General features: G+C 44.9%; 4 protein-coding genes and 1 long non-coding RNA gene across 5 annotated transcripts; 2 read left to right on the plus strand and 3 right to left on the minus strand.

Annotated features, from left to right (window-relative positions):
• Positions 1-22,810: 22,810 nt before the first annotated feature.
• On the minus strand, positions 22,811-27,930 carry LOC117490106 (zinc finger and SCAN domain-containing protein 12-like). The gene is made up of 3 exons (XM_034139690.1): positions 27,496-27,930; positions 23,560-24,234; positions 22,811-22,830 (listed from the first exon to the last, which is right to left on the minus strand). The coding sequence occupies exons 1-3, from the start codon at positions 27,680-27,682 to the stop codon at positions 22,811-22,813; spliced, it is 882 nt and encodes a 293-aa protein (XP_033995581.1). The 5' UTR covers positions 27,683-27,930.
• A 31,628-nt stretch (positions 27,931-59,558) lies between these two features.
• On the minus strand, positions 59,559-65,591 carry LOC117490107 (zinc finger protein 771-like). Its single transcript, XM_034139691.1, is given in 5 exon segments — positions 59,559-60,126; positions 60,175-60,443; positions 60,528-61,078; positions 65,428-65,489; positions 65,491-65,591. Coding segments are annotated over 5 exon segments (1,179 nt in total). The 3' UTR covers positions 59,559-59,930.
• Positions 65,592-76,684: 11,093 nt separating this feature from the next.
• Positions 76,685-77,800, plus strand: LOC117490114. Its single transcript, XR_004556646.1, has 3 exons — positions 76,685-76,866; positions 77,236-77,335; positions 77,729-77,800. It is a non-coding gene; the product is annotated as an uncharacterized LOC117490114 (long non-coding RNA).
• Positions 77,801-77,946: 146 nt separating this feature from the next.
• On the plus strand, positions 77,947-83,589 carry LOC117490108. The gene is made up of 10 exons (XM_034139693.1): positions 77,947-77,970; positions 78,662-78,770; positions 78,967-79,113; positions 79,793-79,932; positions 80,044-80,180; positions 80,657-80,750; positions 81,133-81,468; positions 81,640-81,826; positions 82,954-83,081; positions 83,266-83,589. The coding sequence occupies exons 2-10, from the start codon at positions 78,689-78,691 to the stop codon at positions 83,587-83,589; spliced, it is 1,575 nt and encodes a 524-aa protein (XP_033995584.1). The 5' UTR covers positions 77,947-77,970; positions 78,662-78,688.
• Positions 83,590-86,787: 3,198 nt separating this feature from the next.
• On the minus strand, positions 86,788-93,734 carry LOC117490109 (oocyte zinc finger protein XlCOF22-like). The gene is given in 4 exon segments (XM_034139694.1): positions 86,788-86,807; positions 88,340-90,017; positions 90,020-90,105; positions 93,300-93,734. Coding segments are annotated over 4 exon segments (1,971 nt in total). The 5' UTR covers positions 93,487-93,734.
• Between the last annotated feature and the right edge of the window lie 50,445 nt (positions 93,735-144,179).

Consider the following 144,179-nt stretch of genomic DNA (forward strand, 5'->3'; position numbering starts at 1 on the left):
CTGGGTGTGTCACTCAGGCGTCCCCCGTCTCTCTGCCAATCACAGAGCTGCACAGTATTGCTGGTCGGTGTGCGGGCCTGTGGTTGGGGGAGCAGAGGGGGGAGGGCTGGGGAGTCGTGACGTTGACCCTGCTGTGTGTGTGAGTTAGGGAGTGGAGTAGAGAGTAATGATAAACCTGTAACCTGTAACCTGAGCTGTATACTATAACCGTAAGCGAACAAAGGAGTTATTAAACCCAATCACTGGAAGCCTGTTTCCGACTCCCTTTTGTCGAACGTTACAGAAGAAACAAACAGTGCCATCAAGGGGCGGAGCTACAGCAACACATGGGGGCAATACAAGCTGGAACATTCCCAACCCGGTATCACGGCAAGACGTGAACATGTGACGATCTACCATGCTGGGAGACGTGAATATGTCACGGTTTCGTCCCTTCAAACGTGACAGTGGGTGTTTCTCAATCGCGAGTACGCTTGCTGGCAACGCAATTTACAAACTCTTCAACTAAGGTTCATTGACATATCATATACACAACTAATTCAATAACGTGCTTTAACCACTAGGCAGTGCACACAAGGTACACACAGCCATAATAACTTTGTATTATTAGTGTAGGACACTTGTGTATGTATAACATCTGAAGATGTGTAGTTTTATTCATGTTTTCACATAATTGTACAGGATATTGCTATATTATTTCACATGTTTTACTTCACATCAACAGGAGTCCGGTTAACTAAAATGTCCGTGCGGAACAATACCCCCAACCAGGGGCGTCGCCTGGACCTGAAAACATTCGGGGCTTAGCCCACAGTGGCGGCGGCACTACAGTGGCATTTTTCACTGCAACACTCCCCACACGCACACACACAGTACACCCGCGACTGTTACAATGAAGGCTCGATAATCAGCTCACGGCATATAGGCAGGGGTAAAGTGGTATTTTTTATGAGTGGGGGACTCACCTCCTCTAGGGGGGTCCGGGGGGATGCTCCCCCTGGAAGATTTTTTTTAAATATTGAAGTTAAAAGCATCAATCTGGTGCACTTTGAGAGCAAAATGAAGAGATCTATGGATACCTCTCTCAACACCCATATGAAGCAGAACTGTAAACAGATGTACTTTTTCTTTATGGATATTTTACTAATCACTCCCCTTTCAAACTCTATTCTTGTTTTACTGCCATATAGTATTTCATAACTGTTTTTCCTTTCTCTTATTTTTTTTATAACTATAATGACCATATGAAGGTGTGCCGCGGAAATAATCTTTTGAATAATTTGTGACCAAACCGTTTGAGACCCACTGAGATAACTTAGACTAAAGTGAACTATCTAAACACTCAGAGAGTCCTTTAGCTCACCTGAGTCTCTCAGTCTGAGAGGAGAGGACTCTCCTCCAGCTTCTTGTGGAACAAACAGCTCCTTATGTCCGTTAGTGCAGCTAGCTAACCAGATGCTAACAACACGGTCCATGCTGGCACCGGTCCCTCCCTCTCTCTCCCTCTCTCCCTCTCTCCCTCTCTCTCTCTCTATCACACTAAATGCGCTATTGCCACACACACACAGAGCCGAGCTTGAATGACACAAGCACACGTTTATTTCCATGCAACTCTCTGATTGGTCTGGTGTCATGCCTCTGTTGCATTCACTGAACACGGGAAATTACAGTGCTGCCGTCCTCTCTTGTGTCATGATGAGGTTCACGTAAAGCACGGTTAATGTATTATATTATTGAGGGAGAATTGTCCGGGGCTAGAGAAAAAACATTCGGGGCTAAAGCCCCGGATGTCCAGGCCAGGCGACACCACTGCCCCCAACCCATAGATCCGTGGGTGAATAATGTCAATCACCACATTACACACATCCCTTCACATTTACATTTTAATTTACATTAAAGTATTTCGTGAGGTCTTCTAAAATGTTTTAAAATATAATTAGGGTTGTAGTTGAAGTTGCCTGGCAACGCAATCGCACAACGTCACGTCCGTTAATTCCACATCCACACCTCCACACCATATACAGGGTGTTTCTCAATCGCGAGTACGCTTGCTTGGTAGCACATGTCTGCCGAGCATCTTGCTTCAGAAGCGAGGCAAGAATACTTCCTGCCATTCGGAAAACAAAGAGTGGAACAGGCTAGCAAGTGTGCAGGTGTGCGTCATATGAGAGGCCCCGCCTCTTACATCTTCCGCCACAGATTTGGGGAAATTGGTCCATGCGCAAAGCATTGTGGGGATTTTAAGACTGCGGAGTCTACTCATGTGCAGCCTCGATATTTCTCCAAACGGAGTACGCCGGGCTCGGTAGATTTCCAAGTATGCTGGAGATTGGAACAGTACTTCGGCGGCACTCGATGACGTAGTATGCTTGAAATAGTGGCTCTGGAGCAGCTTTACTCGCGATTGAGAAACACCCACAGTCTATGCTCCACACACATGGATTAACATGGATTTAATACATTAATGTAGCCTTTGTTTCTGCTAAAAGAGGTGTCGACCAGCTCGGGCAACAAGAAAATCGGCGAAATCGAGTGTGACGATTAAAAAATAAATTAAAAACATCTAATTTTGACAATAAAAACCGACCAATAGTCTTGGTAGAGCATTTGCTTGGCACTTCCGGGTATTTCTCCACTGGTTGGGCTATGTTAACAATACCGTGTAACTGTCACGTTTGAAGGGACGAAACCGTGACATATTCACGTCTCCCAGCGTGGTAGATCGTCACATGTTCACGTCTTGCCGTGACACCGGGTTGAACATTCCATACAAGAGAACGGCTGATCTCTATCAGAGAGAGGATACATACAGACATCATTACAATACTTATCCTGAGGGAAGAATTGGTTTTGTGGCAGAATACATTTATAAAAAAAATAATTAAATAAGATAAATAAAATAAAAATATTAATATGAAGATAAAAAAGTTAAATGTAAATGTATAATAATAATAATAATAATAACAATACAGTCTCAACGAGTTTATCTGAGGCCTGTTAGCATGCGCGGCTAACAGATAGCTTCCAATGCATACGATGAGATGCACTTTATTGATCCCAATCTGGGAAATGATTGCGTTGCAGCAGCATAAAAGACAAGGCATTGCACATGAGAGAAATGAAAAGAGTAGAAATAAACACTTCTAAAATGTAAACATCTCAAAACTGAAATAAAACAGCATTAAAAAAGAAGAAAATATACATTTTGAAATACCAATTTACCAAATATAAAGCAGGATATTATATCCATTAAGTGTGTAAGGAATGGAATATTAAATTAAATATAAATGTAAAATGTACATTGTGCTAAAAACATCTCTGATTTGTAAAGAGCGAATTACGACAATTCAAACCAAGAAATACAAAAAGATATAACAAGGTGGTCTACCTTACCACTCGACCTAAACTCAAGAATTCAAATCGTTAAACTAAATGTTCTACCTAGATTTCTCTATCTATTCCAATCTTCACCAGTAGAGGGCCCCCAAGGTCCATTTAGAAATTGGGACAGACTGATATCCAGATTTGTTTGGGGGGGGGGGGAGAGAGGCCAAGAGGTAGGTCCAGAACTCTCCAGCTACCCAAAGAAAGAGGCGGTATGGGTTTGCTCAGATTGATGGAGTACTGCTGCTGCTCAGCTAAGACCCATTTACTGTTGCTGTGAAACGGAGTTTAGAGCAAAGTGGAAGCATATGGAAAATGAAGTAAACCAGATTCCAATTCAAAATATGAGTGGGGATTATAAACTATATAAGGAACTCAGAACTAAAATGGGTCCAATAACAGTGCACACATTGGATCTATGGTTTAAAGTATTGAACATAGATAAGATTCAAAATGATGCAAATATAATAAAATGGGTAGCTTATGATGGAAACTTCAAACCTGCAAAATAAGATCAAGGTTTTAAACAATGGGTAGAGAAAGGAATAACAGCTTGGTGTGTTTTGGTTAAGGAAGGGGAGCTGGAGGGTTTTGATCATCTGAGAAGAAAACACACATTGGGAACACATGACTTCTATAGATACCTTCAACTAAGGGACTGTTACAAGAGGGGAGTCAGATCAGATTCTTCCAAGGAGTTGAATAATATCATCCAAATTATAACTAAAGCATATCAGGAAAGAAACATAAGAATCATTTCAGCATTATATCAAGGATTTAGCAAAACATGACAAACACTCAACTAAATATTTCGAGGTTAGATGGGAGGAAGAACTCCATATAGAAACACCAGATGAAGATTGGCATGATATGTGGAGGATCCATCATTCATCCACCAGTTCACGTGGAAGACTCTGATTCCTCTCTTCATAACACCAGAGGTGAAGAGTGAACAGATGCACAGTCCACAGAAGTGTTGGTGACAATGTGGTTCTTTTGATGCTGACCATATTGTTTTTAAAGCAGGGCTTATTTTCTCAAACCAATAAACACAATTCACAAAACACACAAAGTGCAAAACACCTCATATATACTGCAAACTGAAGCACTGCACCCAAAACTACAGAAACACTTACCAAAACCAAAGTTCTCCACCAAATGGCACACACTTTATTTATAGTACAAGACACTTTGTCCAGCCAACTACACACCATAGTGCTTTGTCTAAAGCACACTCCTCTTTTATGGTGTTCTGTATTTAGAGAATTCTGCATATAAAGAGTTGAGGACGCTCTCCAGAGGCAGGAAGCCTCGATAGCCTCCCTGGCCACCGAGGCTCATCATGCAAACTCTACACATGACCAGACGCTAACCTATTTAGCTGCGCAGCTACAGCAGTTAACGGCTAATGTGCAGCAGCTAGCGGCAGTAGTGGCTGCTCCAGCGCCTCTTCCCATGCCGCCGACACCCGCTTCTGCATCCTCTCCGATCGGATTTACCTCAGAGCCTCGGGTGGCAACTCCGGAGCGCCACGCCGGGGATCCGGAGGGCTGCAGCCCGTTTCTTACTAACTGTTCTATCCTGTTCGCGCTGCAGCCACACACTTTAGCTTCTGAGGCAGCTCGTATGGCGTTCACGATCAATCATCTGACTGGGAAAGCCCGACTGTGGGGCACAGCTGAATGGGAGCAGCAGACACCCGCCTGCTCTTCTTTCCCCTTCTTTTCCGCGGAGCTCCGCAAGGTGTTTGGACCCGTGTCTGTGGGTCCAGACGCTGCAGGAGGACTACTGAGCCTGAGCCAGGGTAATGGATCTGTGGTGGATTATGCGATTGGGTTTCGCACCAGAGGAGAGGTGGGTGTTTGTCATCTGCTGGTGGACTAACCGGAGAGAATTACAGTGCTTGCCTCGACGGGGAGGGATTGCATTGAATTAAAGCAGCGGGAGCAAACGCTTGCCTCGGGGAGGGAGAAAGAAAGCCACAGCGGAGAATAAACAGAAGGGTAACCATGGTAACTATGGGCGGGAAGTCTTCTTCGCTGCTTTTGTGGCAGACTACAGCGCCACTTACAGGCCTGGCATATGTACTACAGCGTCTCCAGCGCTTTCGAGCGGCAATGGCCGGCCGTGGCCCAACCCCACATTCCCCTGATAGGTGGAGAGTTGGCCCAATAGCCGTAGCACCACCGTCCTGACGTCAGGACAGTGTTCAAATCTGGATCAGTTTTTATCAGATCCGTTGCAGCCCCTTTTTTAGAGATTTGAGTATGGAGGAAAATAGAGAGGGTTAGTAGTAATAATGATCCCGCTTCCATCACATTAGTATGCATAAAAAAGTGACAGGTCACACCTACTACTACTTATGCTAATGACCTCCTTTGTTCGAGGTGTTATAACATGCCGGTGCGATATCACACCTGCCTGTTATATCCTTATCACGTACAGGTGCGATATCCCCCCTGTCTCCCTCCTGTCTAGCGCTGCCCCCCTCCCCCCTCCACCCCACCCCCCCCCCCCCCCCTCCTTCTCCCCCCTCCTGTCCGGTCAACATGTCCGTTACAGTTTAAATCTTCCGGACAAAATTAGAAAAGTGCCGGTCAAAGGTCTTCTATGTTATTTATTGAGCTTTAAAACAAATTGATATGATTCGATATTAAACAAACTAATTATAGTAGATTAATTAACTATTCAAACGTGTACAGTAATTTACAATAACACGGGAATAATAAACAGAGCGCTCTCCCCCTCTCCTGACAGCCCGTCAGTATCATGCAGCTCGCGGGTACAATAATGAGTGACCCGACAGTAAAACTAAACATATCTATAACTAGTTTAGGTAGTTTGAGAGGTAATTAAAATAGCTACGTGTGATATTCTAACCTGAAGTGTGTGTTTTGTTCCGCTCACCGCTGCAGGGCATCATGCAGAGCTGCGTGTCGACTCGTCAGCAGCAGCTGGTCTCTCCCGTCAGATTAGACTTTACTCGCGTTTATGTCCATATCGATCAGATCTAGCTAGTTCTAGCTAATGATATGACTACCTGCTTATTAAAAGACACCTAAACAATAAGCGTCGCTATGCAACGGGGTGAGGCCACAAAGTATAGCACAGCATTATGCATTTGTTTACATGCCCACCGGAACCCAGAGGCATTACCAACAGATCAACGCACAATCAACCCAGGACATCTCTTTCTCCACATTATGTGTAGACATTATAATTGACTATTCTTGTCTGTCACATACTCTTTTGTCTGTCACATAAGTGGCGCAACTGATGCGGTATTGCGCTAAGGGGATATCATTTTGACCGGACATTCTGACCGGAGAGATTTAGATTTGCTGGTCTTCAGCATATTTTACCGGTCATAGTCCGGTAATTACCGGCTAACGGGAACTCTGGGGTGGAGACAATGAGGCTTGATTTGGATCTGATCTGGAAAAACTCTGGTAAGTACTTTTATCATTATAATATCATGTCATTATTTAATGTTGTTTTGTGTGTGTGTGTGTGTACAACGAAGTCTCTTTGAGAGGAAAATTATAATTTAAAGATCTTAATACCCCCTTATTGTTTAATTACTTCACACAACTATTAAAGAATCCCTATATGAAGTTACATGAGGCTACATTTACTGGTGTGCTTCCCTAGATGATGTAAATAGTCTAAGTGTCATGTTAGGGGGACATTACGGAACTCAGGAGTCCGCCCTTGGAGGCTTGGAGAGCGGATAAAGAGAGGTGTATTTACTGGTGTTGAGCCCTGGATGATGTAAATAGTCCAAGTGCCATGGTAGGGGGACATTACGGAACTCAGGAGTCCGCCCTTTGAGGCGTTGTTAACATTAATGCTTTTTGCTTTTGTTTTTGTTACTAAGATACTTTTTAGATACACTTTTGAAGTGAGCAACACTTTACAACTGGTAGAAAGTTAAGTACTTTGTATGGAATTGGGTTTTCTTTAGAGCTGTTTTCAGTGAGACAATGCAATTTCTGATCATTTTAAGTTTCAAGTTTCAAGGCTTTATGGCATATGCCCATTAGCTACAGTGTAGATATGTCAATGAAAAACATAGGTCACAGGCTCCTCCAACAGTGCAACATATATATATATATATATATATATATATATATACATATAGAGCACATAAAACAGATAAAATACTGCAATAGAATGTTTTGATATGACAGATTTGTGCGTAATTCTCTCACAAAGGAACTGTAAGATACACGTTTATGAATGGAAAACTTTATAACTTGGTAAAATATTCATTCATTTCTAATGAATTACTTGACTAACATTACTTTTTTTAAATATATGTTTTTAGATGCTTTATTTGTTTTTTCTCTCCTTTTTCCATTACATTTTTGAATATACAGACATTCAACGCAATAAGTCCCACCCCAATCAGCAAATCATCCAAAACTAAGGACCCCCACTAAGACGAACAGATTTTCTTTAAGACTGTGACTCTTAAAGGCACTTTGGGATTTAGTAAGACAATCCAGTTTTCTGGAAATAACTTGAATGATTTTTGTTTTTTCTCCTACAAAGATACTTATAGTTACACTTTAATGGATGCAAAACTTTATAACTTGGTAAAATATTCATTAATTTGTAATTCTTAAAGAATCAAACTCTAAATGGAGAGTTTGTGATTTTAACACTGTTTCGATGAAACAATGCAGTTTTGATAACTTGACTTGACTAACATTACTTTTTTAAATATATGTTTTGTTAGATGACTTTACTGATTTTTGCTTTTTTCTTCCTTGCTTTTGTTTGTGTTACTAAGATACTTTTAGATACACTTTGAAATGTGCAACACTTTACAACTGATAGAATAGTACTTTGTAAGGAATTTGTTTTCTTGGTAGAATATAAAGTACTTTGTAAGGAATTGGGTTTCTTAACAATCCTGCTCCACCATTAAATCACTTAATCTGCTACTTCCAGGCAAAGCTTTAAAACTTGTATCATGTATTAAGTCATGTCTTGGCAAAAATGAGAGTCCTGGGTGCTTTAAAAAATGTCTTAGAACATTTTGATATATTCAAACACATAATGAACTGCAATGACTCTGGCTCACTGCTGCATCAAATTTATTTTACACTGTTGTGAGGACAAGACTGTGAGACTCTCAGACCCTTTGTTGTCAATCTAATTAGCCTTGATCTATAAAAAAGTCACCTACTACTTTTATTTGTCCTCTCTAAATTAGATTTAGCGTGTTGTGAGGGGGAAAAAACAGCTGTATGCGGTTTTGAATGGTGGCTGGTTGATGAAAACTGATCCAAAATAAGGGGTCAGGAATAATATGGCTTGAAATATGAGCAATCATGTTAATAGCTACAGATACGGTAAAGTACTACAACTACAACATAGGAGTGCTTATACTGTATGTTGTAAAAGCAGGACAAACAAATAAATAAAATGCTGCATTGTTTTTTAAACAAGAACCATATGCCCAAGGCATTTCTACATTTAGATGACATGTTCAGAACTCAGTACATTTGAACCAATAACTAATTTAACCATCAACATCAATTTAAGTGCACACAGCAGTGCAAACAAACAAAAAACAGGCTTGTGTGCATCAGACAACTCAAATTACTCCACTTTAACCATATTTAGAATGTCCTCATTTTAACTAAAGTAATTTAACCTAAGTGGAGCCAACCTAAGGAGTGGGGACTACAGTCAGGGACTAGCTTACTCTTTTTTTTTTTTTTTTTTTTTTTAAACAATATATTTATTGATTTTTTCAATTTTCACAAAACAATAATGACGTAGCACATACATGACAAGTACATAATTACAAAGCAAAAAGACAAAAAATTACAAAAAACAAACAAACAAACAGCTCAGTCTCAAACATACACATATGTAGGTGGTTACAGGAGTATCACATTTATGATTGATGATGAATTTATGATGACAGGTGATTCATGAGGTTCCTTTAACAATAATAGCCGACAATTCAGGTCCAAGGAAATCTAAGTAAGGCTGCCAGATTTGATAGAACTGATCAGATTTGGCATGTAAAACATTTGTGAGATATTCCAGGGGAACCAACTCAAATATAATGTTGCGCCAGCCTTTGAGAGATGGGACCTGATCCTTAATCCACTGTAATAAAATATTTTTCCTAGCAGCAAAAGTAAGGACATTATATAATCTTCTGTTCGCAGCAGTAGGTAGTGATTTGACTGGTAGACCTAAAATCAAAGACAGCGGGTCCATATCTAAATGTCTATGAAATATCTTCTCCATTTCAACTAATATGTCAGACCAATATTTCTGAAGTTTGCAGCATGACCAGAAGCAATGGGTCAGGGTTCCTATTTCTGTTTTACATTTTAGACACATGGGGGAGAGTGAGGGGTTAAAACAGTGCCTGCGATTAGGGGATATATGTATCCTGTGTATAATTCTCAACTGTATTGCTTTTGCTCTGGCACATATGGATATCTTTTTGGCATAATTCCAGACATCTTCCCATGTCTCCTCATCGATAGTCACTGACAATTCCCTCTCCCAAGCCCCTTTGACTCTTTGCGTATTATTAGGAGTCATGCCTCGCAATACTTCATAAAACAAACTGAGAGATAATCTCCCTGGTTGACGGTACAGGAATTTCTCAATGACAGATACTTCCCTGTGATCTATAAGGGTTGTATTCTTGGTGATATAATGCCTGATCTGCAAAAAACGAAAGAAGTCGTGTCTTGGGAGCTGATACTTTGTCCTCAATTGATCAAATGACATGAGACAACTGTCATTGAACAAGTCCCCCAATTTAGTTAAGCCTTTGTTACGCCACTGCTGAAAGCTAGGGTCCATTACTCCTGGCAAAAAGTCTGGGTTGTTGGTTATCGGGGTGAAAATGGAAGTCAATTTGAGCCTCCCTTCCATACGGCGAGATGAGCGCCATGCTTTCAAAGCATTAATTGTGATTGGGTTGGTACATTTTTCTTTTATGTTTTTAAAACTCCCAAAATACAGTAAGTCCTGTAGAGCACATTTTGATAATGAGGATTCAATATCCAACCATGTAGAAGAGACATCATTCTTTATCCATTGAGATATTGCTGTCAGGTGAGCACAGAGCTGATACACTTTAATATTTGGCAGGTCTAAGCCACCCATAGAGCCAGGCAGCTGCAGCACCGACATTTTTAGTCTAGGTCTACGTTTGTTCCATATGAAAGAGCTAAGCCAGCTGTTCAGATCCTTAAGCACCCTGTTTGAAAATAAAATAGGAATCATCTGAATGGGATAAAGCAACCTGGGTAATACATTCATTTTAATCAGAGCTATTCGCCCAAGCCAGGAGATAGGGAGTGAGGTCCAGCGATCTAAATCTTGTTTTACCTTATCAAATAATGGAGTAAAATTGGCTTTGTACAGTTGATTAAATGACGGGGTAATAAATATACCTAAATATACAAAACCGGATGGAGACCATTTAAAAGGAAAGGATGGCATTGTATTTGGTATAGTCCTAAGACTACCCAGAGGCATAGCTTCGGATTTATTCAAGTTGATCTTATACCCAGAAAAATTACTAAACCAATCTACCCTCTCAATGAGAGCTGGGACTGATATCTCAGGCTGGGATAAAAACACTATGACGTCGTCCGCATATAAACTTATTTTATGACATATCTCTCCAAGCTGCAAGCCATGTATGGAAGGCGTGGCTCTAATGATCTCAGCCAGTGGCTCAATGGCTAGCGCAAAGAGGAGAGGAGACAGTGGACAGCCCTGCCTGGTGCCTCTATGTGTTGGAAAGTACTCTGATCTTAATCCGTTAGTTACAACAGCCGCTTGTGGGTTGGTGTACAGTATTCTCACCCATTTCAAAAAGTTATTGCCAAGACCAAATTTGTCCAATGTGTAGAATAGGAAGGACCACTCTACACGGTCAAATGCCTTCTCTGCATCCATGGAAAGCACCAATCCATCTATAGAATCATTTTCAAAGGCCTGTATAACGTTCAAAAGACGTCTTACATTGTTTGTAGAATTACGGCCTTTTATAAAACCAGTTTGGTCCTCTCTAATTAGTATAGGCAAAAGGTCCTCCAAACGAGTTGCTAGAATCTTAGAAAGCAATTTCCGGTCTACATTCAAGAGTGCTATTGGCCTGTAGGAGGCACAAGATTCTGGGCATTTCCCCTTTTTTAATATAAGAGATATGTTTGCTTCTCTCAAAGTCTGCGGTAATTCTGTCGTAGTAAATGAATGATTAAGCATTTCGAGTAATGGTTCTAGAAGCAGGCTGCTAAATTCTTTATAAAATTCACAGGTTAGTCCATCTGGTCCTGGTGACTTTCCACTCTGGAGATTTTTAATGGCATTGATAAGTTCCTCTTTTGTGATTGGGCCATTAAGGAGGCTTCTTTGTTCCTCTGATATTGTTGGAAGATTAATCTTAGCAAAAAAGTCCTCCATTAAATGAGGCGCGTCACTTGTCTGCTCTGAACAATACAAATCCGTGTAAAATGTTTTGAAGCAGTCATTTATTAATCTATTTTCATATATCCTGTTACCTTCTGAATCAACAATGGCAGCTATGGACTGGGACTCTGCTTTTTTTTTGGCAAGGTACGCTAGACATTTCCCTGGTTTATCACCATGTTCATAAAACCTTTGCTTAACATATCTAATTTTCTTCTCTGCCTCTTTAGTAAGGAGACAGTTTATAGCTGATTTGAGGGCAGATATTTCTTCCCATAAAGTAGGTGATGGTGAGTTGATATAAGCTTTTTCCTTGTCTGTCAGTTCAATTGCTAAGTTATTTTGCTCTCTACGTTTTTGGCGCCTCTTAGTGGATGTATAAGATATAATCAGGCCTCTTGCATAGGCTTTGCAGGTTTCCCACAAAAGTGATGGATTGTCCGTTGATGGTAGGTTAATCGACAGGAATACTTTAAATTCAGTTATAAAATAGGATATAAAGGTGTTGTCTTTCAGTATAACACTATCCAGTCTCCACTGCCTAGGCTGGTTTATTGGATTCTTAAGCTTTAAGTCCATAACCACGGCGGCATGGTCGGATATAATTATACTCCCAATGTCACAAGATAGTATGGAATGCATGTCAGCTTTAGGTAGAAAAAAATAGTCAAGCCTAGTCTGACACCCATGGGGAGCTGAGAAGAAAGTATATTCCTTGTTAGCGGGGTGGAGGTTCCTCCATACATCCTCAAATCCAAAATCTTTGCAAATAGAACGAAGAGCATTTGCTTGACGAGAGGGAGCATTAGTGCTATGGGGGAACCTGTCTATTAGTGGGTTCATTATACAATTAAAATCACCTCCTACAATGACTGTATCAGCTGTCATTTCTGCAAGTTCCATAAACATATTAGTAACGGTATCTGGTGGGTGACCTGGCGGTTGATAAACATTCATAATAAGAATATCTTGCCCTTGTAAACTGCCCTTAATTATCACATACCGACCCTTCTTATCTTTTATACATTTTACAATTTTAAAGGGCAGATTCCGTTTAATAAGTATAGCGACACCCCTACTTCTAGTTGTAAATGATGAATAGAATATTTGTCCATATGCTCCATGTTGAAGCCTTGAGTGTTCTGTGTCATCAAGGTGAGTTTCTTGGACTAATGCAATGTCTATATTTTCCTTCTGCAGAAAGGAAAATACTTTTCTGCGTTTTATGGGGCTATGAATCCCTCGTATGTTCCATGTACAAATCCTAAGTTTATTTGCCATTATCTAAACTTTTTATGTAGTTATATGACTGGGAATGTCCTGACACCATCTCCTCAATAAACATAATGATATAGTGACTGAGCTGTGTAACACAACAAACTAAACAAAGCACATCAAATACTAAACTAACACATAACAGAAATGGGGAAAAGTCCCTACTAAGCGTGTAGGGAATCTCACTCTTCCTCCTTCCCACAGCCGAAAGCCATGGAACAAACCAAGCGTTATACTCACGCCTATCCATAGAAACAGAACAAGTTTCATTTCGCACACGGCAACATAACATGGCAAGTTAAATAAGAAACAAAATCAAAACAACGCCATGGAATTATGTGAGTACTTACTTCACAACATTAGACCACAAAGACGAATTTTCCAACCTCGGGTGTTACAGTCCAGTCAGTTATCAGAGGCAGTAACATCACTCGCGTAAAAGTCCCAGCTGCGGATCAGCAGTCTGCGCACCGCAGTGTTTTCCCCAGCAGTATCAAAAACAATACCCATCTTCCTCAAGTCAAATTATCAGTGCCCGCTTATTATTCTTTGCAAGAACTGAATTGTCCAGCATTGGGGTATATGTTTCAGTTGGTTCCATCAAGCGATTCAGCAAATGCCGCGGCACCCTCCGGTGTATCGAACCTCCTTTCCGTGCCGTTGATCATCACCTTGAGCGTTGCCGGGTATATCAGCGCATAATCGATACTCTTTTTCCTCAGCCGGTATTTAATCTCATCGAAGGCTTTGCGTTTTTTTACCACGGCCGCTGAGAAGTCATTGAAGAAGGAAATCCTTGGACCCGTGTGGGCGAGGTGGCCCGTCTCTGAACCAAGCTTGCGGGCAGCATTCATAACCAGTTGTTTGTCGGCAAAGTTGTGAAACTTCAGTATGATCGGCCTGGAGCGTTGTTCGGGGCCGGGCTTCGGTGCCATGGAGCGGTGTGCACGATCCAGCTTGATTCTCCCCTTCCTGGTCGTCATTTTAAGATAGTCTGGTAACCACTTTTCAATGAATCTGACAGGATCCGGTCCTTCTGTACCCTCCGGTAGTCCAACCAAACGTACATTACACCTCCGTCCTCGGTTATCCAAATCATCGATGTGCTCCAGCATTCCGCTCACCTGTTTCTCCAGACGAGTCACTTTAGACTGTAACGAATCAGCCGCAGTTTCCACGCTTGCAATTCTGTCCTCAGCCTCGCAAACACGGGCTCCAAGCGCCTGAATTTGAGTTGTTTGATCCTTTATGGCTGCAAGCACTGTGTCTATTTTAGCGTTGAGAACCTTAGTTATGTTTTCTGTAATGTTGTCCATTGCTTTTAGAATATTTGGATCCGTGTTACTGCTGCTGCTAGCATGTTCAGGTGCGCTAGCTTGTGCTACCCCGCCATGCTCCTCGTCCTCCGTCTCGGTCGTCTTTGCTTTCTTTTGTCTGGTCATGTTGTCCGAAGTTTTTGAAAAGTAGTACTCCAGGGACATTATATAGTAACAGCGATCATAAACTATGATAATTTCGCCATGAAATGTGATTAATAAACGGATTATTTAACAGTTATAGCCGGAGCTCAATGAAACACGTCTCTTCTCTACGCCGCCATCTTGTTTCCCCCCTTACTTTTTTAACATTCTACTCAAAGGGCCCGTAAATATTATCTCCGCCAATATGCTATATTAAAATATAATTAAAAAAATTAAAAAACTCATAGTATTTCATGTTGAAATTATCAAGGAAAAGCCAGTCAATGTTATGTTAACACAAACAAAAGTTCTGTTTTATATGTTGAAATATAATTTAAAAAACAATGATATAGTATTTTCAAGTCTTACTTTAGTATGGCAAATTTAAGAATAAGTCACATTAAAGTTTGTCATGATTTTCTGTAAAAAAGTCAAGTATAGTTTGTCAAAAGAATATGAAAAAATCATTTTGTAGAGTAGTATGTTGAAAATCTCAGTGTTTAACTGAACACACCTACATGTGATAATAACTCGAACAAAGGGGTAATTAGCATACAAAGGGGGGTCACTAGCATCAGTGGGGGAAAGGTGCTACGGAAATGAACTTTGAGGAGTGGGGAACTTGTAAGAATTTCCAAGGTGAGAGGGGGTCTTTGATAAAAAAATATGAACAGAGTTATACCGACGAATTATTTACGGCGTCCGAACGCATACCTCGTCAACCATCTGTTTACAAACTCAAAGACTATGATGGAGAAGAGATCAAGGGGACTTTTTATGAGAAAGAGTTACAAAAAGTGAAGGTAGTACTTTTTTCTGAACAGATTTTCTTTAAGACTGTGACTCTTAAAGGCATTTTCTAGTAAGACAATCCAGTTTTCTGGAAATAACTTAAATGATTTTTGTTTTTCTCCTACAAAGATACTTATAGTTACACTTTAATGGATGCAAAACTTTATAACTTGGTAAAATATTCATTAATTTGTAATGAAATGAGTTTCTTAAAGAATCAAACTCTAAATGGAGAGTTTGTGATTTTAACACTGTTTCGATGAAACAATGCGGTTTTGATAACTTGACTTGACTAACATAACTTTTTTTTTTTTAAATATATGTTTTTAGATGCTTTACTTTGATTTCTTTCATGTTATTTTAACACAACATTACTTTTTTCACATTTTTCAACATACTGTGATATTTGTTTTTCTCTCCTCTTTCCATTATATTTTTGAAAAACTACACAGTGATTTTTATCAAAATACAACATCCAACTAATACATTATACAATATTACGACTTTTTGCGATATTTACAACACAATATACTTGTACTTTTTTTGTTGTTGTAGGGCTTCAGGATATTTGGCATGTCATGCATAAAAACCGGTGTCATCTTTCCTGAAACTGACGTGCTGTCCGTTTTACAAACAAGTTATTTTTCTGCTTCTTCACCCTCTGAATTTTCCTCCCCCCGTCCCTCTTCCTTCAGCCATCACAACAACAATCAAGTCAGATCTGTCAAATTAAACACCTCTTCCCAAAGCGTGACTTCCCTATTGAGGGGGTAGGGCAGTAGGGCCTAACCCGATTGGCCAAAAATACTAACATGCAGAACGTATGGTATGTTTGAAAAAAGACTAACCATCTATCCAGTTCAAGCTGTCTTTAAGATGCAACTTCGCGCTCTGACTTTTGACAGAGGCAACACGATTGTCTGAATGACATTCCAGAATATTTCTTCAGAAACAATTACAACGCGTTAATGAAAAGACTTTGGCTCGCCGACTTCATTACAGTGATTGACCAGAGTCTTAATGATAAAAAACATTTACACGGCTGAATGGAGGATCCAAGGCGCTTCGGAGGCTTTTCTGTACAATCTCAAAAACTGCAGACGCCTCAAGGAGAGACTTGAAAAGATCCATGCCGAGCTGGATGGAGAAGAAGAAGAATAATAACCAGCGGTTGATTGAAGCTGTTGTGCACCGACAGAAATGCTAGAGAGATGCAGGTTATTTACGTTTGCTTTCTCTCATTCCAGGCTTCCTGATTATTTTCACCTGTGTCTCCTGTGCTCATCAATGTCAGCCCCGCCCCTGATTGGTCCCACCTGTGTCTAGTTACCCTGTGCTTATATTCCCCTGTCTCCCAAGTGTTCTTTGTCAGTTCGTATTGTCTCTTGCTATGGTCAGGTCTATGCTCTTTGTACTCTTGTAAAGTTTGATTCCTCACTACGTGAGCGCTTTCATTTTGTTCCTCTATTTTTGTCATCTCGGTTAGAGATCTGATAGTTACCTTTTTTGTTGTTCATTGCTGTATTTTGGAAAATAAAGTATCTTACTAATACTTTACCTCTGTCTCCCGGGTCGTGCAATTGGGTCCTACATCCTAAGTGTCTGAGTTCGTAACAGAACGAACTGACCATTATGGACCCAGCCGACCCAAGAACGCTTCACGCAGCGCTGTCAGCACAGGGCGTGAAGATCTTTCATCACGAGGAACAGCTGGGCCTAGTCAACCAGGAAATGCAAGAACTAAGAGGACGCCAGGCCGGGATTCAGGAAGCATTATCCACACAGATGCAACAACTGGCTGTCCAAATGAATCATTTTTTCACTCACCAACAGACTGCTCCTCCGGTGACGTCATCCACAACTGAGAGGTTGCCTGTCAATGCTCCAGCTGATTTCCCAAGTCAGGCTGTTTCTTCCCCTTTACGGCTGGCTCTTCCGGAGAGATTTTCCGGAGATTCTTCTAATTGCAGAGCCTTTTTGGTACAGTGCGATCTGCATTTTCAACACAACCCAGGAGCCTTTTCATCGGACCATGGTAAAGTGGCGTTTATTGTGTCTCATTTAACGGGAAGAGCTGCAGCCTGGGCTACTGCAGAATGGTCAAGAGAAACTGAACTATGTTACTCATTGACCGATTTCATAGAGACTATGAGTCGTATTTTTGACCACTCATCGCCTGCTACAGAGGCCAGCAGAAAACTTTTTCATATACGCCAGCTCAACCGCCAGGTGGTTGATTACGCCATCGAGTTTCGCACAGCAGCAGCGGACAGCGGATGGAATGTTCCGGCTCTTCGTGACGCCTTCATGACGGGACTTTCGGAACCGATAAAAGACCAGCTGGCTCCACTGGAGACACCCCGGGATCTGGAATCTCTCATCGCCGTGGCCATCCGGATCGATAACCGTCTTCGGGAAAGAGAGAGGGAGCGTCGACGCAACCGAGACGTTATTCCCAGCTCCCAGAATGCATCTTGGTGGGTCGCGCCGCCAGCCGAGGATGTCCAGCCCATGTTACCACACCGTCAGAGGATTACACTTCCGAATGACTCCGGGGAACCCATGCAGCTGGGAAGAACCAGGCTTTCTCTGGAGGAGAGGCAGCGCCGTCTACGGGAGGGTTGTTGTTTCTACTGCGGCCAGTCGGATCATCAACTCGCTTCATGCCCGGGAAAAGATCGTGCTCACCAGTCAAAAGGAGGGCGCTGGTGAGCAAGTTTCCCGCAGACTTTCCTCCTCGACCTGTTACGCAGGTAAACATTTGTATTAACAATCAAACCATTGACCAGGGTGTGTTAATAGACTCAGGGGCTGACGAAAGTCTTATGGACTGGGGCGTAGTAAATCAGCTAGAAATAAAGACTGTTCCGCTATCTCATCCTATTAATGCCAGTGCCTTAGACGGCCGCTTGTTGTTCACAGTCACCCATTGCACTGAGCCCATTCAGATTACTGTGAATAAGGACCATACCGAGAGCATGCAATTCCATATTTTTGAGTCGGCTCAGCACCCGATTATTTTGGGGTTTCCATGGCTAAAGATCCACAATCCTCACATTGACTGGCGTTCAGGGAAAATTAAGGAATGGGGAGAGGATTGTATGGGCAGGTGTAAACTTTCACAACCTGTTAATGCACCAACAGACTCTCGTAAAATCATTATAGATCACCCCGACTATCCTGATCTACAGAAGGTACCTTCCTGTTACCATGATTTAAAGGAAGCCTTTAACAAATCCAAAGCCATGTCGCTACCTCCTCACCGAGATTTTGACTGTCCCATTGATCTCTTACCGGGAGCCCCCATTCCCAAGGGGAAACTTTATTCGATTTCGAGACCTGAGAGAGCAGCAATGGACGAATACATTTCCTCTTCACTCAAATCAGGAATTATCCGTCCTTCATCTTCTCCAGCCGGAGCGGGATTTTTCTTTGTGGGAAAGAAAGACGGGTCTCTGAGACCTTGCATAGACTACAGTCCACTAAATGACATTACGGTGAAGAACCGCTATCCTCTGCCACTCATGACATCTGCCTTTGAACTACTTCAAACTGCCAAAATATTCACCAAGTTAGATTTAAGAAATGCATATCACTTGGTTAGAATAAGAAAAGGGGATGAGTGGAAGACAGGATTCAACACTCAGAGTGGTCACTATGAGTATCTAGTAATGCCCTTTGGACTATGCAATGCACCGGCTGTGTTTCAAGCTCTTGTGAATGAGGTTTTACGGGAATTTTTGAATATTTCAGTGTTTGTGTATCTGGATGATATTCTGATTTTCTCCCCAGACACTAAGTCTCATGTTAACCATGTCCGTCAGGTTTTGCAGAAACTGCTAGAGAATCAGTTATATGTCAAGGCAGAGAAGTGTGAGTTCCACACAAAAGAGGTATCCTTCTTAGGATACATAATCTCACCTAATCATATGCAAATGGATCCGGCTAAAATCAGTGCAGTATCCCAGTGGCCTACACCAGACTCCAGGAAGAAGGTCCAACAGTTTCTAGGGTTTGCTAACTTCTATAGGAAGTTTATTAGGAATTTCAGTTCTGTTGCTGCCCCTCTACATGTTCTGACTTCTCCTAAGGTTCCTTTCAAGTGGACTCCCCAGGCGGACTTCGCTTTCCAACGTCTCAGAGAGAGATTCACATCAGCCCCCATACTCACCATTCCAGATCCCCAGCTCCAGTTTATGGTCGAGGTTGATGCTTCCAATGAGGGAATTGGAGGAGTACTGTCTCAACGTTCTGCAGAAGACAACAAGATGCATCCATGTGCTTACCTGTCGCGGAAACTGACAACGGCAGAGCGGAATTACGACGTGGGGAACAAGGAACTGTTAGCTGTAAAAGCTGCCCTCGAGGAATGGAGACACTGGTTAGAGGGTGCAGAGCAGCCGTTTTTAGTCTGGACAGATCACAAGAATCTGGAATATATAAGAAAGGCTAAGCGTCTCAACTCCCGTCAGGCCAGGTGGACACTATTCTTTAGTAGGTTCAATTTCACCCTCTCTTTTCGTCCCGGGTCTCAGAATCAAAAACCCGATGCTTTGTCTCGTCTTTATGATCCGGAACCACTTGCGGTAGAGCCCAAGACCATCCTTCCACTTAACCGTGTGATCGGAGCCTTTTCCTGGCAAGTGGAGTCGGACGTAAAAAAGGCGAATGTCAAGAATCCAGCACCTAGCGAGTGTCCCAACAATCTGCTGTTTGTTCCTGAGGCTCTTCACTCCAAGGTCATCCACTGGGCTCACTCATCTGTGCTTTCGTGCCATCCGGGGGTAACAAGGACAATGTTCAGGATACAACAACGTTTCTGGTGGCCAGCCATGAAGAAAGATGTGGCAGAGTACGTAGCGGCTTGTCCGGTGTGTGCGTGTAATAAGACCTCATCACAAGTCAAGATGGGCTTGCTCCAGCCCCTGCCGATTCCCCAACGTCCTTGGTCACACATTTCAATGGATTTTGTGACAGGATTTCCTTCATCCAGAGGCAAGACTACGGTCCTAACAGTGGTGGATCGATTTTCAAAGATGGCTCACTTCATCCCATTGACCAAGCTTCCCTCTGCCAAAGTCACCGCAGAGGTCATGATGAATCACATATTCAGGATCCATGGATTCCCTGATGACATTGTTTCCGACAGGGGTCCACAATTCATTTCCGTTTTCTGGAAGGAGTTTTGTCGACTCATAGGTGCCACCGTCAGCTTGTCATCAGGATATCATCCTCAGTCAAATGGACAGTCGGAGCGTCTGAACTAGAGACTACGCTACGTTGTCTCGTCTCCCGGAACCAGACTACCTGGAGTGACCACCTCACATGGGTCGAGTTTGCCCACAATACTCTTCCTACGGCAGCCACAGGTCTCTCTCCATTCCATTGTGTCAATGGTTTCCAGCCTCCATTTTTCCCTAACAACGAGGAAGAGGTGAGGGTTCCATCGGCTCATGCCATGATCAGACGTTGTCGACGAGTTTGGGCTGGTGCTCGCCAGGCTCTTCTCCGAAGTTCAGCTCGGATGAAGGCTGTTGCAGACGTCCATCGCAGGGTCGCTCCCTCCTACAGACCAGGCCAAAATGTTTGGCTTTCCACTAAGGACTTACCACTCCATGTCGCCTCAAAGAAACTGGCTCCGAGATTTGTGGGTCCTTTCCCGGTGTCCAGAGTCATCAACCCGGTGTCTGTACGCTTGCAACTCCCCAGAACTATGAGAGTACATCCGACGTTTCACGTCAGTAAAATCAAGCCGGTGTGCGAGAGCACACTTGTTCCCGCCTCCAAGCCCCCTCCACCGCCCGAGTTCTTTGAAGGGGGTGAGGTTTACAAGGTCCGTAAGCTACTGGAGGTCCGTAATAGGGGGAGGGGGAAGCAATTCCTGGTAGACTGGAAGGGTTACGGTCCTGAGGCTAGAAGCTGGGTAGCTGCGTCATTTATCGTAGACAAGACGCTTATCCACGATTTTTACAATCAGCCTGGGCCATCAGGAGTTGGCCCTAGAGGGGGGGGTACTGTTGTGCACCGACAGAAATGCTAGAGAGATGCATGTTATTTACGTTTGCTTTCTCTCATTCCAGGCTTCCTGATTATTTTCATCTGTGTCTCCTGTGCTCATCAATGTCAGCCCCGCCCCTGATTGGTCCCACCTGTGTCTAGTTACCCTGTGCTTATATTCCCCTGTCTCCCAAGTATTCTTTGTCAGTTCGTATTGTCTCTTGCTATGGTCAGGTCTATGCTCTTTGTACTCTTGTAAAGTTTGATTCCTCACTACGTGAGCGCTTTCATTTTGTTCCTCTATTTTTGTCATCTCGGTTAGAGATTTGATAGTTACCTTTTTTGTTGTTCATTGCTGTATTTTGGAAAATAAAGTATCTTACTAATACTTTACCTCTGTCTCCCGGGTCGTGCAATTGGGTCCTACATCCTAAGTGTCTGAGTTCGTAACAGAAGCCAGGATTTTTTTTTTTTTTTTTCGATACTTTGACTTTTCTTTAAAGTAAAATAAAAAAAATGGGTAACTACTATGGAAAACAATCTGTATATATTTATCAGAATGCAGTCAATACCTGTTTAATAAGTGTGTTGTTGATGACGATTGAAAACAGAATGAATAGTGATCCCCGTGTAAACAGAACGGCTGAAGTTTGTAAACTAGAAGACATTTTGGATATCGTTCATTCTGGCAGTACTATTCCGGGTCATTGGGAAACGATTATAAACGAAACATTTAAAGTGGTACTGGAATCTTCATTTTCCGAAACATTCTGTAACATTACCGAAGAAATGAAACAAACACCAAAAGTGTATCATGTGCTCGCATTGTATGCTCTGTTTGTAGATGTAATGCATCTTTGTGTCAAAAACAGCATACACATGAATACTTTGGCCGAAGTGCAAAAACTCCATTATAATATTTCCCTTCATCTGGGGGATTCTGTGCTGGAGAAGATCCGGGGGATGTTGCAATCAGTATACATGTATTATTGATTCCTATGGGGTGAAAACAATAAATTGTAAATATGAAATTCTGCAAATAAAAAAAGTGTTTTTTACATTTTAACAAACTGTTGCAGTGTTTCAGTGTTTTGTGTGTCCCTGGAAGGAATATAGCAGGATGAGAGAAAAACATTTAAAAAAAAAACGTATCTTAGAAGTGGCTATAGCATTTGATGCAATTCTAAAAGATAGTCAGATTCCTAAAAAGTTACAAACGGATGCTTGAAAATAATTATTTGTTTCTTCAGCAAGGCTTCAAAAATCTTGTTAAATAATTATTGTGGGGTTTCTCCGGAAGTGTTTCCTTGTACGATGTGAGGGTCTAAGGACAGAGGGGGTCGTATTGTCATACTGATATTCTGTACAAACTGTGAAGTCCACTGAGACAAATGTAACCTTTGTGCTATTGGGCTATATAAATAAACATTGATTGAACTCTAAATGAGCTGATTGTAATCTGTAAACACAAACAATATGCAGGAATGTGAGTCTGTTTCAAAGGCTTTTATTATTTTAGTTTGGTTTGATGATATAAACAGAATCAAACTGGAAACATCGTACATATTCTCTATATCAATAAGTCATTGGTTCTTCTTTTAGACCAGAACAGACTGATAACTCAACAGGAACTATCAAACACATCCCAATGGAAGTTTCAAGTCACAACATTTCATTAACCAAACAGATTATTAGAGAAACTACTCTGCAGATGAATCAGTCAGTGGTTATAGTATAAATCAGAAAAGTAGTATGACAAAAACATTAAACATATTCAAAACTTCTGTTGATAAAGATGGAGTATATATGAAGTCATGTATGAATATTGTCACACAGACTTTATACAGTCAGACAGATTTTTCTCATCTGAATTGTCGTAGGACTAATTAATTGCCCTCTTTTTTTGTTGCACATGCAGATTTGACTTGGAAAATGTCAGGTTCAGAAGAGTCTCCAGGGTTGTCCTCAGTCTCTGGTTGTAAATGTCTCTCTGGATCTGAGTTCCTGGCTGGTTCTCGTCCTCCACAGTCCTCTCCATCAGGTTCTGTTTCCAGGTGTTCAGCTGAGCTGCTGGCTGGAGGCTCTGCCTCTCTGTTCTCCTCAGTTTGAGTTTGATGAAGCGGTGAGGACTGACGACTAACACACTTATGGCTTTTGACCTGATGACTCCAGGTGAATATTTTGTCACAAAAACTGCAGCTGAATGGTTTCTCTCCTGTGTGGTTTCTCATGTGTCTATTTAAATCTCCACTCTGTGTAAAATATTTCTCACAGACTGAGCAGCTGAATGGTTTCTCTCCTGTGTGGATTCTCATGTGTCTCTGTAAACCTCTCTCTGCAAAATATTTCTCACAGACTGAGCAGCTGAATGTTTTCTCTCCTGCACTACGTCTTGAATCACTGACATGGTCTTGTTTATTTCTCTGAGAGTTTGAACCTGGTTCTCTGGTCTCCTTCCAATCAGCACTGCCTTCAGTGTCAGGTTCAGAAGAGTCTCCAGGTTTGTCCTCAGTCTCTGGTTGTAAATGTCTCTCTGGATCTGAGTTCCTGGCTGGTTCTGGTCCTCCACAGTCCTCTCCATCAGCTTCTGTTTCCATGTGTTCAGTTTGTCTTTGATGAAGCTGAGAGGACTGAGGTTTCTCTTCATCATCTTCACTCTTCACAGGGACAGGAGTGAATGTGGACTTGGTGATATCAGCCTCCTCCAGCCCTTGAAGCTGCTCTCCCTCCTGACTGCTCCAGAGTTCCTCCTGCTCCTCTTTAATGTGTGGGGGGGGCTCTGGGTCCTCCTGGTCCAGACTGGAGCTCCACTCCTGCTGCTCAGGGGGAACCTCTTCTTTAACCACCACCAGCTGCTGGACGTCTGCAGGAAACAGGAAACACACATTCAGAGAAACTCTAGAGTATTAGAATTTAAAATCTAACCACGAGTAACACTTCATTAACTTTGCAGCCCTTATCCATTCCTTATTTTATATTCTCATGAATATTAAACACAACAACCTGGAACCTCTCTCATACAATAATACAATAGTGTGTGTGTGTGTGTGTGTGTGTGTGTGTGTGTGTGTGTGTGTGTGTGTGTGTGTGTGTGTGTGTGTGTGTGTGTAGACACTGTGATGGATCGTTGGAGCTATGTGCAGCGGGAGCTGCCTGGACGCTGCAATCATGTTGCGCGCACTATCCGTGCTGAGTGTGTTCCGCCCACTGTGTATTTCTGTTGGCTCGATTGTCTGTCAATTACACCTTTTTTCCAGATGCCCTGGAGAGTTTCAGGACAACAGGTGAGTTAGTACGGTAGCTGATCTAAAACGTAGTTTCACTGCCGCTTAGCAAGGCGTCGGCCGTTCACGGAGTGTGAGGCCTTAGCCTTACAGTTTGTGACCTGTCTGCAGAGTCGTTAGCTGAGAACTGGTGTTGGAGTTTCTCAGAGTAGTCGTTTAGCATCTCTCACCGCCTTGCTAAACCTGTACTTGGACTCATACAGGTGCATCTCAATAAATTGAATATCATGGAAAAGTGAGTTTATATCAGTAATTCAATTTATAAAGTTTAAACTTATACATTACATAGATTCATCAGACACAAAGTGATTATTTCCAGCGTTTTAATCTTGATGATTGCAGCTTACAGCTAATGAAAAGACAAAACAAAGCATTGAATATTACATAAGACTAGGGTTCCAGATGAGAACCGAGTTTCGGCGCATGATGTCCATAGTTAACCGCAAATTAATCGCACATTTTCTATCTGTTCTAAATGTACCTTAGAGGGATATTTTTCAAGTTTTTAATACTCTTATCAACATATGAGTGGACAAATATGCTTTATATGTTTGTTTATTATCATTTGAACAATGACAAATATTCTCATGAATATTAAACACAACAACCTGGAACCTCTCTCATACAATACAAAGTGTGTGTGTGTGTGTGTGTGTGTGTGTGTGTGTGTGTGTGTGGTGTGTGTGTGTGTGTGTGTGTGTGTGTGTGTGTGTGTGTGTGTGTGTGTGTGTGTGTGTGTGTGTGTGTGTGTGTGTGTGGTGCTGAGTGTGCTGACTTTTGGGGTTTGTTCAACTTTTAAAAGATGTTTGAATGGTGATATACACAGTGATAGATGTTAAGGACTAACGTTTATAATAAATACATTTGTATTGATTTGAAGATCTTTTCATACAGTCATACGTATTGGGATCATTTGTATTAATGTGGACCGCATCATAAACACGTCGGATAGTGAACGTGCAGTCGATTCTCTAAAGTACCGCAGTCTCTTCTCCTAAGTCCTTTTGAATTCTCCTATCCACTATCCCTTAACCCTGTGACCTTTCACTCAGAGGTCAAGGAATAGACGATAGGGATAGAACTTAGGAGCTGATTTTTGGACTATTCGACCGCAACCCCGGTGGAATCGAGGAGTCAGTCTGTGCACCAAAGTCTAAACCACGGTCCTCCCAAACTAGTCTCAACCAATCATAAATGTACGGGCAACGCTGTTACCGTTTAACTGGTGACGCGGGGGAACTCGTGACGTTCTATAAAATACATATACACATTTCGATCGCTTCTTCTGTCGTTTACATTAATCTTTTGGTATATTTGGCTGGATAGGAACACTTTGATGCACATTCAGTACCAGTGTGTGAGGTTGTGGTTGCGATGCCGATATCCGGACGCGTACAGCGAGGACTATAAAAAGACACATGAGCTGACTGGGGATGTGTGTTCAAACCATTGCGAGCTCCAATAAATCATTTAAACCAGTTATTGTTGCCAGACTTATTGCTGAATATCGTTCTTAATGTGATACCAAGTCCATCTGAGACCTGTGTACACCTTCAGACAGCCTCCAAGTGAAGCACACGTTGTTTACTCACAGTTTGAAAGCAGCGTGGAGAAGTCTTCAGCTGAGCTGTGATCCGCCCAGTTTAACTTGTGATACGACTTCTGTTCTGTGGCTATCAACCAGCGATCATGTTTAATATTAAAGACTACACACATGTATCCCTTATCAAAACGGTATCCTGCACTTTGCAGCACTTATCCAGATAAGATGTGACTGTTTACTTGGTTAACTTTCGTTATGCATCGATACAGCTATTATATGGCTTAAGTGTACATACATTCGCTCGCATTATAAATGATGGTTGGCTTGCATTTTTCTGAATCTTTTAACAATGTTAATGTGTAAAAATTCAGCTGTGATGAACAAATATGTCGTAATGATTCGTGGCTCACTCACAACGCGCAGGTCTAGAGTGATTTTTGCTGTTGGGACTCGGGTTTGAGTCCAGCATGAACTTTTTAGTTATTTTCATGTTGATGGACACTGAATTATATGTTTGAATAGAGGATTCATAATATTGTTTGCGGAGACCAAAATGAATGACCAAGCAGCATTTTACAGTCTAAATATCCCTACACATGCAGAATGACATTTCTGCTGCTGTCTTTGCAAAACGAGTAAACAGTCACATCTTATCTGGATAAGTGCTGCAAAGTGCAGAATACCGTTTTGATAAGGGATACATGTGTGTAGTCTTTAATATTAAACATGATCGCTGGTTGATAGCCACAGAACAGAAGTCGTATCACAAGTTAAACTGGGCGGATCACAGCTCAGCTGAAGACTTCTCCACGCTGCTTTCAAACTGTGAGTAAACAACGTGTGCTTCACTTGGAGGCTGTCTGAAGGTGTACACGGGTCTCAGATGGACTTGGTATCACATTAAGAACGATATTCAGCAATAAGTCTGGCAAAAATAACTGGTTTAAATGATTTATTCAAGCGTGCAATGGTTTGAACAGACATCCCCAGTCACCTCATTGTCATTTTGTAGTCCTCGCTGTACGCGTCCGGATATCGGCATCGCAACCACAACCTCACTGGTACTGAATGTGCATCAAAGTGTTCCTATCCAGCCAAATATACCAAAAGATTAATGTAAACGACAGAAGAAGCGATCGAAATGTGTATATGTATTTTATAGAACGTCACGAGTTCCCCCGCGTCACCAGTTAAACGGTAACAACGCCCTCTGTAATAAAATGTATTGACGCACGAGGTTCGAGGCTTTTTTACGGAAATAGTGGTTACAGATTACAGCTTTAAAAAGGGAACAGACCTGTTCTGTGGATCTGAAGCTGAGGCTGTAAAACAGCGTCCAGTAGTTTCCGGTGTCTCTCGTTCTCCTGTTTTGAACGAGACAGTTCCTCCTCGTACTCTGCTATCGTTCTTTCAAACAGAACAAAGATGTCTTCAGCAGCCGCAGTGAGTCGCTGCTTCACCAACGAGAGCAGCACAACACTCATGTTTACTAAATCACCACTTCCTGTTTCTCTCACTCTGTGTTGCTAGCGTGTTACCAGCTAGCATGCTAAGCTAGCTTCTAGAGTCCGAGCTAAAGGCTTCAGAAGAAAGAGCACAAAGTCAGAGGTTCATCCAGAGACACAGACGATGGATCAGCTGCTCACACAGACTGTCTCAGGAACACCGAGAGAGAACCATGGATGTAGCGAGAGAACCATGGATGTAGAGAGAGAACCATGGATGTAGAGAGAGAACCATGGATGAAGAGAGAGAACCGACGAGACGCGATCTGGTTCCAAGTTGGAAAGAGCGGGACCATCACTTCCGGTGCAGGGACTTCAAAATAAAAGCGGCTATGATTTCCCCTTAGACAATACCTAAACCTTTAAGATACACAGACATGGAGCTGCGGAGAGAACCCGGTTTATTTCTCCTGAAACACCTTTATCTATATTATAAGTATTCCCCCCTCTTCCTGTAATATAATATTTGTAAGAAGAGAAAGGTGAAGAGAGAAAACCGTGGGTTTTATTGTGAAGGCCAGCACCGGAAGTTGTGTTTCAGGCTCTCCGTTAGCATGTTAGCTGGGGGTACACAAGAAACCCTGGTTTCCGGTCGAATCGTCCAAAAATCAGCTCCTCTCGTCTTTTCCTAACCAAGACGAAAAGACGAGAGGAGCTGATTTTTGGACAGTTTGTCCACAGCCTAACTCTGCATGAGTTTTAAAAGTCTCTCTGACTCCTTACAGTCTCAACAAGTGTGTCTCTGTTAGCAAGGATAACAGCTAATGCATCATGGGGGTTGTAGTTTTTAATAAACTTTATAGAGATCATGGGGAAGTGTAGCGACCCTGCATAGGGTGCTGGGTGTGTCACTCAGGCGTCCCCCGTCTCTCTGCCAATCACAGAGCTGCACAGTAATGCTGGTCGGTGTGCGGGCCTGTGGTTGGGGGAGCAGAGGGGGGAGGGCTGGGGAGTCGTGACGTTGACCCTGCTGTGTGTGTGAGTTAGGGAGTGGAGTAGAGAGTAATGATAAACCTGTAACCTGTAACCTGAGCTGTATACTATAACCGTAAGCGAACAAAGGAGTTATTAAACCCAATCACTGGAAGCCTGTTTCCGACTCCCTTTTGTCGAACGTTACAGAAGAAACAAACAGTGCCATCAAGGGGCGGAGCTACAGCAACACATGGGGGCAATACAAGCTGGAACATTCCCAACCCGGTATCACGGCAAGACGTGAACATGTGACGATCTACCATGCTGGGAGACGTGAATATGTCACGGTTTCGTCCCTTCAAACGTGACAGAGGGTGTTTCTCAATCGCGAGTACGCTTGCTTGGTAGCACATGTCTGCCGAGCATTTTGCTTCAGAAGCGAGGCAAGAATACTTCCTGGCATTCGGAAAACGAAGAGTGGAACACGCTAGCAAGTGTGCAGGTGTCCGTCATATGAGAGGCCCCGCCTCTTACATCTTCCGTCACAGATTTGGGGAAATTGGTCTGTGCGCAAAGCATTGTGGGGATTTTAAGACCGCGGAGTCTACTCATGTGCAGCCTCGATATTTCTCCAAACGGAGTACGCCGGGCTCGGTAGATTTCCAAGTATGCTGGAGATTGGAACAGTACTTCGGCGGCACTCGATGACGTAGTATGCTTGAAATAGTGGCTCTGAAGCAGCTTTACTCGACATTGAGAAACACCCAGTTACACGGTATTGTTAACATGGCCCAACCAGTGGAGAAATACCCGGAAGTGCCAAGCAAATGGTCTACCGCGCCTATTGGTCGGTTTTTATTGTCAAAATTAGATGTTTTAAATTTATATTTTAATCGTCACACTCGATTTCGCCGATTTTCTTGTTGCCCTAGCTGGTCGACACCTCTTTTAGCAGAAACAAAGGCTACATTAATGTATTAAATCGATGTTAATCAATGTGTGTGGAGGTGTGGATGTGGAATTAACGGACGTGACGTTGTGCGATTGCGTTGCCAGGCAACGCAATTTACAAACTCTTCAACTAAGGTTCATTGACATATCATATACACAACTAATTCAATAACGTGCTTTAACCACTAGGCGGTGCACACAAGGTACACACAGCCATAATAACTTTGTATTATTAGTGTAGGACACTTGTGTATGTATAACATCTGAAGATGTGTAGTTTTATTCATGTTTTCACATAATTGTACAGGATATTGCTATATTATTTCACATGTTTTACTTCACATCAACAGGAGTCCGGTTAACTAAAATGTCCGTGCGGAACAATACCCCCAACCCATAGATCCGTGGGTGAATAATGTCAATCACCACATTACACACATCCCTTCACATTTACATTTTAATGTACATTAAAGTATTTCGTGAGGCCTTCTAAAATGTTTTAAAATATAATTAGGGTTGAAGTTGAAGTTGCCTGGCAACGCAATCGCACAACGTCACGTCCGTTAATTCCACATCCACACCTCCACACCATATACAGGGTGTTTTTCAATCGCGAGTACGCTTGCTTGGTAGCACATGTCTGCCGAGCATCTTGCTTCAGAAGCGAGGCAAGAATACTTCCTGGCATTCGGAAAACAAAGAGTGGAACAAGCTAGCAAGTGTGCAGGTGTGCGTCATATGAGAGGCCCCGCCTTACATTTTCCGTCACAGATTTGGGGAAATTGGTCCGTGCGCAAAGCATTGTGGGGATTTTAAGACCGCGGAGTCTACTCATGTGCAGCCTCGATATTTCTCCAAACGGAGTACGCCGGGCTCGGTAGAATTCCAAGTATGCTGGAGATTGGAACAGTACTTCGGCGGCACTCGATGACGTAGTATGCTTGAAATAGTGGCTCTGGAGCAGCTTTACTCGCGATTGAGAAACACCCACAGTCTATGCTCCACACACATGGATTAACATGGATTTAATACATTAATGTAGCCTTTGTTTCTGCTAAAAGAGGTGTCGACCAGCTCGGGCAACAAGAAAATCGGCGAAATCGAGTGTGACGATTAAAAAATTAATTAAAAAACATCTAATTTTGACAATAAAAACCGACCAATAGTCTTGGTAGAGCATTTGCTTGGCACTTCCGGGTATTTCTCCACTGGTTGGGCCATGTTAACAATACCGTGTAACTGTCACGTTTGAAGGGACGAAACCGTGACATATTCACGTCTCCCAGCGTGGTAGATCGTCACATGTTCACGTCTTGCCGTGATACCGGGTTGAACATTCCATACAAGAGAACGGCTGATCTCTATCAGAGAGAGGATACATACAGACATCATTAAAATACTTATCCTGAGGGAAGAATTGGTTTTGTGGCAGAATACATTTATAAAAAAAATAATTAAATAAGATAAATAAAATAAAAATATTAATATGAAGATAAAAAAGTTAAATGTAAATGTACAATAATAATAATAACAATACAGTCTCAACGAGTTTATCTGAGGCCTGTTAGCATGCGCGGCTAACAGATAGCTTCCAATGCATAAGATGAGATGCACTTTATTGATCCCAATCTGGGAAATGATTGCGTTGTAGCAGCATAAAAGACAAGGCATTGCACATGAGAGAAATGAAAAGAGTAGAAATAAACACTTCTAAAATGTAAACATCTCAAAACTGAAATAAAACAGCATTAAAAAAGAAGAAAATATACATTTTGAAATACCAATTTACCAAATATAAAGCAGGATATTATATCCATTAAGTGTGTAAGGAATGGAATATTAAATTAAATATAAATGTAAAATGTACATTGTGCTAAAAACATCTCTGATTTGTAAAGAGCGAATTACGACAATTCAAACCAAGAAATACAAAAAGATATAACAAGGTGGTCTACCTTACCACTCGACCTAAACTCAAGAATTCAAATCGTTAAACTAAATGTTCTACCTAGATTTCTCTATCTATTCCAATCTTCACCAGTAGAGGGCCCCCAAGGTCCATTTAGAAATTGGGACAGACCGATATCCAGATTTGTTTGGGGGGGGGGGGGGGGGGGGAGAGGCCAAGAGTTAGGTCCAGAACTCTCCAGCTACCCAAAGAAAGAGGCGGTATGGGTTTGCTCAGATTGATGGAGTACTGCTGCTGCTCAGCTAAGACCCATTTACTGTTGCTGTGAAACGGAGTTTAGAGCAAAGTGGAAGCATATGGAAAATGAAGTAAACCAGATTCCAATTCTAAATATGAGTGGGGATTATAAACTATATAAGGAACTCAGAACCAAAATGGGTCCAATAACAGTGCACACATTGGATCTATGGTTTAAAGTATTGAACATAGATAAGATTCAAAATGATGCAAATATAATAAAATGGGGAGCTTATGATGGAAACTTCAAACCTGCAAAATAAGATCAAGGTTTTAAACAATGGGTAGAGAAAGGAATAACAGCTTGGTGTGTTTTGGTTAAGGAAGGGGAGCTGGAGGGTTTTGATCATCTGAGAAGAAAACACACATTGGGAACACATGACTTCTATAGATACCTTCAACTAAGGGACTGTTACAAGAGGGGAGTCACATCAGATTCTTCCAAGGAGTTGAATAATATCATCCAAATTATAACTAAAGCATATCAGGAAAGAAACATAAGAATCATTTCAGCATTATATCAAGGATTTAGCAAAACATGACAAACACTCAACTAAATATTTCGAGGTTAGATGGGAGGAAGAACTCCATATAGAAACACCAGATGAAGATTGGCATGATATGTGGAGGATCCATCATTCATCCACCAGTTCACGTGGAAGACTCTGATTCCTCTCTTCATAACACCAGAGGTGAAGAGTGAACAGATGCACAGTCCACAGAAGTGTTGGTGACAATGTGGTTCTTTTGATGCTGACCATATTGTTTTTAAAGCAGGGCTTATTTTCTCAAACCAATAAACACAATTCACAAAACACACAAAGTGCAAAACACCTCATATATACTGCAAACTGAAGCACTGCACCCAAAACTACAGAAACACTTACCAAAACCAAAGTTCTCCACCAAATGGCACACACTTTATTTATAGTACAAGACACTTTGTCCAGCCAACTACACACCATAGTGCTTTGTCTAAAGCACACTCCTCTTTTATGGTGTTCTGTATTTAGAGAATTCTGCATATAAAGAGTTGAGGACGCTCTCCAGAGGCAGGAAGCCTCGATAGCCTCCCTGGCCACCGAGGCTCATCATGCAAACTCTACACATGACCAGACGCTAACCTATTTAGCTGCGCAGCTACAGCAGTTAGCGGCTACTGTGCAGCAGCTAGCGGCAGTAGTGGCTGCTCCAGCGCCTCTTCCCATGCCGCCGACACCCGCTTCTGCATCCTCTCCGATCGGATTTACCTCAGAGCCTCGGGTGGCAACTCCGGAGCGCCACGCCGGGGATCCGGAGGGCTGCAGCCCGTTTCTTGCTAACTGTTCTATCCTGTTCGCGCTGCAGCCACACACTTTAGCTTCTGAGGCAGCTCGTATGGCGTTCACGATCAATCATCTGACTGGGAAAGCCCGACTGTGGGGCACAGCTGAATGGGAGCAGCAGACACCCGCCTGCTCTTCTTTCCCCTTCTTTTCCGCGGAGCTGCGCAAGGTGTTTGGACCCGTGTCTGTGGGTCCAGACGCTGCAGGAGGACTACTGAGCCTGAGCCAGGGTAATGGATCTGTGGTGGATTATGCGATTGGGTTTCGCACCAGGGTCCGCCTCAGCAACTGGAATTCTGCAGCCCAGTGTGACCCCTATCTGCGTGGCTTGGCGGCTTACATTAAAGACGAGCTGGTGTCTTTTGATCTGCCCAACTCACTGGATGGGCTGATTGAGCTGACTTCCCGCATGGGTCGGCGCATCCAGACACGGAGACGGGAGCAACGGTCGGAGGGAGTTCAACATGCCTGGGCGCCCCGACATCCGGGTTCGACTGGGACTCCTCCCCTCACTCCAGAGCCGCAACCAGGGGGTGATGAGCACATGCAGGTGGGTCGCACCAGCCTCACCTTGGAGGAACGTGAACATCGCAGACGAGGTAACCTATGTCTCTACCGGCCATTTTGTTTCTCGCTGCCCGGTAAAAGGCAAGGCTAAGCAGTAATGGGGAACATACTGGTGAGCCAAACCCCTGGATTTGTTCCCGCTCAGAGACCATTGAGCCACGCCAGGTTGCTATTACCGGATAGCTCTCAGGCCCTTGCAGTCTTTATTGACTCTGGTTCGGACGCAAGTATTATGGACAAAGAGCTTATGCTGCAATTGGGAATAGACCGGGCTCCCTTATCTGTCTTAGGTGCCTTACAAATAATGGACGTCCACTCTCGGGAGCGTCGGAGTGGTGCGGTCACCCTAAGTGACAGACCTAAAGTATCCGGGATTCAGGCACCTTCCCTGGCTTGTACATTTTTGGTGATGCGCCCTGGAGGTATCAGACTATTTTAAACAACTTTCCCCCGCCTTTCAAACACTTACTCCTGGGTTTTAGCCAGTCATTTTGCACGATATCGTTTAACATTGACGCTCTCCTGAAAATGCAGATATTCTGTGCATTTTCAGGAGAGCGTCAATGTTAAATGATATCGTGCAAAATGACTGGCTAAAACTCTCTTCCAGACATTTAAAAATACTTTCCCCGACCATTTAAACATTATTTCTGGCTTGTAAAGTGCAGTTATGCGCCCTGGAGGTATTACACTTTCTCCTGGGTCAATGTGTCCTCTTTCCCCCCCTGGGTGTGTGTGAGACAAGTGAAGTGAGTCAGCCTGCCAACAAGCAGCACTCTGCTGTCATTTGAAACATGTTCCCCCACTTTTCAACACACTTTTACCCACGTTTTGAGCACTTTCTCCTGGGTCAATGTGTCCTCTTTCCCCCCCTGGGTGTGTGTGAGACAAGTGAAGTGAGTCAGCCTGCCAACAAGCAGCACTCTGTTGTCATTTGAAACATGTCCCCCCATTTTTCAACACACTTTTACCCATGTTATGCGCCCTGGAGGTATCAGACTATTTTAAACAACTTTTCCCCGCCTTTCAAACACTTATTCCGGGGTTTTAGTCAGTCATTTTGCACGATATCATTTAACATTGTCGCTCTCCTGAAAATGCACATATTCTGTGCATTTTCAGGAGAGCGTCAATGTTAAATGATATCGTGCAAAATGACTGGCTAAAACTCTCTTCCAGACATTTAAAAATACTTTCCCCGACCATTTAAACATTATTTCTGGCTTGTAAAGTGCAGTTATGCGCCCTGGAGGTATTATACTATTTCAAACAACTTTTCCCCGCCTTTCAAACACTTATTCCTGGGTACAAGTGTTATCTTTCCCCCCCTGGGTGTGTGTGAGACAAGTGAACTGAGTCAGCCTGCCAACAAGCAGCAGTCTGCTGTCATTTGAAACATGTTCCCCCACTTTTCAACACACTTTTACCTACGTTTTGAGCACTATTTCCTGGGTTGAAAAGACAAGTGCTGTAGCCTGGTTCTCTCCCAGTACATTTAAACCAGATGAACTGGTAGTTATCCGGGGTGCTGCAGAGTCATTTTCAGGCTCCTCTCCACAATTGTCCCCCTAAAATGATTTTAAATCATTATTTTTGCATTTAAATGCATTTATTCTATCATCTATATGGTTCCCCAACACAATGCACATAGTCTGGAGCTCACTGGGGTCCTGCATATAATTTAATCAGGCGTTTTAACACTTTTTCCCATGAAAATGATTTTTAATCACTATCATGGGGCTATGAAAATCAAATTCCGGGTAATGCAGAGCACAATTGCACCTTTTACTATTTAAATGTATTTGTATTATATATTTTTGGGCTAGAAAGGTGACCTCTCTGGGTGATTTAGTCAGTTTATGGAGCTTAGCCCACAAATCCTGGATGATCCAGGCCAAATTTGGGTGCTCATAGGCGGCCTGCCAGGCGCCCCCACCCGTGGAAAGCAAAACAAAGTGAAGAAAACGGTTAATTATATCTTAAAATAATCAAAAATGAAGTTTTGAAAAATTGTCAAAAAAATGACAAGGTGCCAACGGGAGAAGGGGCCAGGTGTTTGGCGCTTCGGGCCGTTTTTTCCCCTTCTCCGATGGTTGGTGCAACGGAGAAGGGGAAAAGGTCCCTGGGCTTCATTTCCCCTACCCTGTGAAAAAGATTCATCCATACTTTTCAGACTACCGTCTGCACGAAATCTGAAACCCAGTTTATGGGTGCACTCAGAAAAAAAACGGCTGTTGCAAATCTTGGAAGAATGTATCCGATGAGAGTGCACTTTGGGTCGGATGAATTTGATGCCTTGAGACCCCCCAGCCTGGTTCTCCAAATATTTTAAAGCTCCCATGTCATGCTTTTCCGGTTATTACCCGTCCCCTTGTGTGTTATGAAGGTTTTTATGCATGTAAACGGTGTGCAGAGTCAAAACCCTCAAAGTACACCCTGTAGCGAGTAAAACTCTAACACAGAAAATACCTCCTCAAAACGCCTCGTTGGAGATACGTCACTGCCCATTTGAGTCTTCCATTTAGTTCCGGGTACCGCCTGATGTCATGCGGTACCCGGAACGAAATGGACCAATCCCGAAGAGCTATGGCCACACCAGCAGCGGCGTGTTCCTCCTCCAGAGGTTCGAAGAACCGGCATTTCACAGACGAAAGCTTCCAAAACATTGCCCAGTTTGAGGCCGGATATGCACAGCTTGTTTGGACCGTTTGGAGCAGGGGAAGATCTGGGTATACAACCTGTAAGTTTGCATTGTTATTTGTGTATTTATCAAACAAGACTGTTTAAATGTGTAAACTGTGTTGGACTGCTAAGCCATTGACACAGTGCTAACTGTGCTAACTAAGTTGCTAGAGTTTCCATATATCAACTCTAATATCAGCAGATGGCCTTGCATACATGTATCTCATAGCAGGAGAATGTCTGCATTCACACACAAAATACCTATTGACAGTATACTCCGGGTGATTTGCCGGTCAGTCGCGAAACGTAATTACATTATAGCTGGCGTAGCGATCTAACACACGGAGCTAGAGCTAGTTTTGGTCAGAAAAACATTTTTGTGATGCTACGTTGCTAGCGTTTAAATATATCAACTACAATGTCAGCAGATGGCCTTACATGTTTGTCATGGCAGGAGAATGTCTGCAGTCACACACACGGAATACTCATACAGTATACTCCGGTTTACCGTACATTGTGACCGTACATATACTGCATGTAGCTAACGAGGCTAGCTGTATGCTAGCGCAAAACAATGTATTCATGCAAGTTACATTGTATGGTAGCAGAATACCCGTATACGATTGCAATTATAAACACGTTATTGCTAGCCTAATATGAACCACTAGCTTTTGTTCATAGTAGTTTTATTACACTGCATTATAGTTGCCTTTCCTCCAAGCTAACGTTCATATCGTGTTAGCTACCAAGGTAAACAAAGCTAGGTTAGCATATTAGCAGGCAAGCTGTTCATTACACAACTACTACTAACGAATCTAAAACAACTAAGTTTCTCTAATATTTTGTGATTTGCATTTGATTTCGTCCAGCCAGATCCTGGCGGACAATCCATGACGGGGAAGGGATTCTACTACTACTGAGGGTGCTAAAAGGCACCGCACCGACTGTGCGCAGGCAAGATGCGAGGAGGAGGAATGGATGATATACCGTGTATATATGTATATTTATGTTCATTTTGTACATTTCTAAAAATAAAGTTTAATGGAAATACTTAGTAGGCCTATCCTTTCTTCCCTGAATTCATATAGCAAACCATGATTTGATTTCTCATCAAACAGTAGTAGTTTATAACGGGTAAAAATAACTTACTCTTTGTTATGAGAGTAGCTCGTAGGCCACAACGGAAAGACAAGGAGACATACACGAGTTTACAAAACCACGGCACATTTATTGTGGTAAATGCAGAGACAGGTGGTTGAGAGGATCGCAGAGTTAGTCTTCCTGCAGCCGCTTTGGAGAGAGACTGTGTCCGGAGGTGTCCGTGATCGTGCTGATTAGCCTCTTCAGCTCCACCCCACCGTAAGACAAAGGCCCTGGGGCCGTCACACTCTTCTATAACAACAGTTAAAAATATATATGTATATAAAATATACCGCTGTACCGACGCCATGATAAGACAGATGTTACGCTGAGAGCAGCCGGGAAAAGCACTGACATGGGCGCAGCCTCTCTGGTGGTTGACTAATCAGAACGAGTGGCCGAGCTGACCAATCGGAGCACACTAGGCTCACAGGGAGGGGGGGGCAAGAGCTCCAACGAGTCGTTTAGTGGAGAAAGTGAATACTGCTGAATACACATGCTTGACAGAGATGCTGTATGCGAAACCAATGTGAGTTTGGAAAATTGCACAGTATAAATCTATTTTAGTATACCTCAACAATGTAATTATGATCAGTGGAAATGGCCATGACATGGGCCCTTTAAGTTCGACATGGAGGAATGCAAGGGCACTTTGCAGGTGACTCTACCCAATTTGATGCACTATTTTGGGTCACATTTTTTACATTTTCACCCTATTCCCTGGTTCTCCAAATACTTTAAGTTCGACATTTTGACCCATGGAGGAATGCAAGGGCACTTTGCAGGGGACTCTACCCGAATTTGAAGCACTATTTTGGGGCATAATTTTCCCATTTTGACCCCTTTGCCTGCTTCTCACAAAAGTTGAGTTTGATGATTTTGCCCATGGAGGAATGTCACGGGAGTCGACAGGGGACTCCTGCGGGGTCATGAGGCACTATTTTGGGGTACAATTTTCCCATTTTGACCCCTTTTCCTGGTTCTCACAAAAGTTGAGTTTGATGATTTTGCTCATGGAGGAATGTCACGGGAGTCGACAGGGGACTCCTGCTGGCTCATGAGGGACTATTTTGGGACACCATTTTTTCATTTTGACCCCTTTTGCCTAGTTCTCACAAAAGTTGAGTTTGATTATTGTGACCCTGGAGGAATGCAAGGGCAGTCGACAGGGGACTCTACCCGCATTTGAGGCACTATTTTGGGAGACCATTTTTTCATTTTGACCCCTTTTGCCTGGTTCTCACAAAAGTTGAGTTTGATTATTGTGACCCTGGAGGAATGCAAGGGCACTTTGCAGGGGACTCTACCCGCATTTGATGCACTATTTTGGGATACCTTTTCTCAATTTAAACACGGACTGGTGATGGCTTGGACCCTTCTAGTGACCCTGGAGGATATGACCGAGAGATGACAGACTCTCTTGCGGGGTCATGAGGCACTATTTTGGGGTACAATTTTTTCATTTTGACCCCTTTTCCTGGTTCTCACAAAAGTTGAGTTTGATCATTTTGCCCATGGAGGAAAGCCAGGGGAGTCGACAGGGGACTCCTGCGGGGTCATGAGGCACTATTTCCGGGTACTTTTTTTCATTTTCACCCAAATTTCCCTGGATGAAATATTTTTTATTTTTTTTTGTTTTTAGCCCAGTTTTGGCCACAGCGTTGCCTGGAGGATAGGACCGAGATATGACAGACTCTCTGGCCGCCTCACAAGTCACTATTGTCGGACACTTTCTTTGCTTTACCCCAGTTCTATCACTCTTTCCTCCTTTGACCATACAACCCGTTTCCTGCTGGGGTGGTGCCTGGTTCCGGGGCACCCCAAACCCTCTCATGGTCGGGGCACCATGTATTGATGCATCGGACCCAATGTTGCCATCACCAGCACCGCGTTGGTGCGGAGGTGGGACCATCCAACCCGGTGGTAACCCAAGCCCTCCCTTGGTCTGTGCACCATGAATTGATGCATCGGACCCAGTGTCGCAACCACCGATCACGCTAACGCATATAAACGGAGAACTAGAACATCATTTTGATCAAATTCATTGTGTGTGTTTCAGTAAGGATGTCATCTGAATGCCCGGTGTGCAGACTCTTCTATCTGGCATTGTACAAACACCTTAAGCACAAGCATGCAGTGCGGAACTTGGAGGAGAGGGGAATCCTCCTGAAAATAGCCAGTGGAAGGATAAATGTTCGGACCAAACCCTGTCCCATCGCTGGGTGTTCATACGCTGGGAAGAGACTGGACCGTCATGTAAAACATGACCACCCTGAGTTCTCCCGACATGAGGCACAGCAGGTCATGGCAAGGCTGAAGCATAGTGTGGCACTGCAGTTGCTCCATGACCTCCGTGAGACTAACCCCATCATTGGAATGGCTACATCATTGGATATAGACAATGAGGAGTAAGCATATTATGCCTCCTATGTACAAGGTTAACATTGAAAGTAACGATGATATGTCCCAATGCGTCTCAATGTACATGTTACTCCAGCTGCATATCAGTTTACTCCACTCAAATGGCGCAAAACTCGCGTTCCATGGACAGACGTGTAATACACTCAAATTACAATAGATGGAGCTCTAGACTAATTTATAAAATTTGTAAAAAATGTTGTTAACACTCTGGGTGTGTGAGACGAGTGAACCAAAATGTAAAACCTCCGCAATTAAAACAGTTTAATCGAGTTTGAGCACTAATATACCCATGTTTTGAACACTTTAGCGGGGTCAATGTGTTCTCTTTTCACCCTGGTCCTGAATTAAAACAGTTCACCCGACTTTAAACACTAATGTGCCCATGATTCAGACACATATTCATGGGTAAATGTGTTCTCTTTTCACCCTGGTCCTGAATTAAAACAGTTCCTCGACTTTAAACACTATAGTGCCCATGATTCAGACACTTATTCATGGGTCAATGTGTTCTCTTTTCCCCCCTGGGTGTGTGTGTGAGACAAGTGAACTGTGTCAGCCTGCAAACAAGCAGCAGTCTGCTGTCATTTGAAACATGTTCCCCGACTTTTTAACACACTTTTACCCACGTTTTGAGCACTTATTCCTGGGTCAATGTGTTCTCTTCCCCCCCCTGGGTGTGTGTATGTCTGCCTGAAGTGTGATATGCTGCTTAAAGCAGTGATTCTGCTGTTTTTAGTTTATTGTACATTTAATAAATTAAATATGAATAATATGTACATTGTTCTGTCTATACTGACACGTTTATGTCCATAACTCCGTATGTTTATGTCGTCCAATGTACACTGTCTAAAAACGACAATAACGAGTTAATTAAAACATTTTGGCCGCTCATAGGCGGCCTGCCATGCGCACCTTGAGTCCCCGGGCCCCCTGACTTAAGCACACTGCCTTGGACAAAACCCCATGTGCATAACTGCCAGACAAGCGTGCCCTTGGTAACCTAAAAATATGAAAAGTGTCTCAGTGTCAGGAGTCCGCAGTTGGATGCTTAAGGGCGGACGGTAGACCACCACAAAACCCACCCCTTGTTAGTCTTACCAGGGGCACGAGGTTCTGGAGGGTGTGAATATCTGGGTTTAGTCCGTGGGGGAGTGCTTAACTGCGGGGGCCCGGGGACTCACGGTGTGCAAGGTTATGAAGGTGCCACTGTTAGAGGGACATGCTGGTGGTCATTAGTCCGTCCTTCGGGGCTCTGTGAGCGGGCAAAGAGAGGTGGTTTTCCCGGTCTCCGCCCTGGAGGTGTGAAATAAACAGAGTCCCACTGTTAGGGACTGGTGCTGGAGGTCTCTAGTCCGTCCTTCGGGGCTCTGTGAGCGGGCAAAGAGAGGTGGTTTTCCCGGTCTCCGCCCTGGAGGTGTGAATGCAGGTGCCTGCATTTAAACAGATTCACCAGTTTATAACATTACTTTAGCCCTGATCAGAGCCCTGTTTTATGGGTAAGACAGCGATGTGCTGTACCCTGGGTCTCTGGGTCTCTGGCTCTCTGAGACCCTGCTAAAAGCAGTGATTCTGCTGTTTTTAGCTCATTGTACATTTAACTAATTAAATATTATTAATATGTACATTATCCCGTCTATACTGACACATTTATGTCCATAACTCTGTATGTTTATTGAGTCCAATGTACACCGTCTAAAAACGACAATTGTGACTGAATTAAAACAGTTTGACAGCATTTTAACACTCATGTAGCCATGTTTGCAGCCCTGTTCCCTGGGTAACAATTGAATTACCCTCTCCTGTTGAATTAAAACATTTCCCACGGCTTTAAACACTAATATACCCATGATTCAGACAATTATTCCTGGGTAAATGTGTTATCTTTTCACCCTGGTCCTGAATTAAAACAGTTCCCCCGACTTTAAACACTAATGTACCCATATTTTGGCCACTTATTACTGGGTTAATATATCATCTTTTCCCCCTGGGTGTGTGTGGCACCATCTGGTGGAACATTTGTGAATTACACTAAAATCCAAAACTTTAATGTTTTTTATCTTAGCGAAATAATGGTTTAATGACCCCAATGTAATGATCATTTATGATTCTGCAGATGTTGTCTACACGTGTATCACAACGGCTTATTTTTAGAGTGATTTGGAAAACTCGGTTAGCGAGGTTTATTTTTGTCAATATGAGATGCACTGTTTTCATGTCCCATGTACATATCTGTACATATGGCCTCACGCACTACCAACATATACTAACGCAGAGGAATACCCTGGCACCCTCCACCCTTCTCCCCACATACCGAGTGTGACAACGAGGACTGCAGGCAGGTGATGCTGGAAAATGTGGCATTGAGGGCTCAGAAGGATGCCCTCAATGATGAGGTGAAGACCCTGCGCTCCAGGCTGAAAAAGGAGCTAAAACCCAGGAAGCAGAGTGCTGCTGTTCTTGAGGAAGAGGACGAATGTATACGATTTAAGGGCCTGGCAATCGCAAGTACCTCCGGCATAAACACAGTAGCCTCAGGCAGCAATACCCCTGTGAAGAGCCCGGTGAAGACTATCATGCTTGCAGTAGCCTCCGGTAGCGAGACCCCTGTGAAGAGCCCGGTGAAGACTGTCATGCTTGCAGTAGCCTCCGGTAGCGAGACCCCTGTGAAGAGCCCGGTGAAGAGCCCAGTGAAGACTGTCATGCAGTCCCCAGTAACCTCCGGTAGCGGGACCCCTGTGAAGAGCCCGGTGAAGACTGTCATGCAGTCCCCAGTAACCTCCGGTAGCGAGACCCCTGTGAAGAGCCCGGTGAAGACTGTCATGCAGTCCCCAGTAACCTCCGGTAGCGAGACCCCTGTGAAGAGCCCGGTGAAGACTGTCATGCTTGCAGTAGCCTCCGGTGGGAAGAGACCGGTCAAGAACCCTGTGAAGAGCCCAGTGAAGACTGTCATGCTTGCAGTAGCCTCCGGTAGCGAGACCCCTGTGAAGAGCCCGGTGAAGACTGTCATGTTTGCAGTAGCCTCCGGTAGCGAGACCCCTGTGAAGAGCCCGGTGGAAACTGTCATGTTTACAGTAGCCTCCGGTAGCGAGAACCCTGTATGCCGGAAGACCCGTGCGTCTAAGCTGGCTAAGGACTTGCCCTCTTCCTCAAATTACTGGTCCACTGGGTATGGACGGGGGAATACCATGCGTGAAATCACGTTGCCTAGAAGCATGGAGGCGTACCTTCAGACATACTGGGATCATTGTTTGGGTGTCGCTCCGACAGTAAAACAGAAAGACAATGTTCTGTCGAAGGTCAGCCGGATAAAGAACTTCATAGTATACATGGCCCATGGTGTTAACCGCCTGTCAGACTGGCTGTTCCTAAGAAACATGAAGATGATCCGTGGCTGGAGCAAGTATATTGTAAAGCCGGGCCGGGCAACGTAAGGTAAAAAATGTAGTAGTACTATTATAGCAGTAGTGCAACGTGTAAATAGTTGATGTTTTAGGCTGTGTGTACTGTGGTTTTTCTTCCTGCGACGTGTAAATAGTTGATGTTTTAGGCTGTGTGTACTGTGGTTTTTGTTCAAATAAAATAAAAAAATAAAAAAACAATAACCTTGATGGTTCCCAGGGGCAGATAAAGTGCCACTTTCCATCAGCACCGGGGAGGCACTCTCCTTGGTGCTGAACCCTGGGATGAGCGCTCAAGTGTTGGCGGAGGAGGTGTAAGCCAGAGGAGGGTGAAAAAAAGTTAAAGTGTTTGAACCTCCAGCCCAGAAGGGGGGGTGGTGGTGCCAATAAGAAGGGCCGAATTTGGATGCTGATGGGCGGACATAAAAGCACCACAAAATCCACCCCCCTTTAGGGTCACCAGGGGCACGAGGTTCTGGTGGGTGTGAATACCTGTGTTTAGTCCGTGGGGGAATGCTTAACTGCGGGGGCCCGGGGACTCAAGGTGTGCAAGGTTATGGACGTGCCACTGTTATGGGGACATGCTGGTGGTCATTAGTCCGTCGTTCGGGGCTCTGTGAGTGGGCAAAGAGAGGTGATTCTCCCGGACTCTCTCCTGGAGGTGTGAAATAAACAGAGTCCCACTGTTAGGGACTGGTGCTGGAGGTCTCTAGTCCGTCCTTCGGGGCTCTGTGAACGGGCAAAGAGAGGTGATTTTCCCGGACTCTCTCCTGGAGGTGTGAAATAAACAGAGTCCCACTGTTAGGGACTGGTGCTGGAGGTCTCTAGTCCGTCCTTCGGGGCTCTGTGAGCGGGCAAAGAGAGGTGATTTTCCCGGACTCTCTCCTGGAGGTGTGAAATAAACAGAGTCCCACTATTAGGGACTGGTGCTGGAGGTCTCTAGTCCGTCCTTCGGGGCTCTGTGAGCGGGCAAAGAGAGGTGATTTTCCCGGACTCTCTCCTGGAGGTGTGAAATAAACAGAGTACCACTATTAGGGACTGGTGCTGGAGGTCTCTAGTCCGTCCTTCGGGGCTCTGTGAGCGGGCAAAGAGAGGTGATTTTCCCGGACTCTCTCCTGGAGGTGTGAAATAAACAGAGTACCACTATTAGGGACTGGTGCTGGAGGTCTCTAGTCCGTCCTTCGGGGCTCTGTGAGCGGGCAAAGAGAGGTGGTTTTCCCAGTCTCCGCCCTGGAGGTGTGAAATAAACAGAGTCCCACTGTTAGGGACTGGTGCTGGAGGTCTCTAGTCCGTCCTTCGGGGCTCTGTGAGCGGGCAAAGAGAGGTGGTTTTTCCCGGTCTCTGCCCTGGAGGTGTGAAATAAACAGAGTCCCACTGTTAGGGACTGCTGCTGGAGGTCTCTAGTCCGTCCTTCGGGCTCTGTGACCGGGCAAAGAGAGGTAGTTTTCCCGGTCTCCGCCCTGGAGGTGTGAAATAAACAGAGTCCCACTGTGAGGGACTGGTGCTGGAGGTCTCTAGTCCGTCCTTCGGGGCTCTGTGATCGGGCAAAGAGAGGTGATTTTCCCGGACTCTCTCCTGGAGGTGTGAAATAAACAGAGTCCCACTGTTAGGGACTGGTGCTGGAGGTCTCTAGTCCGTCCTTCGGGCTCTGTGACCGGGCAAAGAGAGGTAGTTTTCCCGGTCTCCGCCCTGGAGGTGTGAAATAAACAGAGTCCCACTGTTAGGGACTGGTGCTGGAGGTCTCTAGTCCGTCCTTCGGGGCTCTGTGAGCGGGCAAAGAGAGGTGATTTTCCCGGACTCTCTCCTGGAGGTGTGAAATAAACAGAGTCCCACCTGTTAGGGACTGGTGCTGGAGGTCTCTAGTCCGTCCTTCGGGGCTCTGTGAGCGGGCAATGAGAGGTGATTTTCCCGGACTCTCTCCTGGAGGTGTGAAATAAACAGAGTACCACTATTAGGGACTGGTCCTGGAGGTCTCTAGTCCGTCCTTCGGGGCTCTGTGAGCGGGCAAAGAGAGGTGATTTTCCCGGACTCTCTCCTGCATATGTGAAATAAACAGAGTCCCACTGTTAGGGACTGGTGCTGGAGGTCTCTAGTCCGTCCTTCGGGGCTCTGTGAACGGGCAAAGAGAGGTGATTTTCCCGGACTCTCTCCTGGAGGTGTGAAATAAACAGAGTCCCACTATTAGGGACTGGTGCTGGAGGTCTCTAGTCCGTCCTTCGGGGCTCTGTGAGCGGGCAAAGAGAGGTGGTTTTCCCGGTCTCCGCCCTGGAGGTGTGAAATAAACAGAGTCCCACTGTTAGGGACTGGTGCTGGAGGTCTCTAGTCCGTCCTTCGGGGCTCTGTGAGCGGGCAAAGAGAGGTGGTTTTCCCAGTCTCCGCCCTGGAGGTGTGAAATAAACAGAGTCCCACTGTTAGGGACTGGTGCTGGAGGTCTCTAGTCCGTCCTTCGGGGCTCTGTGAGCGGGCAAAGAGAGGTGGTTTTCCCGGTCTCTGCCCTGGAGGTGTGAAATAAACAAAGTCCCACTGTTAGGGACTGCTGCTGGAGGTCTCTAGTCCGTCCTTCGGGCTCTGTGACCGGGCAAAGAGAGGTAGTTTTCCCGGTCTCCGCCCTGGAGGTGTGAAATAAACAGAGTCCCACTGTTAGGGACTGGTGCTGGAGGTCTCTAGTCCGTCCTTCGGGGCTCTGTGATCGGGCAAAGAGAGGTGATTTTCCCGGACTCTCTCCTGGAGGTGTGAAATAAACAGAGTCCCACTGTTAGGGACTGGTGCTGGAGGTCTCTAGTCCGTCCTTCGGGCTCTGTGACCGGGCAAAGAGAGGTAGTTTTCCCGGTCTCCGCCCTGGAGGTGTGAAATAAACAGAGTCCCACTGTTAGGGACTGGTGCTGGAGGTCTCTAGTCCGTCCTTCGGGGCTCTGTGAGCGGGCAAAGAGAGGTGATTTTCCCGGACTCTCTCCTGGAGGTGTGAAATAAACAGAGTCCCACTGTTAGGGACTGGTGCTGGAGGTCTCTAGTCCGTCCTTCGGGGCTCTGTGAGCGGGCAAAGAGAGGTGATTTTCCCGGACTCTCTCCTGGAGGTGTGAAATAAACAGAGTACCACTATTAGGGACTGGTCCTGGAGGTCTCTAGTCCGTCCTTCGGGGCTCTGTGAGCGGGCAAAGAGAGGTGATTTTCCCGGACTCTCTCCTGCATATGTGAAATAAACAGAGTCCCACTGTTAGGGACTGGTGCTGGAGGTCTCTAGTCCGTCCTTCGGGGCTCTGTGAGCGGGCAAAGAGAGGTGGTTTTCCCGGTCTCCGCCCTGGAGGTGTGAAATAAACAGAGTCCCACTGTTAGGGACTGGTGCTGGAGGTCTCTAGTCCGTCCTTCGGGGCTCTGTGAGTGGGCAAAGAGAGGTGGTTTTCCCGGTCTCTGCCCTGGAGGTGTGAAATAAACAGAGTCCCACTGTTAGGGACTGGTGCTGGAGGTCTCTAGTCCGTCCTTCGGGCTCTGTGACCGGGCAAAGAGAGGTAGTTTTCCCGGTCTCCGCCCTGGAGGTGTGAAATAAACAGAGTCCCACTGTTAGGGACTGGTGCTGGAGGTCTCTAGTCCGTCCTTCGGGGCTCTGTGAGCGGGCAAAGAGAGGTGATTTTCCCGGACTCTCTCCTGGAGGTGTGAAATAAACAGAGTCCCACTATTAGGGACTGGTGCTGGAGGTCTCTAGTCCGTCCTTCGGGGCTCTGTGAGCGGGCAAAGAGAGGTGGTTTTCCCGGTCTCCGCCCTGGAGGTGTGAAATAAACAGAGTCCCACTGTTAGGGACTGGTGCTGGAGGTCTCTAGTCCGTCCTTCGGGGCTCTGTGAGCGGGCAAAGAGAGGTGGTTTTCCCAGTCTCCGCCCTGGAGGTGTGAAATAAACAGAGTCCCACTGTTAGGGACTGGTGCTGGAGGTCTCTAGTCCGTCCTTCGGGGCTCTGTGAGCGGGCAAAGAGAGGTGGTTTTCCCGGTCTCTGCCCTGGAGGTGTGAAATAAACAAAGTCCCACTGTTAGGGACTGCGTGCTGGAGGTCTCTAGTCCGTCCTTCGGGCTCTGTGACCGGGCAAAGAGAGGTGGTTTTCCCGGTCTCCGCCCTGGAGGTGTGAAATAAACAGAGTCCCACTGTTAGGGACTGGTGCTGGAGGTCTCTAGTCCGTCCTTCGGGGCTCTGTGATCGGGCAAAGAGAGGTGATTTTCCCGGACTCTCTCCTGGAGGTGTGAAATAAACAGAGTCCCACTGTTAGGGACTGGTGCTGGAGGTCTCTAGTCCGTCCTTCGGGCTCTGTGACCGGGCAAAGAGAGGTAGTTTTCCCGGTCTCCGCCCTGGAGGTGTGAAATAAACAGAGTCCCACTGTTAGGGACTGGTGCTGGAGGTCTCTAGTCCGTCCTTCGGGGCTCTGTGAGCGGGCAAAGAGAGGTGATTTTCCCGGACTCTCTCCTGGAGGTGTGAAATAAACAGAGTCCCACTGTTAGGGACTGGTGCTGGAGGTCTCTAGTCCGTCCTTCGGGGCTCTGTGAGCGGGCAAAGAGAGGTGATTTTCCCGGACTCTCTCCTGGAGGTGTGAAATAAACAGAGTACCACTATTAGGGACTGGTCCTGGAGGTCTCTAGTCCGTCCTTCGGGGCTCTGTGAGCGGGCAAAGAGAGGTGATTTTCCCGGACTCTCTCCTGCATATGTGAAATAAACAGAGTCCCACTGTTAGGGACTGGTGCTGGAGGTCTCTAGTCCGTCCTTCGGGGCTCTGTGAGCGGGCAAAGAGAGGTGGTTTTCCCGGTCTCCGCCCTGGAGGTGTGAAATAAACAGAGTCCCACTGTTAGGGACTGGTGCTGGAGGTCTCTAGTCCGTCCTTCGGGGCTCTGTGAGTGGGCAAAGAGAGGTGGTTTTCCCGGTCTCTGCCCTGGAGGTGTGAAATAAACAGAGTCCCACTGTTAGGGACTGGTGCTGGAGGTCTCTAGTCCGTCCTTCGGGCTCTGTGAGCGGGCAGAGAGAGGTGCTCTCCGCCCTGGAGGTGTGAAATAAACAGAGTCCCCCTGTTAGGGACTGGTGCTGGAGGTCTCTAGTCCGTCCTTCGGGGCTCTGTGAGCGGGCAAAGAGAGGTGATTTTCCCGGTCTCCGCCCTGGAGGTGTGAAATAAACAGAGTCCCCCTGTTAGGGACTGGTGCTGGAGGTCTCTAGTCCGTCCTTCGGGGCTCTGTGAGCGGGCAAAGAGAGGTGGTTTTCCCGGTCTCCGCCCTGGAGGTGTGAAATAAACAGAGTCCCACTGTTAGGGACTGGTGCTGGAGGTCTCTAGTCCGTCCTTCGGGGCTCTGTGAGCGGCCAAAGAGAGGTGGTTTTCCCGGTCTCCGCCCTGGAGGTGTGAAATAAACAGAGTCCCACTGTTAGGGACTGGTGCTGGAGGTCTCTAGTCCGTCCTTCGGGGCTCTGTGAGCGGGCAAAGAGAGGTGATTTTCCCGGACTCTCTCCTGGAGGTGTGAAATAAACAGAGTCCCACTATTAGGGACTGGTGCTGGAGGTCTCTAGTCCGTCCTTCGGGGCTCTGTGAGCGGGCAAAGAGAGGTGGTTTTCCCGGTCTCCGCCCTGGAGGTGTGAAATAAACAGAGTCCCACTGTTAGGGACTGGTGCTGGAGGTCTCTAGTCCGTCCTTCGGGGCTCTGTGAGCGGGCAAAGAGAGGTGGTTTTCCCAGTCTCCGCCCTGGAGGTGTGAAATAAACAGAGTCCCACTGTTAGGGACTGGTGCTGGAGGTCTCTAGTCCGTCCTTCGGGGCTCTGTGAGCGGGCAAAGAGAGGTGGTTTTCCCGGTCTCTGCCCTGGAGGTGTGAAATAAACAGAGTCCCACTGTTAGGGACTGCTGCTGGAGGTCTCTAGTCCGTCCTTCGGGCTCTGTGACCGGGCAAAGAGAGGTAGTTTTCCCGGTCTCCGCCCTGGAGGTGTGAAATAAACAGAGTCCCACTGTTAGGGACTGGTGCTGGAGGTCTCTAGTCCGTCCTTCGGGGCTCTGTGATCGGGCAAAGAGAGGTGATTTTCCCGGACTCTCTCCTGGAGGTGTGAAATAAACAGAGTCCCACTGTTAGGGACTGGTGCTGGAGGTCTCTAGTCCGTCCTTCGGGCTCTGTGACCGGGCAAAGAGAGGTAGTTTTCCCGGTCTCCGCCCTGGAGGTGTGAAATAAACAGAGTCCCACTATTAGGGACTGGTGCTAGAGGTCTCTAGTCCGTCCTTCGGGGCTCTGTGAGCGGGCAAAGAGAGGTGATTTTCCCGGACTCTCTCCTGGAGGTGTGAAATAAACAGAGTACCACTATTAGGGACTGGTGCTGGAGGTCTCTAGTCCGTCCTTCGGGGCTCTGTGAGCGGGCAAAGAGAGGTGATTTTCCCGGACTCTCTCCTGGAGGGTGTGAAATAAACAGAGTACCACTATTAGGGACTGGTGCTGGAGGTCTCTAGTCCGTCCTTCGGGGCTCTGTGAGCGGGCAAAGAGAGGTGGTTTTCCCAGTCTCCGCCCTGGAGGTGTGAAATAAACAGAGTCCCACTGTTAGGGACTGGTGCTGGAGGTCTCTAGTCCGTCCTTCGGGGCTCTGTGCGCGGGCAAAGAGAGGTGGTTTTCCCGGTCTCTGCCCTGGAGGTGTGAAATAAACAGAGTCCCACTGTTAGGGACTGCTGCTGGAGGTCTCTAGTCCGTCCTTCGGGCTCTGTGACCGGGCAAAGAGAGGTAGTTTTCCCGGTCTCCGCCCTGGAGGTGTGAAATAAACAGAGTCCCACTGTTAGGGACTGGTGCTGGAGGTCTCTAGTCCGTCCTTCGGGGCTCTGTGATCGGGCAAAGAGAGGTGATTTTCCCGGACTCTCTCCTGGAGGTGTGAAATAAACAGAGTCCCACTGTTAGGGACTGGTGCTGGAGGTCTCTAGTCCGTCCTTCGGGCTCTGTGACCGGGCAAAGAGAGGTAGTTTTCCCGGTCTCCTCCCTGGAGGTGTGAAATAAACAGAGTCCCACTGTTAGGGACTGGTGCTGGAGGTCTCTAGTCCGTCCTTCGGGGCTCTGTGAGCGGGCAAAGAGAGGTGATTTTCCCGGACTCTCTCCTGGAGGTGTGAAATAAACAGAGTCCCACTGTTAGGGACTGGTGCTGGAGGTCTCTAGTCCGTCCTTCGGGGCTCTGTGAGCGGGCAAAGAGAGGTGATTTTCCCCGGACTCTCTCCTGGAGGTGTGAAATAAACAGAGTACCACTAGTTAGGGACTGGTGCCTGGAGGTCTCTAGTCCGTCCTTCGGGGCTCTGTGAGCGGGCAAAGAGAGGTGATTTTCCCCGGACTCTCTCCTGCATATGTGAAATAAACAGAGTCCCACTGTTAGGGACTGGTGCTGGAGGTCTCTAGTCCGTCCTTCGGGGCTCTGTGAACGGGCAAAGAGAGGTGATTTTCCCGGACTCTCTCCTGGAGGTGTGAAATAAACAGAGTCCCACTGTTAGGGACTGGTGCTGGAGGTCTCTAGTCCGTCCTTCGGGGCTCTGTGAGCGGGCAAAGAGAGGTGATTTTCCCGGACTCTCTCCTGGAGGTGTGAAATAAACAGAGTCCCACTATTAGGGACTGGTGCTGGAGGTCTCTAGTCCGTCCTTCGGGGCTCTGTGAGCGGGCAAAGAGAGGTGGTTTTCCCGGTCTCCGCCCTGGAGGTGTGAAATAAACAGAGTCCCACTGTTAGGGACTGGTGCTGGAGGTCTCTAGTCCGTCCTTCGGGGCTCTGTGAGCGGGCAAAGAGAGGTGGTTTTCCCAGTCTCCGCCCTGGAGGTGTGAAATAAACAGAGTCCCACTGTTAGGGACTGGTGCTGGAGGTCTCTAGTCCGTCCTTCGGGGCTCTGTGAGCGGGCAAAGAGAGGTGGTTTTCCCGGTCTCCGCCCTGGAGGTGTGAAATAAACAGAGTCCCACTGTTAGGGACTGGTGCTGGAGGTCTCTAGTCCGTCCTTCGGGGCTCTGTGAGTGGGCAAAGAGAGGTGGTTTTCCCGGTCTCTGCCCTGGAGGTGTGAAATAAACAGAGTCCCACTGTTAGGGACTGGTGCTGGAGGTCTCTAGTCCGTCCTTCGGGCTCTGTGACCGGGCAAAGAGAGGTAGTTTTCCCGGTCTCCGCCCTGGAGGTGTGAAATAAACAGAGTCCCACTGTTAGGGACTGGTGCTGGAGGTCTCTAGTCCGTCCTTCGGGGCTCTGTGAGCGGGCAAAGAGAGGTGGTTTTCCCGGTCTCCGCCCTGGAGGTGTGAAATAAACAGAGTCCCACTGTTAGGGACTGGTGCTGGAGGTCTCTAGTCCGTCCTTCGGGGCTCTGTGAGCGGGCAAAGAGAGGTGGTTTTCCCGGTCTCCGCCCTGGAGGTGTGAAATAAACAGAGTCCCCCTGTTAGGGACTGGTGCTGGAGGTCTCTAGTCCGTCCTTCGGTGCTCTGTGAGCGGGCAGAGAGAGGTGATTTTCCCGGTCTCCGCCCTGGAGGTGTGAAATAAACAGAGTCCCCCTGTTAGGGACTGGTGCTGGAGGTCTCTAGTCCGTCCTTCGGGGCTCTGTGAGCGGGCAAAGAGAGGTGATTTTCCCCGGACTCTCTCCTGGAGGTGTGAAATAAACAGAGTCCCACTATTAGGGACTGGTGCTGGAGGTCTCTAGTCCGTCCTTCGGGGCTCTGTGAGCGGGCAAAGAGAGGTTGATTTTTCCCGGTCTCCGCCCTGGAGGTGTGAAATAAACAGAGTCCCACTGTTAGGGACTGGTGCTGGAGGTCTCTAGTCCGTCCTTCGGGGCTCTGTGAGCGGGCAAAGAGAGGTGGATTTTCCCAGTCTCCGCCCTGGAGGTGTGAAATAAACAGAGTCCCACTGTTAGGGACTGGTGCTGGAGGTCTCTAGTCCGTCCTTCGGGGCTCTGTGAGCGGGCAAAGAGAGGTGGTTTTCCCGGTCTCTGCCCTGGAGGTGTGAAATAAACAGAGTCCCACTGTTAGGGACTGCTGCTGGAGGTCTCTAGTCCGTCCTTCGGGCTCTGTGACCGGGCAAAGAGAGGTAGTTTTCCCCGGTCTCCGCCCTGGAGGTGTGAAATAAACAGAGTCCCACTGTTAGGGACTGGTGCTGGAGGTCTCTAGTCCGTCCTTCGGGGCTCTGTGATCGGGCAAAGAGAGGTGATTTTCCCGGACTCTCTCCTGGAGGTGTGAAATAAACAGAGTCCCACTGTTAGGGACTGGTGCTGGAGGTCTCTAGTCCGTCCTTCGGGCTCTGTGACCGGGCAAAGAGAGGTAGTTTTCCCGGTCTCCGCCCTGGAGGTGTGAAATAAACAGAGTACCACTATTAGGGACTGGTCCTGGAGGTCTCTAGTCCGTCCTTCGGGGCTCTGTGAGCGGGCAAAGAGAGGTGATTTTCCCGGACTCTCTCCTGCATATGTGAAATAAACAGAGTCCCACTGTTAGGGACTGGTGCTGGAGGTCTCTAGTCCGTCCTTCGGGGCTCTGTGAGCGGGCAAAGAGAGGTGGTTTTCCCGGTCTCCGCCCTGGAGGTGTGAAATAAACAGAGTCCCACTGTTAGGGACTGGTGCTGGAGGTCTCTAGTCCGTCCTTCGGGGCTCTGTGAGTGGGCAAAGAGAGGTGGTTTTCCCTGGTCTCTGCCCTGGAGGTGTGAAATAAACAGAGTCCCACTGTTAGGGACTGGTGCTGGAGGTCTCTAGTCCGTCCTTCGGGCTCTGTGACCGGGCAAAGAGAGGTAGTTTTCCCGGTCTCCGCCCTGGAGGTGTGAAATAAACAGAGTCCCACTATTAGGGACTGGTGCTGGAGGTCTCTAGTCCGTCCTTCGGGGCTCTGTGAGCGGGCAAAGAGAGGTGGTTTTCCCGGTCTCCGCCCTGGAGGTGTGAAATAAACAGAGTCCCACTGTTAGGGACTGGTGCTGGAGGTCTCTAGTCCGTCCTTCGGGGCTCTGTGAGCGGGCAAAGAGAGGTGGTTTTCCCGGTCTCCGCCCTGGAGGTGTGAAATAAACAGAGTCCCACTGTTAGGGACTGGTGCTGGAGGTCTCTAGTCCGTCCTTCGGGGCTCTGTGAGCGGGCAAAGAGAGGTGATTTTCCCGGTCTCCGCCCTGGAGGTGTGAAATAAACAGAGTCCCACTGTTAGGGACTGGTGCTGGAGGTCTCTAGTCCGTCCTTCGGGGCTCTGTGAGCGGGCAAAGAGAGGTGATTTTCCCGGACTCTCTCCTGGAGGTGTGAAATAAACAGAGTACCACTATTAGGGACTGGTGCTGGAGGTCTCTAGTCCGTCCTTCGGGGCTCTGTGAGCGGGCAAAGAGAAGTGATTTTCCCGGACTCTCTCCTGGAGGTGTGAAATAAACAGAGTCCCACTATTAGGGACTGGTGCTGGAGGTCTGTAGTCCGTCCTTCGGGGCTCTGTGAGCGGGCAAAGAGAGGTGGTTTTCCCGGTCTCCGCCCTGGAGGTGTGAAATAAACAGAGTCCCACTGTTAGGGACTGGTGCTGGAGGTCTCTAGTCCGTCCTTCGGGGCTCTGTGAGCGGGCAAAGAGAGGTGATTTTCCCGGACTCTCTCCTGGAGGTGTGAAATAAACAGAGTCCCACTATTAGGGACTGGTGCTGGAGGTCTCTAGTCCGTCCTTCGGGGCTCTGTGAGCGGGCAAAGAGAGGTGGTTTTCCCGGTCTCCGCCCTGGAGGTGTGAAATAAACAGAGTCCCACTGTTAGGGACTGGTGGTGGAGGTCTCTAGTCCGTCCTTCGGGGCTCTGTGAGCGGGCAAAGAGAGGTGGTTTTCCCGGTCTCCGCCCTGGAGGTGTGAAATAAACAGAGTCCCACTGTTAGGGACTGGTGCTGGAGGTCTCTAGTCCGTCCTTCGGGGCTCTGTGAGCGGGCAAAGAGAAGTGATTTTCCCGGACTCTCTCCTGGAGGTGTGAAATAAACAGAGTCCCACTATTAGGGACTGGTGCTGGAGGTCTGTAGTCCGTCCTTCGGGGCTCTGTGAGCGGGCCAAAGAGAGGTGGTTTTCCCGGTCTCCGCCCTGGAGGTGTGAAATAAACAGAGTCCCACTGTTAGGGACTGGTGCTGGAGGTCTCTAGTCCGTCCTTCGGGGCTCTGTGAGCGGGCAAAGAGAGGTGATTTTCCCGGACTCTCTCCTGGAGGTGTGAAATAAACAGAGTCCCACTATTAGGGACTGGTGCTGGAGGTCTCTAGTCCGTCCTTCGGGGCTCTGTGACCGGGCAAAGAGAGGTGGTTTTCCCGGTCTCCGCCCTGGAGGTGTGAAATAAACAGAGTCCCACTGTTAGGGACTGGTGGTGGTGGAGGTCTCTAGTCCGTCCTTCGGGGCTCTGTGAGCGGGCAAAGAGAGGTGGTTTTCCCGGTCTCCCGCCCTGGGGGTGTGAAATAAACAGAGTCCCACTGTTAGGGACTGGTGCTGGAGGTCTCTAGTCCGTCCTTCGGGGCTCTGTGAGCGGGCAAAGAGAGGTGGTTTTCCCGGTCTCCTCCCTGGAGGTGTGAAATAAACAGAGTCCCACTGTTAGGGACTGGTGCTGGAGGTCTCTAGTCCGTCCTTCGGGGCTCTGTGAGCAGGCAAAGAGAGGTGATTTTCCCGGGCTCCGCCCTTTACATTTTGTAAATAGCAGAATACCTCCATGGCGCATAACTGCACTTTACAAGCCAGGGAAGGTGCCTGAATCCTGGGTATACATTTTGTAAATAGTGCAATACCTCCAGGGCGCATAACTGCACTTTACAAGCCAGGGAATGTGCCTCAATCCTGGGTATACATTTTGTAAATAGTGCAATACCTCCAGGGCGCATAACTGCACTTTACAAGCCAGTGAAGGTTGCCTGAATCCTGGGGTAAACATTGTTTAATTGTTAAGTGTTTTTTAAATGTATGGAACAGTGTTTTGTCTCTTTCAAAACTCTCCCATCATTGGCCGGATACATGGGGACGATTTTATATTCACTATGACCGTTAATATTCCAGTGAGACGAAGTACGTCCGGTGACGGGAGTGATCCCATGTTAATTTTTGTCCAAAAACCAGAGCATTCCCTCATCCTTCTGCTACACCATTGCACCTGGTACCATCAGCTAATTCCACACAGTGGGATTCAGCCTGGAAGTCATCATTAAACCTCTTGAACTTGTTACATCCGTGACGATATGTGAAGTCGCCCCTGTGTCCACCATTAGTCCTCTCTCGGTGATGCTGCGCCCTGGCTGGACCTTGTTGTCCACGTCGTTGACTCGGAAAGCATACTCCTCGCCAGTCGTTTCATCCGAAGCTTTCCGCGCGTCGTCCTCCCGTCGCTGCTTCCGCCTGCAGGCCGCTTCCCGATGTGTGTTGCTCTTACAATGACTGCACCACAGCTTACGTTGGCACGTTCCGGCCTTGTGTCCACTCAGGCCGCATCTATAACAAACAATGTCCGCACACTTGGTTCCTTTATCCCATGCTCTTGGTCAGAGTTGGGTGTAATAATATTACTTTTGTCGGTAACGGAGTAGTGTAACGCGTTATAATTCAGTAATCACACTACAGTTACTAACATTGCCCCGACACGCGTTACTTCGTTACTTTTATAAAATCAGTCATAATCACACTGACAGACAAGAGGGGTTTCCGCCGCAGGTTTATATGTACGTAATCTGCGCGACTTGCGCGTCCACCTCTCCGCGTGCAGTGCTGCATAAACATGGCAGAGTCAGCGATAACTTTCGAGGGGTGGAGGTATGCCCATTACTTTGAGTTCGTCCGAAGAATAGACAGGAATATGACGGTGAGGTGCAAACTGTGTCCAGGCCAGAAGCTGTTATCCACTGCTGCAAACACCACGTCAAACCTCAACAAACACCTGCAAAGAACACATGCTAAGGTGAAGCTAATAGCTAAGGACCCCCGAACCCAGAGTGAGGATGTTGTGAGTGCGCCGCCGCCGACTCCGAAGCAGCAACAATTAGAATTTGGAGGACCGGTAACCAAAGCAGAGATGGACAGGCTTGTAGCATCCTTCATAGTAGAGGTAATGTTGCCCATTTGCGCGTTTCTCAAAGCGGTGATGGCGGTCTCTGCATGTATTATATACTCCGTCACACTTTCACTGCTTGACTTTAGGAGTGATGTCAGTTCAGTATATAGGCTGATAATACGTGGTTTACCTGTGCCAGCATAATAGTCTCTTAAAATATTCAATTGCCTGCCGACCATTATCCGCCGCCTCCCTCATTACAAGGGACAAACTTTTGTCATCAAGAAATTGGATAAGCTCTGCATAAGCCTCTTCATTTTTCTTTTCATCGTCCGCCTCTTCATCTTCCTCAATTATGTCCGTAGGACTCCTTGAAATAGTATTCTTCAGTCCCTGTAAGCGAAGATGGCCCAAGAATTTCGTCTCCCACAGTTCATAGTTCTTTTCATCCCCGTCAAACACTAACCGAGACCAGCGGGTACTGGAACCTGCGCCCAACCTGCTCATGGCGTTAGCTTAGCTTGCTAATCCACCACACGTGCTACGTTGCGACTTTCCATCGGTGGACAAACGCCGGAAATACTTATTGGGTGTCTCTGGGCCCATAACCTGTTAGCAGAGTAAGCATAACTTCATTGCTGTTTAGCATCCAAATAAGCGGAGGAGTAACGAAACATCAGAGAACCGTGGCATTTCATTCAACGGACCCTCCCATTGGAGGCGTGGCTTTATTTATACCCATCATTGACCTTTAACCTGTTACGCTATTGGCTTCCAGTCATGCTAACAACAAATAACACAAATTGGTAACATATTTACCTGAATGTTAACAGTAACCATGGTAACTATGGGCGGGAAGTCTTCTTCGCTGCTTTTGTGGCAGACTACAGCGCCACTTACAGGCCTGGCATATGTACTACAGCGTCTCCAGCGCTTTCGAGCGGCAATGGCCGCCGTGGCCCAACCCCACATTCCCCTGATAGGTGGAGAGTTGGCCCAATAGCCGTAGCGCCACCGTCCTGACGTCAGGACAGTGTTCAAATCTGGATCAGTTTTATCAGATCCGTTGCAGCCCCTTTTTTTAGAGATTTGGGTATGGAGGAAAATAGAGAGGGTTGTGTTTTCTGACACTTGGTGAGTTCCCTGGAACACCGGGGACACATATTCATGTAGAAAAGACGTACAAAAGTGCATTTTGCATGATAGGTCCCCTTTAAATTAACCCTTTTAGAAGGGAAGATATGGTCATTTGTTCTGGGAATGTCATTTTCGAGCCTGAAACCTGAAAAACAGGCTCAGGGCTAAACAGGTTAATAACAGTTTCAACTTTAGTGCAATGCCTTGTTTATTACTTGTTTCTGCAGCTGCAACTAAATATATAAATACATCTAATCTCATCTAAATAAACCTTCAATAATAAAGAGCAGAAAGAATGAAACTTAAAAAGGCTAATATTGATTAAGACAGATATAAAAAGCAAGAATACGAGTTACAATTCAGCGTTCGATATGAAAAAGTATTTTATTTCTGCTTCCACCTGATTCAACGGAGGTGAAAGGACTTACATTTGCAAATAACAGAACACCAACAATGAAACACATGAGCCCGTACTACAGTTTCAAAAAGCAGGAATAATCCTAAAATTCCATCTTAACTCTGAACTATTTTATTTTGTTCACATTATATATGCTTATAATTTAAGTTAGGCAATATTATAAGGAATCACTCTGTACATTTTCATTGTTATGCAGATGATACTCAACTATATTTATCCATCAAGCCTGATGAAACCGATCATCTAAATAAAATTCAAGACTGCCTCAAGGACTTAAAAACGTGGATGACTTTAAACTTGTTGATGTTAAACACGGCCAAAACTGAAGATATTGTACTCGGCCCAAAGAATCTATGAAACAAATTATCTAAAGATATACTAACTATGGATGGCATTAATTTGGCCTCCAGTGAGACTGTAAGGAATCTTGGTGTTATATTTGATCAGGATTTATCTTTTAATGCCGACATAAAATCAATCTCAAGGACCGCCTACTTCCATCTACGTAACATTGCAAAAATCAGGCATATCTTGCCTCAAAACGATGCAGAGAAACTAGTCCATGCATTTGTTACTTCAAGGCTGGATTATTGTAACTCTTTATTATCAGGGTGTACCAAGAAGTCAGTGAAGTCGCTTCAGCTGATTCAAAATGCTGCAGCTCGTGTACTAACCAGAGTTAGGAAAAGGGACCACATTACTCCTGTTCTGGCTGCCTTACACTGGCTCCCTAGAGAACACAGGATAGCATTTAAAATTCTTCTTCTCGCCTACAAAGCCCTTAATGGGCAGGCGCCATCTTACCTTAAATAACTCATTGTACCCTACTGTCCTACTAGGGCATTGCGTTCCTAGAATGCAGGGTTGTTGGTTGTTCCTAGAGTCTCTAAAAGTACAATGGGAGCCAGAGCCTTTTCTTATCAAGCTCCACTTTTGTGGAATCAGCTTCCAGTTTGTGTTCGGGCGGCAGACAGCCTATCTGTTTTTAAGAGTGCGCTTAAGACCTTCCTTTTTGATAAAGCTTATAGTTAGGGCTGATTAGATTCAGCCCCTAGTTTAGCTGCTATAGGCTTAGACTGTCGGGGGACACCTTACTTCTTCCTTCTCTCTGTCTGTACCTGTGTACTCTCATGTTCCCAATAACCCAGCTTCCCCACATTTCTTTTTGGTGTCTATCTACGCTGGGATCCTGAGTCCTGATCTGAGTCCTGATCTGAGTCCTGGACTTCGAGTCGTGGCTGAACCTGTCTCTGTGGTCCTGCCTGACTCTCATCATACTACTTCCCTGATGGCTCCCACAGGATTGTTGACATGCTCGTGGATTCATCTTCTTATTATAGACACATGCATTTCCAAACATGTGGTCTACCTATGTTGTAAATGAATTATCTTTTCGATTTACACACGGCATCTATTGCACGTCTGTCCGTCCTGGGAGAGGGATCCCTCCTCTGCTGCTCTCCCTGAGGTTTCTCCCATGTTCCTTTAAACTGTGGGGTTTCTCTGGAAGTGTTTCCTTGTACGATGTGAGGGTCTAAGGACAGAGGGTCTAAGGACAGAGGGTCTAAGGACAGAAGGGGTCGTATTGTCAAACTGATATTCTGTACAAACTGTGAAGTCCACTGAGACAAATGTAACCTTTGTGATATTGGGCTATATAAATAAACATTGATTGAACTCTAAATGAGCTGATTGTAATCTGTAAACACAAACAATATGCAGGAATGTGAGTCTGTTTCAAAGGCTTTTATTTATTTTTTTTAGTTTGGTTTGATGATATAAACAGAACAGAATCAAACTGGAAACATCGTAAATATTCTCTATATCAATAAGTCATTGGTTCTTCTTTTAGACCAGAACAGACTGATAACTCAACTGGAACTATCAAACACATCCCAATGGAAGTTTCAAGTCACAACATTTCATTAACCAAACAGATTATTAGAGAAACTACTCTGCAGATGAATCAGTCAGTGGTTATAGTATAAATCAGAAAAGTAGTATGACAAAAACATTAAACATATTCAAAACTTCTGTTGATAAAGATGGAGTTTATATGAAGTCATGTATGAATATTGTCAAACAGACTTTATAAAGTCAGACAGATTTTTCTCATGTGAATTGTCGTAGGACTAATTAATTGTCCTCTTTTTTTGTTGCACATGCAGATTTGACTTGGAAAATGTCAGGTTCAGAAGAGTCTCCAGGGTTGTCCTCAGTCTCTGGTTGTAAATGTCTCTCTGGATCTGAGTTCCTGGCTGGTTCTGGTCCTCCACAGTCCTCTCCATCAGCTTCTGTTTCCAAGTGTTCAGCTGAGCTGCTGGCTGGAGGCTTTGCCTCTCTGTTCTCCTCAGTTTGAGTTTGATGAAGCTGTGAGGACTGACGACCAACACACTTATGGCTTTTGACCTGATGACTCCAGGTGAATATTTTGTCACAAACACTGCAGCTGAATGGTTTCTCTCCTGTGTGGACTCTCATGTGTCTCTTTAAATCTCCCGTATCTGCAAAAGATTTCTCACAAATTATGCAGCTGAATGGTTTCTCTCCTGTGTGGTTTCTCATGTGGCCCTTTAAATCTCCACTCTGTGTAAAATATTTCTTACAAAATGAGCAGCTGTATGGTTTCTCTCCTGTGTGGTTTCTTATGTGTGCAATTAAATTGCAACGATCTGCAAAAGTTTTCTCACAAATTATGCAGCTGAATGGTTTCTCTCCTGTGTGGATTCTCATGTGTCGTTGGAAATGTCCTCTCTGTGTAAAAGATTTCTTACAGACTGAGCAGCTGAATGGTTTCTCTCCTGCACTACGCCTTGAATCACTGACAGGGTCTTGTTTATTTCTCTGAGAGTTTGAACCTGGTTCTCTGGTCTCCTTCCAATCAGCACTGTCTTCAGTGTCAGGTTCAGAAGAGTCTCCAGGGTTGTCCTCAGTCTCTGGTTGTAAATGTCTCTCTGGATCTGAGTTCCTGGCTGGTTCTGGTCCTCCACAGTCCTCTCCATCAGCTTCTGTTTCCAGGTGTTCAGTTTGTCTTTGATGAAGCTGAGAGGACTGAGGTTTCTCTTCATCATCTTCACTCTTCACAGGGACAGGAGTGAATGTGGACTTGGTGATATCAGCCTCCTCCAGCCCTTGAAGCTGCTCTCCCTCCTGACTGATCCAGAGTTCCTCCTGTTCCTCTTTAATGTGTGGGGGGGGCTCTGGGTCCTCCTGGTCCAGACTGGAGCTCCACTCCTGCTGCTCAGGGGGAACCTCTTCTTTAACCACCACCAGCTGCTGGACGTCTGCAGGAAACAGGAAACACATATTCAGAGAAACTCTAGAGTATTAGAATTTAAAATCTAACCACGAAGTTCCGCCCACTGTGTGTTTCTGTTGGCTCGATTGTCTGTCAACAGGTGAGTTAGTACGGTAGCTGGTCTAAAACATAGTTTCACTGCCGCTTAGCAAGGCGTCGGCCGTTCACGGAGTGTGAGGCCTTAGCCTTACAGTTTGTGACCTGTCTGCAGAGTCGTTAGCTGAGAACTGGTGTTGGAGTTTCTCAGAGTAGTCGTTTAGCATCTCTCACCGCCTTGCTAAACCTGTACTTGGACTCATACAGGTGCATCTCAATAAATTGAATATCATGGAAAAGTGAGTTTATATCAGTAATTCAATTTATAAAGTTTAAACTTATACATTACATAGATTCATCACACACAAAGTGATTATTTCCAGCGTTTTAATCTTGATGATTGCAGCTTACAGCTAATGAAAAGACAAAACAAAGCATTGAATATTACATAAGTCTAGGGTTCCAGGTGAGAACCGAGTTTCGGCGCATGATGTCCATAGTTAACCGCAAATTAATCGCACATTTTCTATCTGTTCTAAATGTACCTTAGAGGGATATTTTTCAAGTTTTTAATACTCTTATCAACATATGAGTGGACAAATATGCTTTATATGTTTGTTTATTATCATTTGAACAATGACAAATATTCTCATGAATATTAAAACACAACAACCTGGAACCTCTCTCATACAATAATACAAAGTGTGTGTGTGTGTGTGTGTGTGTGTGTGTGTGTGTGTGTGTGTGTGTGTGTGTGTGTGTGTGTGTGTGTGTGTGTGTGTGTGTGTGTGTGTGTGTGTGTGTGTGTGTGTGTGTGTGTGTGTGGTGTGTGTGGTGCTGAGTGTGCTGACTTTTGGGGTTTGTTCAACTTTCAAAAGATGTTTGAATGGTGATATACACAGTGATAGATGTTAAGGACTAACGTTTATAATAAATACATTTGTATTGATTTTAAGATCTTTTCATACAATCATACGTATTGGGATCATTTGTATTAATGTGAACCGGAGGGAGAGGGTGACGAGCATAAGTTTCACTTTCCTTTTTTATTTCAATTCCAACTTTGGTCATGAAGAATATGTTTCTCTGTTGTCCCCGTTCATAAAGCATAACAGCATCAGAGCACGGTGCAGAGTCTCTAGATGAGTTTACAGTAGTCCCTCGTTCTTATTAAACATCCATGTTGTAGTCCGCTGTATAGAAAACTGTAGTTTCCATAGTTTCCCCACAGCAGCAGACGCACATTTATGACGTCAGTCTGTGCACCAAAGTCTAAACCACGGTCCTCCCAAACTAGTCTCAACCAATCATAAATGTACGGGCAACGCTGTTACTGTTTAACTGGTGACGCGGGGGAACTCGTGACGTTCTATAAAATACATATACACATTTCGATCGCTTCTTCTGTCGTTTACATTAATCTTTTGGTATATTTGGCTGGATAGGAACACTTTGATGCACATTCAGTACCAGTGTGTGAGGTTGTGTTTGCGATGCCGATATCCGGACGTGTACAGCGAGGACTATAAAAAGACACATGAGGTGACTGGGGATGTGTGTTCAAAACATTGCACGCTTGAATAAATCATTTAAACCAGTTATTGTTGCCAGACTTATTGCTGAATATCGTTCTTAATGTGATACCAAGTCCATCTGAGACCCGTGTACACCTTCAGACAGCCTCCAAGTGAAGCACACGTTGTTTACTCACAGTTTGAAAGCAGCGTGGAGAACAGAGTTCCCGTTAGAATATTTTTTTGCCAGTCAACATGTCCGTTAAAGTTTAAATCTTCCGGACAAAATGAGAAAAGTGCCGGTCAAAGGTCTTCTTTGTTATTTATTGAGCTTTTAAACAAATTGATATGATTCGATATTAAACAAACTAATTCTAGTAGATTAACTACATTATTCAAAAGTGTACAGTAATTTATAACACGGGAATAATAAACGGAGCACTCTCTCCCTCTCCTGACAGCCCGTCAGTATCATGCAGCTCGCGGATCCAGTAATGAGTGGCCCGACAGTCAAACTAAACATATCTATAACTAGTTTAGGTAGTTTGAGAGGTAATTAAAATAGCTACGTGATATTCTAACCTGAAGTGTGTGGTTTGTTCCGCTCAGCTGCAGATGATCATGCAGAGCTGCGTGTCAACTCGTCAGCAGCAGCTGATCTCTTGCTCCCGTCAGATTAGACTTCACTCGCGTTTATGTCCATATCGATCAGATCTAGCTAGTTCTAGCTAATGATATGACTACATGCTTATTAAAAGACACCTAAACAATAAGCGTCGCTATGCAACCGGGTGAGGCCACAAAGTATAGCGCAGCATTATGCATTTGTTTACATGCCCACCGGAACCCCGAGGCATTACCAACAGATCAACGCACAATCAACCCATACAGGACACTCTTTCTCCACATTAAATGTTAGTCATTAGAATTGACTATTCTTGTCTGTCACATACTATTCTTGTCTGTCACATAAGTGGCGCAACTGATGCCGTATTGTGCTAAAGGGAAATTATTTTGACCGGACATTTTGACCGGAGAGATTTAGATTTGCCGGTCTTCAGCATATTTTACCGGTCATAGTCCGGTAATTACCGGCTAACGGGAACTCTGGTGGAGAAGTCTTCAGCTGAGCTGTGATCCGCCCAGTTTAACTTGTGATACGACTTCTGTTCTGTGGCTATCAACCAGCGATCATGTTTAATATTAAAGACTACACACATGTATCCCTTATCAAAACGGTATTCTGCACTTTGCAGCACTTATCCAGATGAGATGTGACTGTTTACTTGGTTAACTTTCGTTATGCATCGATACAGCGACACAAACCGAAAGACGAGGATACTCACATACGTTGAGAACTAGAAACACATATATTCATAATGTTTACTCTGCTGTGAACATGTTTTCGTTTCTATCTTAACGTTTATGCTTTTATCTTTGTGTTATTTTGTGTTATATGTTGTATCTATTTCTGTGTAACTTGGTAATATTAATATGAATTCCTTGTTATTGTTGTCTTTCCATCTGTCGGTGATGATTATACTACATAATGAAACACATGGCCTGATTAGCATATTTGATATGATATAACTTAATGTGTGCACTGGAATACATTTATATGTCAAATGACCACTTATCACAACATGTGGGCTCGCAGGCTGATCAACTAGGATATCTGATCTCGGTGGGTCTTAATGAGACTTGATACAGACCTCAGTCAGTAGGCTATTTCAAAGCAAATGCCTACTATAATATGTATATTATATGGCTTAAGTGTACATACATTCGCTCGCATTATAAATGATGGTTGGCTTGCATTTTTCTGAATCTTTTAACAATGTTAATGTGTAAAAATTCAGCTATGATGAACAAATATGTCGTGATGATTCGTGGCTCACTCACAACGCGCAGGTCTAGAGTGATTTTTGCTGTTGGGACTCGGGTTTGAGTCCAGCATGAACTTTTTAGTTATTTTCATGTCGATGGACACTGAATTATATGTTTGAATAGAGGATTCATAATATTGTTTGCGGAGACCAAAATGAATGACCAAGCAGCATTTTACAGTCTAAATATCCCTACACATGCAGAATGACATTTCTGCTGCTGTCTTTGCAAAACGAGTAAACAGTCACATCTTATCTGGATAAGTGCTGCAAAGTGCAGAATACCGTTTTGATAAGGGATACATGTGTGTAGTCTTTAATATTAAACATGATTGCTGGTTGATAGCCACAGAACAGAAGTCGTATCACAAGTTAAACTGGGCGGATCACAGCTCAGCTGAAGACTTCTCCACGCTGCTTTCAAACTGTGAGTAAACAACGTGTGCTTCACTTGGAGGCTGTCTGAAGGTGTACACGGGTCTCAGATGGACTTGGTATCACATTAAGAACGATATTCAGCAATAAGTCTGGCAAAAATAACTGGTTTAAATGATTTATTCAAGCGTGCAATGGTTTGAACAGACATCCCCAGTCACCTCATTGTCATTTTGTAGTCCTCGCTGTACGCGTCCGGATATCGGCATCGCAACCACAACCTCACTGGTACTGAATGTGCATCAAAGTGTTCCTATCCAGCCAAATATACCAAAAGATTAATGTAAACGACAGAAGAAGCGATCGAAATGTGTATATGTATTTTATAGAACGTCACGAGTTCCCCCGCGTCACCAGTTAAACAGTAACAACGCCCTCTGTAATAAAATGTATTGACGCACGAGGTTCGAGGCTTTTTTACGGAAATAGTGGTTACAGATTACAGCTTTAAAAAGGGGACAGACCTGCTCTGTGGATCTGAAGCTGAGGCTGTAAAACAGCGTCCAGTAGTTTCCGGTGTCTCTCGTTCCTCCTCGTACTCTGCTATCGTTCTTTCAAACAGAACAAAGATGTCTTCAGCAGCCGCAGTGAGTCGCTGCTTCACCAACGAGAGTAGCACAACACTCATGTTTACTAAATCACCACTTCCTGTTTCTCTCACTCTGTGTTGCTAGCGAGTTACCAGCTAGCATGCTAAGCTAGCTTCTAGAGTCCGAGCTAAAGGCTTCAGAAGAAAGAGCACAAAGTCAGAGGTTCATCCAGACACACAGACGATGGATCAGCTGCTCACACAGACTGTCTCAGGAACACCGAGAGAGAACCATGGATGTAGCGAGAGAACCATGGATGAAGAGAGAGAACCGACGAGACGCAATCTGGTTCCAAGTTGGAAAGAGCGGGACCATCACTTCCGGTGCAGGGACTTCAAAATAAAAGCGGCTATGATTTCCCCTTAGACAATACCTAAACCTTTAAGATACACAGACATGGAGCTGCGGAGAGAACCCGGTTTATTTCTCCTAAAACACCTTTATCTATATTATAAGTATTCCCCCTCTTCCTGTAATATAATATTTGTAAGAAGAGAAAGGTGAAGAGAGAAAACCGTGGGTTTTATTGTGAAGGCCAGCACCGGAAGTTGTGTTTCAGGCTTTCCGTTAGCATGTTAGCTCGTCTTTTCCTAACCAAGACGAAAAGACGAGAGGAGCTGATTTTTGGACAGTTTGTCCACAGCCTAACTCTGCATGAATTTTAAAAGTCTCTGACTCTTTACAGTCTCAACAAGTGTGTCTCTGTTAGCAAGGATAACAGCTAATGCATCATGGGGGTTGTAGTTTTTAATAAACTTTATAGAGATTCAGGGGAAGTGTAGCGACCCTGCATAGGGTGCTGGGTGTGTCACTCAGGCGTCCCCCGTCTCTCTGCCAATCACAGAGCTGCACAGTATTGCTGGTCGGTGTGCGGGCCTGTGGTTGGGGGAGCAGAGGGGGGAGGGCTGGGGAGTCGTGACGTTGACCCTGCTGTGTGTGTGAGTTAGGGAGTGGAGTAGAGAGTAATGATAAACCTGTAACCTGTAACCTGAGCTGTATACTATAACCGTAAGAGAACAAAGGAGTTATTAAACCCAATCACTGGAAGCCTGTTTCCGACTTCCTTTTGTCGAACGTTACAGAAGAAACAAACAGTGCCATCAAGGGGCGGAGCTACAGCAACACATGGGGGCAATACAAGCTGGAACATTCCCAACCCGGTATCACGGCAAGACGTGAACATGTGACGATCTACCATGCTGGGAGACGTGAATATGTCACGGTTTCGTCCCTTCAAACGTGACAGTGGGTTTTTCTCAATCGCGAGTACGCTTGCTTGGTAGCACATGTCTGCCGAGCATCTTGCTTCAGAAGCGAGGCAAGAATACTTCCTGGCATTCGGAAAACGAAGAGTGGAACACGCTAGCAAGTGTGCAGGTGTCCGTCATATGAGAGGCCCCGCCTTACATCTTCCGCCACAGATTTGGGGAAATTGGTCTGTGCGCAAAGCATTGTGGGGATTTTAAGACCGTGGAGTCTACTCATGTGCAGCCTCGATATTTCTCCAAACGGAGTACGCCGGGCTCGGTAGATTTCCAAGTATGCTGGAGATTGGAACAGTACTTCGGCGGCACTCGATGACGTAGTATGCTTGAAATAGTGGCTCTGAAGCAGCTTTACTCGACATTGAGAAACACCCAGTTACACGGTATTGTTAACATGGCCCAACCAGTGGAGAAATACCCGGAAGTGCCAAGCAAATGGTCTACCAAGACTATTGGTCGGTTTTTATTGTCAAAATTAGATGTTTTTAATTTATTTTTTAATCGTCACACTCGATTTTGCCGATTTTCTTGTTGCCCTAGCTGGTCGACACCTCTTTTAGCAGAAACAAAGGCTACATTAATGTATTAAATCCATGTTAATCCATGTGTGTGGAGCATAGACTGTGGGTGTTTCTCAATGTCGAGTAAAGCTGCTCCAGAGCCACTATTTCAAGCATACTACGTCATCGAGTGCCGCCGAAGTACTGTTCCAATCTCCAGCATACTTGGAAATCTACCGAGCCCGGCGTACTCCGTTTGGAGAAATATCGAGGCTCGTATGGCGAGGCTCGTATGGCGTTCACGATCAATCATCTGACTGGGAAAGCCCGACTGTGGGGCACAGCTGAATGGGAGCAGCAGACACCCGCCTGCTCTTCTTTCCCCTTCTTTTCCGCGGAGCTGCGCAAGGTGTTTGGACCCGTGTCTGTGGGTCCAGACGCTGCAGGAGGACTACTGAGCCTGAGCCAGGGTAATGGATCTGTGGTGGATTATGCGATTGGGTTTCGCACCAGGGGCCGCCTCAGCAACTGGAATTCTGCAGCCCAGTGTGACCCCTATCTGCGTGGCTTGGCGGCTTACATTAAAGACGAGCTGGTGTCTTTTGATCTGCCCAACTCACTGGATGGGCTGATTGAGCTGACTTCCCGCATGGATCGGCGCATCCAGACACGGAGACGGGAGCGACGGTCGGAGGGAGTTCAACATGCCTGGGCGCCCCGACATCCGGGTTCGACTGGGACTCCTCCCCTCACTCCAGAGCCGCAACCAGGGGGTGATGAGCCCATGCAGGTGGGTCGCACCAGCCTCACCTTGGAGGAACGTGAACATCGCAGACGAGGTAACTTATGTCTCTACTGCGGCCGGCCATTTTGTTTCTCGCTGCCCGGTAAAAGGCAAGGCTAAGCAGTAATGGGGAACATACTGGTGAGCCAAACCCCTGGATTTGTTCCTGCTCAGAGACCATTGAGCCACGCCAGGTTGCTATTACCGGATAGCTCTCAGGCCCTTGCAGTCTTTATTGACTCTGGTTCGGACGCAAGTATTATGGACAAAGAGCTTATGCTGCAATTGGGAATAGACCGGGCTCCCTTATCTCGCCCAGTTCCAGCCAGCGCCTTAGACGGTCACCTGCTTGGGACAGTGACTCATCAGACTGTACCCGTTCACATGCTCCTCTCCGGAAACTATTCCGTTTCATGTTCTCCGGTCTCCACATATCCCGCTTATCCTGGGTTACCCATGGCTCCGCCGCCACAACCCTAACATTGACTGGGAGACGGGAGCCATTTTGGGGTGGAGCCCCTCTTGTCATCAGATCTGTCTGAAACAGGCTGCCGCGCCTCAGCGTTCGGTGAACCCCAGCCGAGTTCCGGATGTTACAGGGGTCCCACCGGAATATCTGGACTTCAAGGAAGTATTCAGCAAGACGAGGGCTACTTCCCTTCCACCACATCCGGCCTTACGACTGTGCCATCGACCTGCATCCCGGCACCAGCCCTCCCAGGGATCGATTGTACTCCCTGTCTGCTCCGGAAAGAGTTTCCATGGAGACTTATATCAATAACTCTCTGGTGGCTGGGATTATTCGCCCTTCCTCATCACCCGCTGGAGCGGGGTTCTTCTTTGTGGAGAAGAAAGACATTTTATTTGTATTTATTTTTTTATTTAACCAGATAAAAACATTGAGATAAAATCTCATTTTCAATGCTGACCTGGCCAAGAAGGCAGCAACGTTACACATAACACAAACATATCAAATACAGAGAACATAACTAAGAAAACAAAAGACGAAAAAACAGTCACTACATTGTGCACATTAGGACAGTAAGAAAAGTACACTACTTGTTACTGCAAGAGCAGCTGGTGGTGAGGACTTCAGACAACTTCAATTTAAAACATGATATAGAGACAAGTGCCATCAGTTTGAGGCGTGATTGAAGGTCATTCCAAGACCAAGGACCATAATAAGAAAGACTCCTTTTTCCAGCCTCAGTCCGTACAGTAGGAACCTGGAACCGTATCCAGGCACTGGGTCTGAGGTTGTAAGAGTCACAAACTGGGGCAAATCTGGCACATATGTACAGTGGAAGCTTACCTAAAATGGCTTTATACATTAATAAAAACCAGTGCTGCATCCTACGCATAGTAAGTGAGGACCATCCAGTTAGGCTATACAGTGTGCAATGATGAGTCCTATAGGGTGCATTTGATACATCACAGTGCAGCATGGTAAAGTGGGTCAAGTTTGGCCAAAACAGTGGGACAGGTAAATCTATAGATGGTATCACCGTAGTCCAGCTGGGACAGGAATAAACCAGAGACCAACCTTTTACGGAATGAAATGGAAAAACAACATTTAAGTCTGAAAAGGAAGCCAAGAGTGAATTTCAATTTCTTTGTTAAAACTTCAATATGGTGTTTAAAGTTCAGATTACTGTCCAACCAAAAGCCCAGATATTTGTAGGTATCAACAAACTCAACAGAGACGCCATCAAGGGTGTCAATGGAGAGGCAAGAGGAGGACGCTGACTTGGGAGCAAAGAGCATTGTTTTGGTTTTCTTACTGTTCAATAGCAGTTTGGAATCAAGAAGTGCATGCTGCAGCGTGATAACATCAGATTTTAAATTGGAAACGGCCATATCCAGAGAAGGAGCACACGAGTATACAATAGTGTCATCAGCATACATATGATAGGTAGAAAATTGCATCTGATTACAAATATTGTTTACATATAATAAAAAGAGCAAGGGCCCCAAAATAGAGCCCTGTGGAACTCCCTTCTCCAAGGTGACAGGGTCAGAGACAGTACTACCCAACCTGACGCATTGAGTACGGTCGGTTAGATAACTCTGAAACCATCAAATGGCATTGTGACCGAAACGAGACACCAACATAACATTAGACATAATGTGGTGATCTACAGTGTCAAATGCTTTGGCTAGGTCAATAAACAATGCAACACAAAGTGATTTCTTATCCAAAGCAGCCTTAATATCGTCTAAGACTTTCAGACTGGCAGTCACAGTACTGTGCTTTGATCTGAATCCAGATTGCATAGGGTTAAGGATGTTGTGTGAATTTAAAAAAAGTTTTAGCTGAGTAGAAACAAGGGACTCAAGAATCTTTGATAACACAGAAAGATTTGAGATAGGACGATAGTTATTCAACTCCGTGGGATCACCAGCTTTCAAGAGGGGCGATACCAGAGCTTGCTTCCACACAGCTGGCAGTGTGTGAGTGGACATGGAGAGATTACAAATATCAGTTACTGGTTGTGCTATCATCTGAGCTGCAATTTTTAAAAAGAACGGGTCGAGGCCGTCAGGCCCGGCAGACTTTTTAGGATCAATCGAGTGCAAACCCTGTAAGACTTCAGAGACCGAGAAATAAGCAAAATCAAAAACAGGGGAGTTCATCTCTTGACTATGGCTGTGAGTACGACCATTTAGAGAGTCATGACTTTGCTCATCAAAAATGTGACCAGCCTTTTTGAAGTGAGCATTAAAGGCATTAGACATACCATCTGAATCTGAAATAAAAGAATCATTGACCTTCAGTTTTTGTGGGAAACTAGAAACCTTCTTGTTCTGAAGTGATTTAATTGTTTTCCAGAACTTAGAATGGTCATTAAAACAATCAGTGGTTAAGCTCAGATAGTAATCAGCTTTAGCTTTTTTAATAAGGGCAGAACATTTATTTCTGAGGACACGAAAAAGAAGCCAGTCATCACTAGTGTTAGACTTTCTAGCTAAGGACCATTGCTTATTTCGATCATGAATGAGATCAGATAGTTCTCTAGTAAACCATGGAGTGTTCCTATTCTTAACTCTGAATTTTCTAAGGGGGGCATGTCTATTAATAATCGATAAAAAGTGATCAATAAAAAATTGGACGGCAACATCAACAGATGGAATTAACGCTGTGAAGTGCCATTTAACCTCCGCCAGATCGTGAAGGAAAGCCTGCTCAGAGAAGTGTTTGAAGCAGCGCCTGAGCACAATAAGGCCCTTGGCTTTGGGCAACTTGGTGCTCCTAACGCAAGCGATAGTGCAATGGTCACTGATATCATTAGGAAAAACACCAACAGACACAAACTTATGAGCTGCATTTGTTAGAATGACATCTATAAGGGTATCGTTATTGGGTTTGGCAGGGTTTATTCTAGTGGGACTATCAATAAGCTGAGTTAAGTTCAAAGAATCACAAACCTGCTTAAACTGTGAAGATGTATCACTTAACCAGTCCCAATTTAAATCACCCAATAAAATGATTTCAGAAGAAAACTTAGACAACAATTCAGTAAGGCTAGTAGTTGCATCCATGATGGCCGATGGAGGCCTATAACAGCCAATAACAGTGAGAGGAGCATTTGCTATAGTTAGTTGGACTGCTAGCAACTCAAATGGCCTTGGAATTGAAATTGAGTGAAGGACAGAGCACTGTAGTTTCTCAGCAGTGTATATTGCAACACCACCAGCTCTGCCCTTACGATCCGCTCTGAATACATTATATCCATCAATCTGAATAACAGTGTCAGTGACAGAGGGTTTGAACCAGGTTTCAGAAACTACAACAATATCAGGCTTAGCAACTAAAAACCAGATCTTGAAAACATCTAATTTGGGCACTAGGCTTCTAGCACTAACATGCAGAAAACCCAATCCTTACCTACAGCTAAACTCATTCGGAGTTGGCAAATGATGCAAGGAAGTAGAGAAACACTCAGGACCAGGGTTAATGTTAACGTTACCAGAGAGTAATAGCAGTAACAATATTAACAGTCTGGAAGATGATGTTTTCACATGGGCTCTGGACGCGTCACTCCTCAGAGGGGCGGGGCTGCTCCGATCCTTCGATATTAGCGAGTCCAGAGTCAAAAGGGCATACGGGAGAGCGCATTTCGTGCCATGAAACGTCAGCTTTTGGTAAAAACTATCCGATGGAGTCAGCGCTCCAGAGGTTCCACCATCCGAATGTCCGAAGTGAACAGAGGCATCGCTGGGAGGCAATCCGTCAGTTTTGCCGACATGCGGGCTGACAATTAATCCCAGGAAAAAAGCGAACACAAGGGTAGCTTTAGGCAACATTGAGCTGCAACACACCCAGTTCAGGATCCGCAGCTCAGGTCCCAGCAGCTCAGGTCCCAGCAGCTCAGGTCCCAGCAGCTCAGGTCCCAGCAGCTCAGGTCCCAGCAGCTCAGGTCGATCAGCAGCTCAGGTCGACCAGCCCCCGACAGCACGGCAGGACAGACAGCAATCCAGACTCCGAAAGAGCGACAGCTCAGGCAGAAAGCAAACAATCCAGTCACAGCGAGGCACCGGCACAAAACGACGCAAAACAGCCCAAAAACTTTAAAAAGCTTTTAAAAGCTTTTTAAAAGCGAATCAAGCCCGGATAACACTTGTTCGTTCAGCCAACCGGTACGCCTCCTCTGCCAACCGCCGACGTTCCAAGGCACCCGTCTACCAGGTGGGCCAAAAGGTATGGCTGTCCACCCAGGATATTCCTTTACGGGTGGAGTCGAAAAAGCTTGCACCGAGGTTCATTGGACCGTTTGAGATTATAAGGATAATCAATCCCGCAGCAGTAAGGCTAAGACTGCCTCGGACTCTGCGGGTCCATCCCACCTTTCACGTTTCCAGGATCAAACCTGTCCGAGAGAGTGCACTGGTTCCTGCGGTCCCTCCTCTACCACCCCCCCGGATGATTGACGGCGGACCTACATACACTTTCAATCGACTGCTTCGTTCCCGTCGCAGATGGAGAGGAGTCCAGTACCTGGTAGACTGGGAGGGTTACGGCCCTGAGGAGAGGTCTTGGGTTCCAGCCCGTCATGTGCTGATCCCCCGGCTCATCAGAGAGTTCCATCAGCGCAACCCCGAGCAACCTTCTAAGACCATCACAACGACGGGCAGAGACACGGGGAGAGTCTCTCCACATACTGTCAGCTCTTCCGAGGAGGACAGCGAGGGACCTGCTTCTGATGAGGACGCCGATTCCCACAGGGGGCAGGAGAAGGAGGCCGAAATAACTTTTTCAGATGAGTACTAACCCCACCTCCCACCCTCCTCTGTAGATTAGCGTTTAGGGACGCCAGGAGCCATCCATTAAGGGGGGGGTTCTGTCACAGTCTGCTCCATCATTCACCAGTAGTTTTCCATTCACCTGTCTCACCTGTTAACCACACACATATAATGGTTTTTCACTTTCAATAAGCATGAACAATTTGTATTGATCATCACATTTACCTTATTTCATTTCAAAAGAAACTGCAACTACTGAGCACATATTGTTTATCCTGTCTTTTATTTTTTAACAATATGATTTGTTGATTACAGTGTACTCTAACTTATTCTGTATATCTTATTGTGTGTCTACCATAGGAACTCTGGAGTTATGTATATTGTTGATGTTTATATGCATATAGTTATCTCTTTTTTAACCTGTTAAGCCCGAGAGACCCCGGTACCGGGGCACTGCCGCAACATCTTGCAGGAAACAGTGTCTGAGGGCATGTTCATTTAATAAACTATGAATGTTTTATATCCATGTAACGGGAAGAAACTCATCTAACTGATCATTTTTATTATTTTTTCAAAATAAAACCCACAATGCTAACGCTGAGCCTCTGAATTAGCAACGAGCGAAAAATGCTAACACCTTACTGCACCGAAAATCACTCACAAAACCTTATTATTTATCTCTTCTGCACATCCAACACATCGTTTCACATCGTGAGGTGACACAGATGTCAGAGCTAGAGTATAGGTTCGCTCTGATGCAAAACTGCATGCGCGAAGCCCCCACTTTTTTTTTTTTACCATGTGTGTGAGTGGGGAGATTCCCCTTCGATTCTATTGGCTCTAACGGTCAGAAAGAGGTGTCAACCACCAAAATCGACCAATGGGTTCCAGAGAAACGGTAAAACCCCCATTTTCACCCAAATCACCTCAGAGGTGGTTTCTTTTGGCTAAATCTCTCTAAAAAGGTCAAATGTCACTTGTTTTTTAAAGCTCAATAAATAACAAAGAAGACCTTTGACCGGCACTTTTATCATTTTGTCCGGAAGATTTAAACTTTAACGGACATCTTGACCGGCGAAAGAAACTGAAACTGAAACTCTGCCGCACGGTCCCCTCGTTCCTTGGAAGAGGCGGAGAGGTGGGTGTTTGTCATCTGCTGGTGGACTAACCGGAGAGAATTACAGTGCTTGCCTCGACGGGGAGGGATTGCATTGAATTAAAGCAGCAGGAGCAAACGCTTGCCTCGGGGAGGGAGAAAGAAAGCCACAGCGGAGAATAAACAGAAGGGTAACCATGGTAACTATGGGCGGGAAGTCTTCTTCGCTGCTTTTGTGGCAGACTACTGCGCCACTTACAGGCCTGGCATATGTACTACAGCGTCTCCAGCGCTTTCGAGCGGCAATGGCCGGCCGTGGCCCAACCGCACATTCCCCTGATAGGTGGAGAGTTGGTCCAATAGCCGTAGCGCCACCGTCCTGACGTCAGGACAGTGTTCAAATCTGGATCAGTTTTTATCAGATCCGTTGCAGCCCCTTTTTTAGAGATTTGGGTATGGAGGAAAATAGAGAGGGTTGTGTTTTCTGACACTTGGTGAGTTCCCTGGAACACCGGGGACACATATTCATGTTGAAAAGACGTACAAAAGTGCATTTTGCATGATAGGTCCCCTTTAATTTAACCCTTTTAGAAGGGAAGATATGGTCATTTGTTCTGGGAATGTCATTTTCGAGCCTGAAACCTGAAAAACAGGCTCAGGGCTAAACAGGTTAATAACAGTTTCAACTTTGGTGCAATGCCTTGTTTATTACTTGTTTCTGCAGCTGCAACTAAGTATATAAATACATCTAATCTCATCTAAATACACCTTCAATAATAAAGAGCAGATAGAATGAAACTTAAAAAGGCTAATATTGATTAAGACAGATATAAAAAGCAAGAATACGAGTTACAATTCAGCGTTCGATATGAAAAAGTATTTTATTTCTGCTTCCACCTGATTCAACGGAGGTGAAAGGACTTCCATTTGCATTTAACAGAACACCAACAATGAAACACATGAGCCCGTACTACAGTTTCAAAAAGCAGGAATAATCCTAAAATTCCATCTTAACTCTGAACTATTTTATTTTGTTCACATTATATATGCTTATAATTTAAGTTAGGCAATATTATAAGGAGTCACTCTGTACATTTTCATTGTTATGCGGATGATACTCAACTATATTTATCCATCAAGCCTGATGAAACCGATCATCTAAATAAAATTCAAGACTGCCTCAAGGACTTAAAAACATGGATGACTTTAAACTTTTTGATGTTAAACACGGCCAAAACTGAAGATATTGTACTCGGCCCAAAGAATCTACGATACAAATTATCTAAAGATATACTAACTATGGATGGCATTAATTTGGCCTCCAGTGAGACTGTAAGGAACCTTGGTGTTATATTTGATCAGGATGTATCTTTTAACGCCCACATAAAATCAATCTCTAGGACCGCCTTCTTTCATCTACGCAACATCAAGGTTCTTTATTGTCAAACTAACATAGCTACAGAGTAATTATGTAGTTGAAAATCTTATGTCACAGGCTTCTCCAACAATGCAACATAATAACATAATAACAATAAGAGCAAGAGCAATACAAAAAGAATAATAGTTATAAAATAAAATAAAGTTATGATGTGGAATAGTGCAGTACGAGTCTATATACAAGTTATTGGAATGATATATATATATATATTAGGTATTGGATACATATTACTGAGTAGCAGATGAATGTTTTGAAGTTGTTTCAACAGTTCAATTTTTTAACAGTCTCACTGCCCGCGGGAAGAAACTGTCTCCGAATCTTCTTGTCCTTGCCAGGATGCTGCGGTAACGTCTGCCAGACGGCAACAGAAAGAACAGTTTGTGGCTGGGGTGATGGGGTCTTTGATAATCCGTAGTGATTTCTTCCTGAGCCGCTGGGAGTAAAGGTCCTCCATGGATGGCAGCTCCGTCCTGGTGATGTGCTGTGCAGTTTTCACCACCCTCTGTAAAGCCTTATGATCGAGGTCGGTGCAGCTGCCGTACCAGGACGTGATGCAGCCAGTCAGGATGCTCTCTATGGTGCACCTGTAGAAGGTCAGGATCCTCTCTATGGTGCACCTGTAGAAGGTCAGGATACTCTCTATGGTGCACCTGTAGAAGGTCAGGATGCTCTCTATGGTGCACCTGTAGAAGGTCAGTATGCTCTCTATGGAGCACCTGTACACAGCAAATTCGCCAGTGTGAAAATCCTGGTGTTAGAGCTTTTCGGGGTAAAGTGTTGTGGTTTTGGTGTTACATTTAACATGATTAACACCGCCTGTTGTTAAAACACTATATAGTACAGGGTTGGATCATGGTGTTAAACATATTTAACGACGGATAGTGTGTTCTCTCAATCCGGGTACTTTTACGTGATGTGCGTGAAATTATTTAGATCTCCGCCATCTTTTTGATGCAACCATCAGTCTTGAGAGACCGCAGTCCGTGACGGTAAGTTATCGCTAAGTTTCATAATTTGTTCCCCAGATAGCTTACATTGATTTTGCTTGAAAATACAGTTGTGTGTGTGGTAGGTAGCGTAATTGTAAATGTATTGTTTTTATTACTAGCTTGCTAATTACTACTATTTGACTGTCATGACCAGGTGCAGGTGCACAGACCATACAGTCAATGCTTGCTTGCTAAACTAACTGTCGAATTAGATATGTATGTCGAATTAACGTTAGATATGTAACAGAAAATGTAATCATTACGAAGACCAATATATTGCACATGTCTATCGTTAGTTCGACAGCGAGCTAACAAGCTCTAGTGTTCGTAAAAAAGTTGTTCGATAATTGCCGCCTTTTCCTTTTCTAGCATGTTCTCCGTCAAGTCTCCGTCTAACGGAAGCAGTCCGTCTTGCAGCAAGTGTGATCGCTTGGCCTCGCCCTCGACAGACTGCAGTCAGTGAGTGACGGTAAGTTATCTAGATAACGTTACATTTAATTTGTTCCCCTGTTATCTAACATTACTTAATTTGAAAATAACGTTACAGTTGTGTAGTTGCTAATAATGTTTACTAGCTTGCTAAGAATATTTGTCTGTACTGGCCGTGCACCTGCTTGCTAAACGTTAGCTAGCTGGCTAGTTGGCTAGCCGGTTAGTTAGTTAGTTAGCTAGCTGGCTAGCTGTCAAATTAGATAACATTAGCTATGTTACATACTATTATGTCATTACAAACACCAACGTATTGCACATGTCTAACGATAGTTCGACAGCTAGCTAGCTAAGAGGTTCTGGTGTCGGTCCATATTGGTATAGTTAGCCGACTTCGCGAACAACCTTTTTTTTTCCTATTTCCTTTCACTAGCACTATCTCAGTGTCACCTAAGCAGCCATCAGTCCCCGCAGGTTTCGACCGTGTGGTCTCAACAGACCGCGTGACTGTAAGTTATCTACGTTTCATTGAATTTGTTCCCCAAGTGAAATAATTTATGTGTATGTACAGTAATAAAGTTGTTGGCTAATTGGCTCCTTTTCCTTTCTAGCACGTGTTCTTCTGCTCCGTGCGGAAGCAGCCTTCTTGTGTGGCCTCGACAACGACTGCATGCAGTGAGTTTTTCTTGTCACACAGAACGATTTTTTTCTCTCTTGGAAGACCAGAAGCTGTGTGGTTCATAAACACATTTTCTTACTCAATATCTTACCCTTAGCCTAACCCTTTTATTTTAAATAGTATAATGTCGGAGAAAAAGAAATGGCTCAGAATACTGAAATCTTTTTTTCCTTCTAATTTGTTATTATTTGGTGCAGGCACGAAACATACTACCAATAGAAATACATTGCTTCTAAAATCGTTCTGTGTCAGAATACTGAAATCTGTATTATATTTTTTTAAATCTCTTTTTCCTTCTAATTTGTTATTATTTACATTGCTTTTAAAATCGTTCTGTGTGACACGGAAAAAATGGGGAAATCGTGTTGGTGAACACAAATCAATAGATTACTTTTTTGACTATAACACGAAATGACACTGGGTTGCAACACACCAACACTGTGCATAATTTGTTCCCGAAACGTATGTCATGCACAGATAGAAGCCTCTCAGCTTAAAGATACAAAAATAAAAGAACAGAGCATAAAGTAGAATTTATTTATCTAAAGACGGTTCCAATTTATATTATGCCACCCTTACACAATTTGAGTATTTGCTTGCTTAAGAAGGGGAAGTTGTGATGCATCATGTGAAAAATCTAATAACTTGTGGAATAACAAATGTTGTATCTCCATTTTACCCATATAGGGCTCTTGCTCTTCTCTTCAGCTGAAGATGATAGTCAAAGTGCAATACCGAAACCAAAAGAAGTACATCAAAATTCCAGAAGCTTGTTTTGGCATCTTCATCACTGAAGGCAAGTATATGAACTGCATATGAATCAGAATACCTTTATTAGTCCCACAGAGGGGAATTTTGCGATCCACCCTCATTAACCTACTGTTACATTAGATGGACATGATGCACTATTGAGGCAGTTCCCCCCCCCCCCCCCTGTGTGTGTGTGTGTGTGTGGGTGGTTTAAGCTTATATTTGGTCTTCAATCCTTTTAGTAAAAGAGAGGTTTTCCATCCCTGTGGACAACATCTTATCAGTGGAGGATGACACTGGCACAGAAGTGGACGACTACGCATTTCCAGATCTACTGACTACCAGTGGAATATGCTTTGTCATCAAAGATGAACTGAATGACAGTGGTGGTGAGTGACGACAATAGACCCTTTTCTCAGCAGCTATTTTGACGTCATAGCAGGGTAAACACAGGTGTAATAGATCAAATTAATTATGGCCCCGATCTATTTAGTGTGTCACAGCCAATCCAGTGAGACAGCATATTATCAGGGCCCTGGCCTGCCTACATCCTAAATTACATCTCTGTTTACGCAGCATGTCAACATGGCTGCTGAGAAAAGGGTCTATTTTACATTTCTCAATTGTATTGTATGCTGATTATCCCCATGCAAGTGTCAAGCACACCACACATTTCATTGCTATAAACAATACTATCTTAAAAGGTAAAGTATTGTTTATAGGAATCAAATGTGTGGTGTGATTGACACGTGCATGGGTAAAGGCATACTCAACTGATTTAGTGAAAATACATAATTTTGTACTTACTTGGGGGTCTTGTTGAAAGCCTTGTTGTTAAGCTTTTGCTAGACTAAAAACCACCATTGCTGTCTAAGTATTGGTCCCAAGTAGAGTGCGCTCTTGTGGACAACGACTTTGGGACTCATACTTGCGATGGAGGTTTTCAGTGGGTTTGTTGTCTTTTTGAGAACACTTCACCAGTAGATTACATAAAGACATGACAAAGGAAGACCATATAATTTCAATATTCATATTTAATATCTCTTGTGTGATGACATTATTTTCCAGAGCCATCCTCATCCTCCGCTTCAGGCACAGATACTCTTTCAGTCACTTCGAAAAGCAGCAGTGAGAACGATTTCTACAGTGGCACTCTGAAACGCTTCAGAAAAGAGGAGGAGGCTTTGCAGGGTCCACAAGCCAAAAATGTGAGTACATTTTAGTGACGTCTGTCCATCCGTGTGTCTGTACCAGTAGATTGCTCATAAACCTATACTGCTTACTTAACGGGTGTCATTTTTGTTGTGTTTTGTTTTAAGCTGATAAAACAGGTTCTGCTGACCAAACCAGGAGGAAGTGATGTGCTGAAGGAGTATGAGGAAAAAGGAACAATTAGTCCTGCCACAAGAAAAGTGATGGTGAACATTCTAGTTGCAGACATGGTGCAGAGTGAGGGGTAAGATTCAAATTTGTTATAGCTTTGCATGAAAGTGTCATGTATGTATAGGTTAAGTGTGGATGAAGTTGGTGCAATTGTATTTCTACATAAATTGAGTTCATTAAGTTTATATGTTCTAAAACGAAGTCTCAGTGGCGTTTTATTTTTCAGAGGAAAATACTCTGAGCATGCGCAGTGTAGTTTTTACAGTCACCGTAGACAGTGAGAGGGAGGGGCATGATCGGGTTTCGTCCCACATGGCTCAAAACGGCTCAATAGGCACACTGTAGACACTAATTAGAAGAACACAGACTAAAACAGCAATGTACAGACGAATCATGATTAAACATGATCTTAAAATATATTTTATTTTTTTGTAATCATTATTTTTAATACTTTCTGCTGACACTAGGTGGGGGTGTCCCTAATGACCAGTCGCCACTGCTCTTAGACTTAAATGAATGAAATGTTGAAAATGACTTTTTGCTCTACAGGAGAATCCCTCAGCGACTGACCAAAGAGAAGTATGCACTGGGGATTGTTACCCTGTTTCCCTCGCTCCAAGATCCACATGGGAAGACAGGATATGTGAGTTATTCTTGATTATGATCAAAGTAGACTGTTTTAGATGGCTTACATGGTTCCTTGAATGCTGTGGGATTTATACTGTAGGGTAGTTTAATTCATTTGGGCGGCTGTGGCTCAGGAGGTAGAGCGGATAGTCCAATGACTGCGAGGTTGGTGGTTCAAATCCCGGCTCCTCCTGTCCACATGTCAAAGTGTCCTTAGGCAAGTGTAAGACACAGAACCCCGATTTGCTCCCAATGAGCAGGCCTGCACCTTGCATGGCAGCTGCCGCCATTGGATAAAATTGACAATTCACCCATTGACACAAACATTCACATAACCAAAGCGCTATATACAGTAAGTGCAGTCCATGTACCATTCCTCTTATTTCCTTTTTGGTCAGGAGCATTTTTATGACGGGCAGAAAGGCGGTGGGTTTCTAGCGTGGCGACTGAAGTCCGTTCAGAGAGCAACACGACTTCCTGTGAGGTCCAAGGATTCCAGAATAGAAGAGAATGGAGGCCCCATGCTAAGGAGAGAGATAGGCCACTGTGATGATCATCCAGATGAGCAGAGATTTCAAGAGCTCATATCTGTGATGAATCATACAAACGACAGAGAAGTCATCATGAAGAAGATGAGAGACACACTGGAATATAGACAGCGCCTTGTCCACGATCCTGACAGATCCTCCACTGTCCTTTCAGTATTCCCGCGCCTGCTGGACACTAAAGGATTGGTAATATTTTATTTGTTGCTTATGAATGTTATTTATTAGTAAATCTATTTTGATAGACGTTTTAAGCAACCTTCAGTTAAATGGAGATGATCTACACCTGTGAAATTGGCATTAGTAGTAAATTGAAAACCTGATGGTGGTTCTTGCGTTTGTGCTGTATACGTGTTTTAGATTCTCCAAGACTTCAGTCTCCTCTTTGGGTCAGAAACTCCATCCAAACTACTGGAAAAGTGGCCAACCTCCTTCAAAGCAAAGATCATCCAACAGGCAGAAATGCTGACTTCCACACCCTTGCTGAAGCGCTTGTTGTTGTCTGCCAAGAACCAAAGGGGTGATGAACCATCACTGGAATCACCAGGTATGGTTTTAGGAACTGCATTGTCATATCATGTCATATTGCCTATTGTAAATTGTCTATGTGAGGCTGGAGGGAGTGTATGACCACACAGTTGGAGAATTTTTTTATACAGTCTATGGTTGCTACAAAGGATTGTGGGTAATGTCCGTCAAACTTCCGGGTTCCTCCATGGGACGTTATTTCGGAAAAAGTATGCATTGAAGTCAATGGAGAGAGAAAGATTATCTTTCGATCCCGTTTGAATTGTGCCACGAATTACACATATGATGTTTGTCAATCTTAAATAATAATTTCCATGTCAAAAAAAGTCAAAGTTTGTCGTAAAACTGTTGAAATATAAGACTATGAAATGTGTGTGTGTATGTACAGCTCTCAACATGCCCAGACTTGTAGTGATTTTCGCCTCTTTTAATACTTTTAATACCACATTACATCACACGTTTGATGCGCGCCCGTGATTGAAAATCTCTTTATTTAAAACAAAAACAAGGACAATAAACAAAGCAGTCTTCACAACGGCCGGACAAAATACTTTGAGCCGCCCTATAGCCAAAGCCCGAAACACTGTTTAAAGCATAATAAAGACAATATATAGAGCATAATGGAAAATAACGTATCTATGCCACAATTTTAGATGCCGGGTAGCAATAAAGATAACGCCATTAAACCGTTACACAACATAACAGACATAATATCGATAGCAGCGTCCCTAGCAACCACCTTGGTAACAATGAAAACGTTGTATTTACACAATTTCCTGAAGTATTCTTCGTAATAACTAGCAAACCAAAGATCATGTACATCCACTGCACACATAATCTGAAATAACAACTCATATTTCTCGCATCAAATGACATCAAAACGCATTTTAATGGCCAAACTAACCTTAAAATAGGCATTTTCTACCGAGAATAAAACGAAGGTCGGCCATGTTTTTTTATTTCTGCGGAGAGAAAGTTGAAGATCACGTGACATAGACGCCAGCCATTGAAAATGAATCGTGGAAAAAAAACACGTAGGGATCCTACAATTTCAGAGGCGTTTTTGTAGAAATACTACGTCCCAAGTTGTGGACCAACGTAGTTATTACACGTTTAGATGTGAGACTGGGTTGTCTTTTCTTACAGAGTGGGACAGTGATATGGCATCCATTCTCCTCCTTCTGCACCTCCTGTCACCCCAGCCTGCGGGAAGGAAGAAAACCCAGAAGATCAGTGTAGCTCAGGCCATTGACCATCTGGTCGTATTTCACAAGGTATGTGGCAGGTTTAAGAATGTTAGATCTAACCACCAGAACTACTACAGAGAGCTGTCACTATGATAAAGTAGGACTAGGCTAGTGCAAATATAAACTATTCCTAAAAACACACTTGCATATTACACACACATGCGCATAGTTAGCCATGTAAAATGAAAATGTTGCTTGCCTTGTCCTTCAGTCCTGTAGGAGTCTGGATGAGCACCTTCAGAGCCATATGGACACGAGCCAGCCATATCTTCTTGCTTCAGGGACCAGCAAGGAGGCCATCGGCAACTTCTTCATTCTGATCGACAAGAAGCTCATCCCCTGTGAGGCTACCACTTCCTTAGCAGCAATTGATGAACTTTTTAAGCTTCACTTTGTCTTAGGGACTAGCTATGATCCAGCACTCAAAAGCATGTACACATTTCTGCAAACAACTGTCTATAACATAGACGTTGACACCACCAGTGAGAGCCCCAAGGTCAAGGAACTGGGAACTAAGTTTGTGAGTAATGTATAAGTGTTACATTTGCAGATTATTGCTTGATACGCCTGGATCCTTAACTCGGCACCTTAAGCTTGTTCATGGCTTGTCTTAGACAGCTATGTGCTGTAATTTTTATTTATCCCTCCACCCCATGGGTGTGTGAGGTCCAAAAAGGTTGTTTGTTGCCTGGCACGGCAGGCAACAAACAACCTTTTTGGACCTCCACTGCCATAGAGGGTTATTTTTTATTTGTTGAATTGCATATTGTGAGAATTTGTGCATTGGGAGAATTTGTCAGTCTTAAGAGACATGCCACCATTCAAATAAAGCACTTGTCATATATGTTATCTGGAATGATTTATTGGTCATTGTAACTTTTAACACCAGTTTGTTGTACATCATAATACCAATACACTACATTGACACTAGATTAGTGTTCATTTTGAACTCCCAGAGGGTTGAGGCTAATGCAAAATGCAACACCAGTATAATGTGCATTCAACACTAGTTCAGTGTACATTTCTAACTCTTAAAGGTGTTAGATGGGAGAAGATGTATCACTACTGTAGTGTTACTCTACACCGGGACAGTGTTAAATTGCAACACTATTAGTGTACATGTTTAACTCTAAAAGGTGTTAGATGGGAGAAGATGTATCACTACTGTAGTCTTACTCTACACCAGAACAGTGTTAAATTGAAGATGCAGCCAACACTGTTAGTGTTGTTATCGGTGTTGGTGTTCAGTGTTGGTGTTCACATCTTACACTCTTAGTGTTGGTATAGTAACACTGTGATAGTGTTATATTGTCAACACTTTGGAAAGTGTTAATTTAACACTTTGCTGGTGGTTTCAATATAAACTCTTTTATAGTGTTAAAATTAACTACATGGGTGTTGAATTTTTGATTTCAAATTTGCTGTGTAGAAGGTCAGGATACTCTCTATGGAGCACCTGTAGAAGGTCAGGATACTCTCTATGGTGCACCTGTAGGAGGTCAGGATCCTCTCTATGGTGCACCTGTAGAAGGTCAGGATGCTCTCTATGGAGCACCTGTAGAAGGTCAGGATACTCTCTATGGTGCACCTGTAGGAGGTCAGGATCCTCTCTATGGTGCACCTGTAGAAGGTCAGGATCCTCTCTATGGTGCACCTGTAGAAGGTCAGGATGCTCTCTATGGTGCACCTGTAGAAGGTCAGGATGCTCTCTATGGTGCACCTGTAGAAGGTCAGGATCCTCTCTATGGTGCACCTGTAGAAGGTCAGGATGCTCTCTATGGTGCACCTGTAGAAGGTCAGGATGCTCTCTATGGTGCACCTGTAGAAGGTCAGGATCCTCTCTATGGTGCACCTGTAGAAGGTCAGGATGCTCTCTATGGTGCACCTGTAGAAGGTCAGGATACTCTCTATGGTGCACCTGTAGAAGGTCAGGATACTCTCTATGGTGCACCTGTAGAAGGTCAGGATGCTCTCTATGGTGCACCTGTAGAAGGTCAGGATCCTCTCTATGGTGCACCTGTCGAAGGTCAGGATGCTCTCTATGGTGCACCTGTAGAAGGTCAGGATGCTCTCTATGGTGCACCTGTAGAAGGTCAGGATCCTCTCTATGGAGCACCTGTAGAAGGTCAGGATGCTCTCTATGGTGCACCTGTAGAAGGTCAGGATCCTCTCTATGGTGCACCTGTAGAAGGTCAGGATACTCTCTATGGTGCACCTGTAGAAGGTCAGGATGCTCTCTATGGTGCACCTGTAGAAGTTGCAGAGTATCCTGGAATCCATTTTGAACCTTCTCAACCTGCGGAGGAAGAAGAGCCGCTGTCGAGCTTTCTTGGTGATGGTGGTGGTGTGAAGAGTCATGTCAGGTCCTCAGTGATGTGGACCCCAAGGAACCTGAAGCTTTTGACTCTCTCCACCGTAGTCCCATTGATGGTGATGGGGGCGTGTCCCTCTCCCTGCTGCTTCCTGTAATCCACAATCAGCTCCTTTGTTTTGCTGACGTTGAGATGGAGGTTGTTATCCTGGCACCAAGATGTCAGGTTTTTGACCTCCTCTCTGTACGCAACATTGCAAAAATATGGCATATCTTGCCTCAAAACGATGCAGAGAAACTAGTCCATGCATTTGTTACTTCAAGGCTGGATTATTGTAACTCTTTATTATCAGGGTGTACCAAGAAGTCAGTGAAGTCTCTTCAGCTGATTCAAAATGCTGCAGCTCGTGTACTAACCAGAGTTAGGAAAAGGGACCACATTACTCCTGTTCTGGCTGCCTTACACTGGCTCCCTAGAGAACACAGGATAGCATTTACAATTCTTCTTCTCGCCTACAAAGCCCTTAATGGGCAGGCGCCATCTTACCTTAAAGAACTCATTGTACCCTACTGTCCTACTAGGGCATTGCGTTCCTAGAATGCAGGGTTGTTGGTTGTTCCTAGAGTCTCTAAAAGTACAATGGGAGCCAGAGCCTTTTCTTATCAAGCTCCACTTTTGTGGAATCAGCTTCCAGTTTGTGTTCGGGCGGCAGACAGCCTATCTGTTTTTAAGAGTGCGCTTAAGACCTTCCTTTTTGATAAAGCTTATAGTTAGGGCTGATTAGATTCAGCCCCTAGTTTAGCTGCTATAGGCTTAGACTGTCGGGGGACACCTTACTTCTTCCTTCTCTCTGTCTGTACCTGTGTACTCTCATGTTCCCAATAACCCAGCTTCGCCACATTTCTTTTTGGTGTCTATCTACGCTGGGATCCTGAGTCCTGATCTGAGTCCTGATCTGAGTCCTGGACTTCGGGTCGTGGCTGAACCTGTCACTGTGGTCCTGCCTGACTCTCATCATACTACTTCCCTGATGGCTCCCACAGGATTGTTGACATCCTCGTGGATTCATCTTCTTATTATAGACACATGCATTTCCAAACATGTGGACTACCTATGTTGTAAATGTATTATCTTTTCGATTTACACACGGCATCTATTGCACGTCTGTCCGTCCTGGGAGAGGGATCCCTCCTCTGTTGCTCTCCCTGAGGTTTCTCCCATGTTCCTTTAAACTGTGGGGTTTCTCTGGAAGTGTTTCCTTGTACGATGTGAGGGTCTAAGGACAGAGGGTCTAAGGACAGAGGGTCTAAGGACAGAGGGGGTCGTATTGTCATACTGATATTCTGTACAAACTGTGAAGTCCACTGAGACAAATGTAACCTTTGTGATATTGGGCTATATAAATAAACATTGATTGAACTCTAAATGAGCTGATTGTAATCTGTAAACACAAACAATATGCAGGAATGTGAGTCTGTTTCAAAGGCTTTTTATTTTTAGTTTGGTTTGATGATATAAACAGAACAGAATCAAACTGGAAACATCGTAAATATTCTCTATATCAATAAGTCATTGGTTCTTCTTTTAGACCAGAACAGACTGATAACTCAACCGGAACTATCAAACACATCCCAATGGAAGTTTCAAGTCACAACATTTCATTAACCAAACAGATTATTAGAGAAACTACTCTGCAGATGAATCAGTCAGTGGTTATAGTATAAATCAGAAAAGTAGTATGACAAAAACATTGAACATATTCAAAACTTCTGTTGATAAAGATGGAGTTTATATGAAGTCATGTATGAATATTGTCACACAGACTTTATACAGTCAGACAGATTTTTCTCATCTGAATTGTCGTAGGACTAATTAAATGTCCTCTTTTTTTGTTGCACATGCAGATTTGACTTGGAAAATGTCAGGTTCAGAAGAGTCTCCAGGGTTGTCCTCAGTCTCTGGTTGTAAATGTCTCTCTGGATCTGAGTTCCTGGCTGGTTCTGGTCCTCCACAGTCCTCTCCATCAGCTTCTGTTTCCATGTGTTCAGCTGAGCTGCTGGCTGGAGGCTCTGCCTCTCTGTTCTCCTCAGTTTGAATTTGATGAAGCTGTGAGGACTGACGACCAACACACTTATGGCTTTTGACGGAACAACTCCGGGTGAATCTTTTGTCACAAACACTGCAGCTGAATGGTTTCTCTCCTGTGTGGATTCTCATGTGTCTCTTTAAATCTGCCGTATCTGTAAAATATTTCTCACAGACTGAGCAGCTGAACAGTTTCTCTCCAGTGTGGATTCTCATGTGTCTCTGTAAACTTCTTCTATCTGTAAAAGATTTCTTACAGACTGAGCAGCTGAATGGTTTCTCTCCAGTGTGGATTCTCATGTGTCTCTGTAAACTTCTTCTATCTGCAAAAGTTTTCTCACAAATTATGCAGCTGAATGGTTTCTCTCCTGTGTGTATTCTCATGTGTCGTTGGAAATGTGCTCTCTTTGGAAAGGATTTCTTACAGACTGAGCAGCTGAATGGTTTCTCTCCTGCACTACGTCTTGAATCACTGACATGGTCTTGTTTATTGCTCTGAGACTTTGAACCTGGTTCTCTGGTCTTCTTCCAATCAGCACTGTCTTCAGTGTCAGGTTCAGAAGAGTCTCCAGGGTTGTCCACAGTCTCTGGTTGTAAATGTCTCTCTGGATCTGAGTTCCTAGCTGGTTCTGGTCCTCCACAGTCCTCTCCATCAGCTTCTGTTTCCATGTGTTCAGCTGAGCTGCTGGCTGGAGGCTCTGCCTCTCTGTTCTCCTCAGTTTGAGTTTGATGAAGCTGTGAGGACTGACGACCAACACACTTATGGCTTTTGACCTGATGACTCCAGGTGAATATTTTTGTCACAAACACTGCAGCTGAATGGTTTCTCTCCTGTGTGGATTCTCATGTGTGCAATTAAATTGCAACGATCTGCAAAAGATTTCTCACAAATTATGCAGCTGAATGGTTTCTCTCCTGTGTGTATTCTCATGTGTCGTTGGAAATGTCCTCTCTTTGGAAAGGATTTCTTACAGACTGAGCAGCTGAATGGTCTCTCTCCTGCACTACGTCTTGAATCACTGACAGGGTCTTGTTTATTTCTCTGAGAGTTTGAAACTGGTTCTCTGGTCTCCTTCCAATCAGCACTGTCTTCAGTGTCTTCAGAAGAGTCTCCAGGGTTGTCCTCAGTCTCTGGTTGTAAATGTCTCTCTGGATCTGAGTTCCTGGCTGGTTCTGGTCCTCCACAGTCCTCTCCATCAGCTTCTGTTTCCATGTGTTCAGCTGAGCTGCTGGCTGGAGGCTCTGCCTCTCTGTTCTCCTCAGTTTGAGTTTGATGAAGCTGTGAGGACTGACGACCAACACACTTATGGGTTTTGACCGAACAACTCCGGGTGAATCTTTTGTCACAAACACTGCAGCTGAATGGTTTCTCTCCTGTGTGGATTCTCATGTGTCTCTTTAAATCTCCCGTATCTGTAAAATATTTCTCACAGACTGAGCAGCTGAACAGTTTCTCTCCAGTGTGGATTCTCATGTGTCTCTGTAAACTTCTTCTATCTGTAAAAGATTTCTTACAGACTGAGCAGCTGAATGGTTTCTCTCCTGTGTGGATTCTCATGTGTCGTTGGAAATGTGCTCTCTTTGGAAAGGATTTCTTACAGACTGAGCAGCTGAATGGTTTCTCTCCTGCACTACGTCTTGAATCACTGACATGGTCTTGTTTATTGCTCTGAGACTTTGAACCTGGTTCTCTGGTCTTCTTCCAATCAGCACTGTCTTCAGTGTCAGGTTCAGAAGAGTCTCCAGGGTTGTCCACAGTCTCTGGTTGTAAATGTCTCTCTGGATCTGAGTTCCTAGCTGGTTCTGGTCCTCCACAGTCCTCTCCATCAGCTTCTGTTTCCATGTGTTCAGCTGAGCTGCTGGCTGGAGGCTCTGGCTCTCTGTTCTCCTCAGTTTGAGTTTGATGAAGCTGTGAGGACTGACGACCAACACACTTATGGCTTTTGACCTGATGACTCCAGGTGAATATTTTGTCACAAACACTGCAGCTGAATGGTTTCTCTCCTGTGTGGATTCTCATGTGTGCAATTAAATTGCAACGATCTGCAAAAGATTTCTCACAAATTATGCAGCTGAATGGTTTCTCTCCTGTGTGTATTCTCATGTGTCGTTGGAAATGTCCTCTCTTTGGAAAGGATTTCTTACAGACTGAGCAGCTGAATGGTCTCTCTCCTGCACTACGTCTTGAATCACTGACAGGGTCTTGTTTATTTCTCTGAGACTTTGAACCTGGTTCTCTGGTCTCCTTCCAATCAGCACTGTCTTCAGTGTCTTCAGAAGAGTCTCCAGGGTTGTCCTCAGTCTCTGGTTGTAAATGTCTCTCTGGATCTGAGTTCCTGGCTGGTTCTGGTCCTCCACAGTCCTCTCCATCAGCTTCTGTTTCCAGGTGTTCAGTTTGTCTTTGATGAAGCTGAGAGGACTGAGGTTTCTCTTCATCATCTTCACTCTTCACAGGGACAGGAGTGAATGTGGACTTGGTGATATCAGCCTCCTCCAGCCCTTGAAGCTGCTCTCCCTCCTGACTGATCCAGAGTTCCTCCTGTTCCTCTTTAATGTGTGGGGGGGGGGCTCTGGGTCCTCCTGGTCCAGACTGGAGCTCCACTCCTGCTGCTCAGGGGGAACCTCTTCTTTAACCACCACCAGCTGCTGGACGTCTGCAGGAAACAGGAAACACATATTCAGAGAAACTCTAGAGTATTAGAATTTAAAATCTAACCACGAAGTTCCGCCCACTGTGTGTTTCTGTTGGCTCGATTGTCTGTCAATTACACCTTTTTTCCAGATGCCCTGGAGAGTTTCAGGACAACAGGTGAGTTAGTACGGTAGCTGGTCTAAAACGTAGTTTCACTGCCGCTTAGCAAGGCGTCGGCCGTTCACGGAGTGTGAGGCCTTAGCCTTACAGTTTGTGACCTGTCTGCAGAGTCGTTAGCTGAGAACTGGTGTTGGAGTTTCTCAGAGTAGTCGTTTAGCATCTCTCACCGCCTTGCTAAACCTGTACTTGGACTCATACAGGTGCATCTCAATAAATTGAATATCATGGAAAAGTGAGTTTATATCAGTAATTCAATTTATAAAGTTTAAACTTATACATTACATAGATTCATCACACACAAAGTGATTATTTCCAGCGTTTTAATCTTGATGATTGCAGCTTACAGCTAATGAAAAGACAAAACAAAGCATTGAATATTACATAAGACTAGGGTTCCAGATGAGAACCGAGTTTCGGCGCATGATGTCCATAGTTAACCGCAAATTAATCGCACATTTTCTATCTGCTCTAAATGTACCTTAGAGGGATATTTTTCAAGTTTTTAATACTCTTATCAACATATGAGTGGACAAATATGCTTTATATGTTTGTTTATTATCATTTGAACAATGACAAATATTCTCATGAATATTAAACACAACAACCTGGAACCTCTCTCATACAATACAAAGTGTGTGTGTGTGTGTGTGTGTGTGTGTGTGTGTGTGTGTGTGTGTGTGTGTGTGTGTGTGTGTGTGTGTGGTGCTGAGTGTGCTGACTTTTGGGGTTTGTTCAACTTTTAAAAGATGTTTGAATGGTGATATACACAGTGATAGATGTTAAGGACTAACGTTTATAATAAATACATTTGTATTGATTTGAAGATCTTTTCATACAGTCATACGTATTGGGATCATTTGTATTAATGTGGTCCGGAGGGAGAGGGTGACGAGCATAAGTTTCACTTTCCTTTTTTATTTCAATTCCAACTTTGGTCATGAAGAATATGTTTCTCTGTTGTCCCCGTTCATAAAGCATAACAGCATCAGAGCACGGTGCAGAGTCTCTAGATGAGTTTACAGTAGTCCCTCGTTCTTATTAAACATCCATGTTGTAGTCCGCTGTATAGAAAACTGTAGTTTCCATAGTTTCCCCACAGCAGTAGGCGCACATTCATGATGTCCGCTGGCGCATCATAAACACGTCGGATAGTGAACGTGCAGTCGATTCTCTAAAGTACCGCAGTCTCTTCTCCTAAGTCCTTTTGAATTCTCCTATCCACTATCCCTTAACCCTGTGACCTTTCACTCAGAGGTCAAGGAATAGACGATAGGGATAGAACTTAGGAGCTGATTTTTGGACTATTCGACCGCAACCCCGGTGGAATCGAGGGGTCAGTCTGTGCACCAAAGTCTAAACCACGGTCCTCCCAAACTAGTCTCAACCAATCATAAATGTACGGGCAACGCTGTTACCATTTAACTGGTGACGCGGGGGAACTCGTGACGTTCTATAAAATACATATACACATTTCGATCGCTTCTTCTGTCGTTTACATTAATCTTTTGGTATATTTGGCTGGATAGGAACACTTTGATGAACATTCAGTACCAGTGAGGTTGTGGTTGCGATGCCGATATCCGGACGCGTACAGCGAGGACTATAAAAAGACACATGAGCTGACTGGGGATGTGTGTTCAAACCATTGCGAGCTCCAATAAATCATTTAAACCAGTTATTTTTGCCAGACTTATTGCTGAATATCGTTCTTAATGTGATACCAAGTCCATCTGAGACCCGTGTACACCTTCAGACAGCCTCCAAGTGAAGCACACGTTGTTTACTCACAGTTTGAAAGCAGCGTGGAGAAGTCTTCAGCTGAGCTGTGATCCGCCCAGTTTAACTTGTGATACGACTTCTGTTCTGTGGCTATCAACCAGCAATCATGTTTAATATTAAAGACTACACACATGTATCCCTTATCAAAACGGTATTCTGCACTTTGCAGCACTTATCCAGATGAGATGTGACTGTTTACTTGGTTAACTTTCGTTATGCATCGATACAGCTATTATATGGCTTAAGTGTACATACATTCGCTCGCATTATAAATGATGGTTGGCTTGCATTTTTCTGAATCTTTTAACAATGTTAATGTGTAAAAATTCAGCTGTGATGAACAAATATGTCGTAATGATTCGTGGCTCACTCACAACGCGCAGGTCTAGAGTGATTTTTGCTGTTGGGACTCGGGTTTGAGTCCAGCATGAACTTTTTAGTTATTTTCATGTCGATGGACACTGAATTATATGTTTGAATAGAGGATTCATAATATTGTTTGCGGAGACCAAAATGAATGACCAAGCAGCATTTTACAGTCTAAATATCCCTACACATGCAGAATGACATTTCTGCTGCTGTCTTTGCAAAACGAGTAAACAGTCACATCTTATCTGGATAAGTGCTGCAAAGTGCAGAATACCGTTTTGATAAGGGATACATGTGTGTAGTCTTTAATATTAAACATGATTGCTGGTTGATAGCCACAGAACAGAAGTCGTATCACAAGTTAAACTGGGCGGATCACAGCTCAGCTGAAGACTTCTCCACGCTGCTTTCAAACTGTGAGTAAACAACGTGTGCTTCACTTGGAGGCTGTCTGAAGGTGTACACGGGTCTCAGATGGACTTGGTATCACATTAAGAACGATATTCAGCAATAAGTCTGGCAAAAATAACTGGTTTAAATGATTTATTCAAGCGTGCAATGGTTTGAACAGACATCCCCAGTCACCTCATTGTCATTTTGTAGTCCTCGCTGTACGCGTCCGGATATCGGCATCGCAACCACAACCTCACTGGTACTGAATGTGCATCAAAGTGTTCCTATCCAGCCAAATATACCAAAAGATTAATGTAAACGACAGAAGAAGCGATCGAAATGTGTATATGTATTTTATAGAACGTCACGAGTTCCCCCGCGTCACCAGTTAAACGGTAACAACGCCCTCTGTAATAAAATGTATTGACGCACGAGGTTCGAGGCTTTTTTACGGAAATAGTGGTTACAGATTACAGCTTTAAAAAGGGGACAGACCTGCTCTGTGGATCTGAAGCTGAGGCTGTAAAACAGCGTCCAGTAGTTTCCGGTGTCTCTCGTTCTCCTGTTTTGAACGAGACAGTTCCTCCTCGTACTCTGCTATCGTTCTTTCAAACAGAACAAAGATGTCTTCAGCAGCCGCAGTGAGTCGCTGCTTCACCAACGAGAGCAGCACAACACTCATGTTTACTAAATCACCACTTCCTGTTTCTCTCACTCTGTGTTGCTAGCGTGTTACCAGCTAGCATGCTAAGCTAGCTTCTAGAGTCCGAGCTAAAGGCTTCAGAAGAAAGAGCACAAAGTCAGAGGTTCATCCAGAGACACAGACGATGGATCAGCTGCTCACACAGACTGTCTCAGGAACACCGAGAGAGAACCATGGATGTAGCGAGAGAACCATGGATGTAGAGAGAGAACCATGGATGTAGAGAGAGAACCATGGATGAAGAGAGAGAACCGACGAGACGCGATCTGGTTCCAAGTTGGAAAGAGCGGGACCATCACTTCCGGTGCAGGGACTTCAAAATAAAAGCGGCTATGATTTCCCCTTAGACAATACCTAAACCTTTAAGATACACAGACATGGAGCTGCGGAGAGAACCCGGTTTATTTCTCCTGAAACACCTTTATCTATATTATAAGTATTCCCCCCTCTTCCTGTAATATAATATTTGTAAGAAGAGAAAGGTGAAGAGAGAAAACCGTGGGTTTTATTGTGAAGGCCAGCACCGGAAGTTGTGTTTCAGGCTCTCCGTTAGCATGTTAGCTGGGGGTACACAAGAAACCCTGGTTTCCGGTCGAATCGTCCAAAAATCAGCTCCTCTCGTCTTTTCCTAACCAAGACGAAAAGACGAGAGGAGCTGATTTTTGGACAGTTTGTCCACAGCCTAACTCTGCATGAGTTTTAAAAGTCTCTCTGACTCCTTACAGTCTCAACAAGTGTGTCTCTGTTAGCAAGGATAACCGCTAATGCATCATGGGGGTTGTAGTTTTTAATAAACTTTATAGAGATCATGGGGAAGTGTAGCGACCCTGCATAGGGTGCTGGGTGTGTCACTCAGGCGTCCCCCGTCTCTCTGCCAATCACAGAGCTGCACAGTAATGCTGGTCGGTGTGCGGGCCTGTGGTTGGGGGAGCAGAGGGGGGAGGGCTGGGGAGTCGTGACGTTGACCCTGCTGTGTGTGTGAGTTAGGGAGTGGAGTAGAGAGTAATGATAAACCTGTAACCTGTAACCTGAGCTGTATACTATAACCGTAAGCGAACAAAGGAGTTATTAAACCCAATCACTGGAAGCCTGTTTCCGACTCCCTTTTGTCGAACGTTACAGAAGAAACAAACAGTGCCATCAAGGGGCGGAGCTACAGCAACACATGGGGGCAATACAAGCTGGAACATTCCCAACCCGGTATCACGGCAAGACGTGAACATGTGACGATCTACCATGCTGGGAGACGTGAATATGTCACGGTTTCGTCCCTTCAAACGTGACAGAGGGTGTTTCTCAATCGCGAGTACGCTTGCTTGGTAGCACATGTCTGCCGAGCATTTTGCTTCAGAAGCGAGGCAAGAATACTTCCTGGCATTCGGAAAACGAAGAGTGGAACACGCTAGCAAGTGTGCAGGTGTCCGTCATATGAGAGGCCCCGCCTCTTACATCTTCCGTCACAGATTTGGGGAAATTGGTCTGTGCGCAAAGCATTGTGGGGATTTTAAGACCGTGGAGTCTACTCATGTGCAGCCTCGATATTTCTCCAAACGGAGTACTCCGGGCTCGGTAGATTTCCAAGTATGCTGGAGATTGGAACAGTACTTCGGCGGCACTCGATGACGTAGTATGCTTGAAATAGTGGCTCTGAAGCAGCTTTACTCGACATTGAGAAACACCCAGTTACACGGTATTGTTAACATGGCCCAACCAGTGGAGAAATACCCGGAAGTGCCAAGCAAATGGTCTACCGCGCCTATTGGTCGGTTTTTATTGTCAAAATTAGATGTTTTAAATTTATATTTTAATCGTCACACTCGATTTCGCCGATTTTCTTGTTGCCCTAGCTGGTCGACACCTCTTTTAGCAGAAAGAAAGGCTACATTAATGTATTAAATCGATGTTAATCAATGTGTGTGGAGGTGTGGATGTGGAATTAACGGACGTGACGTTGTGCGATTGCGTTGCCAGGCAACGCAATTTACAAACTCTTCAACTAAGGTTCATTGACATATCATATACACAACTAATTCAATAACGTGCTTTAACCACTAGGCGGTGCACACAAGGTACACACAGCCATAATAACTTTGTATTATTAGTGTAGGACACTTGTGTATGTATAACATCTGAAGATGTGTAGTTTTATTCATGTTTTCACATAATTGTACAGGATATTGCTATATTATTTCACATGTTTTACTTCACATCAACAGGAGTCCGGTTAACTAAAATGTCCGTGCGGAACAATACCCCCAACCCATAGATCCGTGGGTGAATAATGTCAATCACCACATTACACACATCCCTTCACATTTACATTTAATGTACATTAAAGTATTTCGTGAGGCCTTCTAAAATGTTTTAAAATATAATTAGGGTTGAAGTTGAAGTTGCCTGGCAACGCAATCGCACAACGTCACGTCCGTTATTTCCACATCCACACCTCCACACCATATACAGGGTGTTTTTCAATCGCGAGTACGCTTGCTTGGTAGCACATGTCTGCCGAGCATCTTGCTTCAGAAGCGAGGCAAGAATACTTCCTGGCATTCGGAAAACAAAGAGTGGAACAAGCTAGCAAGTGTGCATGTGTGCGTCATATGAGAGGCCCCGCCTTACATTTTCCGTCACAGATTTGGGGAAATTGGTCCGTGCGCAAAGCATTGTGGGGATTTTAAGACCGCGGAGTCTACTCATGTGCAGCCTCGATATTTCTCCAAACGGAGTACGCCGGGCTCGGTAGAATTCCAAGTATGCTGGAGATTGGAACAGTACTTCGGCGGCACTCGATGACGTAGTATGCTTGAAATAGTGGCTCTGGAGCAGCTTTACTCGCGATTGAGAAACACCCACAGTCTATGCTCCACACACATGGATTAACATGGATTTAATACATTAATGTAGCCTTTGTTTCTGCTAAAAGAGGTGTCGACCAGCTCGGGCAACAAGAAAATCGGCGAAATCGAGTGTGACGATTAAAAAATTAATTAAAAACATCTAATTTTGACAATAAAAACCGACCAATAGTCTTGGTAGAGCATTTGCTTGGCACTTCCGGGTATTTCTCCACTGGTTGGGCCATGTTAACAATACCGTGTAACTGTCACGTTTGAAGGGACGAAACCGTGACATATTCACGTCTCCCAGCGTGGTAGATCGTCACATGTTCACGTCTTGCCGTGATACCGGGTTGAACATTCCATACAAGAGAACGGCTGATCTCTATCAGAGAGAGGATACATACAGACATCATTACAATACTTATCCTGAGGGAAGAATTGGTTTTGTGGCAGAATACATTTATAAAAAAAATAATTAAATAAGATAAATAAAATAAAAATATTAATATGAAGATAAAAAAGTTAAATGTAAATGTATAATAATAATAATAACAATACAGTCTCAACCAGTTTATCTGAGGCCTGTTAGCATGCGCGGCTAACAGATAGCTTCCAATGCATAAGATGAGATGCACTTTATTGATCCCAATCTGGGAAATGATTGCGTTGCAGCAGCATAAAAGACAAGGCATTGCACATGAGAGAAATGAAAAGAGTAGAAATAAACACTTCTAAAATGTAAACATCTCAAAACTGAAATAAAACAGCATTAAAAAAGAAGAAAATATACATTTTGAAATACCAATTTACCAAATATAAAGCAGGATATTATATCCATTAAGTGTATAAGGAATGGAATATTAAATTAAATATAAATGTAAAATGTACATTGTGCTAAAAACATCTCTGATTTGTAAAGAGCGAATTACGACAATTCAAACCAAGAAATACAAAAAGATATAACAAGGTGGTCTACCTTACCACTCGACCTAAACTCAAGAATTCAAATCGTTAAACTAAATGTTCTACCTAGATTTCTCTATCTATTCCAATCTTCACCAGTAGAGGGCCCCCAAGGTCCATTTAGAAATTGGGACAGACTGATATCCAGATTTGTTTGGGGGGGGGGGGGGGGGGGGGGAGAGAGGCCAAGAGTTAGGTCCAGAACTCTCCAGCTACCCAAAGAAAGAGGCGGTATGGGTTTGCTCAGATTGATGGAGTACTGCTGCTGCTCAGCTAAGACCCATTTACTGTTGCTGTGAAACGGAGTTTAGAGCAAAGTGGAAGCATATGGAAAATGAAGTAAACCAGATTCCAATTCTAAATATGAGTGGGGATTATAAACTATATAAGGAACTCAGAACTAAAATGGGTCCAATAACAGTGCAGTGGGTCAATAACAGTGCAGTGTTTAAAGTATTGAACATAGATAAGATTCAAAATGATGCAAATATAATAAAATGGGTAGCTTATGATGGAAACTTCAAACCTGCAAAATAAGATCAAGGTTTTAAACAATGGGTAGAGAAAGGAATAACAGCTTGGTGTGTTTTGGTTAAGGAAGGGGAGCTGGAGGGTTTTGATCATCTGAGAAGAAAACACACATTGGGAACACATGACTTCTATAGATACCTTCAACTAAGGGACTGTTACAAGAGGGGAGTCACATCAGATTCTTCCAAGGAGTTGAATAATATCATCCAAATTATAACTAAAGCATATCAGGAAAGAAACATAAGAATCATTTCAGCATTATATCAAGGATTTAGCAAAACATGACAAACACTCAACTAAATATATCGAGGTTAGATGGGAGGAAGAACTCCATATAGAAACACCAGATGAAGATTGGCATGATATGTGGAGGATCCATCATTCATCCACCAGTTCACGTGGAAGACTCTGATTCCTCTCTTCATAACACCAGAGGTGAAGAGTGAACAGATGCACAGTCCACAGAAGTGTGGTGACAATGTGGTTCTTTTGATGCTGACCATATTGTTTTTAAAGCAGGGCTTATTTTCTCAAACCAATAAACACAATTCACAAAACACACAAAGTGCAAAACACCTCATATATACTGCAAACTGAAGCACTGCACCCAAAACTACAGAAACACTTACCAAAACCAAAGTTCTCCACCAAATGGCACACACTTTATTTATAGTACAAGACACTTTGTCCAGCCAACTACACACCATAGTGCTTTGTCTAAAGCACACTCCTCTTTTATGGTGTTCTGTATTTAGAGAATTCTGCATATAAAGAGTTGAGGACGCTCTCCAGAGGCAGGAAGCCTCGATAGCCTCCCTGGCCACCGAGGCTCATCATGCAAACTCTACACATGACCAGACGCTAACCTATTTAGCTGCGCAGCTACAGCAGTTAACGGCTACTGTGCAGCAGCTAGCGGCAGTAGTGGCTGCTCCAGCGCCTCTTCCCATGCCGCCGACACCCGCTTCTGCATCCTCTCCGATCGGATTTACCTCAGAGCCTCGGGTGGCAACTCCGGAGCGCCACGCCGGGGATCCGGAGGGCTGCAGCCCGTTTCTTGCTAACTGTTCTATCCTGTTCGCGCTGCAGCCACACACTTTAGCTTCTGAGGCAGCTCGTATGGCGTTCACGATCAATCATCTGACTGGGAAAGCCCGACTGTGGGGCACAGCTGAATGGGAGCAGCAGACACCCCGCCTGCTCTTCTTTCCCCTTCTTTTCCGCGGAGCTGCGCAAGGTGTTTGGACCCGTGTCTGTGGGTCCAGACGCTGCAGGAGGACTACTGAGCCTGAGCCAGGGTAATGGATCTGTGGTGGATTATGCGATTGGGTTTCGCACCAGGGGCCGCCTCAGCAACTGGAATTCTGCAGCCCAGTGTGACGCCTATCTGCGTGGCTTGGCGGCTTACATTAAAGACGAGCTGGTGTCTTTTGATCTGCCCAACTCACTGGATGGGCTGATTGAGCTGACTTCCCGCATGGGTCGGCGCATCCAGACACGGAGACGGGAGCAACGGTCGGAGGGAGTTCAACATGCCTGGGCGCCCCGACATCCGGGTTCGACTGGGACTCCTCCCCTCACTCCAGAGCCGCAACCAGGGGGTGATGAGCACATGCAGGTGGGTCGCACCAGCCTCACCTTGGAGGAACGTGAACATCGCAGACGAGGTAACCTATGTCTCTACCGGCCATTTTGTTTCTCGCTGCCCGGTAAAAGGCAAGGCTAAGCAGTAATGGGGAACATACTGGTGAGCCAAACCCCTGGATTTGTTCCCGCTCAGAGACCATTGAGCCACGCCAGGTTGCTATTACCGGATAGCTCTCAGGCCCTTGCAGTCTTTATTGACTCTGGTTCGGACGCAAGTATTATGGACAAAGAGCTTATGCTGCAATTGGGAATAGACCGGGCTCCCTTATCTGTCTTAGGTGCCTTACAAATAATGGACGTCCACTCTCGGGAGCGTCGGAGTGGTGCGGTCACCCTAAGTGACAGACCTAAAGTATCCGGGATTCAGGCACCTTCCCTTGCTTGTACATTTTTGGTGATGCGCCCTGGAGGTATCAGACTATTTTAAACAACTTTCCCCCGCCTTTCAAACACTTACTCCTGGGTTTTAGCCAGTCATTTTGCACAATATCATTTAACATTGACGCTCTCCTGAAAATGCAGATATTCTGTGCATTTTCAGGAGAGCGTCAATGTTAAATGATATTGTGCAAAATGACTGGCTAAAACTCTCTTCCAGACATTTAAAAATACTTTCCCCGACCATTTAAACATTATTTCTGGCTTGTAAAGTGCAGTTATGCGCCCTGGAGGTATTACACTTTCTCCTGGGTCAATGTGTCCTCTTTCCCCCCCTGGGTGTGTGTGAGACAAGTGAAGTGAGTCAGCCTGCCAACAAGCAGCACTCTGCTGTCATTTGAAACATGTTCCCCCACTTTTCAACACACTTTTACCCACGTTTTGAGCACTTTCTCCTGGGTCAATGTGTCCTCTTTCCCCCCCTGGGTGTGTGTGAGACAAGTGAAGTGAGTCAGCCTGCCAACAAGCAGCACTCTGTTGTCATTTGAAACATGTCCCCCCATTTTTCAACACACTTTTACCCATGTTATGCGCCCTGGAGGTATCAGACTATTTTAAACAACTTTTCCCCGCCTTTCAAACACTTATTCCGGGGTTTTAGTCAGTCATTTTGCACGATATCATTTAACATTGTCGCTCTCCTGAAAATGCACATATTCTGTGCATTTTCAGGAGAGCGTCAATGTTAAATGATATCGTGCAAAATGACTGGCTAAAACTCTCTTCCAGACATTTAAAAATACTTTCCCCGACCATTTAAACATTATTTCTGGCTTGTAAAGTGCAGTTATGCGCCCTGGAGGTATTATACTATTTCAACAACAACTTTTCCCCGCCTTTCAAACACTTATTCCTGGGTACAAGTGTTATCTTTCCCCCCCTGGGTGTGTGTGAGACAAGTGAACTGAGTCAGCCTGCCAACAAGCAGCAGTCTGCTGTCATTTGAAACATGTTCCCCCACTTTTCAACACACTTTTACCCACGTTTTGAGCACTATTTCCTGGGTTGAAAAGACAAGTGCTGTAGCCTGGTTCTCTCCCAGTACATTTAAACCAGATGAACTGGTAGTTATCCGGGGTGCTGCAGAGTCATTTTCAGGCTCCTCTCCACAATTGTCCCCCTAAAATGATTTTAAATCATTATTTTTGCATTTAAATGCATTTATTCTATCATCTATATGGTTCCCCAACACAATGCACATAGTCTGGAGCTCACTGGGGTCCTGCATATAATTTAATCAGGCGTTTTAACACTTTTTCCCATGAAAATGATTTTTAATCACTATCATGGGGCTATGAAAATCAAATTCCGGGTAATGCTGAGCACAATTGCACCTTTTACTATTTAAATGTATTTGTATTATATATTTTTGGGCTAGAAAGGTGACCTCTCTGGGTGATTTAGTCAGTTTATGGAGCTTAGCCCACAAATCCTGGATGATCCAGGCCAAATTTGGGTGCTCATAGGCGGCCTGCCAGGCGCCCCCACCCGTGGAAAGCAAAACAAAGTGAAGAAAACGGTTAATTATATCTTAAAATAATCAAAAATGAAGTTTTGAAAAATTGTCAAAAAAATGACAAGGTGCCAACGGGAGAAGGGGCCAGACTATTGGCGCTTCGGGCCGATTTTTCCCCTTCTCCGATGGTTGGTGCAACGGAGAAGGGGAAAAGGTCCCTGGGCTTCATTTCCCCTACCCTGTGAAAAAGATTCATCCATACTTTTCAGACTACCGTCTGCACGAAATCGGAAACCCAGTTTATGGGTGCACTCAGAAAAAAAACGGCTGTTGCAAATCTTGGAAGAATGTATCCGATGAGAGTGCACTTTGGGTCGGATGAATTTGATGCCTTGAGACCCCCCAGCCTGGTTCTCCAAATATTTTAAAGCTCCCATGTCATGCTTTTCTGGTTATTACCCGTCCCCTTGTGTGTTATGAAGGTTTTTATGCATGTAAACGGTGTGCAGAGTCAAAACCCTCAAAGTACACCCTGTAGCGAGTAAAACTCTAACACAGAAAATACCTCCCCAAAACGCCTCGTTGGAGATACGTCACTGCCCATTTGAGTCTTCCATTTAGTTCCGGGTACCGCCTGATGTCATGCGGTACCCGGAACGAAATGGACCAATCCCGAAGAGCTATGGCCACACCAGCAGCGGCGTGTTCCTCCTCCAGAGGTTCGAAGAACCGGCATTTCACAGACGAAAGCTTCCAAAACATTGCCCAGTTTGAGGCCGGATATGCACAGCTTGTTTGGACCGTTTGGAGCAGGGGAAGATCCGGGTATACAACCTGTAAGTTTGCATTGTTATTTGTGTATTTATCAAACAAGACTGTTTAAATGTGTAAACTGTGTTGGACTGCTAAGCCATTGACACAGTGCTAACTGTGCTAACTAAGTTGCTAGAGTTTCCATATATCAACTCTAATATCAGCAGATGGCCTTGCATACATGTATCTCATAGCAGGAGAATGTCTGCATTCACACACAAAATACCTATTGACAGTATACTCCGGGTGATTTGCCGGTCAGTCGCGAAACGTAATTACATTATAGCTGGCGTAGCGATCTAACACACGGAGCTAGAGCTAGTTTTGGTCAGAAAAACATTTTTGTGATGCTACGTTGCTAGCGTTTAAATATATCAACTACAATGTCAGCAGATGGCCTTACATGTTTGTCATGGCAGGAGAATGTCTGCAGTCACACACACGGAATACTCATACAGTATACTGTACTGTGATTTACCGTACATTGTGACCGTACATATACTGCATGTAGCTAACGAGGCTAGCTGTATGCTAGCGCAAAACAATGTATTCATGCAAGTTACATTGTATGGTAGCAGAATACCCGTATACGATTGCAATTATAAACACGTTATTGCTAGCCTAATATGAACCACTAGCTTTTGTTCATAGTAGTTTTATTACACTGCATTATAGTTGCCTTTCCTCCAAGCTAACGTTCATATCGTGTTAGCTACCAAGGTAAACAAAGCTAGGTTAGCATATTAGCAGGCAAGCTGTTCATTACACAACTACTACTAACGAATCTAAAACAACTAAGTTTCTCTAATATTTTGTGATTTGCATTTGATTTCGTCCAGCCAGATCCTGGCGGACAATCCATGACGTGGAAGGGATTCTACTACTACTGAGGCCTCGTGCTAAAAGGCACCGCACCGGCTGTGCGCAGGCAAGAGGAGGAGGAATGGATGATATACCGTGTGTATATATGTATATTTATGTTCATTTTGTACATTTCTAAAAATAAAGTTTAATGGAAATACTTAGTAGGCCTATCCTTTCTTCCCTGAATTCATATAGCAAACCATGATTTGATTTCTCATCAAACAGTAGTAGTTTATAACGGGTAAAAATAACTTACTCTTTGTTATGAGAGTAGCTCGTAGGCCACAACGGAAAGACAAGGAGACATACACGAGTTTACAAAACCACGGCACATTTATTGTGGTAAATGCAGAGACAGGTGGTTGAGAGGATCGCAGAGTTAGTCTTCCTGCAGCCGCTTTGGAGAGAGACTGGGGCCGTAGTGTCCGGAGGTGTCCGTGATCGTGCTGATTAGCCTCTTCAGCTCCACCCCATCGTAAGACAAAGGCCCTGGGGCCGTCACACTCTTCTATAACAACAGTTAAAAATATATATGTATATAAAATATACCGCTGTACCGACGCCATGATAAGACAGATGTTACGCTGAGAGCAGCCGGGAAAAGCACTGACATGGGCGCAGCCTCTCTGGTGGTTGACTAATCAGAACGAGTGGCCGAGCTGACCAATCGGAGCACACTAGGCTCACAGGGAGGGGGGGGGCAAGAGCTCCAACGAGTCGTTTAGTGGAGAAAGTGAATACTGCTGAATACACATGCTTGACAGAGATGCTGTATGCGAAACCAATGTGAGTTTGGAAAATTGCACAGTATAAATCTATTTTAGTATACCTCAACAATGTAATTATGATCAGTGGAAATGGCCATGACATGGGCCCTTTAAGTTCGACATGGAGGAATGCAAGGGCACTTTGCAGGTGACTCTACCCAATTTTGATGCACTATTTTGGGTCACATTTTTTACATTTTCACCCTATTCCCTGGTTCTCCAAATACTTTAAGTTCGACATTTTGACCCATGGAGGAATGCAAGGGCACTTTGCAGGGGACTCTACCCGAATTTGAAGCACTATTTTGGGGCATAATTTTCCCATTTTGACCCCTTTGCCTGCTTCTCACAAAAGTTGAGTTTGATGATTTTGCCCATGGAGGAATGTCACGGGAGTCGACAGGGGACTCCTGCGGGGTCATGAGGCACTATTTTGGGGTACAATTTTCCCATTTTGACCCCTTTTCCTGGTTCTCACAAAAGTTGAGTTTGATGATTTTGCTCATGGAGGAATGTCACGGGAGTCGACAGGGGACTCCTGCTGGCTCATGAGGGACTATTTTGGGACACCATTTTTTCATTTTGACCCCTTTTGCCTAGTTCTCACAAAAGTTGAGTTTGATTATTGTGACCCTGGAGGAATGCAAGGGCAGTCGACAGGGGACTCTACCCGCATTTGAGGCACTATTTTGGGAGACCATTTTTTCATTTTGACCCCTTTTGCCTGGTTCTCACAAAAGTTGAGTTTGATTATTGTGACCCTGGAGGAATGCAAGGGCACTTTGCAGGGGACTCTACCCGCATTTGATGCACTATTTTGGGATACCTTTTCTCAATTTAAACACGGACTGGTGATGGCTTGGACCCTTCTAGTGACCCTGGAGGATATGACCGAGAGATGACAGACTCTCTTGCGGGGTCATGAGGCACTATTTTGGGGTACAATTTTTTCATTTTGACCCCTTTTCCTGGTTCTCACAAAAGTTGAGTTTGATCATTTTGCCCATGGAGGAAAGCCAGGGGAGTCGACAGGGGACTCCTGCGGGGTCATGAGGCACTATTTCCGGGTACTTTTTTTCATTTTCACCCAAATTTCCCTGGATGAAATATATATATTTTTTTTTTGTTTTTAGCCCAGTTTTGGCCACAGCGTTGCCTGGAGGATAGGACCGAGATATGACAGACTCTCTGGCCGCCTCACAAGTCACTATTGTCGGACACTTTCTTTGCTTTACCCCAGTTCTATCACTCTTTCCTCCTTTGACCATACAACCCGTTTCCTGCTGGGGTGGTGCCTGGTTCCGGGGCACCCCAAACCCTCTCATGGTCGGGGCACCATGTATTGATGCATCGGACCCAATGTTGCCATCACCAGCACCGCGTTGGTGCGGAGGTGGGACCATCCAACCCGGTGGTAACCCAAGCCCTCCCTTGGTCTGTGCACCATGAATTGATGCATCGGACCCAGTGTCGCAACCACCGCTCACGCTAACGCATATAAACGGAGAACTAGAACATCATTTTGATCAAATTCATTGTGTGTGTTTCAGTAAGGATGTCATCTGAATGCCCGGTGTGCAGACTCTTCTATCTGGCATTGTACAAACACCTTAAGCACAAGCATGCAGTGCGGAACTTGGAGGAGAGGGGAATCCTCCTGAAAATAGCCAGTGGAAGGATAAATGTTCGGACCAAACCCTGTCCCATCGCTGGGTGTTCATACGCTGGGAAGAGACTGGACCGTCATGTAAAACATGACCACCCTGAGTTCTCCCGACATGAGGCACAGCAGGTCATGGCAAGGCTGAAGCATAGTGTGGCACTGCAGTTGCTCCATGACCTCCGTGAGACTAACCCCATCATTGGAATGGCTACATCATTGGATATAGACAATGAGGAGTAAGCATATTATGCCTCCTATGTACAAGGTTAACATTGAAAGTAACGATGATATGTCCCAATGCGTCTCAATGTACATGTTACTCCAGCTGCATATCAGTTTACTCCACTCAAATGGCGCAAAACTCGCGTTCCATGGACAGACGTGTAATACACTCAAATTACAATAGATGGAGCTCTAGACTAATTTATAAAATTTGTAAAAAATGTTGTTAACACTCTGGGTGTGTGAGACGAGTGAACCAAAATGTAAAACCTCCGCAATTAAAACAGTTTAATCGAGTTTGAGCACTAATATACCCATGTTTTGAACACTTTAGCGGGGTCAATGTGTTATCTTTTCACCCTGGTCCTGAATTAAAACAGTTCACCCGACTTTAAACACTAATGTGCCCATGATTCAGACACATATTCATGGGTAAATGTGTTCTCTTTTCACCCTGGTCCTGAATTAAAACAGTTCCTCGACTTTAAACACTATAGTGCCCATGATTCAGACACTTATTCATGGGTCAATGTGTTCTCTTTTCCCCCCTGGGTGTGTGTGTGAGACAAGTGAACTGTGTCAGCCTGCAAACAAGCAGCAGTCTGCTGTCATTTGAAACATGTTCCCCGACTTTTTAACACACTTTTACCCACGTTTTGAGCACTTATTCCTGGGTCAATGTGTTCTCTTCCCCCCCCTGGGTGTGTGTATGTCTGCCTGAAGTGTGATATGCTGCTTAAAGCAGTGATTCTGCTGTTTTTAGTTTATTGTACATTTAATAAATTAAATATGAATAATATGTACATTGTTCTGTCTATACTGACACGTTTATGTCCATAACTCCGTATGTTTATGTCGTCCAATGTACACTGTCTAAAAACGACAATAACGAGTTAATTAAAACATTTTGGCCGCTCATAGGCGGCCTGCCATGCGCACCTTGAGTCCCCGGGCCCCCTGACTTAAGCACACTGCCTTGGACAAAACCCCATGTGCATAACTGCCAGACAAGCGTGCCCTTGGTAACCTAAAAATATGAAAAGTGTCTCAGTGTCAGGAGTCCGCAGTTGGATGCTTAAGGGCGGACGGTAGACCACCACAAAACCCACCCCTTGTTAGTCTTACCAGGGGCACGAGGTTCTGGAGGGTGTGAATATCTGGGTTTAGTCCGTGGGGGAGTGCTTAACTGCGGGGGCCCGGGGACTCACGGTGTGCAAGGTTATGAAGGTGCCACTGTTAGAGGGACATGCTGGTGGTCATTAGTCCGTCCTTCGGGGCTCTGTGAGCGGGCAAAGAGAGGTGGTTTTCCCGGTCTCCGCCCTGGAGGTGTGAAATAAACAGAGTCCCACTGTTAGGGACTGGTGCTGGAGGTCTCTAGTCCGTCCTTCGGGGCTCTGTGAGCGGGCAAAGAGAGGTGGTTTTCCCGGTCTCCGCCCTGGAGGTGTGAATGCAGGTGCCTGCATTTAAACAGATTCACCAGTTTATAACATTACTTTAGCCCTGATCAGAGCCCTGTTTTATGGGTAAGACAGCGATGTGCTGTACCCTGGGTCTCTGGCTCTCTGAGACCCTGCTAAAAGCAGTGACTGCTGCCTGCATTTAAACAGATTCACCAGTTTATAACATTACTTTAGCCCTGATCAGAGCCCTGTTTTATGGGTAAGACAGCGATGTGCTGTACCCTGGGTCTCTGGGTCTCTGGCTCTCTGAGACCCTGCTAAAAGCAGTGATTCTGCTGTTTTTAGCTCATTGTACATTTAACTAATTAAATATTATTAATATGTACATTATCCCGTCTATACTGACACATTTATGTCCATAACTCTGTATGTTTATTGAGTCCAATGTACACCGTCTAAAAACGACAATTGTGACTGAATTAAAACAGTTTGACAGCATTTTAACACTCATGTAGCCATGTTTGCAGCCCTGTTCCCTGGGTAACAATTGAATTACCCTCTCCTGTTGAATTAAAACATTTCCCACGGCTTTAAACACTAATATACCCATGATTCAGACACTTATTCCTGGGTAAATGTGTTATCTTTTCACCCTGGTCCTGAATTAAAACAGTTCCCCCGACTTTAAACACTAATGTACCCATATTTTGGCCACTTATTACTGGGTTAATATATCATCTTTTCCCCCTGGGTGTGTGTGGCACCATCTGGTGGAACATTTGTGAATTACACTAAAATCCAAAACTTTAATGTTTTTTATCTTAGCGAAATAATGGTTTAATGACCCCAATGTAATGATCATTTATGATTCTGCAGATGTTGTCTACACGTGTATCACAACGGCTTATTTTTAGAGTGATTTGGAAAACTCGGTTAGCGAGGTTTATTTTTGTCAATATGAGATGCACTGTTTTCATGTCCCATGTACTTATCTGTACATATGGCCTCACGCACTACCAACATATACTAACGCAGAGGAATACCCTGGCACCCTCCACCCTTCTCCCCACATACCGAGTGTGACAACGAGGACTGCAGGCAGGTGATGCTGGAAAATGTGGCATTGAGGGCTCAGAAGGATGCCCTCAATGATGAGGTGAAGACCCTGCGCTCCAGGCTGAAAAAGGAGCTAAAACCCAGGAAGCAGAGTGCTGCTGTGCTTGAGGAAGAGGACGAATGTATACGATTTAAGGGCCTGGCAATCGCAAGTACCTCCGGCATAAACACAGTAGCCTCAGGCAGCAATACCCCTGTGAAGAGCCCGGTGAAGACTATCATGCTTGCAGTAGCCTCCGGTAGCGAGACCCCTGTGAAGAGCCCGGTGAAGACTGTCATGCTTGCAGTAGCCTCCGGTAGCGAGACCCCTGTGAAGAGCCCGGTGAAGAGCCCAGTGAAGACTGTCATGCAGTCCCCAGTAACCTCCGGTAGCGGGACCCCTGTGAAGAGCCCGGTGAAGACTGTCATGCAGTCCCCAGTAACCTCCGGTAGCGAGACCCCTGTGAAGAGCCCGGTGAAGACTGTCATGCAGTCCCCAGTAACCTCCGGTAGCGAGACCCCTGTGAAGAGCCCGGTGAAGACTGTCATGCTTGCAGTAGCCTCCGGTGGGAAGAGACCGGTCAAGAACCCTGTGAAGAGCCCAGTGAAGACTGTCATGCTTGCAGTAGCCTCCGGTAGCGAGACCCCTGTGAAGAGCCCGGTGAAGACTGTCATGTTTGCAGTAGCCTCCGGTAGCGAGACCCCTGTGAAGAGCCCGGTGGAAACTGTCATGTTTGCAGTAGCCTCCGGTAGCGAGAACCCTGTATGCCGGAAGACCCGTGCGTCTAAGCTGGCTAAGGACTTGCCCTCTTCCTCAAATTACTGGTCCACTGGGTATGGACGGGGGAATACCATGCGTGAAATCACGTTGCCTAGAAGCATGGAGGCGTACCTTCAGACATACTGGGATCATTGTTTGGGTGTCGCTCCGACAGTAAAACAGAAAGACAATGTTCTGTCGAAGGTCAGCCGGATAAAGAACTTCATAGTATACATGGCCCATGGTGTTAACCGCCTGTCAGACTGGCTGTTCCTAAGAAACATGAAGATGATCCGTGGCTGGAGCGAGTATATTGTAAAGCCGGGCCGGGCAACGTAAGGTAAAAAATGTAGTAGTACTATTATAGCAGTAGTGCAACGTGTAAATAGTTGATGTTTTAGGCTGTGTGTACTGTGGTTTTTGTTCAAATAAAATAAAAAAATAAAAAAACAATAACCTTGATGGTTCCCAGGGGCAGATAAAGTGCCACTTTCCATCAGCACCGGGGAGGCACTCTCCTTGGTGCTGAACCCTGGGATGAGCGCTCAAGTGTTGGCGGAGGAGGTGTAAGCCAGAGGAGGGTGAAAAAAAGTTAAAGTGTTTGAACCTCCAGCCCAGAAGGGGGGTGGTGGTGCCAATAAGAAGGCCGAATTTGGATGCTGATGGGCGGACATAAAAGCACCACAAAATCCACCCCCCTTTAGGGTCACCAGGGGCACGAGGTTCTGGTGGGTGTGAATACCTGTGTTTAGTCCGTGGGGGAATGCTTAACTGCGGGGGCCCGGGGACTCAAGGTGTGCAAGGTTATGGACGTGCCACTGTTATGGGGACATGCTGGTGGTCATTAGTCCGTCGTTCGGGGCTCTGTGAGTGGGCAAAGAGAGGTGATTCTCCCGGACTCTCTCCTGGAGGTGTGAAATAAACAGAGTCCCACTGTTAGGGACTGGTGCTGGAGGTCTCTAGTCCGTCCTTCGGGGCTCTGTGAGCGGGCAAAGAGAGGTGATTTTCCCGGACTCTCTCCTGGAGGTGTGAAATAAACAGAGTCCCACTATTAGGGACTGGTGCTGGAGGTCTCTAGTCCGTCCTTCGGGGCTCTGTGAGCGGGCAAAGAGAGGTGATTTTCCCGGACTCTCTCCTGGAGGTGTGAAATAAACAGAGTACCACTATTAGGGACTGGTGCTGGAGGTCTCTAGTCCGTCCTTCGGGGCTCTGTGAGCGGGCAAAGAGAGGTGATTTTCCCGGACTCTCTCCTGGAGGTGTGAAATAAACAGAGTCCCACTATTAGGGACTGGTGCTGGAGGTCTCTAGTCCGTCCTTCGGGGCTCTGTGAGCGGGCAAAGAGAGGTGGTTTTCCCGGTCTCCGCCCTGGAGGTGTGAAATAAACAGAGTCCCACTGTTAGGGACTGGTGCTGGAGGTCTCTAGTCCGTCCTTCGGGGCTCTGTGAGCAGGCAAAGAGAGGTGGTTTTCCCAGTCTCCGCCCTGGAGGTGTGAAATAAACAGAGTCCCACTGTTAGGGACTGGTGCTGGAGGTCTCTAGTCCGTCCTTCGGGGCTCTGTGAGCGGGCAAAGAGAGGTGGTTTTCCCGGTCTCTGCCCTGGAGGTGTGAAATAAACAGAGTCCCACTGTTAGGGACTGCTGCTGGAGGTCTCTAGTCCGTCCTTCGGGCTCTGTGACCGGGCAAAGAGAGGTAGTTTTCCCGGTCTCCGCCCTGGAGGTGTGAAATAAACAGAGTCCCACTGTTAGGGACTGGTGCTGGAGGTCTCTAGTCCGTCCTTCGGGGCTCTGTGATCGGGCAAAGAGAGGTGATTTTCCCGGACTCTCTCCTGGAGGTGTGAAATAAACAGAGTCCCACTGTTAGGGACTGGTGCTGGAGGTCTCTAGTCCGTCCTTCGGGCTCTGTGACCGGGCAAAGAGAGGTAGTTTTCCCGGTCTCCGCCCTGGAGGTGTGAAATAAACAGAGTCCCACTGTTAGGGACTGGTGCTGGAGGTCTCTAGTCCGTCCTTCGGGGCTCTGTGAGCGGGCAAAGAGAGGTGATTTTCCCGGACTCTCTCCTGGAGGTGTGAAATAAACAGAGTCCCACTGTTAGGGACTGGTGCTGGAGGTCTCTAGTCCGTCCTTCGGGGCTCTGTGAGCGGGCAAAGAGAGGTGATTTTCCCGGACTCTCTCCTGGAGGTGTGAAATAAACAGAGTACCACTATTAGGGACTGGTCCTGGAGGTCTCTAGTCCGTCCTTCGGGGCTCTGTGAGCGGGCAAAGAGAGGTGATTTTCCCGGACTCTCTCCTGCATATGTGAAATAAACAGAGTCCCACTGTTAGGGACTGGTGCTGGAGGTCTCTAGTCCGTCCTTCGGGGCTCTGTGAGCGGGCAAAGAGAGGTGGTTTTCCCGGTCTCCGCCCTGGAGGTGTGAAATAAACAGAGTCCCACTGTTAGGGACTGGTGCTGGAGGTCTCTAGTCCGTCCTTCGGGGCTCTGTGAGTGGGCAAAGAGAGGTGGTTTTCCCGGTCTCTGCCCTGGAGGTGTGAAATAAACAGAGTCCCACTGTTAGGGACTGGTGCTGGAGGTCTCTAGTCCGTCCTTCGGGCTCTGTGACCGGGCAAAGAGAGGTAGTTTTCCCGGTCTCCGCCCTGGAGGTGTGAAATAAACAGAGTCCCACTGTTAGGGACTGGTGCTGGAGGTCTCTAGTCCGTCCTTCGGGGCTCTGTGAGCGGGCAAAGAGAGGTGGTTTTCCCGGTCTCCGCCCTGGAGGTGTGAAATAAACAGAGTCCCACTGTTAGGGACTGGTGCTGGAGGTCTCTAGTCCGTCCTTCGGGGCTCTGTGAGCGGGCAAAGAGAGGTGGTTTTCCCGGTCTCCGCCCTGGAGGTGTGAAATAAACAGAGTCCCACTGTTAGGGACTGGTGCTGGAGGTCTCTAGTCCGTCCTTCGGGGCTCTGTGAGCGGGCAAAGAGAGGTGGTTTTCCCGGTCTCCGCCCTGGAGGTGTGAAATAAACAGAGTCCCACTGTTAGGGACTGGTGCTGGAGGTCTCTAGTCCGTCCTTCGGGGCTCTGTGAGCGGGCAAAGAGAGGTGATTTTCCCGGACTCTCTCCTGGAGGTGTGAAATAAACAGAGTACCACTATTAGGGACTGGTGCTGGAGGTCTCTAGTCCGTCCTTCGGGGCTCTGTGAGCGGGCAAAGAGAAGTGATTTTCCCGGACTCTCTCCTGGAGGTGTGAAATAAACAGAGTCCCACTATTAGGGACTGGTGCTGGAGGTCTGTAGTCCGTCCTTCGGGGCTCTGTGAGCGGGCAAAGAGAGGTGGTTTTCCCGGTCTCCGCCCTGGAGGTGTGAAATAAACAGAGTCCCACTGTTAGGGACTGGTGCTGGAGGTCTCTAGTCCGTCCTTCGGGGCTCTGTGAGCGGGCAAAGAGAGGTGATTTTCCCGGACTCTCTCCTGGAGGTGTGAAATAAACAGAGTCCCACTATTAGGGACTGGTGCTGGAGGTCTCTAGTCCGTCCTTCGGGGCTCTGTGACCGGGCAAAGAGAGGTGGTTTTCCCGGTCTCCGCCCTGGAGGTGTGAAATAAACAGAGTCCCACTGTTAGGGACTGGTGGTGGAGGTCTCTAGTCCGTCCTTCGGGGCTCTGTGAGCGGGCAAAGAGAGGTGGTTTTCCCGGTCTCCGCCCTGGAGGTGTGAAATAAACAGAGTCCCACTGTTAGGGACTGGTGCTGGAGGTCTCTAGTCCGTCCTTCGGGGCTCTGTGAGCGGGCAAAGAGAGGTGGTTTTCCCGGTCTCCGCCCTGGAGGTGTGAAATAAACAGAGTCCCACTGTTAGGGACTGGTGCTGGAGGTCTCTAGTCCGTCCTTCGGGGCTCTGTGAGCGGGCAAAGAGAGGTGGTTTTCCCGGTCTCCGCCCTGGAGGTGTGAAATAAACAGAGTCCCACTGTTAGGGACTGGTGCTGGAGGTCTCTAGTCCGTCCTTCGGGGCTCTGTGAGCGGGCAAAGAGAGGTGGTTTTCCCGGTCTCCTCCCTGGAGGTGTGAAATAAACAGAGTCCCACTGTTAGGGACTGGTGCTGGAGGTCTCTAGTCCGTCCTTCGGGGCTCTGTGAGCAGGCAAAGAGAGGTGATTTTCCCGGTCTCCGCCCTTTACATTTTGTAAATAGCAGAATACCTCCATGGCGCATAACTGCACTTTACAAGCCAGGGAAGGTGCCTGAATCCTGGGTATACATTTTGTAAATAGTGCAATACCTCCAGGGCGCATAACTGCACTTTACAAGCCAGGGAATGTGCCTCAATCCTGGGTATACATTTTGTAAATAGTGCAATACCTCCAGGGCGCATAACTGCACTTTACAAGCCAGTGAAGGTGCCTGAATCCTGGGGTAAACATTGTTTAATTGTTTAAGTGTTTTTAAATGTATGGAACAGTGTTTTGTCTCTTTCAAAACTCTCCCATCATTGGCCGGATACATGGGGACGATTTTATATTCACTATGACCGTTAATATTCCAGTGAGACGAAGTACGTCCGGTGACGGGAGTGATCCCATGTTAATTTTGTCCAAAAACCAGAGCATTCCCTCATCCTTCTGCTACACCATTGCACCTGGTACCATCAGCTAATTCCACACAGTGGGATTCAGCCTGGAAGTCATCATTAAACCTCTTGAACTTTGTTACATCCGTGACGATATGTGAAGTCGCCCCTGTGTCCACCATTAGTCCTCTCTCGGTGATGCTGCGCCCTGGCTGGACCTTGTTGTCCACGTCGTTGACTCGGAAAGCATACTCCTCGCCAGTCGTTTCATCCGAAGCTTTCCGCGCGTCGTCCTCCCGTCGCTGCTTCCGCCTGCAGGCCGCTTCCCGATGTGTGTTGCTCTTACAATGACTGCACCACAGCTTACGTTGGCACGTTCCGGCCTTGTGTCCACTCAGGCCGCATCTATAACAAACAATGTCCGCACACTTGGTTCCTTTATCCCATGCTCTTGGTCAGAGTTGGGTGTAATAATATTACTTTTGTCGGTAACGGAGTAGTGTAACGCGTTATAATTCAGTAATCACACTACAGTTACTAACATTGCCCCGACACGCGTTACTTCGTTACTTTTATAAAATCAGTCATAATCACACTGACAGACAAGAGGGGTTTCCGCCGCAGGTTTATATGTACGTAATCTGCGCGACTTGCGCGTCCACCTCTCCGCGTGCAGTGCTGCATAAACATGGCAGAGTCAGCGATAACTTTCGAGGGGTGGAGGTATGCCCATTACTTTGAGTTCGTCCGAAGAATAGACAGGAATGTGACGGTGAGGTGCAAACTGTGTCCAGGCCAGAAGCTGTTATACACTGCTGCAAACACCACGTCAAACCTCAACAAACACCTGCAAAGAACACATGCTAAGGTGAAGCTAATAGCTAAGGACCCCCGAACCCAGAGTGAGGATGTTGTGAGTGCGCCGCCGCCGACTCCGAAGCAGCAACAATTATAATTTGGAGGACCGGTAACCAAAGCAGAGATGGACAGGCTTGTAGCATCCTTCATAGTAGAGGTAATGTTGCCCATTTGCGCGTTTCTCAAAGCGGTGATGGCGGTCTCTGCATGTATTATATACTCCGTCACACTTTCACTGCTTGACTTTAGGAGTGATGTCAGTTCAGTATATAGGCTGATAATACGTGGTTTACCTGTGCCAGCATAATAGTCTCTTAAAATATTCAATGCCTGCCGACCATTATCCGCCGCCTCCCTCATTACAAGGGACAAACTTTTGTCATCAAGAAATTGGATAAGCTCTGCATAAGCCTCTTCATTTTTCTTTTCATCGTCCGCCTCTTCATCTTCCTCAATTATGTCCGTAGGACTCCTTGAAATAGTATTCTTCAGTCCCTGTAAGCGAAGATGGCCCAAGAATTTCGTCTCCCACAGTTCATAGTTCTTTTCATCCCCGTCAAACACTAACCGAGACCAGCGGGTACTGGAACCTGCGCCCAACCTGCTCATGGCGTTAGCTTAGCTTGCTAATCCACCACACGTGCTACGTTGCGACTTTCCATCGGTGGACAAACGCCGGAAATACTTATTTGGGTGTCTCTGGGCCCATAACCTGTTAGCAGAGTAAGCATAACTTCATTGCTGTTTAGCATCCAAATAAGCGGAGGAGTAACGAAACATCAGAGACAGTGGCATTTCATTCAACGGACCCTCCCATTGGAGGCGTGGCTTTATTTATACCCATCATTGACCTTTAACCTGTTACGCTATTGGCTTCCAGTCATGCTAACAACAAATAACACAAATTGGTAACATATTTACCTGAATGTTAACAGTAACCATGGTAACTATGGGCGGGAAGTCTTCTTCGCTGCTTTTGTGGCAGACTACAGCGCCACTTACAGGCCTGGCATATGTACTACAGCGTCTCCAGCGCTTTCGAGCGGCAATGGCCGGCCGTGGCCCAACCCCACATTCCCCTGATTGGTGGAGTTGGCCCAATAGCCGTAGCGCCACCGTCCTGACGTCAGGACAGTGTTCAAATCTGGATCAGTTTTTATCAGATCCGTTGCAGCCCCTTTTTTAGAGATTTGGGTATGGAGGAAAATAGAGAGGGTTGTGTTTTCTGACACTTGGTGAGTTCCCTGGAACACCGGGGACACATATTCATGTAGAAAAGACGTACACAAGTGCATTTTGCATGATAGGTCCCCTTTAAGTTAACCCTTTTAGAAGGGAAGATATGGTCATTTGTTCTGGGAATGTCATTTTCGAGCCTGAAACCTGAAAAACAGGCTCAGGGCTAAACAGGTTAATAACAGTTTCAACTTTAGTGCAATGCCTTGTTTATTACTTGTTTCTGCAGCTGCAACTAAATATATAAATACATCTAATCTCATCTAAATAAACCTTCAATAATAAAGAGCAGAAAGAATGAAACTTAAAAAGGCTAATATTGATTAAGACAGATATAAAACGCAAGAATACGAGTTACAATTCAGCGTTCGATATGAAAAAGTATTTTATTTCTGCTTCCACCTGATTCAACGGAGGTGAAAGGACTTACATTTCCATTTAACAGAACACCAACAATGAAACACATGAGCCCGTACTACAGTTTCAAAAAGCAGGAATAATCCTAAAATTCCATCTTAACTCTGAACTATTTTATTTTGTTCACATTATATATGCTTATAATTTAAGTTAGGCAATATTATAAGGAATCATTCTGTACATTTTCATTGTTATGCAGATGATACTCAACTATATTTATCCATCAAGCCTGATGAAATTAATCATCTAAATAAAATTCAAGACTGCCTCAAGGACTTAAAAACGTGGATGACTTTAAACTTGTTGATGTTAAACACGGCCAAAACTGAAGATATTGTACTCGGCCCAAAGAATCTACGATACAAATTATCTAAAGATATACTAACTATGGATGGCATTAATTTGGTCTCCAGTGAGACTGTAAGGAACCTTGGTGTTATATTTGATCAGGATGTATCCGCCCACATAAAATCTATTTCAAGGACCGCCTACTTCCATCTACGTAACATTGCAAAAATCAGGCATATCTTGCCTCAAAACGATGCAGAGAAACTAGTCCATGCATTTGTTACTTCAAGGCTGGATTATTGTAACTCTTTATTATCAGGGTGTACCAAGAAGTCAGTGAAGTCTCTTCAGCTGATTCAAAATGCTGCAGCTCGTGTACTAACCAGAGTTAGGAAAAGGGACCACATTACTCCTGTTCTGGCTGCCTTACACTGGCTCCCTAGAGAACACAGGATAGCATTTACAATTCTTCTTCTCGCCTACAAAGCCCTTAATGGGCAGGCGCCATCTTACCTTAAAGAACTCATTGTACCCTACTGTCCTACTAGGGCATTGCGTTCCTAGAATGCAGGGTTGTTGGTTGTTCCTAGAGTCTCTAAAAGTACAATGGGAGCCAGAGCCTTTTCTTATCAAGCTCCACTTTTGTGGAATCAGCTTCCAGTTTGTGTTCGGGCGGCAGACAGCCTATCCGTTTTTAAGAGTGCGCTTAAGACCTTCCTTTTTGATAAAGCTTATAGTTAGGGCTGATTAGATTCAGCCCTAGTTTAGCTGCTATAGGCTTAGACCAGTGGTTCTCAAATGGGGGTACGCAGACCCCTAGGGGTACGTTGGAGTACTGCAGGGGGTACGTGAGATTTATTTTATGTTAATGAAAAAAAAGAAAAGAAAAAAAAATAGATAAATATACCAATTTTAGGAATAGTAACGAAGTTTGAGCAGTGTGGGTTTTATATTAATAGACTAGAGTTACACATATTTCAAAACGCGAAGTGTAATAACTGCAGTTTGCCTCCCTGTCAGAATGACAACGATCCTCAGTGAAGCACAAGCCCATGTTTCTCACTACATTGTAAGTACAACTTATTAAAAAGATCAGTTCAATGCAACTAATGTCGTCTTAGTGTTAGTGCATGATATTAAAATTGGTTGGCCATGAATTTAGTGATGGATTGTAAACATTTGAAATGTAGCATTTAAGTGTTTCTCAGTTACAAGGTTGTTGTTTTAATAAATCAGACACTGATGGTGCAGCACTGTACTGTACCTCTTTATATAGGCTTTTTTCCCCTAACAAATAGTTTTTGCGCTGATCAGGGGGTACTTGGCTGAATTTTTTTTTCAAAGGGGGTACATTATTGAAAAAAGTTTGAGAATCACTGGCTTAGACTGTCGGGGGACACCTTACTTCTTCCTTCTCTCTGTCTGTACCTGTGTACTCTCATGTTCCCAATAACACAGCTTCCCCACATTTCTTTTTGGTGTCTATCTACGCTGGGATCCTGAGTCCTGATCTGAGTCCTGGATTTCAAGTCGTGGCTGAACCTGTCTCTGTGGTCCTGCCTGACTCTCATCATACTACTTCCCTGATGGCTCCCACAGGATTGTTGACATCCTCGTGAATTCATCTTCTTTTTATAGACACATGCATTTCCAAACATGTGGTCTACCTATGTTGTAAATGTATTATCTTTTCAATTTACACACGGCATCTATTGCACGTCTGTCCGTCCTGGGAGAGGGATCCCTCCTCTGTTGCTCTCCCTGAGGTTTCTCCCATGTTCCTTTAAACTGTGGGTTTCTCTGGAAGTGTTTCCTTGTACGATGTGAGGGTCTAAGGACAGAGGGTCTAAGGACAGAGGGTCTAAGGACAGAGGGGGTCGTATTGTCATACTGATATTCTGTACAAACTGTGAAGTCCACTGAGACAAATGTAACATTTGTGATATTGGGCTATATAAATAAACATTGATTGAACTCTAAATGAGCTGATTGTAATCTGTAAACACAAACAATATGCAGGAATGTGAGTCTGTTTCAAAGGCTTTTATTATTTTAGTTTAGTTTGATGATATAAACAGAACAGAATCACACTGGAAACATCGTACATATTCTCTATATCAATAAGTCATTGGTTCTTCTTTTAGACCAGAACAGACTGATAACTCAACTGGAACTATCAAACACATCCCAATGGAAGTTTCAAGTCACAACATTTCATTAACCAAACAGATTATTAGAGAAACTACTCTGCAGATGAATCAGTCAGTGGTTATAGTATAAATCAGAAAAGTAGTATGACAAAAACATTAAACATATTCAAAACTTCTGTTGATAAAGATGGAGTATATATGAAGTCATGTATGAACATTGTCAGACAGAGTTTATACAGTCAGACAGATTTTTCTCATCTGAATTGTCGTAGGACTAATTAATTGTCCTCTTTTTTTGTTGCACATGCAGATTTGACTTGGAAAATGTCAGGTTCAGAAGAGTCTCCAGGGTTGTCCTCAGTCTCTGGTTGTAAATGTCTCTCTGGATCTGAGTTCCTGGCTGGTTCTGGTCCTCCACAGTCCTCTCCATCAGCTTCTGTTTCCAGGTGTTCAGCTGAGCTGCTGGCTGGAGGCTCTGCCTCTCTGTTCTCCTCAGTTTGAGTTTGATGAAGCTGTGAGGACTGACGACCAACACACTTATGGCTTTTGACATGATGACTCCAGGTGAATATTTTGTCACAAAAACTGCAGCTGAATGGTTTCTCTCCTGTGTGGATTCGCATGTGTCTCTTTAAATTGCAAGGATCTGCAAAAGATTTCTCACAAATTATGCAGCTGAATGGTTTCTCTCCTGTGTGTATTCTCATGTGTCGTTGGAAATGTCCTCTCTTTGGAAAGGATTTCTTACAGACTGAGCAGCTGAATGGTCTCTCTCCTGCACTACGTCTTGAATCACTGACAGGGTCTTGTTTATTTCTCTGAGACTTTGAACCTGGTTCTCTGGTCTCCTTCCAATCAGCACTGTCTTCAGTGTCTTCAGAAGAGTCTCCAGGGTTGTCCTCAGTCTCTGGTTGTAAATGTCTCTCTGGATCTGAGTTCCTGGCTGGTTCTGGTCCTCCACAGTCCTCTCCATCAGCTTCTGTTTCCAGGTGTTCAGTTTGTCTTTGATGAAGCTGAGAGGACTGAGGTTTCTCTTCATCATCTTCACTCTTCACAGGGACAGGAGTGAATGTGGACTTGGTGATATCAGCCTCCTCCAGCCCTTGAAGCTGCTCTCCCTCCTGACTGATCCAGAGTTCCTCCTGTTCCTCTTTAATGTGTGGGGGGGGGCTCTGGGTCCTCCTGGTCCAGACTGGAGCTCCACTCCTGCTGCTCAGGGGGAACCTCTTCTTTAACCACCACCAGCTGCTGGACGTCTGCAGGAAACAGGAAACACATATTCAGAGAAACTCTAGAGTATTAGAATTTAAAATCTAACCACGAAGTTCCGCCCACTGTGTGTTTCTGTTGGCTCGATTGTCTGTCAATTACACCTTTTTTCCAGATGCCCTGGAGAGTTTCAGGACAACAGGTGAGTTAGTACGGTAGCTGGTCTAAAACGTAGTTTCACTGCCGCTTAGCAAGGCGTCGGCCGTTCACGGAGTGTGAGGCCTTAGCCTTACAGTTTGTGACCTGTCTGCAGAGTCGTTAGCTGAGAACTGGTGTTGGAGTTTCTCAGAGTAGTCGTTTAGCATCTCTCACCGCCTTGCTAAACCTGTACTTGGACTCATACAGGTGCATCTCAATAAATTGAATATCATGGAAAAGTGAGTTTATATCAGTAATTCAATTTATAAAGTTTAAACTTATACATCACATAGATTCATCAGACACAAAGTGATTATTTCCAGCGTTTTAATCTTGATGATTGCAGCTTACAGCTAATGAAAAGACAAAACAAAGCATTGAATATTACATAAGACTAGGGTTCCAGGTGAGAACCGAGTTTCGGCGCATGATGTCCATAGTTAACCGCAAATTAATCGCACATTTTCTATCTGTTCTAAATGTACCTTAGAGGGATATTTTTCAAGTTTTTAATATTCTTATCAACATATGAGTGGACAAATATTAGGGATGTCCCGATCAGCTTTTTTTGCTCCCGATCCGATTCCGATCATTTGATTTTGACAATCTGCCGATACCGATTTTTCCCGATCCGATCTTTATGCAATGCATTAAGAGAAAAAAAAGGTAACAGATAACGGCTGATCATCCAACGCGATGAATTCAGCTATCTTGGCTGTTATTGTTTTGGCCTTTTCACTGTTCTGGGGCAGTTTCTCTTTCCTTTTAAAAGTCTCTGAAAGTGTCGGTTGTTTCAGTGCCGTTACCTGAGTGGCCGCTGTGGACTCGTCGTGTTGTTGTTGGTGTTTGTATTAGATTGGTCGTGTTGAACGTAGCTCTGTTCTTTCCACCACGCGGAACCTCCGCCTTGCAAACATTGCATCTGGCTGTTACACTGCCTTCACTTTCAATTTTATAATACTTCCAAACTCCTGACATTTTCTCTGTCCGACTCCCGAGGCACCAGCTGAACGTAGCCTCTCGTTAGCTTACTGCTACTATTAGACACTGCGCCCACTCTGTTGCCAGATTTGAGAGAAATAAGCAACCAGGTCTATGAAAACAAGCCCAAAAGAAGCAACACATACATGATGTTGTGTAATTTTAAACCAAAACTAAGGCCTGAGGATGACTTTAAGACGTGAACATGGTCATTTATGACGTCCGCTGGCGCATCATAAACACGTCGGATAGTGAAAGTGCAGTCGATTCTCTAAAGTACCGCAGTCTCTTCTCCTAAGTCCTTTTGAATTCTCCTATCCACTATCCCTTAACCCCGTGACCTTTCACTCAGAGGTCAAGGGATAGACGATAGGGTTAGAACTTAGGAGCTGATTTTTGGATTATTCGACCGCAACCCCGGTGGAATCGAGGGGTCAGTCTGTGCACCAAAGTCTAAACCACGGTTTGATTGATTGATTGATTGAAAAGTTTATAACAGCTTGTATATTGGGTACAGTACAGTACAGCTCAAAACATACAATTGTTAAGGGGATGCAGACCAGAGAAAGACTTTCGTCTTGTTTACATCAGGGTCCCCCATTTCCAATTCATCATATCATTTAAGACATATAAGACATATTTGACATACAGATGACTTATTTACAATTTACATACAGGTGTTTTTTTTACATACAGATGACTTATTTACAATTTACATACAGGTGGTTTTTTACATACAGATGGCTTATTTACAATTTTCATTTTAGATTTCGTTCTAATACATCCTAACCGGACATTTAAGACATACCAAGTCTACAGATATAGTTAGTAACAGAGTCTAAAATGCAAGTATATACATAGATGGGGGGGGGGGAAGCTGTCCATTGTACGACAGGTTGAGATTTGTACCATTACCGGGGCCAGTTTTGCAATGCTCTCCCCCGAAGGTGCTCTTTAAGAGAGGTTTTGAAGGTAAGTATAGTTTTACTTTCCTTTACAGTTGTGGGAAGAGCGTTCCACCTTGATGTGGCATAATTGCGAAACGTGTATTCCCCTTTTTTGTGCCAAATCTGGGTTTTACATGATTTGTGGAGCTCCCTCTGGTGTTATGATCATGGTATTCCTTGACCTTTGGGAAGAATTTTGACATGTACATGGGTACCATAGAGGTGTAGTGGATCTTGTAGACCAGGCCCATTGCAAGTAGCTGTACTCTGTAGTCTACTCTAAGCCATCCTAAGCCATTTGGTCCTCCCAAACTAGTCTCAATCAATCATAAATGTACGGGCAACGCCCTCTGTAATAAAATGTATTGACGCACGAGGTTCGAGGCTTTTTTACGGAAATAGTGGTTACAGATTACAGCTTTAAAAAGGGGACAGACCTGCTCTGTGGATCTGAAGCTGAGGCTGTAAAACAGCGTCCAGTAGTTTCCGGTGTCTCTCGTTCTCCTGTTTTGAACGAGACAGTTCCTCTTCGTACTCTGCTATCGTTCTTTCAAACAGAACAAAGATGTCTTCAGCAGCCGCAGTGAGTCGCTGCTTCACCAACGAGAGCAGCACAACACTCATGTTTACTAAATCACCACTTCCTGTTTCTCTCACTCTGTGTTGCTAGCGTGTTACCAGCTAGCATGCTAAGCTAGCTTCTAGAGTCCGAGCTAAAGGCTTCAGAAGAAAGTGCACAAAGTCAGAGGTTCATCCAGAGACACAGACGATGGATCAGCTGCTCACACACACTGTCTCAGGAACACCGAGAGAGAACCATGGATGTAGAGAGAGAACCATGGATGAAGAGAGAGAACCGACGAGACGCGATCTGGTTCCAAGTTAGAACGAGCGGGACCATCACTTCCGGTGCAGGGACTTCAAAATAAAAGCGGCTATGATTTCCCCTTAGACAATACCTAAACCTTTAAGATACACAGACATGGAGCTGCGGAGAGAACCCGGTTTATTTCTCCTGAAACACCTTTATCTATATTATAAGTATTCCCCCCTCTTCCTGTAATATAATATTTGTAAGAAGAGAAAGGTGAAGAGAGAAAACCGTGGGTTTTATTGTGAAGGCCAGCACCGGAAGTTGTGTTTCAGGCTCTCCGTTAGCATGTTAGCTGGGGGTAAACAAGAAACCCTGGTTTCCGGTCGAATCGTCCAAAAATCAGCTCCTCTCGTCTTTTCCTAACCAAGACGAAAAGACGAGAGGAGCTGATTTTTGGACAGTTTGTCCACAGCCTAACTCTGCATGAGTTTTAAAAGTCTCTCTGACTCTTTACAGTCTCAACAAGTGTGTCTCTGTTAGCAAGGATAACAGCTAATGCATCATGGGGGTTGTAGTTTTTAATAAACTTTATAGAGATTCAGGGGAAGTGTAGCGACCCTGCATAGGGTGCTGGGTGTGTCACTCAGGCGTCCCCCGTCTCTCTGCCAATCACAGAGCTGCACAGTAATGCTGGTCGGTGTGCGGGCCTGTGGTTGGGGGAGCAGAGGGGGGAGGGCTGGGGAGTCGTGACGTTGACCCTGCTGTGTGTGTGAGTTAGGGAGTGGAGTAGAGAGTAATGATAAACCTGTAACCTGTAACCTGAGCTGTATACTATAACCGTAAGCGAACAAAGGAGTTATTAAACCCAATCACTGGAAGCCTGTTTCCGACTCCCTTTTGTCGAACGTTACAGAAGAAACAAACAGTGCCATCAAGGGGCGGAGCTACAGCAACACATGGGGGCAATACAAGCTGGAACATTCCCAACCCGGTATCACGGCAAGACGTGAACATGTGACGATCTACCATGCTGGGAGACGTGAATATGTCACGGTTTTGTCCCTTCAAACGTGACAGTGGGTGTTTCTCAATCGCGAGTACGCTTGCTGGCAACGCAATTTACAAACTCTTCAACTAAGGTTCATTGACATATCATATACACAACTAATTCAATAACGTGCTTTAACCACTAGGCAGTGCACACAAGGTACACACAGCCATAATAACTTTGTATTATTAGTGTAGGACACTTGTGTATGTATAACATCTGAAGATGTGTAGTTTTATTCATGTTTTCACATAATTGTACAGGATATTGCTATATTATTTCACATGTTTTACTTCACATCAACAGGAGTCCGGTTAACTAAAATGTCCGTGCGGAACAATACCCCCAACCAGGGGCGTCGCCTGGACCTGAAAACATTCGGGGCTTAGCCCACAGTGGCGGCGGCACTACAGTGGCATTTTTCACTGCAACACTCCCCACACGCACACACACAGTACACCCGCGACTGTTACAATGAAGGCTCGATAATCAGCTCACGGCATATAGGCAGGGGTAAAGTGGTATTTTTTATGAGTGGGGGACTCACCTCCTCTAGGGGGGTCCGGGGGGATGCTCCCCCTGGAAGATTTTTTTTAAATATTGAAGTTAAATGCATCAATCTGGTGCACTTTGAGGGCAAAATGAAGAGATCTATGGATATCTCTCTCAACACCCATATGAAGCAGAACTGTAAACAGATGTACTTTTTCTTTATGGATATTTTACTAATCACTCCCCTTTCAAACTCTATTCTTGTTTTACTGCCATATAGTATTTCATAACTGTTTTTCCTTTCTCTTATTTTTTTTAATAACTATAATGATCATATGAAGGTGTGCCGCGGAAATAATCTTTTGAATAATTTGTGACCAAACCGTTTGAGACCCACTGAGATAACTTAGACTAAAGTTAACTAAACACTCAGAGAGTCCTTTAGCTCACCTGAGTCTCTCAGTCTGAGAGGAGAGGACTCTCCTCCAGCTTCTTGTGGAACAAACAGCTCCTTATGTCCGTTAGTGCAGCTAGCTAACCAGATGCTAACAACAGGTCCCTGCTGGCAGTGGTCCCTCCCTCCCTCTCTCCCTCTCTATCACACTAAATGCGCTATTGCCACACACACACAGAGCCGAGCTTGAATGACACAAGCACACGTTTATTTCCATGCAACTCTCTGATTGGTCTGGTGTCATGCCTCTGTTGCATTCACTGAACACGGGAAATTACAGTGCTGCCGTCCTCTCTTGTGTCATGATGAGGTTCACGTAAAGCACGGTTAATGTATTATATTATTGAGGGAGAATTGTCCGGGGCTAGAGAAAAAACATTCGGGGCTAAAGCCCCGGATGTCCAGGCCAGGCGACACCACTGCCCCCAACCCATAGATCCGTGGGTGAATAATGTCAATCACCACATTACACACATCCCTCCACATTTACATTTTAATTTACATTAAAGTATTTCGTGAGGTCTTCTAAAATGTTTTAAAATATAATTAGGGTTGTAGTTGAAGTTGCCTGGCAACGCAATCGCACAACGTCACGTCCGTTAATTCCACATCCACACCTCCACACCATATACAGGGTGTTTCTCAATCGCGAGTACGCTTGCTTGGTAGCACATGTCTGCCGAGCATCTTGCTTCAGAAGCGAGGCAAGAATACTTCCTGCCATTCGGAAAACAAAGAGTGGAACAGGCTAGCAAGTGTGCAGGTGTGCGTCATATGAGAGGCCCCGCCTTACATCTTCCGCCACAGATTTGGGGAAATTGGTCCATGCGCAAAGCATTGTGGGGATTTTAAGACCGCGGAGTCTACTCATGTGCAGCCTCGATATTTCTCCAAACGGAGTACGCCGGGCTCGGTAGATTTCCAAGTATGCTGGAGATTGGAACAGTACTTCGGCGGCACTCGATGACGTAGTATGCTTGAAATAGTGGCTCTGCAGCAGCTTTACTCGCGATTGAGAAACACCCACAGTCTATGCTCCACACACATGGATTAACATGGATTTAATACATTAATGTAGCCTTTGTTTCTGCTAAAAGAGGTGTCGACCAGCTCGGGCAACAAGAAAATCGGCGAAATCGAGTGTGACGATTAAAAAATAAATTAAAAACATCTAATTTTGACAATAAAAACCGACCAATAGTCTTGGTAGAGCATTTGCTTGGCACTTCCGGGTATTTCTCCACTGGTTGGGCCATGTTAACAATACCGTGTAACTGTCACGTTTGAAGGGACGAAACCGTGACATATTCACGTCTCCCAGCATGGTAGATCGTCACATGTTCACGTCTTGCCGTGATACCGGGTTGAACATTCCATACAAGAAAACGGCTGATCTCTATCAGAGAGAGGATACATACAGACATCATTACAATACTTATCCTGAGGGAAGAATTGGTTTTGTGGCAGAATACATTTATAAAAAAAATAATTAAATAAGATAAATAAAATAAAAATATTAATATGAAGATAAAAAAGTTAAATGTAAATGTATAATAATAATAATAATAATAACAATACAGTCTCAACGAGTTTATCTGAGGCCTGTTAGCATGCGCGGCTAACAGATAGCTTCCAATGCATAAGATGAGATGCACTTTATTGATCCCAATCTGGGAAATGATTGCGTTGTAGCAGCATAAAAGACAAGGCATTGCACATGAGAGAAATGAAAAGAGTAGAAATAAACACTTCTAAAATGTAAACATCTCAAAACTGAAATAAAACAGCATTAAAAAAGAAGAAAATATACATTTTGAAATACCAATTTACCAAATATAAAGCAGGATATTATATCCATTAAGTGTGTAAGGAATGGAATATTAAATTAAATATAAATGTAAAATGTACATTGTGCTAAAAACATCTCTGATTTGTAAAGAGCGAATTACGACAATTCAAACCAAGAAATACAAAAAGATATAACAAGGTGGTCTACCTTACCACTCGACCTAAACTCAAGAATTCAAATCGTTAAACTAAATGTTCTACCTAGATTTCTCTATCTATTCCAATCTTCACCAGTAGAGGGCCCCCAAGGTCCATTTAGAAATTGGGACAGACTGATATCCAGATTTGTTTGGGGGGGGGGAGAGAGGCCAAGAGTTAGGTCCAGAACTCTCCAGCTACCCAAAGAAAGAGGCGGTATGGGTTTGCTCAGATTGATGGAGTACTGCTGCTGCTCAGCTAAGACCCATTTACTGTTGCTGTGAAACGGAGTTTAGAGCAAAGTGGAAGCATATGGAAAATGAAGTAAACCAGATTCCAATTCAAAATATGAGTGGGGATTATAAACTATATAAGGAACTCAGAACTAAAATGGGTCCAATAACAGTGCACACATTGGATCTATGGTTTAAAGTATTGAACATAGATAAGATTCAAAATGATGCAAATATAATAAAATGGGGAGCTTATGATGGAAACTTCAAACCTGCAAAATAAGATCAAGGTTTTAAACAATGGGTAGAGAAAGGAATAACAGCTTGGTGTGTTTTGGTTAAGGAAGGGGAGCTGGAGGGTTTTGATCATCTGAGAAGAAAACACACATTGGGAACACATGACTTCTATAGATACCTTCAACTAAGGGACTGTTACAAGAGGGGAGTCAGATCAGATTCTTCCAAGGAGTTGAATAATATCATCCAAATTATAACTAAAGCATATCAGGAAAGAAACATAAGAATCATTTCAGCATTATATCAAGGATTTAGCAAAACATGACAAACACTCAACTAAATATATCGAGGTTAGATGGGAGGAAGAACTCCATATAGAAACACCAGATGAAGATTGGCATGATATGTGGAGGATCCATCATTCATCCACCAGTTCACGTGGAAGACTCTGATTCCTCTCTTCATAACACCAGAGGTGAAGAGTGAACAGATGCACAGTCCACAGAAGTGTTGGTGACAATGTGGTTCTTTTGATGCTGACCATATTGTTTTTAAAGCAGGGCTTATTTTCTCAAACCAATAAACACAATTCACAAAACACACAAAGTGCAAAACACCTCATATATACTGCAAACTGAAGCACTGCACCCAAAACTACAGAAACACTTACCAAAACCAAAGTTCTCCACCAAATGGCACACACTTTATTTATAGTACAAGACACTTTGTCCAGCCAACTACACACCATAGTGCTTTGTCTAAAGCACACTCCTCTTTTATGGTGTTCTGTATTTAGAGAATTCTGCATATAAAGAGTTGAGGACGCTCTCCAGAGGCAGGAAGCCTCGATAGCCTCCCTGGCCACCGAGGCTCATCATGCAAACTCTACACATGACCAGACGCTAACCTATTTAGCTGCGCAGCTACAGCAGTTAACGGCTACTGTGCAGCAGCTAGCGGCAGTAGTGGCTGCTCCAGCGCCTCTTCCCATGCCGCCGACACCCGCTTCTGCATCCTCTCCGATCGGATTTACCTCAGAGCCTCGGGTGGCAACTCCGGAGCGCCACGCCGGGGATCCGGAGGGCTGCAGCCCGTTTCTTACTAACTGTTCTATCCTGTTCGCGCTGCAGCCACACACTTTAGCTTCTGAGGCAGCTCGTATGGCGTATGGCGTTCACGATCAATCATCTGACTGGGAAAGCCCGACTGTGGGGCACTGTGGACTCCTACCTCAACTCATCAATGAGGCAACATCACTTAGAGAAGGAGAGTAGTGAAAGCAGGGATAAAATGAACCACAATGACTTTTACCTTCTCAACGGCTGGGAAAGGAAACACCTCGCTTTTGGAAGTGCAAGCATTCATGCATTATTAACTGCAAACCCGACGCGAAAGTACTTACCCCCGTCAGGCAAACTAGACCGAAGAAGTATGATCGTCTTGGTCTTATTGTTAGCGGGAGACATCCATCTGAATCCGGGCCCGGTGCAGACAAGAAGCCATTCCTGCAGGCTCGAGGAGCTAGCATCACAACTAGCATCACAACTAGCATCTCTTCCGCTACAGCAACAACTACGCGACGACAACAGAGACCATGGAGACAGCGGAGACCGAGGAATCAACGGAGACTTCGACATTCCCCCGGGGACGCCTCGGCAGACAGACACGCATGAGGCAGTGACGAGAGGAAGAGAACCGAGATCCGAGGGAACAAATATCCACCATGTTGTTAGCCACCCTGCTAGCATATCGACGGCTAAAGCTACAACGGAGCCTCCCTCCCCCCACCACCCCACCGCTCCAAGCACCACGGCAGGCCGCAAGCCGTTTGCTGTAACGGACAAAGACAAATATCTTCAAGCTGACGACATTATGCATTTAAACAACAAAAATGGACTACATATTTTTCATCTGAACACTAACAGCCTGAGACACAAACTGGCTGAACTCAGGCAACTGTTCATGAACGGTAAGGCAAGCATATTATGCTTTTCTGAGACCAAATTGGACAATTCCATTACAGATTCAGAGATTGAAATTGAAGATTATCTTGTAGTGAGAAGGGACAGGAACGTGAATGGAGGTGGTGTCTGCATGTACATACATAAAGACACCAATTTCAAAAACCGTACTGACCTGCATCATGAAAATATTGAATCTGTGTGGGTTGAAATTCTTTTTGACAATGCTAAATCTGTAATAGTCGGGACAATCTATAGACCACCGGAACAGAGTGACTTTTATGATACATTAGATGGGTGTTTGGCTGATGTGGGGGATGTAGAGACAATTATTATTGGAGACTGGAACACGGATATGCAACGTAAAGACACGTCCGTCTTCAAGTCCTTCAGTAGGATTTGTGATCTGCACGGCTTCAGCCAGCTAATCACCCAACCCACCCGGGTATGTGAAACAACACAAACTACCATTGATCTCATTCTGACCTCTGACAGGTCCAGGATCTCCAGTAAAGGGGTTATAGCATGCGGTTTAAGTGATCATTATATGATATTCTGTACCCGCAAAAAGCTAAAACAAAAGGCCGGCTGTCACAAAACAGTCATATCTAGAGACCTCAAAAACTACTCTAGCGAGGCCTTTAACCTAGAACTGGAGAGCCTGGACTGGTCAGATGAGCTCAGTGGTACACAAGTTGAAGAAACATGGCTTGGTTTCAAAAACAAATTCTCTGCCATACTCAATGATTTGGCCCCCCTAAGAACAACCAGGGTAAAAAATCGCGCTGAGCCGTGGATGCACTCCGGCATACTGACCGCCATGAAAACCAGAGACAAAAAATGCTCTGAGTTTCATAAAAGTCAGTCAATGCTTTCCAAAAGCACGAGCAGTGAACTCCAGGCCCACGTGACTGAACTAAAAATTGAAAGAAACAGACTAAGAAATGACGTAAGCTCCATGATCAAAACTGCCAAAAAGAATTTCATCAATGACAAAACTGAGGAAAACAAAAATAAACCCCGTGAACTTTGGAAATTACTCAATAACCAGCTTGGCTGCAGTAAAAAACTCAAAACGAGATTTTCAAACGTAAACATAAAAACAGATAACAGGCTCATCACAGACAAACTGGATGTGGCCAAGTACTTGAACATTTTTTTCACAAACATAGCCACAACTCTTGTAAATAAATTACCCTCCCACTCAGGGCTTTTTGGAGTAGATCACATCATGACCTACTACAAAAACCTAGGGGTACGCAAAGATGATTTCAGTCTAGCAAGGGTAACAACAGCAGAGGTACTCATTAAACTGAGCGCCCTCAAACCTAACAAGGCCACTGGCCACGACAATATCCCCTCCAAATTCCTCAGAGACACAGCAACCGCCATCTCACCAGTCATAGCTCACATAATTAACCTCTCCATAAAACAGGGAAAAGTACCCAAAGACTTCAAAATTGCAAGAGTAACCCCCCTGCACAAAAAGGGCAGCAAATTGGACCCAGGCAACTACCGCCCTGTTTCTATACTTACCTCCATCTCGAAAGTCATGGAAAAAATAGTATATGAACAGGTCGAAAAGTACCTCGCAGAAAAGAAACTAATCTATGAATTTCAATCTGGCTTTAGAACATCCCACTCCACTGACACATGCCTTCTTTATTTGAACGACCACATCAAACAAGAGGTGGACGAGGGTAAATACTGCGGCATGGTGATGCTGGACCTACAAAAGGCTTTCGACACTGTCAATCACCCCATTCTGATTGACAAGCTAAAAGCAATTGGTTTTGATAAACTATCGGTGAGCTGGATGCAATCCTACCTGGAGGGGAGAGAACAGATGGTGGAGGTAAACGGTACTCTGTCCCCCCCCCCTCCCAGTGAGCTGTGGTGTTCCACAAGGAAGCATATTAGGTCCGTTACTGTTCCTAATTTATGCAAATGACATGTCATCAGCATGTGACTGCAACTTGTTCCTGTTCGCGGACGACTCAGCCCTGCTGGTCTCTGACAGGAGCAGATTGCAGGTTGAAAAAACCCTCAGCTCCGAGCTCGGCAGAATCTGCACCTGGCTCGCCGATAATAAATTATCATTACACCTGGGTAAAACAGAGTCCATTCTCTTCGGTTCGAAACATAATCTCAGCAAATCCGACGACTTCTCAGTTGCAGTGGGTGACATTATTGTCACAAGTAAGAAGGAAATTACATACCTAGGATCTATTCTTGAGGCAAACCTCTCCTGTGACAAAATGGCATCCAATGTAATAAAAAAAGTCAATCAAAGAACTAGATTCCTATACCGGATCTCCTCTCTGGTAAACAAAAACACCCTGAAAACTCTGGCAGGAGCACTCATTCAAGGGTACTATGACTATGCTTGCACGTCATGGTACCATAGCACCTCCAAGGCGCTAAAAATAAAACTTCAAACATCGCAAAATAAACTGGTCAGACTACTGCTTGACCTTTCATCTAGAACCCACCTCACCTCTGCCCACTTTGACAACCTAGGATGGCTTAGAGTAGACGACAGAGTACAGCTACTTGCAATGGGCCTGGTCTACAAGATCCACTACACCTCTATGGTACCCATGTACATGTCAAAATTCTTCCCAAAGGTCAAGGAATACCATGATCATAACACCAGAGGGAGCTCCACAAATCATGTAAAACCCAGATTTGGCACAAAAAAAGGGGAATACACGTTTCGCAATTATGCCACATCAAGGTGGAACGCTCTTCCCACAACTGTAAAGGAAAGTAAAACTATACTTACCTTCAAAACCTCTCTTAAAGAGCACCTTCGGGGGAAAGCATTGCAAAACTGGCCCCGGTAATGGTACAAATCTCAACCTGTCGTACAATGGACAGCTTCCCCCCCCCATCTATGTATATACTCGCATTTTAGACTCTGTTACTAACTGTATATCTGTAGACTTGGTATGTCTTAAATGTCCGGTTAGGATGTATTAGAACGAAATCTAAAATGAAAATTGTAAATAAGCCATCTGTATGTAAAAAACCACCTGTATGTAAATTGTAAATAAGCCATCTGTATGTCAAATATGTCTTATATGTCTTAAATGATATGATGAATTGGAAATGGGGGACCCTGATGTAAACAAGACGAAAGTCTTTCTCTGGTCTGCATCCCCTTAACAATTGTATGTTTTGAGCTGTACTGTACTGTACCCAATATACAAGCTGTTAATAAACTTTTCAATCAATCAATCAAACAGCTGAATGGGAGCAGCAGACACCCGCCTGCTCTTCTTTCCCCTTCTTTTCCGCGGAGCTGCGCAAGGTGTTTGGACCCGTGTCTGTGGGTCCAGACGCTGCAGGAGGACTACTGAGCCTGAGCCAGGGTAATGGATCTGTGGTGGATTATGCGATTGGGTTTCGCACCAGGGGCCGCCTCAGCAACTGGAATTCTGCAGCCCAGTGTGACCCCTATCTGCGTGGCTTGGCGGCTTACATTAAAGACGAGCTGGTGTCTTTTGATCTGCCCAACTCACTGGATGGGCTGATTGAGCTGACTTCCCGCATGGATCGGCGCATCCAGACACGGAGACGGGAGCGACGGTCGGAGGGAGTTCAACATGCCTGGGCGTCCCGACTGGGACTCCTCCCCTCACTCCAGAGCCGCAACCAGGGGGTGATGAGCCCATGCAGGTGGGTCGCACCAGCCTCACCTTGGAGGAACGTGAACATCGCAGACGAGGTAACCTATGTCTCTACTGCGGCCGGCCATTTTGTTTCTTGCTGCCCGGTAAAAGGCAAGGCTAAGCAGTAATGGGGAACATACTGGTGAGCCAAACCCCTGGATTTGTTCCCGCTCAGAGACCATTGAGCCACGCCAGGTTGCTATTACCGGATAGCTCTCAGGCCCTTGCAGTCTTTATTGACTCTGGTTCGGACGCAAGTATTATGGACAAAGAGCTTATGCTGCAATTGGGAATAGACCGGGCTCCCTTATCTCGCCCAGTTCCAGCCAGCGCCTTAGACCAGGGGTGTCAAACTCAATTTCATCGCGGGCCACATCAGCATTATGGTTGCCCTCAAAGGGCCGGTTGTAATTTTAACACTATATAAATATACATATATAAATATCAAAATAATGTTTTATACTGTATAACAATATTGCCTCTGCATTGGAGTATTATTGGTTTTGGCAATAACTACGTCTGAAAGCACATGGTTGTGCATTAATGTATTGTGCACGTAGACACAAAAATACTGTATGTGGGCTCAGACTAACATTTCACTCTCTTACTGTTACATAAATCCCATGAATTTATGAAATTTAGTTAGCCTCATCATATCTTATCAAAAAGAGATACAATGTTTGTGAAATCTATTTTTTGTGAATAATAAAGTATTTTTCTTTTGTATATCAAGCATTATTTAAGTAGGCTATATTTCATTTGAATTCAGCAATAATATTTTAATAGTTTGAAAGCCAAGACTTTGAGAACCCCCTGTCCCAGATCCTGCTGTGTTACTATCACCTGTCACTCACTATTTCAGTAAGCAGTGAGTGGGGGGGGGGGGGGGGGGGGGGCGGCGGCGTGTTGAGGAGGAACAGAGTGAGAGGGGACAGGGATCGCGGAAGTTTTCCTCCTTCCTTTACAAACTTTACACAAGTATTTATAAGTATTTATCGTCTGAATATAGCAAAAAGACGTTCATACTCTGCAAGCCAAGACCTCATATATTTTAATCAACCAGAAACCGGAAATAACCGTAACGCGAGTTTTTCTAAAACATAATAAATCCATGTGTGTCTCTGAGCCGCAGCAACACCGACTGATTCTTAAAGAGCGGGTCATTCTGTCTGTTTGTTCTGGGACTGGAGTTGCTTGTCTCGGTTGCTGAAGCAGACTTTGCTCCGTGTTTGGTGTCTCTGTGCCGCTGTAAATTATGTTCCTTCAACTCTGTGTCACTCACAGTCACACACTGGTCACTCACCGCCTCAGAGTGCCGCTGCTGATAGGAAGTCGCTTCAGTGCGCACGTCACAAAACGAAATGCATTTTGGGACATGCAGTTTATGGGCAACGTGCTTAAACGGCATGTAACCGTATAATAAACTGTTTATATTCTTTGCGAGCTCTCGCGGGCCACATCAAATGACGTGGCGGGCCACATTTGGCCCGCGGGCCTTGAGTTTGACACGTCTGCCTTAGACGGTCACCTGCTTGGGACAGTGACTCATCAGACTGTACCCGTTCACATGCTCCTCTCCGGAAACTATTCCGTTTCATGTTCTCCGGTCTCCACATATCCCGCTTATCCTGGGTTACCCATGGCTCCGCCGCCACAACCCTAACATTGACTGGGAGACGGGAGCCATTTTGGGGTGGAGCCCCACTTGTCATCAGATCTGTCTGAAACAGGCTGCCGCGCCTCAGCGTTCGGTGAACCCCAGCCGAGTTCCGGATGTTACAGGGGTCCCACCGGAATATCTGGACTCCATGGAAGTATTCAGCAAGACGAGGGCTACTTCCCTACCACCACACCGGCCTTACGACTGTGCCATCGACCTGCATCCCGGCACCAGCCCTCCCGGGGGTCGATTGTACTCCCTGTCTGCTCCGGAAAGAGTTTCCATGGAGACTTACATCAATAACTCTCTGGCGGCTGGGATTATTCGCCCTTCCTCATCACCCGCTGGAGCGGGGTTCTTCTTTGTGGAGAAGAAAGACAAGACCCTAAGGCCCTGTATCGACTTTCGGGGCCTTAATGACATTACTATAAAGAATCGATACCCACGGCCTCTTATCTGCTCTGCATTCGAGTTGCTGCAGGGAGCAACCATATTCACTAAGCTGGACTTGCGTAACGCGTACCACCTGGTATGTTTTAGCGAGGGGGATGAGTGGAAGACCGCCTTCAACACCGCCTCGGGGCACTACGAGTATCTGGTGATCCCTTTTGGACTTACCAACGTCCCTGCAGTATTCCAGTCGTTGGTAAATGACGTGCTCTGTGACATGTTGGACCGGCACGTATTTATTTACTTGGATGACATCCTGATCTTTTCCAAGACTCTGATGGCGCGTTTCCACTACAGCGCGCAGCCCGGTTTAAGAGGGCTGTGACGTCAGCGGCCCGTTTGTGGTTGCGTTTCCACTTGGCCTAGTACCGGCCGGCGGGTCCTAATTCACAGTTTTTCTGGCCTCATAAAATCGTGGGGCTAGGGCCAGAGACAACCGGGCTGAGTTTGTGATGTCAACGCTCTCGGCTGCTGATTGGTCGGAGAGAATCGTCACAATCGGCGTGCGAGATAATCCCTAGCGTCGCTTATATACAGCGATGCTTGCAGCATTTTTACAAACAGCATTTTTGTTAACAGAGGACTAAGAAGTTAACAATGGCAAAGAAAAGCACACCATGGTCGGTCGAGGAAGTGACGACGTTCCTCCATTACATTGCTAATGACAAGATCCAGCGGGAGCTCGACAGGACAACTCGAAATATTAAAGCGGGTACTCAAGGACTGTCGTGCAGTGTAGGGAAAAACTGAAAAAGATGAAGGGTGAATATCGCTTGGTAAAGGAAAATAACAACACCAGTGGTGCCGGTAGGAAAAACTGGAAGTGGTTTGACCTCATGAACAGCATTTACGGCCATAGACCGGCTAGCGGAGGGAGGGAGGGAGGCCTGGACTCAGCAACAGCGTTACTGGAGTCTATGAATGGTACGTTTTTGCTAACGCTCTGTTATTTTCTTGAAACCTTTGTGTCCCTATCTGTTTGTTACGGCTGCTGTTTCTGTCTGCTCGTTAACCTGTCTGAGATTGTTTGCAGCTGTGTGTAATATGTAAATGAGCTGTGTGGTTGCCCCAATGTCGTTGGCTGTCATCTCCTGGTCCTCCTCCGAAGACGCTGATTGGAGCACGCCGGGCCCGACGCTCTCCAATCCCCGTGCAATCCCAGAGCACACCTTCCGGAGATTACTACAAAGCCTGGGGACAATTATCACTCAGGAGGCTCTGCTGCAATCAGACGCCTCATACCTTTTGCTCTTGTGTTGTGGACACTACAGACTGTGTTTGGTGTGATATATGTGCTTAGTGTCGAGAGTTGATATATGTGTTTAAAGTGGGGTGTTTAGTTTATTTTGTTAGCTGTGTTTTCCTGCAGCTCCTTCCATTAGTGCTGATTGGAAGTGATCTCAGGTGTGATAACTAGGCTCATGTTTTAGAGTCCTTTTTCTGTTATTAGCAGTAGACCTGCGCCCTTTTGGCTTCTTTGTTTGGCTTAGGCTACTTTTGCTCCCTTTTTGTTGTACACCTTTGTGTTATTTCATTAAAACCCTATTATAATTACTTACCAAAACCATCTGGTGTGTGTTAACTTACTCATCCCTAGTGGGTTCGTAACACTGTTCTAAAGCTCACTTCTAACAAATAAGTCTATTGTATCCTTACATTTATGTTCGACAACCCATGCTTTTATGGAGCCCCGAAGGCTAGCTAGCTAGCTAAGGCAGATAGCATTAGCTAGAGCTAGTGTTTGCTAACACCACATGTGCCATTGTTTACGTTCAGTTTGTCTTTTCTATAGTTGTTGTTGCTATTTATAGTATTGTGCTGCAGTAGTTTGTGGAATTAACAAGTCATGTTTCTGTTCTAGATGATTACGTTTTGAATGGCGAGGAGGAACCAATACCGTCCGGTGCATCGATATCTTCCATTTCTACAGCACAAACTCCAGCTCGAGCACAGACACCAACACGAGCACAGACACCAACGCCGAGTGCCAGCTCGACACCGCGTGTGGTTCTAGGTAAGAAATAGGCTGGAATTGTGACTTTTAAAAAAAAATGTAGACCATCCATCGTCAGTAAGTAAAATAAGCTGTACCACTGTGTGCGAATGCTCTGTTACAAGTAAAGTAACTAGCTAGTAAGCAGCTAGTATCTATGGCCAGAACTTTCTTTAATTCATCCTTACTGTTGTTCTGTTTATACATTTTATTCTTATATCCTTGTGTGACCTGTACCTGTGTTTTTTCATTGTTATTGCTAATTATTATTTATATAATTATCTTGTCAACCAGGCAAGAGGAGACGAGGAGGAGAGGAACTGGCCCTGCTGGAACGGCAACTGGCCCAGCAGAAGGAACACCAGGAGCAGAACCTGGCCGAGCAGAGGGAAGACCGGGCCCTGCAGAGGGAAGACCGGGCCCTGCAGAAGGAAGACCGGGCCCTGCAGGCTCAGTACATGAACCAGACCATGGTGGAGGCGAGGGAGGCGAGGGTGTTGGAAGCCGCCTTGAGAAGGGAGGAGATGGCTCACGCAGAGAGCTTTAATGCATCCTTCATGCGCACTATTTGCCAGGTGCTAGTGGGAACGGGCAGCCAACGTGCCCCGTCTCCTCCGCCTCTGTGATCCAATAACCTCTGGCTGAGATGATATAGTTTACCGTATTTACATTTGTACTTTCTTGTATATTTTTTATCTTTCAATGCAATACAATCATTTTTTTTTTGTATTGTATAATGCCATGCCTTTTTTATGCTGCTGCAAGAAAACACTTTGTTTGTGTTAAATAAAGTACTTCTTTGACTTATCTTATTGCTTGTTGATAAATAATTGCACCCAACAGCGATCACACAGAAAGATGGCATCATCTAGGCGTCCCTCGTCAGTCAGAAATATCATAAACACCATCATCGCCCACAAAGCACTGCACAGTGAAACCTTTATCATCTGTTGCAATTAAAGCAAATAAGAGAATAAATACTTGGTTAAATAAAACATTTTAAGTCTTTAGCAGGACAACTCTGCATACTGTTTGAAATTGAGTTTGCTCGCTTGAGGTCCTCTAAAACATAACATTACATATTTTGTAATGGTATTAAGAATACATGATAAATAATACATTTAGTAAAAATTACTCAATTGTAATACCCTCGTTGTGCTAGACTCAAACACATTGCTTATATATTTAAAAGAGAAGAGAACAAAAGAAACTAACTACACTGTAGCTATGTTCGTATGACAAAATACAAAACCTTGAAGCTGAATATAGTTCTGCTGTGTTTTACACTGTTGTATTTATGTTTATAGTTTGCTTTGATATTTGCTTAGATTATTATTTTTATGGGGCAGTAAATACTGGTGCTTGAAATTCAAATATTTACTAAATAGTCAATTCTGATAACATTTCTTGGGTTTAAATAATTTGACAAACACATGTATGTGAAACATTCTTTTTTTATTTATGTTCAATACCATACAATGACTATTTATGTATTCAGGTAGCGCTTCAGACCCTCTCGTATGTCCCTGCCCTCCTCCTCTGCACCTTGTGCCACTGCTACCCCTGGCTCTGCTGCTGCTGGTGCATCCCCCCATCATCATAGGTCTCTCCATGACTCTCGCAGAGGTTATGCAGAGCACAGCATGTCAGCACCATTGATTTAACAAGTTTCACATCACAGTCATTTCTTTTCATGAGGCAACGCCACCTTCCCTTCAGTCTACCAAAAGCGTTTTCAACCACTACCCGTGCTCTGCAAATCTTCTTGTTGTATGTCACATGTTCTTCTGTTAGCCGTCCAGTGTCAGCGAAGGGTTTTATGAGCCAGTTTTGCAAGGGATAGGCATTGTCTCCCAGGATGTAATAGCCAGCATTCACCCCACCAATATTCCTGGTGCAAGCTGGAAAGTAGTTGCCACGACTGGCCAACTCCCACAATGTGGACAGTCTCAAAACCCGAGCGTCATGCAAGCTCCCAGGCATTCCTGCAAACACATTCCAGAAATGTCCCTTACCATCAACAACTCCTTGAAGGATGATGGAGTGCCAGCCTTTACAGTTGAAATAGTCACAGTGGTATTCCTGTGGTGCCAAGATGGGTATGTGTGATCCATCAATAGCACCTACACACTGAGGGAGCCCCCACCTGTTCTCAGGATAGGCAGCCATTTCTGCAAATTTCTCCCGGTCTGGTGAACGAATTAGTTCCGGTACTAACAACGTCTCTGCAGCAGCACAGAAGTCTTGCACACACCCGCACACAGTTGTCTTGCTCACTCCGAAAAGATGTCCTATGCTTCTGTACTCTGAGCCGGTAGCAAGCTTCCACAGTGCGATGGCCACTCTCTTCTTTAGAGGTATACACACGCGGAATGGTGTGTCCTGTCTCTCCATCGCTGGCCGCAGTTTGTTGCACAGGTAGACGTAGGTTTCTTCAGACATCCTGAAGTTCTACACCCACTGAGTGTGTGTGAAAGATGGAACAATCACATTCCACCACTCGGTAGCTCGGTCGACCATCCAAACACATGGTCTAGGGCGGCGACGTAACTTCTGAAATACACAAACAAAAGCATACATATTTTAATACGTAAAAGTGGTAGCTACAATTAATTAAATACTTGAAATACTTTGGTCCTATGGGGAGCGTGAGCCTAAACACATTGCTAGTTAGCGAAGGTTAGCTTACCAAGTAGCATTGTAGTCTCGAAGAAGAAGTATTAGTAGTAGTAGTTCGAGTCCTCCTGTATTCTCTGCGGGCTGCCAGAACTCTCGCGTCAGCTGCCTCTATACCTCGTCTTGCTACAAGTCGCCTCTTTCGAAACATCTCTTGCCTATTTCTTGTGATAAAGAACCACACAGCAAGCAACAAGCAAACAATCTTTTCCACATCCTCCATTGTTGTGTGTTGTGTCGCTTTGTCGCATTGAAGATGACGTCACGGCAGTTTTAAGCAGCGTCGCTCCGCCTACACTGCGTTACTATATATACTAACCCGGTTCCTAAACTGTAATGGAAACGCGCCACAAAGTGAGCTGGTCCTAACGAGGCCGGGTGCGGCCAAAGGAGGCCGAGCGGGGACGAGCGAGGCCGTGTAGTGGAAACGCGCAATGAAAGAACACGTCCAGGCGGTTCTCCAGAGATTGCTGGAGAACTCGCTGTTTGTTAAGACTGAGAAGTGTGAGTTTCACACCTCCTCTGTCTCTTTTCTGGGATACATCGTGGGACAGGGGAGCATTGAGATGGATCCCTCCCAGGTTGATGCAGTCACTTCCTGGCCGGTTCCAGACTCCCGGAAGCGGCTACAAAAGTTCCTCGGGTTCGCCAACTTCTACCGGAGGTTCATTCGTGGATACAGCACCTTGGCCGTTCCACTCACAGCCCTGACCTCCTCTAAGGTTATGTTCCAGTGGTCCTCCTCGGCTGAGGAGGCGTTCCAGAACCTTAAGGCTAGGTTCACCTCCGCCCCCATCCTCCGAGTACCCGATCCTCCGAGTACCCGATCCTGAAAGACATTTTGTTTTGGAAGTGGATGCTTCTGATATGGGGGTGGGGGCCATCCTGTCTCAGCGAGCAACCAACAGCCAAAAACTCCATCCCTGTGCTTTCTTTTCGAGGAGTTTGACACCAGCAGAAAGAAACTATGATGTAGGAAACCGGGAGCTGCTAGCAGTGAAGTTGGCCCTGGAGGAGTGGCGTCACTGGCTCGAGGAGACCAGTCAACCTTTCCTGGTGTGGATCGACCACAAGAATTTGGAATACATCCGGTCGGCCCGCAGACTGAATTCCCGACAGGCTAGATGGGCCCTCTTTTTCATTCGGTTGAATTTCTCCCTCTCCTACCGCCCTGATTCTCGGAACCTGACTGATAACTCAACAGGAACTATCAAACACATCTCAATGGAAGTTTCAAGTCACAACATTTCATTAACCAAACAGATTATTAGAGAAACTACTCTGCAGATGAATCAGTCAGTGGTTATAGTATAAATCAGAAAAGTAGTATGACAAAAACATTAAACATATTCAAAACTTCTGTTGATAAAGATGGTGTTTATATGAAGTCATGTATGAATATTGTCACACAGACTTTATACAGTCAGACAGATTTTCCTCATCTGAATTGTCGTAGGACTAATTAATTGTCCTCTTTTTTTGTTGCACATGCAGATTTGACTTGGAAAATGTCAGGTTCAGAAGAGTCTCCAGGGTTGTCCTCAGTCTCTGGTTGTAAATGTCTCTCTGGATCTGAGTTCCTGGCTGGTTCTGGTCCTCCACAGTCCTCTCCATCAGCTTCTGTTTCCATGTGTTCAGCTGAGCTGCTGCCTGGAGGCTCTGCCTCTCTGCTCTCCTCAGTTTGAGTTTGATGAAGCTGTGAGGACTGACGACCAACACACTTATGGCTTTTGACATGATGACTCCAGGTGAATATTTTGTCACAAAAACTGCAGCTGAATGGTTTCTCTCTTGTGTGGACTCTCATGTGTCTCTTTAAATCTCCCGTATCTGCAAAAGATTTCTCACAGACTGAGCAGCTGAACGGTTTCTCTCCTGTGTGGATTCTCATGTGTCTCTTTAAATTGCAAGGATCTGCAAAAGATTTCTCACAAATTATGCAGCTGAATGGTTTCTCTCCTGTGTGGACTCTCATGTGTCTATTTAAATCTCCACTCTGTGTAAAATATTTCTTACAAAATGAGCAGCTGAATGGTTTCTCTCCTGCACTACGTCTTGAATCACTGACAGGGTCTTGTTTATTTCTCTGAGACTTTGAACCTGGTTCTCTGGTCTTCTTCCAATCAGCACTGTCTTCAGTGTCTTTAGAAGAGTCTCCAGGGTTGTCCTCAGTCTCAGGTTGTAAATGTCTCTCTGGATCTGAGTTCCTGGCTGGTTCTGGTCCTCCATAGTCCTCTCCATCAGCTTCTGTTTCCATGTGTTCAGCTGAGCTGCTGGCTGGAGGCTCTGGCTCTCTGTTCTCCTCAGTTTGAGTTTGATGAAGCTGTGAGGACTGACGACCAACACACTTATGGATTTTGACCTGATGACTCCAGGTGAATATTTTGTCACAAACACTGCAGCTGAATGGTTTCTCTCCTGTGTGGTTTCTCATGTGGCCCTTTAAATCTCCTCTCCATGTAAAATATTTCTTACAGACTGAGCAGCTGAATGTTTTCTCTCCTGTGTGTATTCTCATGTGTCGTTGGAAATGTCCTCTCTTTGGAAAGGATTTCTTACAGACTGAGCAGCTGAATGGTCTCTCTCCTGCACTACGTCTTGAATCACTGACAGGGTCTTGTTTATTTCTCTGAGACTTTGAACCTGGTTCTCTGGTCTCCTTCCAATCAGCACTGTCTTCAGTGTCAGGTTCAGAAGAGTCTCCAGGGTTGTCCTCAGTCTCTGGTTGTAAATGTCTCTCTGGATCTGAGTTCCTGGCTGGTTCTGGTCCTCCACAGTCCTCTCCATCAGCTTCTGTTTCCAGGTGTTCAGTTTGTCTTTGATGAAGCTGAGAGGACTGAGGTTTCTCTTCATCATCTTCACTCTTCACAGGGACAGGAGTGAATGTGGACTTGGTGATATCAGCCTCCTCCAGCCCTTGAAGCTGCTCTCCCTCCTGACTGATCCAGAGTTCCTCCTGTTCCTCTTTAATGTGTGGGGGGGGCTCTGGGTCCTCCTGGTCCAGACTGGAGCTCCACTCCTGCTGCTCAGGGGGAACCTCTTCTTTAACCACCACCAGCTGCTGGACGTCTGCAGGAAACAGGAAACACATATTCAGAGAAACTCTAGAGTATTAGAATTTAAAATCTAACCACGAAGTTCCGCCCACTGTGTATTTCTGTTGGCTCGATTGTCTGTCAATTACACCTTTTTTCCAGATGCCCTGGAGAGTTTCAGGACAACAGGTGAGTTAGTACGGTAGCTGGTCTAAAACGTAGTTTCACTGCCGCTTAGCAAGGCGTCGGCCGTTCACGGAGTGTGAGGCCTTAGCCTTACAGTTTGTGACCTGTCTGCAGAGTCGTTAGCTGAGAACTGGTGTTGGAGTTTCTCAGAGTAGTCGTTTAGCATCTCTCACCGCCTTGCTAAACCTGTACTTGGACTCATACAGGTGCATCTCAATAAATTGAATATCATGGAAAAGTGAGTTTATATCAGTAATTCAATTTATAAAGTTTAAACTTATACATCACATAGATTCATCAGACACAAAGTGATTATTTCCAGCGTTTTAATCTTGATGATTGCAGCTTACAGCTAATGAAAAGACAAAACAAAGCATTGAATATTACATAAGACTAGGGTTCCAGATGAGAACCGAGTTTCGGCGCATGATGTCCATAGTTAACCGCAAATTAATCGCACATTTTCTATCTGTTCTAAATGTACCTTAGAGGGATATTTTTCAAGTTTTTAATACTCTTATCAACATATGAGTGGACAAATATGCTTTATATGTTTGTTTAATATCATTTGAACAATGACAAATATTCTCATGAATATTAAACACAACAACCTGGAACCTCTCTCATACAATACAAAGTGTGTGTGTGTGTGTGTGTGTGTGTGTGTGTGTGTGTGTGTGTGTGTGTGTGTGTGTGTGTGTGTGTGTGTGTGTGTGTGTGTGTGTGTGTGTGTGTGTGTGTGTGTGTGTGTGTGTGTGTGTGTGTGGAGACACTGTGATAAGTTATTAGCGCGTTAACTTGACAGCCCTAATAATAATACATCGTAATGTAGCAGGCACACTTGGCTCAGGCAACAGAACACAGACTGGTATACATTTGATTATAATTCATAGAGATTCTCGATAAATAGTAAATAAATAATAATAACTCTGCTGAAAAAACAGCTTAGATGCATTTAGCTGGTGTAAATTGACCAGCCAGTAGATATTAGGCTGGAATGGTTGGCTGGAGAGGGGTTTTGGACACTTTAGCTGGCCGTGATGGCTGGTTTATCCATCTATCACCAGCTTATGTTTAATAATAGTATTAAATATACCATGCTGGAAGCTTACCAGGATTCCAGGTGACCAGCATACATTAAATACTGGTATGATTATTTAAACAAGAGAACATAAATATATTACAAAGATTCATTCTGTCATGTGTTCTGGTATTTTTTACTTATAGTGAAAACTACCCTTGGATGATGGGTTAGTAGACTAAAAGCTTTAGGAATCCAAAGTACAACATGTAATAAGTACCCTGTATCAAGATTGATGCAAAACAAGTGACATTTGACCTTTTTAGAGAGATTTAGCCAAAAGAAACCACTTCTGGGGTCATTTGGGTGGATTTTCCATGTCTCTGGCCCCCCTTGCTCGATGTTGATGGTTGACACCTCTTTCTGACCGTTAGAGCCAATAGAATTGAAGGGGGAGTCCCCCACACACACTCATTGTGAAAAGAAAAG

Source organism: Trematomus bernacchii, unplaced genomic scaffold, assembly GCF_902827165.1.
Source record: "Trematomus bernacchii unplaced genomic scaffold, fTreBer1.1, whole genome shotgun sequence".
NCBI classification, from domain to species: domain Eukaryota; kingdom Metazoa; phylum Chordata; class Actinopteri; order Perciformes; family Nototheniidae; genus Trematomus; species Trematomus bernacchii.

Excerpts from the sequence above, each read along its gene's own strand:
- LOC117490106 (XM_034139690.1), bottom strand. The coding sequence starts at position 27,682 with ATGAGTGTTGTGCTGCTCTCGTTGGTGAAGCAGCGACTCACTGCGGCT. Across the intron at positions 24,235-27,495 it reads GCTTCAGATCCACAGAACAG|ACGTCCAGCAGCTGGTGGTG; the intron begins GTCTGTTCCCTT and ends TGTTTCCTGCAG. Across the intron at positions 22,831-23,559 it reads ACCATTCAGCTGCAGTTTTT|ATTACAATCAGCTCATTTAG; the intron begins GTGACAAAATAT and ends TTGTGTTTACAG.
- LOC117490108 (XM_034139693.1), top strand. The coding sequence starts at position 78,689 with ATGATAGTCAAAGTGCAATACCGAAACCAAAAGAAGTACATCAAAATT. Across the intron at positions 79,933-80,043 it reads AGGGTCCACAAGCCAAAAAT|CTGATAAAACAGGTTCTGCT; the intron begins GTGAGTACATTT and ends TTTTGTTTTAAG. Across the intron at positions 80,751-81,132 it reads CACATGGGAAGACAGGATAT|GAGCATTTTTATGACGGGCA; the intron begins GTGAGTTATTCT and ends CTTTTTGGTCAG.